Source organism: Paramormyrops kingsleyae, chromosome 22, assembly GCF_048594095.1.
Source record: "Paramormyrops kingsleyae isolate MSU_618 chromosome 22, PKINGS_0.4, whole genome shotgun sequence".
Taxonomy (NCBI): Eukaryota; Metazoa; Chordata; class Actinopteri; order Osteoglossiformes; family Mormyridae; genus Paramormyrops; species Paramormyrops kingsleyae.
Window position 1 is genome coordinate 4,586,923 of NC_132818.1, and position 144,179 is coordinate 4,731,101.

Below are 144,179 nucleotides of genomic sequence, written 5' to 3' on the forward strand. Positions count from 1 at the left end.
TATGTTTCCCCAGTTCTGTCATTAACGTCATACCATGTTTGACCAGAATTAAATCCTGTGTTTTCCTCTATTCCCTAAGTCCTGCCTCTGTCTCCGCAAACTATGCCTTCGTGCAACCATGACACGGTCAGCAGAGTGATCTCACCAATGGCCGTGTGAACAAGAACCTTAACCCCGATTGATCAGTGGACTGACAGGCCCTGTTGCATGTTGCTCTTGATAAAAGTGTCTGTTAAGCAAATAAAGTCTCATGAAAAGTGGAGAATAAACACTGGTGCTGGCAGAGACTTTTAAGAATACCATAGACCAAGGAAAGCAGGACTATCAAATCAAGCACAATTGCCCAGACTAAAGCTATTTTGGTAATTAAATGGGATGACCCAGTGCATTAAAGATATGTACAGTATAATGCTCAGAAAAGGTGAAGACAAAGTAGGATGAAGATGGCCAGCGAGCCGGATAGACTCAGTTATCAAGCATTAAACATTTCTGTTATTACAAGAAATGTATGCGTCAAATGCATTCTGCATTCATGGTATAAGCGCAAGTTTAAGTGCATGGTGATTTCTGGTTATGACAGCACAAATGCACATATAAATACAATAAGTAAAAATAAGTATGTTTCAATTTGTGCTGTTACCACAAGAAATTGCAGCACATATCACTCTATATATGATGCATATTTGCAATAATAATAATAATAATTATTATTATTATAATAATCTGAACGGACAATATTCTTTTTATCTAGTTGCCAGTAATGTTCAAAAACAGCTGCTGTAAATTTTTCAGCAAGGTAAATTTTTAATTAACACTCGATTTGACTGGAGGAGATGTCCCAGATCGGTGGCTGATTACTTCTCACTTCTAATATATTTTGACAGGTATGGAAAAGATGTTTATCGCTTGAGTGGGAACCAAAATGCCAAACCATGTTTGTATAATGTGAAGGCAAAATTACAACAGATATATTGTAACGAAGTATGATTGCAAAAGCTCCAAAAAGTTTTGTTAGAAGTCTATATGAGATTTACTGCTCCTGAATTTTTCAATGTAGACTGCACTTTTCCCCCCCATTTTGACAGATTAGCGTGTGCTAAACACCATGTTAGCGGGGCACGATCTGACTCATAGCATGTACAGCTTAAAAAAAAGGCATATTCAGTTACTACAGTAAAGAACAGGCTATCTGGACAGTCTGTCCTGCTCTGCTTTAATGAGAAAATAATGAGAGGACAGCTCTGTGACCGCAGGTCAGTTGCTGCGCTCGCTGTCCTACATCGCATGCACCGCTGGGCCATGTTGACATACGTACAGCATTAGTGGATCTTCAGTGGATTTTCGAGGGATTACAAAATGTTTTTTTCCTCTGAAAATGACTTTTTGTGTGGAGCTGGGGAAAACCTTTAGGAACCTTAGCAAGTAACATTAAACAAAAGAGCATCATTATATGAAGGAATAATGCATATGTATTTATATTAAAATAAACAAAAGAGCATCATTATATGAAGGAATAATGCATATGTATTTATATTAAAATAAACAAAAGCATCATTAACAAAACCTCTTGAAGGACACTAGATATGCACTGAATCCATTTTAAATGCATGCATTTATCTACATCAAATCTCAAATCTAAAGGCAAAATACATTGATTCATAGCTTATACTGGTAGATATTATGAATATCTGCAAATTAAATTATTTTAGGCTATGCTTTTTCACATTTAATTCATTTTCTCAACCTAAGGTTATTGTGCTTATTTAAGATTATTTATTCTGTAAGACATTTAACACCCTGATTAGTTTCCCTTCACTGGTTGCAAATAGTGTCAATTTGGTGGGTTTCCAGGTGTCGTTACGTAGCTAGCAATTGCAGTGCAATAACAACTGAATTTTCAAAGACAATTGAAAACCATCTAATGAATGAATAAAAGTACTACAAGTCAGAAAACCTGCAGGTCCAATTCCTTCATATGCCGAGCAGAAGGACAGATACTGGCTGGAGGAAAATGTTTTCGTGGCAAAAAAGCAAAAGGCCCTGTTTGGGGTAAGCAGCATTATAGATAAGCATTATCCACATATGCATCCGTATCTGTGACCTGTGTCCATATCTGTGTCCATTTCTGCTTAACCAACAGAATTATCTGTCTCTGTATCTGCATTTGGATAGATGACCAGAAGTCGGTGTGGTTTATACTGCAAGTCCCATGAAAATTGTTTGCCAATGCAATGTTGTGCCTCTCTGAACCTACCCCCCAACCTGCACATTAACTGTACGACATGAAACGATCAGAAAACTGAGGGGGGGAATATAAATATTTATATAATCAAAATATTCTTTTCGTTTTGTATTGGAAATGGTAACTCTTTGCAGTAAAGAAAAATTCCCTTTAGTTGAAGAGAGTAGTGGGTTTGAGAATTAATTGGGTTTGTATTCGGATTCGAAAGAAATTTGCACATGACAGACATCTCCTCCCTCTCCATGTGAATTTCCCAGCTTGACAGGCAGGGAAGGTCAGCTCTCAGTCCGCTGCCGGTCGTGCACTGGCTTGGTGGGTCCACTACAGAATATAGCGATCTCTCTTAAATAATTTGTAGCAAATTAAATGACTAGTCAGTGAAAACAAACAGAAAGTGCATTTATACCTTGTGGCCGCCCACAACGATATGAATCGATTTGAAGAAACGCAGACATGTCAGTCATGGAGCTGACTTTTGCTGAATAATGCAAAACCTCAGGTAGAAAACAAAATAACTGTTTATAACGCAATATCTGTGCATTTCCAAAGAATGTGTTTGTGTGCAGGTGCAACCCTAGTAAGCAGAGCTAGTATATGAGCTAGTATACTCCCCTGCCTGGTGGTCTTACATTGCGCGATACACATGAGCTAGTATACTCCCCTGCCTGGTGGTCTTACAATGTGCGATACACATGAGCTAGTATACTCCCCTGCCTGGTGGTCTTACAATGCGAGATACACATGAGCTAGTATACTCGCCTGCCTGGTGGTCTTACAATGCGAGATACACATGAGCTAGTATACTCACCTCCCTGGTGGTCTTACAATGCGAGATACACATGAGCTAGCATACTCGCCTGCCTGGTGGTCTTACAATGCGAGATACACATGAGCTAGTATACTCCCCTGCCTGGTGGTCTTACAATGTGGCTGAACAATGTTAAGGTTTTTGACACAGAAGAAGAAGACTGTGGTAAGCATTGCCGACTCAGTTGTTGAAATGTCTTGGTACAATGGTGTGGGCAGCAATAAAACTAGTGGGAACCTGTGAAGCTGTGGGAGTGAAGCAACTTGGACAGTAATGGGCTGGAGGGAATGTGACGCCCCATCTCAATCTGACCCGGGCTGTTTGTGGTAAGTCATAAACGGTGATGCTCAAATTTTCATTTCAAAGTACACTACTGCTGAAGGTGATTAAGACTTTCAGAAAATGAACAGAACAGCATGAAAGTGATACTTTTTCATACCATACATTGATGCTATTAAAACTGGAGTAATGTCATTGCTGACATTCCATAGCTGTGCGAGTTTCTCATATTTTTGTTTCGATTTTGTCTTCTATCAGATCACTGGAAGAGCCCACACAGTGTGCCTGTACTGATGATACAGTGTACACAGGTCTGCAGTGGCCCACCTTCAGTATCCTGCTTCCAAAAGGTAGACCACTGCATCTTGAGAACTACTGTAACTCAGATCTGCTATTTCTCACCATAATGACATTTTTATGTACTATGCACACTGTGCAGTTTTTATTTTTCATAGACAAAATTTTCAACAATCCAGGAGGATGATTTAATCAACTTCTTTTGAAAGACTCGTGGAATGTTCTGGTTTCCAGATATTGACTGATCTGTCTGTCTGTCTATATATCTGTCTGTCTATATATCTATATCTAACTATCTGTCTATATATCTATATCTATCTATTGGTGGAATCCCTCCAGACAAAAATATTCACTCTAAAACACTTTGTGACAACAAAAGGGAATCATGTTTTTCATATATGTCTTTGATATATACAAAAGCTTATATTCCACAAATCAAAATGCCTTCTGACATTTCTAACGTAGTCATTACAATGACAAAGGAAATGTTGTATTTTGTGTATTTTTGTCACACTTCAATGTCTGAAATATTCTGACAATGTTGGTAAAACGTTGAGCTAAATTTGTTTGTATGATTGATTGATGCCTGCAGTTGCCTTGCAGCACAGTGAATATTGCATTACATCATAAATCGCCAGCTCTTAACAGTCCATGATCAGTTTCAGTCAAGTAGAAATGTGCACCAGCTGGATTTGGACAAGCAAACTTGCAGTTTGATTTATCACGAGTGACATTTGATTTATTGCAGGTGACCTGTAGCAGATTGCGTGACACTGACTCCATCAATCAGACATTTTCAAAAACAGGCATTTTCACCAAACAGCTGCATTTTCGACAACGGCACACATTGGGTTACTTTGCCTGCCTTTGGCAGGGAACATAAGCTTTCTGACCCAAACACAGAAAATAATCTGTAGCATTGTTGTTCATTCTACCGATTAATGTAAAAAAAAAAATAAAATACAGTAGTATTTTATACTACATATGAAGTAGAATAGTAAGTAAATATTATGAATTTCTACAATCAAGTGCAATATCTGCATTGCTTATAATACAAGAGTAACTGCTTTCCCAGTATGGGTTCACCTTGGAGCCAGTCCCAGAAATCTCAGGGCACCAAGCAGGGAAGCTCTGTAAGCTATGCCAGTCACATAGTCACACTCTGGCCAATTCAGAAACATCAGTTCAAATAACTGCATATTTCTTGACTTTGTGAGTAAACAGCACCCATAGGAAACCAGAGCAAACACAGATAGAATATAAAAATCTGACGGTGGGGTGGGGGCAGGATTCTAACTGACCCTGCACTTGTGAGGTTAGAGGATATGAGGAGATGTTGCCGGTGAATTGATAAACAATGATGTACTGGTGCTGTCAATCATGGCCCCTCAATGAGTGGTACAGCTCCTGACAACAGTCAGAAAAAAGACTGAAGCTGGCGGAGTTTCCGTCAAAGGCTGAAAACGAACCCAGCAGCAAACTGAGTGCCTTTTGCCTCAAATTTCTGCTGTATTTTATTCATATGCAGGTACATACAGAGAAAGGCAGCAATAAAGAACATATTTTCTGAAATATTTTTCATTAGGGCAAGCTTAATCTTAATAAGACGACATAAAATTGACTCTGCTTAAAATCAAATAATTCTGGAAGTCACATGATCCATCTTCGTTTGAAGTCAAAGCTTGGAAAACTGAGCAGGAAGCTATATACAGTACCAAGTGAGGCTTCATATTTAAGTTGCATTGCATTGAATGTGTCACCATCATGGCAAACAGGCTTCCAGTCAGTAATGCAGAACCTCAGTCATCTCTGCCTCCAGTGCATACAGTCATGTTTTACTCAATGTATAACAGCAGCTCACATCTTTTGTCGATAAAGGCAGATCTATAAACCGGGTCTGAATTGAAAAGTCAATAAAAAAATCAGCAGGCATGGTAATACACATCATTTGTACAATACTATTCCACTGGCCTTTGCAGTAATTGGCATTTTACAGCAATTTAAAATGGAAAGGACTTTTACAACTGCCTTGAATGAAGGTAGGGCAGAAAATAGAAGACTTTTGGGCCCAACCTTGTCAGGCATAGATCAGATTAATGCTCCCAAGTCCTTCACAAAGCATCCCGATGTTTGACAAGAGCCAGTGGTTTCCTTGAACTGTACATTTGTGGAGATCTGTTTTTTTACAGTCAATTCTTCTGTAATATTTAGTTAGCAAAAACTGTGTTCATCAATATGAATGATAACAAGGTTACATAAATCTCCAATGGATGTGAATGTACTGGGAAAAGAACTTTAAATTGCGTAAGCCCAAGTGGTACAGTAGCTCAGCAGGTAGCAGCACTGTATTTTCAGGGTTATGTGTTTGAATCCCGCCACTGTCTTTGTGGAATTTGCTTACTGTACAGTATGTCCTGCATGGGCTTCCATAGAGTACTGCATTTTCTCCCACCAATCCAAAGAGAAATTGCGTGTGGTCTCTCTGTGAGTATATTTGAGCCCCGTGGTGTCCTGCCATTCCATACATGGGGGGCCACAGCCTCGTGCCAGACCCTTCTTAACACTGGCTCCAGGCTTATTGTAATAAATGGCTGTGATAAACAGGTGGCCTTTCTAAGCTGTGTGTTTGATTACGCATGCATGAATGTGACCTGTGTGGGGGTGGCACCCCGTCCAGGATGTACCCCAGCCTGGTGCCCTGTGCTGCCTGGGGTGGGCTCCAGGCCCCCCTGTGACCCTGACCTGGATAAACGATGAATGGATGGATTGTTAAACTAAACTTAAACTACAGGTCTTTAGGCTAGAGGAGGAAACAAGGTTATTGAAGACAAACAAGGAGAGAAAATACAAATTGATAAATTGATAAGGCTATGAATTATGCATGCATTACTATGACTCAGACAAATGGATTCAGTATCTGGTAAAACAGTATACTCTGCACTCATGCAAAAAATTATGAGATATCAATCTCTAAGCGAAATTTCATTAAACACGCAGAGTCCGTATGCCGATCCCTGTTTGAAACTCTTTCCGTAAGTAAGCCACCTTCATCTGCCCGCTCTCTGGCAGGTGTCCCCCCCCCCCCACCCGCGGACATCAACATGGCTCTATTTTGTTCTCTCCGTTGCTTTCGTTAAACTCGTCTGTTCCTGTCTACAAATAAAGTTCCTGTCCCCCCCCCCTCGCATTGGCTGTCTCAAGGGGCACAAGCCTCCTAACTTAGGATACTATTTCGTATAGAAATGTAATTCAAATTATAGCTTTCACTGAATGTCTGTCCCCAAAAAAAAAAACATACAATTTTAGGGCCTTTAGTGCACGTGGTTCTTAATGGGAATGGGGGATGACATTCTGATTGGTTTATAGCATGTTACGCCCCAAACATACCCATCACTAATTACAATTTTACAACCACTGGGGAGAAGGACTCGGAGGGCAAGGTAGAACAGAAGGAGTTTTATTGAACTTGATAAACCAAGACTGGAAATAAATGGGATCACGGGGGATCAAAATGGGAGCACTGGGTGCAAGCAACAAAGTAGTGCAACATCAATGACCAGACTAATGATGAACTAACAACCAGACAAAGGGATACTTTAAAACATAGACTAATAAGGGGCAACAAGCATCAGGCATGACCATGTGAGGGAGGAAACAGGAGGGTCAGGTGGACGTGGTGGGCAGGACGTAACATAGAACCCTGGACGGGATGCCGGTGCGGCACAGGGCACAGAGACTGGGGCGCATCCTGGACGGGATGCCGGTGCGGCACAGGGCACAGAGACTGGGGCGCGTCCTGGACGGGATGCCGGTGCAGCACAGGGCACAGAGACTGTGGCACACCCTCTGCCCAAAAGCAAGATTCAAAGCCCCATCATTGGAGGTACGATTTAGCAATGCTGCATATTGAGCTTTGGTGCTGTCCTGTGACACAACATTATCTAATAATTTTCCCAGCAGATCTAAGTCCATGAAACACATTTCAAGTCTCGCATGGCCAAGAGAATCAATGAATGTCTAAGTGAGCCCCTTCTGAAGCAGTTGAGAAATTTGTGGATTGATTGTGAGATTAAATTTTATGAGGATATGAATGAAGACGATGCAGTAAGTCCAGCACATACTGAGTTCAATAGTTGCAGTTAGTATGATGTTCACTGATGAAATACCTCTCTGCAAATCACTTATAAAATGCCCGTTACTGTAGAGACTGCAGAGACAGGCAGTCGTCTTGTGTGTCTTTCATCTATTTCCAAAATAGGATGTCATGTCCTTTTATTGAGGTTTACATCACTGTTCTAGGTTCAAAGCTGATATCTCAATTATACTGTCATATTTTATGATTGTTAGAAATATGTTTTTGTTTGTTACGTAGTTATTTCAGACATTTAATATACGGAAATGTTCCAAATCTGAAAATAACCCAGAAAAAATGAAAATAAAAAATATATATATTTAAATCAGTTCTGGCACTTTTTCCAGTTTAGTACCTTTTTCGCAAATCACACACACACACACACACACACACACAAACTTTATCAATGAAGTACAAAGCAAGGAACAGAGACACTGGTAAACCTTTCCGTGAACTACACAAACACAGCTGCAGGTCTTCTGCCTGGAGGACTTTATGTCTTTCACAGAGTGTGTCTGAATACTCGGCGCTGCCTGTGGTAGGGTGCTGACTGCAAGGCAAGTGCATCAGCCACTAGGGCTGGATTCAAGTGCTGAGCTGACATGGAAAGAGCCAAGGACAAGCCCATAAATCAAAGCAAGACAGGGCAAGCAGCAAGCAGAATCGCGGATACTCAAGAAAACCAGAACAAATCAAGGAAGAAAGGCAGACACAGAACCCAGACGAAAATGCCAATGTGGAGCAAGCAAGGAAACAATCACTAGAGATTGATTGACTGATCAATTGATCGTTTGACTGTTGAGTGAGCGTGCCCATGTAGCATGTAGCATGTAGCTTGTGTGCTGGAATGGAGTGCATGTGGCAGTTTGTCTTTTATGCTCTTCAGCATGTGAAATCAGGATGACTCTGCATCATCTTCTGACACTGCACATTTGTCAGCTTACTGAGGGCCTGTGCTTCTCATTCTGGATTATTGATGGGTCAATTTAAGACTATGAATACCATATTGATTTTGGCAAATTACTACTATTATTTATGCCAAGTAAGTTCTTTATATGAAAATTTCTTCGCATATACATATTTTTTATCAGGATTTAAACGTATAACGTCAAGTGATTAGCTGAATACATAAAATACAATCAAGTAAATGGTTGATATTAAAGAAGATTATCACAGGATGTCTTCCTGTATAGTACTTTTAATGTAAAGTGGAATACATGACATATTAATCACATGTTCTTATTCATTAATTAATTCGGACTAGCATATTTCTTTTCAAATAATGATAAATATTACAAACATTTAGCCACATCTGTCCATTATGTAAAGATAGCTGTAGATCTTATGCCCTGAATGCAAAATAACTAATCAAATATCATACAATGTAATGGATTGCAACTGCAGTTGCACAATGCACATTTGTGCAAGTACCTATAGTTTTCTGGACTGGGGAACATTTATAATCCACGTGAGTGCACCTGTAAAAGCTCGTTTAAGTATGGCTACAAAAAAAATGATTTCCATTTGCATAACTCAAGTGAAAATGTTTTAATGAAATATTTTACATATTAGCAGGTCAATAATCCATTGGAGGGACCTGGAACCATCAACATGAATGGTGTACTGACTCAAAGTAGTGCAGTGAAATTACAAGCTATAAGGTTACTCTTAGCTGGGCTGGTGACTGTCCAGGTCTGAATGGCCATGATTGTGAATGATTAAAATGGATTGAAATCAAAAGATTTCTCTCTTCCCTTCTACACATCAACTTTGCATATATATATAGTGGGTGTGTGTGTATATATATATATATATATATATATATATATATATATATATATATATATATATATATATACAGTATATATATATACCAAAACATATGCTGTATGATAAAAGTTAGATGTCTCTGCAGTCTTATTTTATAGAATTAAATGCCATAATTTCTTAAGGGACATTAAAAATTTCTTCAGGATATTGGTTTTGTGCCTTCTTAAGAAAAGACCGAAACACAAGACAAGCACAGTGTCACGTTCGGGCTTAAAGCGAGCAGGGAAGCAGGCGAAAGCAGCCAGGAAGTCAGGGTAACGGGGTTTATTGCACGCAGACTGACAGGTACGGACACTACAATGACAGATCTGGGGTACACTGACTTAGACACGGACTAAATACAAGACACAGGCTAAGGGTAACGAATCACAGGTAAGAGACAATCAGGGAATCACACGAGGTAACGAGGTGGGCGTGGCACACATCGGGAGCGGACGGAGCGGGGCGTGACATAACCCCCCCCCAAAGGCGCGCACACCGGGCGCGCCCGAGAGGAGGCGACGGACGGGACGAAACCGGGGAACAGGACCTGGAAGACAAAGCAAAAACATCAACCAAAAACAGGGAACAAGACCGAGACACAAAACAGGAACAGGGACGAGACGAAGGACAGAACCTGACAAAGAACAGGGAAAGCGGACAGACAGACCTGGAAGGGAGACACAGAAGGGGAGACAGGCGGAACAAAAGGGCCAGGAGTGAACGGAGGAGGAACAAAGGGACGAGGAACAGAGACAGGCGGGACAAACAGAAAGGGAGGAGGAACAAGGGGAGCACGAGGGAGCCCAGGCGGGCGACGGGCAGCGGCCGGAGGGGCCGCAGGGGAGAGGGAGAAGGGAGCAGGAAGGGACCACCCAGGGGCCAAGGGAACGGGACGAGGGAGTGACGGAGGGGACACGGAGGGAGCAGGAGGGAACACCGGTGCAGGCAGGCAGAAGGGGGAAGCCGCGGCAGGCGGAGGCGCAGCCGGAGCCGGCGAAGGCGCCGTCCGACGCCCAGCCGGAGCAGGGGGGCCCGGAGGCGACCGACATGGAGCCGGAGGAGGGACCGAGGACCGGCACCGAGGATCCAGGGGGGGACCCGGCGGCGACCGCCGACCCCGAGCCGGAGGACCCGCAGGCAGCCACCGAGCCACAGCCAGGGGCCGAACGGGCGAGCCAGGGGGCAGGGCGGGCGGGACCCGGGCCCTACGCCTATGTCCCCGTCCCTTGCTGGAGATGGAGAGGCGGGGTCCTGGGGGGCGTCGGCCTTGCCGGGGTAACGGCGAGGGAGTCAGGGCCTCAGGCAGGGCCGCGGGCAGGACGGGAGAGGCGGCTTCAGGCAGGGCCGCGGGCAAGACGGGAGAGGCGGCCTCAGGCAGGGCCGCGGGCATGACGGGAGAGGCGGCCTCAGGCAGGGCCGCGGGCATGAGTCCAGCAGGGGGCGCCTCGGTGGGCTTGGGTGCAGGCGGAGGCGCCGGTAGGACGGGCGAGACAGGCCGTTCAGGCGCCGGTAGGACGGGCGAGACAGGCCGTTCAGGCGCCGGTAGGACGGGCGAGACAGGCCGTTCAGGCGCCGGTAGGACGGGCGAGACAGGCCGTTCAGGCGCCGGTAGGACGGGCGAGACAGGCCGTTCAGGCGCCGGTAGGACGGGCGAGACAGGCCGTTCAGGCGCCGGCAGGACGGGCGAGACAGGCAGTTCAAGAGCCGGCAGGACAGGCGAGACAGGCAGTTCAAGAGCCGGCAGGACGGGCAGTTCAGGTGCCGGCAGGACGGGCGCCGCCGTCACGCGGCCAGCAGGGGGCGCCGCCATCACGCAGCCAGCAGGGGGCGCCGCCATCACGCAGCCAGCAGGGGGCGCCGCCATCACGCAGCCAGCAGGGGGCGCCGCCATCACGCAGCCAGCAGGGGGCACCTCGGCGGGTGCCGCAACCATTTGGCCAGCAGGGGGCGCCGCAGCAGGCGCCGCCAGCACGCGGCCAGCAGGGGGCACCGCGGCGGGTGCCGCAGCCAGAGTGGTGGCAGCTGCAGGGACTGCAGGCAGAACAGGCGGGTCAGGTGGTGCCGCTGGCATTGTGGCGGAAGCTGCAGCAGGCGGTGCCGCAGGCAGAGCGGCGGCAGCTGCAGCAGGGAGGACAGGCAGGGCAAGCGGGTCAGGCAGGACAGGCGGGTCCGCTGGTAAAGCGGCGGAAGCTGCAGCAGGCTGTGCCGCGGGCAGAGCGGCGGCAGCTGCAGCAGGCAGGACAAGCGGGTCAGGCAGGACAGGCGGAGCTGCTGGCATCGCGGCATCAGCAGCAGGCGGTGCCGCGGGCAGAGAGGCGGCATCAGCAGCAGGCGTTGCAGCCGCGGGCAGATCGGCGGTGGCGGCAGCAGCAGCGGGCGGTGCCGCGGGCAGAGCGGCGACAGCGGCAGCAGCCAGCGCAGCCGCGGGCAGATCGGCGGCGGCAGCAGGCAGCGCAGCCGCGGGCAGATCGGCGGCGGCAGCAGGCAGCGCAGCCGCGGGCAGATCGGCGGCGGCAGCAGGCAGCGCAGCCGCGGGCAGATCCGGAACATGCAGGTCCGGAGCAGGCAGGAGGGGCGCCGAGCGCGTTGGCGCTGTCCCTTTCTGGGCTTTAGAGACCCGTGGAATAGAGTCTCTCACGGCACGTATCCCACCGAGACCCAGGCGCTCCGGCCGATAGAAATAAGCCTCCAAAGGAGGCGGCTTCTCCGGGCGGAGGCTCACCAGGCGGGCAGCAGTGGTGTCGTCCCAGGCAGGGAGAAGGGAGCAGGCGCCTAGGAAGAGAGTAGGGGTCTCCTCCTGCTGCACCTCAACCCTCTTCTTTCCCCGCTTCTTCTTTCCGCGAGCGGCGGAAGGCGGAGCCGTCGCGAACACGTCGCCCAGGCTACGGGCAACGCGTTCGTCTCTCTGCATTGAGAGACGCTCACGCAGGTGGCGTAGGCACTTGCGTGCACGCTCGAGCGGGTACTGCTGTCCCTGCGGGCGCTCCTTTGTGAGGAGGTCCGCGCCCCGGGTGGCCAGCTCCAGGGCGATGGGGTCTTCGAGTACCTCAGGTTGGGAGCGCCAGTACACAGCCTCTTGCAGCAGACCGAGTCTCTGGTGCTCGGTCTGCCGCGCTGTGTTGTCGTAGAGATCTGTCATTCTGTCACGTTCGGGCTTAAAGCGAGCAGGGAAGCAGGCGAAAGCAGCCAGGAAGTCAGGGTAACGGGGTTTATTGCACGCAGACTGACAGGTACGGACACTACAATGACAGATCTGGGGTACACTGACTTAGACACGGACTAAATACAAGACACAGGCTAAGGGTAACGAATCACAGGTAAGAGACAATCAGGGAATCACACGAGGTAACGAGGTGGGCGTGGCACACATCGGGAGCGGACGGAGCGGGGCGTGACACACAGGGGTGAAAGCTAAGACAATACATGACACAAGATGGGAAATGCAGACAGGTAGACCAGGAAGGGAGACACAGGGAGAACACCAAAGGAAGGGACAAAAGGACCAGGAGTGAATGGAGAAACCACAGGGGGACGAGGAGCCGAGACAGGAGGGATAGAGGGATGAGGAGCAAACACGGGATGCCAGACAGGAAAGGCCGGGGGGGCAAGGGGGAGGTCGAGGGAGCCACAGCGGGTGACGGGTGGCAGTCAGAGGGGCCGCAGGTGACCGAGAGGCCGAAGCTGAAGGGACCCCAGGCGGCCGTGAGGCAGGAGCCGGAGGGGAGCACGAAGGGGCCAAGGAGGAAGCCAGAGGGACCAACAGAGGGGGCAAGGAGGAAGACGTAGGGGGCACCAGTGGCGGCAAGGAGGGAGCAGAAGGGCGCCATGGTGAGGCAAGGAGGAAGGGGAAGCCGTAGCAGGGGACGGCGCAGCCACAGCAGGCGGAGGCGCTGCCCACTGACGAGCCATAGTGGAGGGACCCGCAGGCGGCCAACGAGGCGTCGGTGGCGGGACCACAGGCGGCTGACGAGGCAACGGCAGGGGACCCGCAGGCAACAGCCGAGCAGAAGCCCGGGGAAAACGCAGGGTGGGTGGGACCTGACCCCTGCGCCTATGTCCTCTCCTTTTACGGGACACCGACATGCGGGGTTCTGGCCGGGATCGACCCTTCTGGGGCGATGGCGGAAGTGTGTGGAGCCAGGATGTCTAGGCGCAGCCGGGGTCGGAGCATCAGGCGCGGAGAGATCCGGGCCGCAGGCGGAGGCAGGGCCTCGGCCGGAGCAGAGACGGGCGGAGCAACAATGGGCAGCGCTCGGACCTCGGGTGGAGCAGCAGGCACCTCGGGCGGTGCAGGAGGTGGGGCCGCAGCAGGAGCCTCAGGCGAGGCAGGGGGCAGAGCCGGAGCCTCGCTAGGTGGCGCGGCAGCTGCCGGAACAAGCAGGTCAGGAACAGGTGGGTCAGGGACATCAGAGGGCACTACAGGGACTGCCTGCACAGGTAACGCTAGAGCCGGGGCGTCTACTGTCGAGACTGGCTCCACTGTTGCTTGGTGCCGCTCCGTCCTTAACCAGAGGAGCCTCCTCAGATTATCTGCGATGTTCTCCAGCTCGAGGGGTGATGACTTCGGGGTGAATGCTGCGAAATGCTCTTACAGCTGGCTCCTGCACCGTCAAGTCATCCATTGCCCTCCAGAAAAGCCCCTGGAGGGCGAAGAAAGTCTCAAACGGGGACGTAGCAGGGGCCTCGGAAGGCAGCGACGCAGCGGTCGGGACATTATAAACATTTCGGAGGTCTGTCATACTGTCATGACCGTGTGCAGGGCGAGCGAACAGAAAGCGTGGAAGCAGGGTCAGGCACACGGAGATCCAAAAACAACGGGGTTTATTGCGGGCAAAACAACACGGTGAATACGTCTATGACAGACCTGGGGAAACAGACTTGAACACGGACTAAATACAGGACATTATATCAGAATAAATGCAAGACAGCTGGTACGATGGGAATTGACACAGGGTTAACGAGGTGGGCGTGGTCCACGACAGGGCTGGACGGAGAGACATGACAACGCCTCCAAATCGCCCATAGTATCTTACTGTGTGTACGTTCTCCAGGTGCTCAGGTGGCGTCTCTAAATCGCCCATAGTATGTCACTGTGTGCATTTGGAGCATGTTCCCTACAATACACTGCAGGTATCACACCAGTTCTTTTTAGCAAAATTGTGTCAAAACAACAAACAAACAAAAAACCAATTAAGGTCAGGAGGCAATAAATACAATGATACAACAGTAGGGTGAAATGATTGGTTGGATCACTGCCGCTCAGCAACTTAGCCGGGCAATTTCAAGACTGAAGTCACATGAAGCTCAGAAGTGCTAGTGTTCCTTAAAATAATTACACTCAGAACCACCTCTGAGATACATTTTAAAGATGCAATTGAAAAACCCTTATTTAATTTTAATTTGATTTGTGTCGAAAGAGAATGAGAGACTGTTAATTACTTTTTTGAAAAGCTCTCATTTGATTTCTCCTGCCCAGTTCCCATTTCCCAAGTTTGTCGCCTTATCTCCTAAGGACAGATAGCGTGGTGTTACCCACAGAATAAAAAGAATGTCCGACTCGAATCACCGACTCGACTTTCAACACAAAATTAAAAGTGTGTATCTGCGGTACCAAGACGTGCTAACTGTAAGTTAGCCACAAGGAGCGTGTGTTGCTGAAACGGCATTTGCTTCTTTCAGTTTCTTAGCAGTAGTTTCCCAGTTTTACCTTCCTATCCACACAAAATGTTGCTAAATTGAGAAGAAAGTTCAGGTTATTGTGATATATGTGTATATACACACACATGCAGAAGAAAGGGAAAGAAGAGACTCCATTCTGTATACTGTATTAGCTCTTTATTAAAGCAGCGGATGGTTGCTGGGACTGTACCCAGCATTTGTGGAGGGTATCCTTGGTGTGAATATTCTTCAAACTTGTGAAATGAACAGTTCATCCTCTGCCGTTCCGTTTACAAGACAAAAGAAAGTGTCGCTGATCAATTGGGAAACTTCACATTAAAGTCCTTCACTTAATCTGATGTCTAGTTCGGGTGGAAAAAATGCTGGAAACCCCTTCAAAGATGTGATACTTCTGTCTATATGGATAATAGTGCAATCCATTACCCCTCTGTAAAAAAATATTTTATGATACCTTTTGTAACTTCACCATTGTTATTATTTTTATTATTGTTATTGTTATTATTATTGTTATTAGAGCATCAAACTTGTGCTAATATATTAAGCAGCAGGCCGGTGCCGTCCTGTGTGAAAGACTGACAAGCCCTGAGTCCGAAAGGCACGTCAGTCGTCTATGGCTGAAACCGCGCACACCAGCCGCAGCACTGCCGCGCTGAGCTGAGCCCGTTCATATGCTGAACACTAAGCTGATTGTCACAATTAGTGAGGGACTCTGACATAATGTGATGCATTATTTTCTTATACATGTTTTCTTTTCATTGCAGCAGTGAAATGCTCACAAAAATAAGTGCTGAGCAATGAACCATCATAATATGGGATATTAAACTGGCTTTGCTGATAAACATATGGCAAATGTGTATCAAAATAATAACAATCATAAAGTGAAATGTGTGGGAGTATTAATCAAGGAGCGATTACCTTGATTACTCCATCCGGTATTTGTTCTCTGGTGTCTTTCTTCATTAATTCAGGAACAGTGAACTTACACAACAACTGAATTTTATGAACAGTATTCCAGTAGCAAATCACATACATTATTAAGGACACTTAATTATTTGCATGCACTGTTGCAGGTTGTATGCCTTCATTTATATATCAACTCTTTATTTAAAAAAAGAAAGAGAGAGAAGCAAAATCATGTCCAGTTTACAAATGAAAAATATATTTTGTGTATAGTATGTACATCATGATTGCACAAACACCTACAGCATTGGGTCAGATGAGATCAGTAATGTCATTGGTTGAGTCGCAATGAAAGCTATGAGGCCTGACATAAGACACTCTCACATCATTTAACGAGATACAGCTGGTGCATCTACCTGCAGAGGAGCCTCTTAGCTGGACAGAAGTGTCCTCTTACTGGGTCTCTACCTGCTCCCACTGAAAGTTTTGTCCCGTCATTTGGTAAAACATCATATTATAGGGCTTGTAAAATTTGTGCAACCGTCGTATTACATCAGGGTCTATTTTGGGATGAGTCCTGCCCTTGGATTTACCCAGACACCTGGGGGTGCTGCTGTCTTCGGGCTTTTTCAGACACGGAAAACCCTTGGTTTTGTTGAAGTAGAAGTGCTTATCTGTGACGATGCGTTTGAGCCCCAGGAAATCCTGAACTTTGGCCATCTCTCCCGCTGGGTCAACGATGAGCTGCTCACCGCTGACAAAGTGCATCTGCGAGAGTGGAAAATACTGCAGCCAGCTCTCCAGGTGTAGGGCATAGATGCCTATCCGCAGGGCACTCCACGAGGCATCGATCAGCCCCAGGGTCCGGTTCTTAAAGGCAAGAACCTCGAAGTTCGGGATCTCTGGCTTTTTGGATAGAGTCTGGGTGTAGTCCGAGATGGCCCTGGTCACTGGGTTGCGAACAACGATGATCAGCTTGATGTCTCTAGCCATGGTATGGATGCGCTTCGGGGCGTTGTTGGTAACAAAATAGCTGGGCGTTTTCTCCATGGTGATCTGACCCTCCAGTGTGGAGGGCATCAGGTCCCTGGAAGAGACAGAGAGCAGCACACACCTGTAAGAACCACATGAATGAAGTCCTATGACCAGCATGAAAATACATGCAATGCAAAAAGAGGATGACATGGAGATGGTTGCATAGAACTCAATGAAAAGCATGTAACTGGTAGAGTAAACCATGGAACAACACATGAGAGATAAAAAGAGAAAACAGCCAAAGGAGCAGTTTTCTTGTTGCTTAAGTTGAGTCCATTTTTTAGATTCCAGAGGCAGTACTAGGGAATCTCAATAAAGATTTCACTGCATATAGTTATGGCTTCATTGCCTTTAAGGGAACATACTGGTACCGCCAGTGCTATGAAATGCATGCTGCACCATTGCTCTCAACATCAGAAACTCTCCCTTTTCCCTCCTTTGCTGAATGGGGCAGCTATCAAACGGCATGAAGCATTTCATTGTAAGATATCCTCTGACCATGTGCACTTGAAGAAACTATTCTGACCCTCACAAATTATCTGCGTTGGCAACAAGAAATAATTACTTTGACCATCAAACTGACTGTTGTCATCTTTGAAGCAAACCAGTGACAGTGTATTATACATATCTGCGTGAAGCGAAACCAACCTCCCCTCATTTTCTGTCAAATATATTACCAAATAAAAGCTATTACTCTGAGCTGCTGGGTTTGGGTGGTATTAATTGTTTTGGCAGTACAGATTGCAGCTGATATTGATGTTATTTCTATTTTTGTTTCTGTTTCAAACATGGAATTGATGTTGAGTAATAAGCTATATCCCTTGCTTCTCAATTATTCCAGGAGAAAAAAAATCAATGAACAATGCAATGATGAATTGCTGCTGTCTGCAAAGATTGCTCTTATTTGCTTAATTATTTTTCCTTCATTAAACTGACCACACAGCACACAGGTCCTATAAGCTGCTAAAAAATTATATATATATATATATATATATATGGATACGTGTGTGTGTGAGATTCAGCAGTTTACAAATTGATAACTCATTTTAACAATGGACACGATGATGCTGAAGGTGACGCCTACAATGAAGGACCATCCACCTCAGTTTGTCAGGAAATAATTTATGGTGTTTGTGCCCTAATTGGTAAGGACTGACAATTAACAGCAGAAACAGCCAACACCCAAGACATCTCAGTTGGTTCATCTTACAGTTCTGACTGAAAAGCTGCAGTTGAGCAAACTTTCCACTCAATGGGGCCCAAAATCGTTGTTCCCAGTTCAGCTGCAGATCTTTCAATGGAAATTTTAAACAAGCGGGATCAAGACCCCAAAGACTCCGGGTCACAGGGGATGAAACGTGGCTTTACCAGCATGACCCTGAGGACAAAGCACAATCAGAACAATGGCTACAAGTGCTGGAAGTGGTTCAGTCAAAGCAAAAGACCAGTCAGGTACAAGGTCTTAGTTACAGTTTTTCAAGACGCTCAAGACATTTTGCTTGTTGAATTTCGGGAGGACCAAAGAGCTAAAACATCTGCTTATTATAAGACATTTTGAGAAAGTTAGCCAAAGCTTTAGCAGGAAGACGCCCAGGGAAGCTTCACCAGAGAGTCCTTCTCCACCATGACAATGCAAGGGCAGTTTTGCGAGAGTTTCCATGGGAAATCATCAGGCATCCACCATACAGCCCTGACTCCTGCTGACTTCTTTTTGTTTGCTAATCTTAAAAAAATTTAAAGGGCACTCAGTTCTCTTCAGTTGATAATAAAAAATAGCCTACACTGGCATGGATAAAGTCCCCACACTCTCAATTCTTTAGGGATGGACTTAATGGCTGGTATCATCGCTTACAAATGTGTCTCGGCCTTGATGGAGCGTATGTTGAAAAATTAAGTATATATCTTTCAGTGTTCTTTTTAAATGCCATTTTTTCCATGAGCTTCTTTTTTGAAGCCCCCTCATAGATCGATTGACACAGACAATTAAAGTGCCTTTAATCTGCATTTATCACTCAGATTAAATGATTCAAATTGTTGTTATACCTTCAAGGTCTTTAGGAGCGAGACGTTCAAAGGCAGTTTGTGACATAATATTCTGTTATACGTGAAGAATAGCAAGTCACACCAAGCACAGACTGGTTCACAATAAATCACCTTGCTACTGCATACATAACAGGTATTTCGGGGCTATTCATAAACTCTAAAATGTCTCCACTGTAGTATAGAATTATACAATATAGATGGAGTCACTGAGTAATTCAATGTGGGCGCAGAAATAAATCCATGTGACACTACAGGTTTAGAAGGGCTTTAAATTAAATACACATTTTATCTTTCTAATCCATGGCTTATATTATATAGATTTTTCATTATTTGTTTATTGTATTACTTTTTGCTTGTTGGCTTCATGCCTTTTGGCTGGATTCCTCAGTTCCTAGCCTGACTGCTGCATGTGCAGACATTGCATGTTCCCCTGTGCTCACTTCTGATTCTGCATCTTCTCCTCTATCTGGAAACAGTGTGTGTTCCCTGGTTTCTGTGCTGTTCTTCTAGGGATAGACTCCAGACCCTCTACAGGTATACTGGAATTCTTCTCTTTGCCTCCCCCCCCCATCTTGCTCTCCGTAGCATGGCGGTCGCAGCACAGGGTCAGCCAATGGCCGGTGTCCCTGGAGCTGAGGGTTAAGGGCTTTGTGCTGTTCTGCCAAGGCTGGGGTTTGAATCAGTCACCTTCTGTTCACCGGCACAGAGGCTTAGCTGACTGAGCCATTCACTGCCTCTGGCTGACCACAGTGAGTTTATTTTTATCTGTGAAACCTTGTTTTTATTTTCCATAATCAGAGAAATTTCTTTTTGGCCTAGAATCAGATGTGTCACCAAGCTTGACGTGAAGGGGGATGCCCCGTTGAGCTACATCTTCTTGATCCCCTAAAATCTGAAGGGAAACCTTCATTCCTATGTATCTTCTGTGCCAGAATGCCATTCACTGCCTGTACATTATGGGTCAAACGACTGCTGAAATAATCTTAATTGATCAGTTGTTTAAATTGCCCCAGAACTGAGCTGTTTTAACATCATGAATAAAATTCAATCACAAGCCATCATGAAAAACTAAATCACAAGATCTTATTTTGCTTATTATGTTATAAAGCTACATTTAAAGTCGACTATGGCTAAACTGCCCATGACTTTAGAAGGTACAAGGGATCTTTGCTTTATGGCAAAGACCTCATTGATTCTTACAGATTCAATGTAACTCATTAGGAGTGTAAATAGGGAAAAAAGCTAAATAGAAAAATAAGTTGAACTACAGTAATATATTTATCTTTGATTGTAGTCAACCTCATTTTAGGTGTGAAAACCATTAGCCAGGCGCTCTTCAAATGTCAGATAAAACAGGCTTCTGCTGTGTATTAACATTATGAGACTCCACTAACCTCTAAGCCATCTTCTGCAGGTGCTGAAGAACTTTCAAGATGTGGCTGAACAGACTGTTACTAAATCACAGTAATTAGGTTCTGATGTATGTGTAGTGGGATACTGGACAGTTCTTCAACCAAAAATCTCTCTAATACTGTGAGGGATCAAGTAGGAAATCTGTTTTGCATGTTGTATTTCCATCAAGCTTCAATGATGCTTCAAGCTAGTGACTGGGAAGGTATTTAACTTGATCTTGGTGTTCATGAAAGCATTCTTGAATTTGTTTATCGGGACATGTGGGGACATTAACATCCTAGAATATGGGAACATCAATAGGGAACAGTGTTTACACACAGGGTGCAACTGATCCTCTAAAATGACCTTATATTTCTTGAGTGTTAGAGTGGTCATCTGACCTAATGAATCCCAGGAGACAGCTATCCATACCAACAGACAGTCGTGGGCTGAAAGCATCCTGTGGCTTCATCTAAATTTAAACCTTTCGGAATCACGCATCACCGTCTCCTTTGCACAGGGGTCCAGGTTTGTACACCATACAGCAGGTCCGGCACCTTTGTGCATTAGCTCAAAAGGCAGCTTCTCTGTGGTAGAACCTTCCTGAACAGCCGCTCTGCGAAGCTCACAATGTGCAGGATTTTCTGAGGATGCTGAAGCTCTGCCTTTTTCTGAGGTGCCGCTTCAAAGCTATGCTCATTTTCCAGGCCGAGCTTTGCTGGGCTTCAGCTTGTGTCTGCTGCTCCTCTTTCCCGAATCAAGCTTCCCCTTGATTTTGTACTTTTTGCAACTGATGCCCCAGTTACATTGTTTAGAAAACAAAGGGATTTCCTCATTCCTAATATTTCGATCTTGATTGGCTTCCAATTGTAACCCATCTGTCGCTTTTCTGGACATGAAAAATCCATGAATCTCTGCCTGATAGACAGAATTATTTTAAAAGAGGAGCACACTTAAAACCAATAATAAAACAGAAATCAAAGATTTTCACTAGCCTAGATATAAAGCCATCCATCAATCCATCTTCCACACCACCATTCCCGTACAAGATCACAGTGACTAGAATGGATATCATTTTAAAATGCAGAATAATAAAAAAGTCCACTTTGATCCTGTTATTATAGATATGGACTTTGTATTTAAAGAGCTTTTAAAGAGACAGCTATCTGCTTCTTTCATCATGTAAGACATGAAGAAAAAGAAACTGCACTTGTATTAATGATCTCACTGTTTTTCAGTCCAAATGTTATATAAGTGAAAGATCCACAAATTGTTATCCAAGAGCCTGTCACTGAAAAGCCAGACCCCTTCATACAGTATATTCATATATCCAGAGACAGTGGCACCCCTGCTCCAAGCTGGCTGCATTGCCCATGCAATTAATTAACTGAGATTGGGAATGCTGCCCGAAGAAAAGCCCAAACAGCTTTAAAATGAAGGCACTCTATGAATATTGATAATACAGAGTCCGACCCATAAAACATAAACAATCATTTTAAACACACTAAAAGATATGCTGATTGTAGCATTTAGTGAGTTGTTTGATTGAACCCGGAAGTTTTATCAGCTCTGGATCTACATATCTTGACAAAGAGCCGATCAGTAGTCAAAGTCCTTCTAATTAAATTTAATAGATTTTAATTTGTGCAGAGTTCCTCATCTTATCAACTGCAATACTGACAAACCAGAATTTTTTTTATGGAAAACACAGTAAACATTACAAAGCATTATCATATATATCAGATTATAATATTTACATATCCTAAATAGGTTTAGTTGATCCTCTTCCAGTGTTTACATTTACAGGAAAAATGGACAGTTCTTAATTCATTACAAAACAAATCAATCTTGAAAATGTTCATCTATCTTTAAAACTGACTGCTATCTGTATTCAGGGTATCATGTGTTCTCTGCAGTGGTTCTAGTCTGGCCGTAAGTTGTATTGCTGTATAGCAAGCTGGCACTGTGGATGCATGAATTTAATCTAAAGGTGATAAATAATTTAAATTAATAAAAGTCTGCTGCTCAAAATCAAGCCACAATTGTTGCACAAAAGTGTGTGCATCAATACCCTATTTTTGGGGAGGTGACAGTTGGCTGTGAGGATCCAAACGGAGGGATTCTGCATTCTGTCTGGAGTCCTCATCAGATTCTGTCACTCAGGATGGTGACAAGCACTGAACCCATTCGACCACAAGTACTGAAGCCACGTGACCCCATGCAGACCCCTGGAAGTTTGTCTATTTACCTCTTGATGCAGATTTTTTTTTCAAAGGCCATGAGTGATTATCACATGCAGCCATGATGAATAATGAAAGATAAACCAAATGAATGTGAAACTTACTATCATAACAAAATGCTGCAGTTGTGCTAAGTTGTCCCTTAATGCTATCAAAAGTACAAAAACTGTAGGCTGCCACAGAATTTGTCCCTAAATGTATCAAAAGTACAAAAACTGTAGGCCGCCACAGAATTTGTCCCTTAATGCTATCAAAAGTAAAAAAAACTGTAGGCTGCCACAGAATTTTTTTAAATTATCTTCATCTCTTTCAAAGTTTGTTAGCATAGCCTTCAAAACCTAAACTCGCCCAAGCATTTGCATTAAACCACTAAAATACCCATGTGTTTGACCCAACCACTAACATATTACATTTAGCTAATCAATACCTCATCAAGTTATTAAGCCAATTAAGGTAATTAGGTGAGCTGGTGGTGACATTTAAAAAGCACATGGAATTGCAGGGATGCCCCTGAGGAGAGATTTGGGAATCAAAGCAGTGTTTTTCTAGCAAATACACACTCGCTATAGAGAGACACTCATGATCCTACATCCCATCTCACCCTCTTCGGTCAGCAAACCGCCGCCGCTTGGCACCCCCTCCACCGTGTGAGAAGACTCACTCCAGATGGTTCTCCTGTGTGGTTCCCTGGTGGTGGAACGAGCTGCTGAACCACATCCAGTTATCTGACTCCCTCTCTACCTTCATGAAATGCCTCGACACCCATCTGTTCCATGAATACTAACCCTAACCCTCTCTACCTCTCCTGATGTTCTTATGTTGCACTTATGGTCCTTGAATAGTCTCCTTAGGTTCCTTCTTTGTTAGAAGTTGTTGTTGCTAAGTTGTGTCGCTGTTCTGTAGCTCCTGCTCCAGTACAGCTTACATGTGGACCTCAAAATGCATTGGAAGCTCAGTCTCCTAATTTATTCTTAATACGTCTTAAACTTTTATCACAAACCTTGTAGGTCATCTACAGACATACAATGGTTTGTATATTATATAAAAGGTCTAGATAGGAAATGACAAAGCAATTTGATATGCAAAGTGTACAGTACAGTACAGTACTGTTTATTTAATAAATGGTAATTGATACACTTTATGTTATTGTCCGGGCTAACAGACGGTTATGAGTTGAGGTTGAAGGTGCCTGTTATTCACAAATTGTCACATTTGTGGGGATCTACCGTCACTGAACTTTACATTGAAGGAAGAAAAAAAGCAAAACTGCAGAGTTCAATGTATGTAAAGCCAGTGCTGATTTCTCTTACGTCTGAACACTCAAAACTCTACAAACTAGTCTTCAGACTTGCATTCTTTCTGAAGTCTGGTTAATTACTGCTTAAAAGTTTTATCTGTACTCCATTGCATGGTTTGTACTGGACACTCGTGTACTTCTAGACTAAAAATGATTAGTTGGGGTGCACAGTGATATTTTATGATTGGTTTGCTTATTTTATTTAAGTTGGCAACAGAGCACAATTTGCACTTTAGGAAATACTAATGTTCTTTTTTGTAAACGTTGCTACGTAATAAAACTAAGAAGCAGACTTGTGGAAATCAGGTTAACCGTGGATTCTTTATTGTAGTGTAGTGGCATAGCTTTTCTTTGAACCACATGACCATTGTTTTTAATGACTGTTTCATCTGTTTTCAAGACTGTGGGAAAAGTTGATCAAATGCTGTGGTCACTGAACTGATCAAGACAAGATTTCTATTGATTGTCCCCAAGGGTCTGAGCTTTTAAACTTGACCATGTTTGTGCATGTGGTGCAAGTTTCGGTGTTTTAAGCATTTTATTTTGAGAAAGACCAATTTTTGCGGCATTTTTTAAATATGGGGTGCAGGATATAGTCATTCTTTCACTTTGTAATCTTTTTATTTTTAACGTTTTTCATGTTTGTGTTCTGTTATGTACAGTATAGCTATGTGCGTAGCGAGCAGTGTACGTGTGCTGTGCATTTACCTTTGTAGGTACATGTTATCGTCTTGATAATGTGCCCTTTAAATAACAGTGAAAAACTGCACCATTGACTTTAGACCAGGATTTAGTCAATCACACAACTGCTTTCCGCTGCCTCAAAATAGCAATACACCAACAATTCACCAGACTCCACGCCATCACCCGTGCAATAATACATGTGATCACCTCCCCGTCAACCAGGGGTCATCACCATGGGGACAGACTGCACAATGATAAACGTGATCAAACACCCCCACCCCGGGGTCATCACCATAGTGCCAGACTGTGCAGTGATACACGAGATCAAGCCCCGAGCCCCCCACCCCAACCAGGGTTCATCACCATGGGGAATCCTGACCAACATTTTAATTCTCCTCAATCAAAACACTTTGTCATGGAGACATTTGTAAAAAAAAAAAAAAACATTTTCGATTGTTCTTTGTGGCTTTTATATAATGAAATGTGTGAAATAAATTCCTTTTTTTTGGCAGATACCAGAAACTTTTGTCCAAATTTTTTAGAGGCAGATATAACGTTGAATAAATAAATCTCTGTGTCATATACAGATCAGTCCTGGTGGAAGAAGCTATTGCAGTGTTTCACGTAATAAAAGCTCACACAGCTGCTGAAGTGGCACCCTAGTGGTGAGGTAAGGAATTACAAGAGGAGGATTTCATATTTGCCCATTACACTCAGACTTACCAGTCCTTATGTTAATCCTTTGATCCCTTTGATATCCCTCCCCTTGCTTAGTTTTTCTATTCAATGTCTGCGTTTTCTCTATTTAGGAACCCATTCATCTGCAACGCCCCTATATGTAGCAGCCAACAAGTCATGCAAAAAGAAGCTGGGACCAGTAAATGCCTGACAGGAAATGGTTAAGTTTTAACACACTTTTCAATCAACACACAGTGCAATGCAAGCGTAGCTCGATAGTCTCACATAAGTTTGACTGTCAAAACGCTACAATCTGTAAAGGACAATTGAGACATGGGGATTGAGGCATGACAGACACACACATTCAGATTGCTGTCTTTGTAAAACATCTATCTATAACATCTGGCCGTGGCAAATGGGCAGCTAAGAAGCACGTAATCATGTACAGAAGGCATAAGCTGGTCCATTAAAAGCTAAGCTGTGATAGCTAAGCAATCTATGTAAATCCACATAGAAGAGCTCATCTAGAGGGATGCAAAAACACATTTAGGAAATGAGTCATTGTTTTGTTTAATTTATATATATATATATATATATATATATATATAATATTTCAGCTGTTTGAAGACTGATATTCTAATGTAGAGTTTATATAACATCTTTATACAGTGTACATTCTGTTTGGTTATATCATGCCCTATGTGGCATTTCAGATGATACAACATCATTCTATTTTACATGTGAGCTGTACAGCCTGCTAGCTAACATCAGCGTTTAGATGCGTGTTTGTGCAGAACTGAGGTAAACGACATATTGATAACTGGAAGTATTTAGGCTATGGTCTCTCTCTCACCACTAAACTGGAGGCATCCTATACAGTTACAAAAGTATTTTGCTTTGTAGTGGAAAGTTTTTCCTGGAGGAGAGGCGAGCCAGTCAGTCGCTTTCCAATGAGATTCATTAAGAGACTCAGATGACATTAACGCAGAATTCCCGGAACTTAAGCTGGGAACATGCACCTCTCACGGTGCTTATTCACAGCTATGTTTCTATCAGAACAAGGTGCATCTATTAACGTTCCTTGTAATAAAAAAAAAACACCTTAAATGCTTCCACTGCTGAATTGGATTCCTATCCCTTGATCATTAACACCAATAAAATGTTAAGACAGGTCAGGCCAGCAATGCCATTCTGCAGCAGTGTCTCCTTCTGTTAGCATGTTACCATGAGAGAAATTCTGGAAAACCGCTGTACTGTTAAACACAGTTTGAGTCCTGCAAGTTATATTTTGTTACATACTAAACACCGAATAAAGATACAAATCAGATAAAGCTTTGGGGACAGGAAAGGCCCAGAAGAGTAGCAGTTCTGTCAAAATAACAAACTCCAGAAAAAAAATAATGGATTCCATCTATGGCTAAACTGTATCTCACTCCAGTAGATGCCCTACTTGAAGCTGGACAGAGTTCGCTGAATACTAACACCGTTTCATTAATTTTTTTTTGTCTCTCTCTTTCTATTTTCATTTATATTTGTTGATCTTTTGGATCGAGGCACTTGATGTGACAGGTCCAATTTCACTCGACTGTAGAATGTGACCCGCAAGTCTGTTATGACTGAAGAAATATCACACACTACTCCATATTCTCCACTCAGAGGTCCATCGAACAGCCCAGGAACTCAATATACTCTGCTGTCAACCCTTAGCCACAGTCACACAGGGTGCTGCGTCAACTTAACGCAGTCACTCCACATTTTCCACAGCTGCTGGTCGCATCAGCAGGGAACAAGCTGCGCACATGCCAGCCGTTTCATCGATCAGAGTGTTGCATTAAGGGAGAGAGCGCTTCAAGCATAAATGCATGCAAGGTGATGCATTTCAGATCCACTGTGCAGATTAAATCATAAATCCTAAAAGCCAAATGGAACGCTTTAGGAGAAATGTGTCAAGCACAACAGACAAAATAGACATGAGAAATACAATCCGCGAAGGGTCAGAATCCATTCCCTATGAGCCACTATAATTCCACAGACAATATTTTCCCCTCACTGGTGCCCAACCTGAATAAGGTGCCTTTGTGTACCATAGAGGTGCACTGAGGAACTTCAGCTACACAGATGGATCTCATTGACTGTGATGAAAAATGGCTGTGAATCAGAGGTTAACTCAATGATGAAGGAGAGAGAGTATTTTTTTAGTCTCAGATGAAATGACCTATTTAACGCCACATTTCACAATGTTTGGGCATGTAAAAATAGCTACTGAAGAAAAATTTGGTCTGGATCTGCGCTGATTTATGATCAGCTGACTCACACGTCCAGAACTGTATCACTGAACCGCCTATTTACATTTAACTGAAATGAAACACCTGTCAGCACAGACAGAAAGCCAAATGAAAGCAAGACCTGGCAGCATGCAATCTGGCTTTTCAGGCCCGATCCACAGCAGGTTCCCTCCGTGAACATGTGCTTACATGGCCCATGCAATTTCACTGGCTTGTAGTTCAGTGGGATGTAGAACAAATAGCCATTAAAATCCAATGGGTGTAGAAGAACTCAGTGGAAGTCACAGTTCTGATCCACGATCCTACATGACAGTGATCTAACTTCACAAGCCATTTCCTGACCATAAATGATGTGCATCTTCAGCCACGGACGGATAGCTCTGTGATGCACATCCAAACCTTGAAAAAGGCTTAATTCAGACAAGCGACGAGAATGAAAAATCACGTTCTTAAGCAGTATTGCCGTTATCACCCCATTCGTGTCAACAGATTATGTACAGCTTGTAGCTTAGAGGCCTAGCAGGTCTGAATTAAGGGTTGGGGTTACATGCACTCTTACTGTACATCTGTTTGAGCCTCTGGCTTTTTGGTAAAGTGCCCTTCATTGTGTTAGCTAGTGTCTGCATTAAGCGTCTGCAATGGGCTCCCCTACCTCAAAAGTTTGCTGAAGATGAATGAGTATATAAACACAAACTCAGGAGAGCTACCCAGACATCTATGGCCACAACTCGCAGACGTAATGTATAGTCCAGGAAAACATCCTTTAATGCCGATGCAAGCTAATTCTGTCACAAAAAGACAGTATGAGTCTGTCTGTGAAACAAGACAAAACAGTGGGAATGAGTCTCTGATGACTTTGTTCTATGACACAATAAAATGTCAGACCTATGTGACTGAGCGACTGCTCTTAGGTAAAATCACTTTTGTCCCTGGAATTTCTCCTCCTTCTCTGGCATCGGCCTTTTTCCATGGACAGACTCTGCTTGGCAGTTTGCTGCACCTGTCTTGCTTATTCTTTCTACATGCTTTGTATTCACTGTATATTCTTTGCTTTGCTCATCACATCAAATAGGAAATGTGTTACCTGTTCTACGACCTGCCCTTCACCATCATCAGGGCACGTAGAGCGGCAGGAGTCAGGGAACCAAAGCCCAACCAGGCAATATCAGCATCAACACAAAACACAATGCACTAATCAGCATCCAGGGCAATCTGTTCTGCTATTCTAACAACTATAAATATCCTTGAAAATGTTGACTTGCACTAAAGTATTGATTTTTTCCCCCCACTATTTATTACTAATTAGAGTTTTAGAAGTCACTTTCTTCTAATTACACTGAGCTAACTTTCAAATAACCTTGAGCTATACAATTTTTCCCCCTTTAATCTTGGAGCAACCGCCAGACAGATCTGCGCTCTCCAAGGTCTCCACTGAGTAGCTGGCATACAGTGTGCAGTAGACCTCTCACTGCATTCTCTGCCAAGGGATTACATGGCAATTACATGGCATTTCAGGAGATCTATTACTGAAATGTAGGAAACTGTGGGAATATCCTCCTTTTCCATAATCGTTCTTTTATGCATAATGGTGTATGCGGCACTTAATTTGATTACAAGGTTATAATAAGCCAGACAATTCAGCATCTACTTTATGGTCCAGACCAGGAATGTGATACGTTCAGTATAACCAGAAAATGTAGGAATATATATGCACATCTGAAAGACACATGAATCTAACACATAAATCTATTTTAATGAGTCAATACTTAGTGTAGTTATTATAATGTAAACTAATGTCAAACTGTGATCCCTTAATGGAAATATTTAACCTTTGCTTTACTGTCTATTATCCTCATGCTCTGTACTACTGAATGCTGTCTATTACTGAGTATTGAGATGTTTATGTGTACCTGAGAGCCATTTTGCTTTACAAAAATGGTATAGTGATACTTTCTTCATCTCCATGGGGAACTTCGGTCATCACATGATGCACACAGACACATACGCAGGGAAGGAGCAGGTTTCTCTGTGTGTGTCAGAACACAGCATCAGTCAGTGCCCAGCTGCCCTGAGACACATACGCAGGGAAGGAGCAGGTTTCTCTGTGTGTCAGAGCACAGCATCAGTCAGTGTCCAGCTGCCCTGGAGAATCTGGCCTTTAGGGCCCAACGTTCACCCATCCACAGGATTTGAACCTGCAGCTTTTAGGCCCCGAGTCCAAACCCACAGAGCCTTTCACACGCCCCATTCCCGTTATTAAGCTGCTCCTAAAACACTGACCTTGAAGACCAGCAGTAATTTATTTAGTGAAAGCACAAGTTTGGAGCATAAGCATGTCTGCGTCTGGAGCGTAAATATGTCTGCATAGAAAAGACTCCCTCCTTCTATCACACTGAAACGGTGGATTTATGGCTGATCAGAAACACATGATTGTGGCAGTGCAGCATTTACTGGCTTATCTTAGCAAGGGCTTGGGGGTGATTGAACTGGCTCAAACTGATTTGTTCTACCTCTACTACTTAATTTTCAACATTCTGTGTATACAGCATATATTCAGTTAAGACAACACATATAAGGCACATATTTTATGTTACACACACGGATTGAACAGGAACTAGCATTCACCACCCACAAATAGATGGCTTTAATAAAACTGAGGCCAATGATTTATAAATCCATAAATTTGAAAGATTGCAGGTCTGAAGGCCACAGGGCATTGTGGACCTTATTAAGCTTGACTGGGAGGAGTCTTTAAACCCTTCTACGAATGAAGTACAATACTACTGAGAAGATCTTATTGCTAACCTTGTGCTATGTACAAGGGGGGGAGGCACTATCTGGGCTTCCTCTAGGGTAGGAGACACTTTCAAAGTCAGATAGAGCATAATAGCTCCCTGTTTGTGACCCAAGCTCTAAAACGTAGGCTGTATTTCAGAGGGTTTTTCATTACCATGCTCACATTTTGGGGTGATGCTATTTCGGACTGAGAACACCCTCCCCCAAACTTTTAGCCTCGGAGAATAAGTACAGCCTCATAAAAATGTTGTTTGTATCCATCAAATGGGCAACTTTCACCCTCTGGGATTGTGCTTCACCCTCTGGGATGGTGCTTCACCCTCTGGGATTGTGATTCACCCTCTGGGATGGTGCTTCACCCTCTGGGATGGTGCTTCACCCTCTGGGATTGTGAGTCACCCTCTGGGATGGTGCTTCACCCACAGATCAAACCCCCAGTAGTTCCACTGGATAAAACACACCAAAGCCTTGATACAGAAATTCCAGACTAATGTAAACTAAATCAGAACGCAAAACAAGTTCTGACATACATAGTTTGTGGAAGTGCTAACTCAAAACGGCAACATACATTGTAAATATACAGTACATAATATTAATCCTTTCATTTTTATAAAATGTGTTCTTCAATATGTATTACTAGTATTTTTTTGGCTCGTCTGCTTATTGCTTTGAGGTGTCTTGAATGGTACGGTGGGGCATTCAACATGCATAAAACTGGACTTCTGTAAGAGTTGGTAGAACAAACCACTTCCTTTAGCTGAGAACTGCTTGCACTTATCTTTGGCTCTGTAGGCCTGCCAGTGGCCTCTCAGTGACGGGCCTGTTCGGCTCCTGCCCCTTCAGAAGATGGGAGCACAGTGGTGGATGGCTCTGACCATGGTGCGTGTCTGGCATTTGAGGATTAATGGGGCGGTGAGCGTGGTGACTGGCTTTCTTGGGAAGGAGAGACATGACCAAGCTGGTCTGTGTTTAGAAACATGTACATAGTGACCTGTTCCAATCCAAGCCCTATAACCAGGATTACTTATCGCTGTCGTATTCTGGTTTGTATCCCCTAGGTTCTACCCCACTCCATCTCTCTCGCCCTGAAAAGGAACAATGTGTCCATGAAACCTCTTCCTCGCTTTGCGAAGGCCCTGTGTCACATGATACGACGAGAGACACTTTGCCTATGTCATTAACATATACAGTGACAGGAGTGTGAAACGCATGCCTTCTGTTGTCGAAACCGCTGAGAGAACCAAATATGCATTGTGTTTATTTTGGTAGTTTTAATCAGTCTCATTGCCACCTCTTCTTGGTATCAGCTAATACTCAGGCCAAGCTGAACGAGCAGGCAGAGGCCAAGCTGCCGTCTGCCTCTAATTGGATGGGTGGAAGTCCATGTTATTTTTCGCTTAACAACAATGTACAGGAGAGCTGCTCTTCCCCATTGCCATAATGACTCGGCACACACACATACACTCAATCAGTCAATTAACCCAGGTCGACCTCTGCTGTCTCTTTCAAGTCACACTGTGATTTTGAAATTAATGCCCCATTAAAAATGAAAAATGCTGGAGACTGAAAGGCAGATACATATTAAACAATAAAGGCAAAGCATTTTAGTCACAATAAACATTTTTGCTGCATAGAGAAATGCATCATGGGCTAAAAGTTATTCTCTTTAATGTATGCAGCCATGACTGAAGGTTAAATGTTCGATGTTTGTAATGCTATGTGATGCCTTTCTGCTTGTATATTGAATTCTCTATACCTGGTTAGTAGAAATTTTGCAGTGATTAAATTTAACTTTTAATCTGGATGATCCCCTGACTGTAACCATGATGCAATTTGCATGATAATGTTTGTGTTGCCCTTTGCCATCGCTGAGGTAATTGCTTCAGGACGACAAATTGGTGAATCAGCAATTCAAAATATCCTCCTTGTGTCAATTAACTGAGGCTTTGAATAAGTGCTCCAGCCACATTTTACGACCACAGCAGGGAATGTTGACATAGGTTTCAGGAACTATACAACAGTGAATTGATTTAGGATTTACGAAGCTTCTCCATTTTAATTGCTTGTGATGATGTGGGTTTTGTCCACTAACAATCTCTTCTCGTTCGGCAAGTTTCATTTGCATTCAATTATTCTGGGATCTTGACACCATGCTACGGGATTTTCCTCCACGTGCTGATTTCTAAACAGATGCCATTTCCAAGGGAAGACTATTGGAAAAGAAAAAGACTGAATTTAGATATGCGCGCAGGCAAGAACCTGCAGGAAATAAAAAAATAAAGGGAAAGATAAGCCCATTCAACATTTTCCACCCCCTGAGTATCAGGAAGTGGAACACAGCATGTGTCAGCATTATGATGTGACACATTAGCTCTGTGTAGGTACCTTTGTGCATTTCCATGCCTGGCGACGAAGTGTGGACTCCGCCTCGGCCTGAACTTGCCGGTAAACTCCGACAAGCCTGGCTCCGTTCCTCCTGACTTCTGAGCGATTTTCTTTCTGCTTGCAAGTCCTCTCATCCCCGACCTGATTCTTCCAGAACTGGCTAGACCCAAAGGTTCCTGGTCTAGTGTATCATCATGTCATGTGTTTCTCACATTTCTTGAACTGGGTCTGAGGCATTAATGGCATTATGCTTTTTCTTGATAAATGTATTGTTATAATTAGGTAATCCCATAATAACGGTGACATGTTTCCATTTATGACCCATACACCATGTTATTTACTTGTGATTGAATAGGACTTTTAGGATTTTTAGGCTACAGTCCTTCAGAGGGCTTCACACAGTGTCACGGCCCACTACCCACAGCGAGAGGGACACTCAGCTAGCCCCTGAAAAGCCCCGCTGTCCTGGCCAGGGTTGGTGCGGCGTCATGGCTCCTTGGATTGCAGAACGATAAGTCATGCTAGCTATAGTATGTCGTTATAAGCGGATACGAGGAGCACGGATAAATAAAAGCATGTCTCATTGGTCATTAGTAACAAAAGACCCTAGAGGTCGATTCCACATGCATTATGATACGTACTCTTATCCTAGATGCCGCTGCAGGATGGCAATTCGGGTGTAATAAGTCAACCTTTTAATAACGAGCTTCCTCGAATTATAATGCCATAAAACTGCTTTATTAAGCCACAATTTACAATAGGACCCTGAAGCCCCCGCGACTGCTCTGCAGACCCCGCGGCCCCCAGCCGTAAAATATGAGCTGGCATCCAGCATTATGATTTTTCTTTCTTGGGAAATGAAGAGTTTATAGACATTTTCCCCTTGGGATTGGAGTGTTTTGGAGAGGCCACTGCCGCGATGTTTCCAGTGCCACAGCACTGCAGCTTGCTCTGCAGCTGCACTTTGCCGTCCGACGGCTGCCGACCGGCCAGCGGGGGCTCGCCAACAGTCCCGTCTCACTCCGCCTCTAGCCGCGACGCACCCCGGCGCTCTTTGACAGCGTCATTGTCGCCGCGGCGCCTCCTGGCTCCGCAGTGCCGTGATTTACATGTCGTTTTGTGCTTATTGTTCACTGGCCAGATGAAGTGAGATAGGAATCGGTTCTCCCACAGACACTGGAGTCTGGATTCAGATACACTGGAGAAGAAATTCTGCCAGGTGGTCAAGATAAAACATTAATAATGTCTGAAGCAGACTGGTTGATGAATAAACAGGGTGTCATTTCTAAACCTCATTGTAACAGTGGGTAACGCTGTTGCGTCACACCAGCAGGACTGTAGGTCTGCATCCTTCTCCTGCTGTGTATGTGTGCAGTGTTTGCATATCCAGTGACATGCAGTCAGTTTAATTATTGTCTCTAAATTGCTGTTCGTATGTGTGCATGTGTGTCCCGCCCTGGACCGGTATCCCACCCAGTGTGTTCCTGCCCCGTGCCCTTGGCTTCCTGGGATCGACTCCAGGCCCCCATGATTCTGAACTGGGGAGTCAGATGGGAAATCGGTGACTAGAAAGAAAGAGATCTGACCTTACGTGACATTCCTAAAGCTGCAGGTTGTGTAAGATTCGTTTACATTTATTTAAAGCACTGTGAAAAAACACTGAAAACTGGTGGTTATAACAGACAAAAACAGTCAGAGTGTTAAAGGGTAACAAAGTCAAAAAATATAAAATGTGTGATTGTTAATCAGCAGGGTTAATATTAATTAATGCGGTGGGAACATTTTAAAAAATGCTATCGAAAAAAAAAAACAAACAACGTCCTCCAGCTTTGTGATTATGCAACAGCACACAAGTCTGCCGGAACATCATAGCACTGTACAGTGAGACTGTTCACTTAGATGTCAGTGGCAACTAACGACTAACTCTGCATAGCAGAAAGCCAGCCCTAACTAAGCCCATGTAAACAGGAATGCTTCTGCTAAATTAGTGTTTTGAAGTAATTAGGAAGGTATATTTCTAGAAAGGTTGTCTTTAATTACATGATCTGAAGTAACATGTAGCACCATTAGTGCAGTGAGAATGAATGACATATTAAATATTAAGCTACAAACAACAGCTGTGTATCAAAACATGGCATATTCATGAATGGATGGATATCAAAACTGAAATAACACTTTAGCAAAAAGCTGAATTCTCAACATGATGATAAATGAGCATCCTGGCATAGGCCCCGGACCTACCCCCCCACCCCCCCCCCGTGACCCTGTACTGCACAAGTACTAATAATAGTAATTATGGAAGATGGATGGTTTTCCAACAAAAGTGGTTAGAGAGGATGGATTAAGTCATGAATGAAAAATATTATCATTGAATTTTTAAGTAAATATGTAGGTCCAAAAGGTTCCTCTTAATGTAGATTATAGCTCTAGGTGGCAGCATGCTAACTGTGAGGGATTCAACAAACTAACACCACAACAGTTAGAGAATCTCCTTCTGAGTACAGTATATCATTTGAGTACAGTATATCATTTGAGTACAGTATACTGTATCATTTCAAATCAAGTACTGGATAATTTCATCCTGATGGAATCTCCTAAGCCTGTTCTGATAATCCTTATTAATATCTGAAGGAGTAGAGTATAGTATATTCTAAACTTTATATTTATGTAATATTCTCACACCCAGAAATTTTCTATAATTTTATTTACACTAATCGAACTCAACCAGGAAGCAGAACAATAGCATCTCACTTCCCAGTCAAAGTGCGAAAAGCATAGGAGCGGGATATAGGAGGTGTTACTGCTGACCTCTTGTTACTAACGTAGTGATGACATCCCTGCTTTGACAGCAGTGTCCCAGAGTAGCGATTCACGCCATTGTACGTGCACCCACAGTCGCCCAGACGGCAGAAATGCTGCCGACGCATCATTCGGGCCAATTATTCATAGGAGCTACGTGGGGGAGGACTGACCCGGGATTATCAGCCGAGCTCAGCTAACCGCAGTGGAAGTCAGTGAGACGGTCATAAAGATGGTAACCTGATTACCTGACTGTACCAATGCCGGAACAGACAAGGTAAAAACAGGAGAGGAAGGAAAAACTCCTGCTGTTATTTGACACACATACAGTACACTCACATCTCTCTGAGAAACCTGCTTTAAGACTAGCAAGTCTGGTCAAAGTTGTCTGTGGTCAAAGGCTGTGGTATAATATATGAAGTTACTCTCAGTCAGAGGCCGCTTCTGACGCCAGAGGAGAGGACGAGACGATAAGAATTCGTTCGATAAACACACAGTGGTAGTAAACAGTTGCAGGCACCATTCCGCATTTCTTCAGTCTCTGAGTTTATCATCCGTTTAGGACAATTCGCATCAGAGGCTCACGGTTAACAGACTCTTATTAATTACCGTGAAGTATGTGTGCTCGCTTCTCGTTTGTATGTGCAGCACATGCTTGTTTGAACAAAGGAGGGAGAAGACAGGGCACGTTTCACCATGAAATAGGTCTATTCCAGCAAGGACCACAGGAGCCGCGATCTGCATGCTTTCATTTATGCGGGTACTGATCCAGCCTGGTCAACAAACTGTCTTGACGGAAACTCTCTTTTGGAGCTCTTAATGGTGCAATGAGAGGTGGAAACTTTCTGGAGTCGACCATCCAGGAATGTAGTTCAACAACCCTACACCAGATTATCTGAAACCCTCAGGTCAATAATGAAAAGGAAAAAAAAAAGGGGGGGCCACTTTTTGGATGTTTGTGCCCCCTGTCTTACATGGTGATAAAAAAGAATGTTGAAAAACAATGACACACTAAAAGGACAGTGCAGTCCACACAGGAGAGGCGGGAAGATAATCAGGTGCATTTGAAATCATGTCAACTCATGGTGAAAGCTGGACTAGGCTGTCAATTTTTAAGCCACAATAATATGCATTTATACAGTAGGAGCAGAAGTGTAAATACCCAGGTATTATATTTAGTTGTGAATTGTATGATTGAATTCAGGTATTAAAATACTGCTGAATTTGTTAGGTAAGATGTAAGACCACCCTGTGCAAAATTGAAAGCTATTGATTAAGTCATGATTGCTTTGTAAACCCATTAATCTTGCTGTGTGTTTTATCCGCTAACCACTGGTCCGAAAAGCCTACGTACAGGGAGATCGTTTCCTTTCATTTCATCATGCGAATTAGCTCAATTTCAGTCTGAAATTGCATATTTCATCAAGATGACAGAGTGTGGGCAACATCCGTATAATGATGAGTTTTAGTGACTTGTTTCTCTGGGAAAGTCAATGCATATTTAGTCATGGGAGCTGGTTGTGTATGTGGGATTGGGGATGGATAATTTCGCATTCAACTTGTGTTTATGTTCTACAAACATTTTATTTGTTTGTGTTTTGTTGCATTCTACAGCTACTAATGTTACTGTTGTGAGTGCTGCCTTTAATATTATTGTAGTATAGTTGCTGTTATTAATACACGATAGCATGTATTTCCATCTTTTATGATATATTTCGGGAGGGTGGGGGTGTGGATGGGCTGCAGTCTCACTGGCTGTTCACCTCCAGGCTTATGGCTTTGATTAGGTTACATTTTCTTGCTGAATCTGCATGGAAAAACTCACCATGTAGCTACGTGTCTGTACATTGACTATACTTTGCTGATGTATGGCGTGTGTGCCCTGTCCCGTGTGCGCCCTGTCCCGTGTGCGCCCTGTCCCGTGTGCGCTCTGTCCGTGGTGCGCCCTGTCCCGTGTGCGCCCTGTCCCGTGTGCGCTCTGTCCGTGGTGCGCCCTGTCCCGTGTGCGCCCTGTCCCGTGTGCACTCTGTCCCGTGTGCATCCTGTTCATGTTGTGCCCTGTGCTTTCTGGAATAGACAGTTAGGGAACATGGATGGATCATTATTAGTATTTATTAAAGGAGTAATATGAGTTATTGCTGTACTGATGATGATATTTATGTTCTAACTTTACCTGGATCTCTGCTTCCTCTCTGACTGTTGTTTCTGCTACAGACTTCTCCCTGAAACTCTGCTTGTGAAATCGCACCATGACCCAAATATACGTGTCTCAACAGCATGTCTGATTAAAGAGTAATGGAAATGAATTGTTGTACTAAAAGCTGCTCAACGTTTTACCCAATTTTGTGTGATTTTTTTAAATCACACTTCTAACTGGTGATTTAAAAAAAAAAAATCGATTCAGTATGTTAAACATAGATTTATATATATATATATATATATATATATATATATATATATATATATATATATATATATATTGGTGTCATTTTACAGTAGCTGCTTGGATAGAAAGCAGTGGCTTATTTCTGTGCTGTGTTTAAATCCCCTTCAATTTAATTATTTAGATTACAAAACTAGGTTAATAGCATAAATGTGATAATATTCAGTTGTCTTACTACACATTCTAATTAAGCAAAACTATTTTGCTTTATCATATGACCAATGTAAGATTTGAACAGGTCTATACAATACTTTGAGACATGATGAAACAATAGCAGTGGATGCAGGGCCTGTCTACTGTCACTGTACAAGCATATTAATCCGTGTCTCCCATGTGAGTGTGAGCAGCTGATAAGTCACTCATACTTAAAAAAATGCATAACATTGTTTATGACACGTGCAGAAGTCCATTTCAACCCGGCAGTGATGTGCAGCTGTATGGGTTAGGGCCAGTGATGTGCAGCTCTATGGATTAGGGCCAGTGATGTGCGGCTCTATGGGTTACGGCCAGTGATGTACAGCTCTATGGGTTAAGGCCAGTGATGTGCAGATCAATTGGTTAGGGCCAGCGATGTGCAGCTGTATAGGTTTGGCCCAGCCATCTGCAGCTCTATGGGTTAGGGCCAGAGATGTGCAGCTCTTTGGGTTAAGGCCAGCAATGTGCAGCCCTATGGATTAGGGCCAGTGATGTGCAGGTCTTTGGGTTAGGGCCAGCGATGTGCAGCTCTGTGGGTTAGGGCCGGCAATGTACAGCTCTATGGGTTAAGGCTAGTGATGTGCAGCTGTATGGGTTAGGGTCAGTGATGTGCAGCTCTTTGGGTTAAGGCCAGCAATGTGCAGCCCTATGGATTAGGGCCAGTGATGTGCAGATCTATGGGTTAGGGCCAGTGATGTGCAGCTGTATGGGTTTGGGCCAGCGATGTGCAGCTCTATGGGTTAGGGCCAGCAATGTACAGCTCTATGGGTTAGGGCCAGCGATGTGCAAGTCTTTGGGTTTTGGCCAGTGATGTGCAGGTCTTGGGGTTTCGGCTAGTGATGTGCAGCTCTTGGGATTGGGAGTTTGCAGGTTTTAGCCGCGTGGCAGACAGAATGACCATTGGGCCCGAAGCATGGCCCCTCACACCAGCTCTCCCAAGAATGCGGGCTGACCCTCACCTCCCGCTGGATAAAAGGCAGGCAGACACCCAGTCACACTTAAAGTAAGAATCCATGTTTCCTCAGACTCCTGGCCATACAGCCTGCCTGACAGAATAACACCAGGACCAGAACATCACTTCCTGTCCTAACATGCTGCTCCCCCTGTCGTCTTTAGACAAACAGCAATGAACGCACAGAGGATTGTTGTTCTTTCCTGCGCTTTAGCTTCCTTTGCTGTTTTATTAGCTTATCATTAAATTTCACATAACCATTTTTTTCTCTTTAAATTTATGTTCCGACTAAATCAGTTTAATACATTAGTCCTGCTTAACCTTGAATTCCAATCACATCGTTTGGCTAATTTATTATCAATCTTATACCCATTGTCACCACAATTAATAACTTCAAATTGAAACAGGTCTCCTGGGTGAAGACTGATTCTCACTCTAATTTAAAGCCTTGCTTTGCAATACAAAAGACACACAGTAAAACATCTAAAAATGCATTTCAGGGAGAGATATCTTCAATATCACTCAAACGAAAAGAGGCGCATCTTCTAGCCTGCAACTCTGTGTTCAAAGACAACTGAGGCATTCTGTGAGAAGCTCCCATGCATTATTACTTCACAGTCACTGCAATTGGTTCTTTCCTCTCAGGCAAGCTCATTAAATAGCTTTTATCATGATAGCCTCGATGCTACTCTTTTTTTGGTGACTGAGTTATGTGGTAAATGACTGCAGCTTATTTAAAAACAGAAATACTGAGAAAATGCATAAAGAACTACTAACCCCAGGGGTGAAAATGTTTGCAAGACATTTTGAGTCATGTGAGAGTCATATTTTGATAAACGTTTAAATAAAATGTTCCCCAAGGCAAATGAAGAGAAAAGGATCTGAAACGAATCCTGTCTAGAGTGCAGTTCAGCAGGCCAGAAATATATATGACATTTCCGGTCCTGAGGTTCTGCTTTTGTATAATTGTAATACTAATTACAAGGAGATACTTTAGCTGCTGAGAAATTCAGCACATTATGTGACCTGTCATTACACATTTCTCAGATACACGCTCACAATGACGTTCTGCTCATTGGACTTTCGCTTGACTAATTTATATTGCTTTGTCCAGGTATAAAAGTGCTTTCCTCTCTGCTAGCATTTCTCCTGCCCACTACCCTGCAAAACTATACAATCATGTCTTTCATAACCTTTTAAATTAAAGACGTACCACCAATGACCTTTTGCAAGCCCCCTCCCGTCTCCTCAATTGAGCTGCCGACGCCAGTTTTTTCCACCTTAGCAGACAAACAGGTCTTTTTTAATGATCTTGCGCCCGTCCACATATATTGAGCTTTTTGAAAGCTGACCCAACTAAACAGATAGTGACAGCAGAGTAGGAATTATTCAGATGGAAAATGTAGACAGATTACCCAATGCAAAATTTACGGACTTAAAAATGATGCACATTCCAGGCAAGATGAGATAGATGGAAAGGGCCAAACAAAATAAAAACATATAGATGACTGTTTTTATCCTAGCTGTGTAATCAGCCAATATTTCATGTGTGTCCCATGAAGAAACAATGCAAACAATGAACTTAGACTGCACGTAGAATCCCAGGAGAATTTAAATGATATTCATTGCTGTATGTGAATTGAAAGTCTTGCCTTGGCTATTTAAATCTGCCAGAGTGAAATACAGAAGGAGGTTATTTCATTTTGTTTGGGTTTCTGGAGAGTTCCTGCGGATGGGGGTGGGCAGAAACACATCACCCCCAGCCGTAAGCGTCTCCCTGGACCTTCTGCGCCAGGAGGCTCCCCTTCCCTACTTGCCAGATGTCAGACTGAGTTGTTGCCGAGACCCTTACCGCTTCCCCACTGCTCGCCGTCTGTGTCATGTGACCACCCCAAGGTTATGTATGTATCACAAAAGAAACTGTTCCTGCCCTTGAGGCAGCCTCACATGCAGAAAGCCCTGGATATAGAATGACTGTGTTGGGTAATGTGTACCATGAGTGTAACATTTTAGCAACAAAACCCATTTAAAGAAAACATTTTTAAAAATCCCTGTTGGAAGGCAGATTAATAATAATAATAATAGGGTCAGAATAGTTTTCTTGTCTTATCAAAACCAACACGTGCCCTGTGATTCATGGGGTAGGCTCCCTGTGTGTGTTTACTTAATCAGAGAGTTCAGAGATGCACGTTAATGAACACAATGCGTCAGGAACACAAGGACAGGGAGTTTCTACGCGTGTCGTATTGCAGCCTCTCTGTCGGCAAGTGCCACTGATGATGAGCGACGTACCGGGAACCTTGAAGACCCTATAAAGTGGATTTTAGCTCCATGCACTTTCGGGCATGACGGGGGTGATCCGGGACTCCCTGTTCCGCAATCTGCCGGGACCCGTGCTTCACAATCACTCGGTTTGTGAGACGGTACGTAACCGAAGACCTGGATCCCATTGCGGGGCCTTGAGTGAGCGAGAATGCAGACTGCACTCCTCAGGCTTGTCGCTTTCCATTGCAAAGAGCAGAACGCCCGTCCCAGCTGGGGCGCGGATGCTCAGCTTAAAGGAGCCCTAAACCTTGAGCACCATTTCCAGTCTGCTCTTGTATCAAAATAGTGCGGGCTGTCGGTTAGCAGTGCAGCCTTGAATTGCGCCTTGCTCTGTGTCTGTGGAGCTTATATGTCCTCCACTTCATGTGGGCTTCCGCCCACACATGCGGTTGACGTCTTTAAATTACCTATAGTTTATATCACGTGTATCCATGTGCCCTGCGATGGACTGGGGTGCCCTGTACTGACCTCTGACCCAGGATAAACCATTAGGTGATGGGTGAATGGAAATATGAATTATAGAAGCCTTTTCATACCGGAAAAGTCACTATGCATTGTAATAGTTCTGATAGGAATATTAGGTAACAAGTAAAATGCAGTGAAGGAATGTCACTCTCAAATAGTTCCATTGTAACTACACAGACCTGCAGTATTAAAATTAGCTGGACATACTGTATAAGTGTTTGTATGATGATTGACCTTCAGACACCTTTTTGCTTTCATCAACATCAAACCAAAGACGCACCATATTCACCGCTGCTTCTGCTTACAGTATATGGGATCCAGACTTCAAAGTCTAACAAACACCAGCTCAATTGCTTCATTTTCAGTCTGTCAGTAAGAGCTGTGCTTCAGTTTTGGTGACACGAAAAGAGCTTTAAAGTGATTGTGCTGCCTGCTTTTGAATCAGACTACAGTAGGAAACACTCAGGTGCTCTGTAGGGCATGTCCAATCAAAAATGAATTTTACACACAAATACAAAAAGGTTAACAGAAATAGGTTTAAATAATAATAATAAAAAAAGATTATTCTATTTGATATTTTCTCTATACAGATAAACTTGACACACAAATTACATCTAGTTTAACAGAATGAACAAATGCAAAAATAAAGCCAACAACTAAAAACCAGTTAGGAATCCATTATCTGTAAAATAATACAAACAATCAAAGAAATGAAACCATCAGAAGTCAACATATTACTATAAATGTATATAGTAATGGATGGGAATTTATAGTCAGGGGTAATCAATAAATGTGAGTAGAAAAAGTCAGCTGTTAGCCCCAAAGCATGCTGGGCCACTGACACATAGCTGAAGAGCCAAGACATCCAGCCCAATCAGAGCCAAGACATGCAGCCCAATCAGAGCCAAGACATCCAGCCCAATCAGAGACAAGACATCCAGCCCAATCAGAGCTCATAACTCAAATTTCACTCGATGCTGCTCTTCTTGGATTGACACAATTCTCCTGTAAATGAAAGACGACTCCCTTGCTTTTTGTAATTAAACGGTGAAAGAATGAAAAAAGGATGGGCAGAACTTGAATGAGATGCATGAGTTTGCTACTCTTGTAAGCATACCTATCCGCTTGATAATTCAGCTTCGGATAATTCCATAACAAGCCAGAGTTTGTTGTGCCCCTGGGGCTGTGGGAAGGAAACTCTGCATCACAAAATGGATTTAATTAGTATATTCAGCAAGATTCATAAGCATCAAGGTAGGATTAATCAGTTGCTGATTTTTTTAAGTTAGCATTTTGATGGAAAAGAGCAAGTGCTTAACCACTCTTCACTTGCATTCTCATTTATAATTTGTGCTGCAGTATCATCTATATCCCAGATGGAAGACAAACAGAAGGATACAATTACGCATTACAATATTTTTCTATTTAAATCAAACATAAAACCACTGAAGAAAGAATTAAACAAGCAACAGCCTTGATGTGGGAACACAGATCTCCTGTAAAAAATGCTGCAGAATGAGTTTATAACTTAAATATTGTTATAATATTGTCATATAAATATTGTTAATGTTGACTTGCCCAAGCATTGTTCCTGCTGGCTACGACGAAGCGAAGCTGCAGTGGTGTTTGTTGAAAACTTTCATGAGCGCTGAGTGGTAACCAAGGTAACCTTGAGAAAGACCACTATCAGACCACCCTCAGTATTACAATGTGAGAAGAGAGGCTGCCAGGATATTGCATTAACTTGATAAAGAGACCCAGAATATAACCTCAAAACAATTGCAAAGGTGATATTTCCAAATTGAAAAGAGTAAAGACTGAAAACACCATGCCAAACTGCACGGGCATTTTCTGTATTCTTGTTACTCATCATGTGGGCCTGTAACCCAATATATTATAAAACAATGAAAAAATAATGCAGTCCTCATGATGCCGTGCTTTAGGAATGCTAATTGGTCTGTATTTAATAATAGCCATGTAATCTTAATTAGTATCTTTAAAAAAAGTTATTTTGCAAAGTCTCCCAGAAAGAACATCTGGCAAATTTTGTTCAGACCTTGTTTATTGGACCTCAGCAGGGGTAGGTTCTGGATCAGCTCCTGACTCCATTCCCTGACTCCACAGAAAACCAAGGACCTTTGGTCTGGCACATAAAATGGAAAAAAAGCAGTGTTGCACCTCGAGGACTTCAGGAAACACTAAACCCCAGCAAGGTCACGCCTGTCCTTAACATCAGAAGCCTTTACTGTTCCCTGTCTGAACGACTGTAAATCAAACCCTGCTTCAGACCAAATCTGATATCCGCCTTGGAACTCTGAGGGGCCAGTTTTAATGAATTAAAGCAGAAGGTGTGAAGTGCAGGGCGTGAAATCTTTTAGGGTGAGGCCAACCCAGGGTGTCTCTGACTGACAAACAGGTAAAGATCATACTTGTGGTCTCAGCAAAAGGGGTCTTGCTATAAGGGGCGTCATGGACACCCTGACAGATTCAGGGGGCTCAACACTTTACAGGGGGCCCCAAGGTGACATTTTGTCAGGGGGGGCAGAATGTCTAGCTACTCCCCTGCTTTATAACTTGACTCCCAAAAACAAACTTGGGGAGCAATGAATCATGGGATTGTCTCATTTGTTGAGGATGCAGCCAATGTATCCTTGATATTTGGGGTGGAGCAAGAACAACATCCGGGGATTTTTACCATCCTCTGTACTTCTGTTCTTAGCATTGGAACCGGTCATTGGAACCGGCAATGGGAGACGACATACAACGGGTACATGGGAACACAAGAGTACGCATACTGAGAAACACCCCCAATTTTTTTCGTTTAATGGCACAGATATAATTGCTGGTCCAAAATGGTTGTACTTAGTCTCGTAATTAGTCATGGGTGTACTAATCGGTGCCATCTCCCATTGCCTTTAAGAGCCAGGTGCACATTCACCCGGCAGATTGCCATTATAACAGCAGATTTCCCAGGTAGTAGAAAAGAACGCTTCTCTGCAGAGGAAACTGATCTGCTCACGTGTGAGAGAGAGCAAACCACCAAGGGCAGCAGCAGGATCCCACCAAACGAGAGGTCTGTGTCCCGGCAAAGGTCTGTGTTCATGCAGAGGTCTGTGTACCATCAGCGGTCTGTGTTCCGGCAATAATGGAGTGCGATACGGGAGAAATATTCATTTTAGAATGAAATCAAATATTTCATTCTAAAGTGACTGATATGTTTGCAGCAGCAGGAAAAAGAATTAAAGTAAATAAGCATCAAATATGCTTTTGTTACTTTATCAAACTATTATTTATGTTCATGAGTGAATAGAAAGTCACAGAATGAAAGAATACTACACTCTTATGCCTGATTTTGTTTTTACGCTGGCAGCTCATCCTGGCACTTTGAGAAGGATGTCAGCATTTTGAATGTCCCTTGTCACACACGAACGGCCAAGCACAAACATCTTTATCACCGGAGGATGTAAATTCCAGCTTAAGGAAAGGTACTGTAAATATACAATTATAACTACTTAATGTATAACTAAGGAAGGGAAATCAGATATTTGGCAGTCTTGGTCATTGTAAGCGACCACAATGGGAAGCACTTGCCTTTTGCCCATGATGACAAATGCAACAAAGTGCTATCAGACACTGGGCAGAAGTCTGGCACTTCAGGGCCACATGTGCTGAGTTCCGAAGGGCCAGACAGCACTGACATTCACTGCAAGTCAAAAGTAGCAGCTGCACTAAAGACTGAAACAACACACAAATGAGTGGATTTTGTCTGTGCACATCCACGACCTGTTATAGCAAATGTTGTTACAGGTGATACATGACCAACCTACTATTATGTGAAATAAGGCCTGTTTTAACTGTCAAAGGTTGAACGTACAGTAGCGTATTTGTTGAGGTTACAGGTTTGCTTTTATTCCTCAGCAGAAAATCAGCATAGGGAAATTTTTCCTTTGTGGCTGGGAACAGGGCGAGATTTACAAAATGCAGGTGGAAACAGGATGAAATATTTAGCAAAATATTTGATTATTTTACATTAAAGACCTGCAACAGCCATACAGTAAATGAGCCATAAACATCATGCAGCTGAGACTAACCGCTTTGACAGATATCTTGCAATATTTTGATCTATACATTACTGGTCTTTCACATGATCTTTTTTATTTTTAATCTTTTGCATGTTTGTGCACTGCTGCACATCCCTCTGAGTGTAACAAGCAGTGTACTTGCGCAGTGCACGCGCCTGTGTAGGCGGATGTTGCTATCTTGATAAGACACCCTTAAAATAACTGTGAAATACTGTGCCATTAACTTTAGACCAAGATTTTGTTGGTCAATAGCACAATAGCTTTCTGCTTCCTCGAAATAGCAGTGTGCCAACACTGTACCCGACTCTACCTCATTTTAAAACTGACGCGCTCGCAAGCACTCACATGGGCGCTAGTACACTTGCTATTTAAACAACGTGGGCACTGGACGGGAACATGACGACAGCAGTGGGCACAGGCTAGCAGAGACACTCACATCACGCCTGATGCTGCTTTGTGCCGGATGCTAAATACGGCCCTCAGGGGTGGAATGAGCTTCTACTCAGTCGATACAAAGGAATCCCTCTTGCTTTTATACATTTTGATTAATCAATGTATTTATTTTTTAGTACTCCACTTCATACAGCAACACCCCACACATAGAATTGATTACTTTGCATACAATTTGCATACCTGTATTGGCTCTGTACAAGAGGGCAAACTGCATAGCATGAACGTTACACTGCAAAAATGGTATTAATGAAAGTCAAGGCAGAGCAATGTACAGTAAATACAATCACAAACACCGTGATTTTCACACATATTTTCTATGCATATATTTATCATTTACTTTAAGAAAATGGTGTAGGTAGGTCCTTTCATCCAAGGTGTCTTTCATTCATTGACTATTAATTTTGATCAGGTTTAAAGTTTCACTGGTCAGGTTCCTTTTGAGTCTGTGGGATGGGCATGTTTCAATATGGGACTATAGATATTGATCAATTTCAAAACACCACTTTGGCTAAGAAAGGAGTATCGCTAAAATAGTGCATATTTACAGGGGAGTTAAGGGGGCTTGGCTCCTGTGGGGGGGGGGGGGGGGGAGCTCCATAGGGAAAAGCCTCCCCCCTGAAATAAAAAAAATTATAGTATAAATATGAGCTGCGAGCCGCAGACGGCTGTTTTATTTCGCTGTGGTTAAAAACAAGTTGCCTAAATAACGCTCAGCTTTTTTCTCCAAGTGATGTCCTGTTAAAGGGGTACGTGTATATGACAAGCAGAAATTTGTCACCTATGCCCCTCTTTGTGATTTTGTTTTGCTCTGATTAGGGTATTTCACTTCTTGCGTGATTCTTATGTTGTTATTGTGCCGTTATGAAATGTTACTGACGGCATTAACTGTCTGCAGTAGTAATTGTATTTTTCGCAGTAACCCCTTACTGACCGTGGTGCTGCGCACTTGTATGTACGCGCGTGCATGTGATTTCGGATGTCGTAGTGCCACCGGAAAATAAGGCTCTCGTGAAAGCCATTGTGTAATTCAGACCCTGCTGGTCAATGACCTTCAAGCTCTAATGGTGAGGTTATTTAACATGGGAAAATATCCTGGAGAGCTCTGAACAAAATGGGATCCAGTATTTTTTTGGTATTCATTCATATTGTTAACATGTCATATGAAGCTGTATCAATGCTTATTACTGCAAATGTGAACGGTGTCCACTTTAATACAAGAATTTCTGGTAGTGCTTCATTTTGAGAAGCAATAACTGTTTATTTGTCATAGAAAACAACCTAAACCTGTAACGTCCTTGAGAAAAGCAATTGTAAATAATGGGCTATTTTATCACATTGGTTTATTTGATTATGTGATGAAATGCAAACATGCAAAGTAGCCTACAAACGTAAAACGCAACTATACAATTAATAAATGTCCCTCAACAGAGGCAGCTGCAAAGCCCTTGTGACTTTTGTGGAGAAGAATTTTAACTCAAAATGATCCATTTAAGGATGAAAGTGATCATTCTTAGTGAAATATTCAGTCCTCCTTAAAAGAAAGGAGGACTGATCATCTTGAAGGACTGGAGTGGCACAGTGCCGAAGGTACAAAGTAGCTAAAAAAGAAAATAAAAAAATATGGATAGTGTCACAATTGGTGTGAAACTGAATTCAAAGATTACCTGACTCAGGCATAGCTGTCCTTCATAGATATTCCCATCTCCAGGTACTTCCACTCAATAATCACTTAGTCCTGTACTTAGTCTAGCGATCTATTTGAGCTCTCTGTGGTCATTTTTTCTATGTTCAATTTTAGGTTCTTTCTCAGCTAGTCTGGGTTTTTAGCAGATTCCTGGTTGTATTTGTCTGTTCTGATTTAACTTAGCATATTCATTTTGCGTCTTGCTCAAACCCGCTTTGATCAATGATCTGGTCCTTGGTTATTCCCATTCCGCTCAGCACTGGAGTCCAATCCAGACATTCCATCTATATACTTGCAGTTCAGTCAAGACTAAGTACTTGGAGACCAGCCTGTCAAAGAGGAAGTCAGAAGCCCAGGCAGCAGGAGCATAAGCTCTTTCAGGTCTGTCTCTGAGTCAGAGTTTTTCCTTTTGGTCTTTAATATCCCTGAGCTAAGTATCGAGCTCCCATTAAAATCAAGCATTGCCTGTCATTTTAGAAGTTGGGTAATGTTCTGTAAAGGGAGACCTGCACCCTGAAAGGCAGGAGTCCCGTACAACCATTCCTGTGTTTTATCAACACAACGGTAAAGTAGGATAAAAAATCTTTAGTAAAAAAAACAGAGGAGTAAAACAAATGACTACAGAAACATCATTATGTGTGATAGGAGGACTCTGACCCAGCTGGAAATATATACAAGATCTGCAAAAGCTCTTTGAACATGCAAATGATAGAACACTGACCAGAATAGAACTGTGAACCGATTGGTCTGCAGAGTCTAAAGGCAGATTAGTCCCCCCATGTGTCCAGCTCATCACCCCGCCCCCCCCCCCCCCCCCCCCCCCAGGGACACTGTGCTCCCCAGAGACTGGGAGCTGATCTGCGGAGCTCTGCCATCGTTATGTACAGTACCACACAGGCAACCCCTCCGCCTAGCGCTCCAGCCTCATTAATGCAGCCAGTTCTGATAGAGATCGCTTTGTTAACAGCCTGTGAAATGTAAACATGAGGTAAAATTCAGACTAGGGCATGATTAAAGAACAGTTATTTTAATTCGGTGAAGTACCCCATGAAGTGTCATTCTGTCATTCGACAATGATTAACATAAAAGCACATGCAAGTTAACTATTTAATATTCAGTGATTAATGTTGGGAGACACCTGCTTATTTCTTCATTATTGGTACTAAATTATCTATCTATCTATCTATCTATCTATCTATCTATCTAAAGTATATATATCTAATGTAGTGTAGCTGTTTTAAATGGGCTATACAAATAAGTTTTGACTTGATTTAATTTGATTAAAGATTTCATTGTTAATAGTTCAGTTCAACCTGGGATTATAATGAGGTCCAGAAACTGAAAAAGTGGTAATACTGTTGCTGTAATACCATTACAGAGACCAGTGATTAGAGTGAAAGGTACAGCAGCCACACCAGTGATTACAGTGAAAGGTACAGCAGCCTCACCAGTGATTACAGTGAAAGGTACAGCAGCCTCACCAGTGATTACAGTGAAAGGTACAGCAGCCGCGCTCTCCTCTCAGCCTTAATGGCCGGAGATAGAGGCCCAGCGGGAAAAAATGACAGAGAAGACAACTTCTGCATTTTGTGAATCCCATTAAAAACTTGTCAAAAATAAAGAAATCATTCCACTTAGTCAACACTCACAGGCCTGTTTCCTAAAGTTGGACTTTTACCACATTTAAGGTGGCCTGGGCTAAATGTAAGTGAATGAACATAAAGTCCATTTCAACTGGGGTACCTTAAATTTGAGAAGTTATCCAGCTCACCAAAATCTCCCTCATGATACAGACCCCAGATTCAGTACAAACGATGTGGACGTCCCAGTAATTAGAGATATTGGTTAATTAAGCCACACCCACTGCTGACAGATATATAATTAAGCACACAGGCATGCAAACTACAGCAACACCCATCGGCTGTAGAATGGTTGGTCATACAAAAGAGGTGTGTGTGTATATACTGTGTGTATATATATATATATATATATATATATATATATATATATATATATATATATATATATGTACAAAATGGATATGTATACATATTATATATGTATAAAATGCACACACACACACACCCACACACACTCACTCACTATCTATATATATTTACTGGATGTAATTAGCTTTACCTACACAGCTTATTTGTATTTACAAATATGCATTGAAGTTTGTGAAATATATGACTTGTAGCTAGTTCAAAGCAACCACTATTATTGTAATTTTCAGTTCTTAAGGTTTATGTGTCATTTGTCTGGCAGGTACTTAAAACCATCTAAAAGTTAAAGAAATAAGTTGTGAGATTAGTCTTTTAGTCTCAGCAACACCTTATGGAGCCCCATGTCGTTGCATAGTGTGCCTATTTCCTGCCCTGGAGCTATACGAATCAGAGAGGGGAGGTCTGAAAACAAATGTCTTTTTTGGTTTGTGGAATCGTTTTACTCTTCACGCAGCTGAAAATTCACAGTTTATGCTCCGAATTCAATACAGCTAATTTGCAGAGAAGTAGTTTGTGTTTCCTCTGCATGGAGGTTTTCTGCATGGAGGTTATTTTTAGGCTTATCTCAAGTATTTAATATCACTTAAATACATCCCCAGCAAATCAATATGCTATATAATTTGTATACCAGTAGCTACAGAACAAATATGAAGTAACATCTCTGTTTACCAGATAGGGTGACCAGATTATCCCTGCCAGGGAGGACACTTTGAGCTTCTTCAGGTTTTGTAAACTACTTTAAACTTGAAAAGCCCCCTGCTTGGCTAAATATTTCAGTTCTTCTTGTGCTTTGAATAGAGGAGACTGACCAATCAGTACACAGCAAGAACTCTGTGCTCACATGAATTCCAGATCCTTTTAATTGAAACGCCAGTTTACAAATCCTGTCCTAGCTCAAAGTGTCCTTTCTGACATGGATTATCTGGTCACCCTACTCAGCCTATTGCTCTCCACTTTAATTGCAGTTAACATGAGCATAAAACATATTCTACACTAAATGTGCTGCGATCTACTCTTACAGGATTTTGTTAGAGACTCAGAAGCCAAATCATCTGGGGTGACATTAAAACCCATTTCAGCCTCTACCATGTTTTAGCTGCTAGGGTCCTCGTTAGCACCTCATTAGTGGCTGCACATCTTAAAAGGTTGTGTGACTGAGGTGGCGATTCACGGCACAAACATACCCAACATAACCGGCATTCTCACCCAAGTCCCCCCGCTGTCTGGAGGCTGGAGAAAGTTGGAAGGCATCAATTTGCATTTTAGACAAACTGTGTGATGATGTGACACGTTTCAAGATGCGTTAAGTGTAGCCACAGTTTAATTACTCCTTGCCTAGCATACAGCTGAATGAGACCCATGCTCTCCGGACTCCAGACAGTTGACTGAGGGTAGGGGAGTGGCCTAGCAGGTTCATTTATCAAGTCTGGAGGAAGAGAAAACATCTCATATTTGTCCCGTTACCGGCAGTGGAATCTAACCTTCAGACTGCAACAGTCAGTCAAGTAAAACTGGAGTAGAACTGCTGCAATTCTGCCACAAAGCGAACTCCTCCCAAACGTATCTCTGCCATCCAGGTGCCAGTTCTGAGGCTGTTTGTATTCATACACCAGTCAGGTTAATTCGCTCCCTGCTCCCTTGTGCTGCATCCTGTGAGCCATCGCTGTGCTGCAAATGAGAAACAAGTCCTGTGGCGAGCTGCTTTGGCAGCCGCTCCCGCCGTGCTGCTGCTGCTGACCTTGCAGGCTAAGTCAGCTGGTAAAAGCCACAGAGCAGCAACGTGGGCAGGATGGATGGATGGATGGAAAAAAAATATCTAGATAGATATGGAAATAATGGGTGTATGGATCCATTAATATATGAATGAGAAATACATGATCACACTAAAAAACTAGCAAACATGGTACATGATAGATAGATAGATAGATAGATAGATAGATAGATAGATGATGGATGGATGGATGGATGAATTATCTGTGATCCTGCTGCAATCCTGCTACCCCCATGATTTTCAAAGAGCAGTTGTTGTGTTAGGGAGAATGTGCCTTTAAATCCTCTTCAAACTGATCCACGACAAATGGATTTCACTTGTAATTTCAAAAGAAGAGAACTGGGACTCCAGAGTAAACAGAGATGCATTCTGCACAAACAAGTGAAAGCTGGGCTTTAGGTGTGTCTCAAAGCAGCTCCACCTCTCCTCCCGGCACCCGTCATGCCCCGCAGTCTAGGCTGAGGCTTCGCCCCCCATCTGGCCTGGCTTATTTGATCTGGCTTATTTGATCTCCTGCAACCTGCCACTTTCGGCCTGACTTGGCTCGTCCCGATGGCAGCGAGGAGTGCTGTAATCAAGCCACCGAACTGAAGGCATTGCTCAAAAGAGCTAGAAAGCATAACTAAAGTTTACATCCAGTAAGGGGTGACTGCTGTTCAACCCTTCAAAGTGGAGTAAAGGAACCTACTGTTCACAGGGTGACCAGATAATCCATGTCAGGGGGGACACTATGAGCTAGGACAGGGTTTGTAAACTACCATTTCATTTACAAGGACCTGGATTTCACTTAAGCACTGAGTTCTTGCTGTGTGCTGATTGGTCAGTCTCCTCTATCTCCTCTATGTCACTAATGTTAATGTGCAACAGCTGGATGAGTCTTTCAATCAAGGAAACAAACCAGTTAGAGAACAAGAATAACTGAACTATTTAGCAAAGCACAGGAGCTTTTCAATTTTAAAGTAATTGGTAAAACCTGAAGTAGTGCAAAGTGTCCCTTCTAGACCTGGATTGTCTGGTCACCGTATAATGTTCGTTCATTCATTCATTCATTCATTCATTCATTCAACTATTCATTTTATGTTGCATTTTATGAATTGGTGGGATCATCTGCTATGCAAATATATTGTGTCAAATTTTTCTACGATATCTTGCATGGTTTGTTGCTCAAAATATGTGTTATAAGTTGGAGAGCACGGAAGCAGGAGAGAGAGACGAAGGATCGAGAAATAAGGGTTTTAATAGGCACACGGAGAGGCATACGAGGGAGGACCATTACAGCAATACAATGACAGGACTAGGGAAACATACTCTGACGTGGACTTAAATACACCGAACTAATGAAAACAACTCAAAACAGCTGGTAAACACGGGAAATCCACACGAGGTTAACGAGGGGGGCGTGGCACACAGGAGGATCAGACGAGCAGGGTATGACAATATGTCTATATTTGAAATAAATTAATTAAATGGGAGGCTCTCCCCGGCCTCCCATGATGCATCCGTGCATTTCCGATTAGCGTGCTGGCTGGCCTTATCGTCAACATGGTGACCATGGTGACGAGTACAGCAGGACATCATCTTCTCCTTGAAAATCACTCACTGCACTATCCCCTTGATTCTTAAGTGCTCCATCTAGTCAAAAAAAACTACCAAAAAATACAGTGCTCCTTCTTTGAATATTTGCTTTGCTGCACAAAAACCTCTTATTTCCTGGCAAAACACTAAATGGCCCACCAAACCTCCCTTCTTAACTGTTTCTTTGTTTTTGAGCCCCATTCAGTCAAGAATAATGACAATGGTGATGATGCTGGTGGTGATTATGATGGTGATGATGCTGGTGGTGGTGGTGATAGTGATGGCAGTGATGCTGATGGCGGTGTTGCTGGTGATGGTAATGATGATGATAGTGATGATGCTAATGGTGATGATGATGGCGGTGATGGTGATGATGATGGTGATGATGCTGATGGTGATGATGCTAATGATGATGATAGTGATGATGGTGGTGATGATGATAATGATGGCGATGATGCTGGTGATGATGGTGGTGGTGATGATGGCGGTTGGTGATGATGATGGTGATGCTGGCGGTGATGATGGTGATGCTGGTGCTGATGATGGTAAAGATGCTGCTTGTGATGATTAAAGGTATCCTGCAGGCTTGAAACATTTATGTCCATCGAAGTGATTAGTAGCATCTTCCCTGCCCCTCAAACAATCAGGAGAACATCATAGGAAAAGGACAATTAACAAACCCACATCATCTACGTGAAGAGCGCCCTTTGCTTTATGGTGATTACCCATTACCCATATGGTAACAGCACCTTTATAAACTACCTTTATTTGGTGACTGGACAATATGAGTGACAAACTGTTGCATCACCCCATCATATAATCGACACACCTGTCAGCAGTTATAATGAGATGCTTTGGATGAACGGACTGGCAAAAGGGAATCTTACCAGATGCAATAGCTGTTTAGGTTTTTTGTTCTTCTGGCGACTTTGTAAAAGCTAGTCTTTCTGTCGCTTTAAGGGTGCTTCTTAAGCAGTGAACCAGGTATAGTGTCCGTATCATGTTATAAATAAAATGCTGGGAATGTATGCTATCATGATATTCCCTCGTAGCATCTCTATCAAAGTCCTGAACGGTGTCTGCCACTGATCTCTCAGACAGGAAATAATAATGTGCAATTCATTAGACAGGAAAACCATGCTGTGTCTCACTTTGGATGATGTCAGATCCATTCCACTGTAACTGTGGATTTCTCAACATGTGGAATGCAGTGCCTTTCCTGATCCATTCCTGTCACTTTATGGCTGTGTTCTACTCTCAGACATGTGTCCCGAATCTGAGGACTTCCTTCTTTAGGTTCCCCCAGTCCAAATGCCGCATGTTTCTATACACGCCACGGCCAGGCAGCAAGCGTGTCGTGCCCTTTCCAGACTGTCATGTACATGCGCAGCTTGCTTTTGTTTGATTTATTTTATTTTATTCCAGCAAAGCTGGGAGGATGAATCAGTGAATACTGACAAGGGATTCACTCTTATTGGCTGCGCTCTGGATGGCCCCAGGACACTGTTGAATATTTCAAGCATCTCGACAGCGGTGAAGTAAATACAAAGGCCCCTGGTCGTCTCTGCTCTCGCTGGAGCACCTTTAATCCGTGTAAAAATCCGGGCTTGTTTACGTTGCCTCTGTGCAAACTTTGAACGAGAGACTTGCATGCACTGAACCTCTACCTGAAGCAGGAGAGACAACAGAAATCAGGGCCGCCTCTGGTCTCTCTTACTCTTTATATGCTGCTGCTGAAGATGTATTCAGCTTTCTTCTTAGGATTTTTTGCAGGTGCAAAGAGCAATTTATCTGGACAGGTTGGCAGGTCAGGAAGATATACTGTAGTGGAAATGGAACCGGAGGAAAGAGGATCATTTTCAGAATTGAATTAAAAGTATAACAGGATTAGCTTTTAATTTCTCGTCTGAGAAGAGGTTGTGGGTTAAATAAGTCTTGTTGTGATTCCGTTCAGATGTAAGGAGGAATGGTTAGAAATGCAGCCATCTAACCAAGCAGCCTGATCTCATTTTATTGGCAAGCACTAGACAAAAAATGCAATTAATTGGTGTGTATCTCTTAAATAATCATCTTTCATTTAGAATAAAAAAAAGTTCACCATTATAACTACACGATGTACTGAATGAAGTTTGGAAGACTTTCAGAGAATTGCCACACAACCCCAGAGTCTGACACCAACTCTTCTTCTCTAACTGTCCAGAATTCCAAGGCAATTTGGGCAATGCTGACTAGCAAAGCGTTAAGCTTCTCCTTTTCTTTCCTTTGGTGTTGGAAACTAAAAAACCAAAATCAGCATTTTAAAGTTTTCTGTTTGAATCCAGATGGCATCTCTTATGTTTTGATCCACATGGTATCTCTTATAATCCCCAAATGATTTTTGGGGAAAAAATAGGGGCATTACTGTCTTCTGCAAATACCAGACACAAATTACCCCTGTACCAAGCCAATTATTCAATGCAATCTGAAATTTAATAATAGAAGGCAGAGCTTGATCTTGGACAAACACGGTGCTTTTCAAACATACTCTGGTACAAAACACCATGCAAATGGAAAGTGGTTCCTCTGTAAGCAAAAGATTTAAAATGTGGTGTAAGCAATTGGCAAGGCTGAGAATGTTATAAGTTGCTTGAAAAACTCTCTGTAGAGGAGCGGGGAAGATGGGATCAGTGCTGCCATGCCAGAAGATACATTCAAAGACGGAGAATTACAATGGGAAATAAAACATGGAGACGCAATGGCTACTAATCTTTGTAAAATAATGCAGAGCATATATGAGATTACCTATCGCTGAGACTTAATTAATTGCCTCAGACCTCTAACTTTATCAGCTGTCCACAGGCCAAAAATGAAAGATAAAGGGACAAGGAGGTTGGATGTCTCCAATATTGAATATTACAAAATACGCTTCAGGAATCTGCAATGAACTTGATCCAATTTCATTTTAATGGCCACTGGGTGATTTCATTCTCCCCCCTTGCATTGTGTGTAATTATCGATTGTTCTAAGGATGGCATGGGACACAAAGCAGGAGGAATAGCGTGTAATTAGTATTGGAAAAGTTGCAGGATTATACAGGATCTCCTTTATTGGATGACTTTAATATGACTGAATGGGAAGAAGAGAGATAAAGACAGGAGTGTGACCTGGATCAGGCTCCAGCGTTGTCTTCTGAAGACTGCTGACATGTTTCATACACTCAGAAAATTCTGGAAAGAGGGCGCTGAATGTCAAATGCAGAGCCAGAGAGAATATGGCCTACAAGAGTGCGAACTAGACGGTGCTCCAGTTTTTAATGCTAACATGAAAGGAGAAAACTGAGTAGTCTGGGTACATTTAAATTTCCATATTCTCAAAAAGCAATCTCACGTACACAGTGTAAGATCAAACTGTCACGGTGAAGCTATTCTCACTATAATCTAAACTAAGGATAGCTGTAACCATATATGCCGTGCCCTGTTATCAAAGCCAGAAAAGATGCAAAGACACTTTGATTTTGCACAATATTGCCCCAAATATCAACTCTGATTTATGTCAATACAGTTGGTAGGACTGGCGTGAGTATCCAGTACTTTAGACTCAGATTGGAATGGTTCACATTCTGATGTTCATAAGTAAGGTTGTTACCTTTGGTCCAGAAACGGCAATGTCCCAGTTTAGCCAATAATAAAGAATATTTCGCTTCACTTTTGAATTGTTGCCTTATTGTTATTATTTCTTTAAATCAAATATTCAAGTGTGGCCTAAATGTTCAATGCATTCCAATAAGAATTTTGGCTGATTTCATATCAGTCACCCCAAACAGTCACTGCTGCCAAAAAAGACATATTGATCCTTTGGCACTTATCAGGAATGGTAACCCACTGGGCCTTATCACACAGAACCTAAGAACTTCTGTTAAAAGTTTCACTCACTCTGGATTTGCCATTTGCCAGGTCCTGTTTGTCTTGTCATGTCTGCTCGCCTAAAATACTGAGTGAGCTGGTTCATTGATGGTTAACATGGACTGATTACAATCAGTAAAAATAGACTTTTTTAAAATGAATATTTAATAATGCCTTTATAATGAATTCGTAGTACATTCAGTGCACCTTCATAATGCATTCATAACACATTTATGGAACATCCTTAAGTAGCAAGTATACCTTATCATCCTAACATAACAATTTTAATATACATTACTAACAAACATTGTACGATTATAATATTGATTGATGTATATGTATTACAGCTGTCATATTTTATTCATTGAAATTGTTATAAATGCAATGCTTTAAGACGTCTTAAGGTATACTTACATGCTGCTGATGAATGTTATAAATGCATTCATGGAGGTGCACAGAATGATCAATGAATGCATTATGATGATGCAGTTGATGTGAAGCATTGCCATATATTTATCAGATTGCATGATTGTGATGATGTGTGTCAGTCTTACATAACAGCTGTCTAAGGAAAATAACATATGGCCACTTTTCGGCGATTGTGACTCTTTAACTATAGTTGTAACACCCCCATTCTCATCTGTCTAATGATATCATTTTACATCTAGTTGGCCAATGAAAAGATGTTTTATGAAGTCACCTATGTTATTTAACTAGTATTTATGTTTCAACTAGTTAATTTGTGTTCATGATGGTGTTTGTATGGATAGTTTTATTTTGGTATTTTTTTTTTTTGTTGCTATTTTTAACTTAATGTTGATAGCTAGCTAACAAGCTTCATTTTAAATTGTGAATATAAAGGGACATTAGTTTGTATCTTGGATATTATCTAATACATTTCCCTTGCTGACAACAATACACAGAAGTCCCTAAACATTAAACCGTAAACTGACCGCTGTACTGTATAAAGACGGGTTTCTATCTGTGGTGCTAAGGATGTCTCATCATGTCATTTTAGGTTTATTTTGTGAAGCTCAAGAATTCTCAGAAAATGCATTTTTTTTCAAGCTCCTGAAATAATGGACTTTCCGAGATATGTGTTTGTCATTGGACAGCGATAAAATTTAATTTGAGAATTTTGTTTACTGGTCTTATCATACTTACTGTTTTGAGATTCAGTCAAGATATTTGAAAGGAAAAAAGGATAGTGACCTTGCACAAATATTTATCTTTCTCAGTAATATCTTGGGGGAAAAAACCTTTTGCTTTCTTGAGTTGAGGAATATATATATATATATATATATAGAGAGAGAGAGTATGTGGGGGTATGTGTATATATAATATACATATGTGTGTATAATTCGCTGAGAAAAACAAACTGTCGGATGGTTGATTGTGACCTCCGACCTGTGACTCCCGATCCCGCCCGCTCAGGTACCCAGCGACACGCGCCGGCCCCCAGCGTCTCTGTTAGCACTGTTTACACACACTAATAACAGGCTCCTTAATATCCCCCGACGCTAATTGCTGCACCTGCTCTTCGCATCACGGCTCGCGGCAGCGGGTGGCCACGTTAAGCATTTTTACTCTGTACGCTCTCTGCGTTTTTACGCCCTTTCTCACATTCTCCGTCAACGCAGAAAATAGCTCGGCCGTGGGATGCTTTTTGATCAGCTTGGGGCTGCTTTTCCTAACAGGTACCATTATCTGGAAACAGAAACCAGATCATTTAACATGAGTATAAGCTGAACACGATGGCATCTCACATACCAGCCCGCAGGCCACTTCCTGGATGCCTGATTTCCATAGGCTAGCCCCCCATCTGCAGGTGAGAGAGTCAGCCGTAATGGGGGTGTACCCACGCCTCGCGATAGAGGTCACCCCAGCCAGCTGCTGCACCCTGCCCCGCTCATACACACCCCACCCCGCCAGCCTGCTGGAAGAACACGGCATGGGCCTGCTAGCTTTGCAAACGTGGCCCTTCCTGCCTGCCTCCCGCAGTCCCGCGTCTGGAGTTGGGCCCAGATAGCCTGGCAGCCACAGCGTAGGAAGAAAAACACTCAACAAGCGAACCTCCCCAAAATCCCAAGCAGACAGGGGGGTTAAATGCTAAATATAAAGGATGGGGGCTCATTTTAACAGGTGCCGCTAACGTGGAGCAAAGTTGAAGCCCAAGTGAGGCTCGGTCCGATCTGTCACGGGCCAACGTGCACGGAACATGCTGCCTTCCTCTCACTGCTTGGCTATGTGCCGCATGCTGGATCCTGCGTCCCTCACACTGCCTGGCTATGCGCCACACACTGCATCCCTCACACTGCCTGGCTATGCGCCACACACTGCATCCCTCGCACTGCCTGGCTACGCGCCGCACACTGCTTCCCTTGCACTGCCTGGCTACGCGCCACACACTGCATCCCTCGCACTGCCTGACTATGCGCCGCACACTGCATCCCTTGCACTGCCTGACTATGCGCCGCACGCTGCATCCCTCATGCTGTCTGGCTACGCGCCGCACACTGCATCCCTCGCACTGCCTGGCTACGCACCGCACACTGCGTCCCTCACACTGCCTGACTATGCGCCGCACACTGCATCCCTTGCACTGCCTGGCTATGCGCCGCACGCTGCATCCCTTGCACTGCCTGGCTATGCGCCGCACGCTGCATCCCTCATGCTGTCTGGCTATGCGCCACACACTGCATCCCTTGCACTGCCTGGCTATGCGCCGCACGCTGCATCCCTCATGCTGTCTGGCTATGCGCCGCACGCTGCATCCCTCATGCTGTCTGGCTATGCGCCGCACGCTGCATCCCTCATGCTGTCTGGCTATGCGCCGCATGCTGCATCCTGCATCCCCCTCATGCTGCGTGGTTATGCGCCGAATGCTGCGTCCTGTATCCCTCTCACTGCTTGGCTACAGGCCGCATGACACATCCTGCATCCCTCTCTCTGCCTGGCTGTGCACCACATACTGCATCCCGCTCACAGCCTGGCTACCCGCTGCATGCTGCATCCTGCTTGGCTAAACCCCATATCCATGAATTTTATGTTGGTGTCGGTGTCCTTGCTGTCCAGGTGACCGCGGGTGACCCCAAGGTCATGCCCCATCCTTCATCGGCATGGCTGCTCCTGGCTCTGAGCGGCCTGCCCCTGCGTGACGGTCAGGAAGCTGATTCTGGATCAGCTCTGCGGCCCTCCCCATGCTGGCCCCATCATCACCATTTGCATCTTCAGCTCACTGCAGCCGCTGCACTAGTATGTGGCCACTTTGACTGAGAAATGTTTTAAAATATCAAACGGAGTTTGGCGCTCTGGTTGCATATAACTGTGTGAGAAGATTTGTTGTGTGTGTGTGTGCATGTGGGTTATGTATATATTACATTGTGGGGATTAAATGTCCCTATAATGTGATAAAAACCTGTTATTTTTACGTTATGGGGACCACCTTTTCGGCAGTGATTTAATTCAAATCTGTGACTGCAATCAAAAAACTAAAAATGACAAAAGTCTTGTACTTTGCTTGGTTACTTATGGTTAAGTTTAGAGAAAGGTTAAAGTTGTCATTGGGCTTAGGGTTAGCCTATAGAAATGAATGGAGAGTCCCCACAAAGATATGAATACAAGTGTGTGTGTGTGTGTATGAGAGGGTGACTTTTCCCGTGTGCTCTTGGGAAATACTCTGTCTAACTTCTAAAACTGGTACAGGAGATGGATGGAAGATGGAGGGAAGGGGGCATTTTTTCCTGCCGTCCTCAGAAGCTGCTCACGATTCTCAGGCACCCACATGATGTTTTGGTCCTGGGTTAAACACCCGTCTGAGTTTCACCCCCCCCCCACTTACCCCTCAATAAGCCTGTGATGATAACCCCAGGCCCCACTCCGCCATCTTTGATGGATGTCCCCCCCCCCCCACACACACACACACACTGCTCCGTTGTGATCACGGCTACCAAGGAAGGCCGGGCAAATCGTTCCCGTCAGCAATCTCCCAAGCAGCTACCGATATCAAGATGAAGAGCCAGATGAGGGGACGGTCTGCCGGCCGACGGCACAGAGTGAGCTAGAAGCGGGGGGGGGGGGAACCCTGGCTGGCTCACGTCTGCACTCCCATGTTAAATATTTGATTCATTTTGGTAGATTAAAATCGTACACAGGCAGATAGCGTTCTGTGCGAGTTAAAAGAAAGTGAAAGATAAGATTGTAAGATGAACTGATAAAATGTGTGCGGGACACAAAGAGAGAGAGCCTGACTGAGATATAGGATACTTAAGGCATCTGGCCACACACACACACACACGCACGCAAATACACACACACACACACGTACGCATGCAAATACAGACACACGCACGCATGCATGCAAATAGACAGTGTAGGCTCCCTTCACAGATTAAAAGTGTATACATAGCTTTTGATGACATCTAAGATTACTGGGAGCAAATTGTGCTTTAATTAAATGCCAAAAGTTAGACAATTACAACCATCCACTCTACTTATGCGGAAAGAGCCGCATAATGAAATGTAAATGAACCTGGAAGCGGTAATCGTTTACCTATTTGAATGGCATTGTAAACTCACAGAGGAGGTATCACAGTGGCATATTGCTTTGCTCGCCATTAAGAGCTACAGAGAGATCAGGGATAAATGAAAATGAAATGTAAATTTATTAATGATTCTCAGAATGTTTGTAAGACAAACAGCTTATCTGCTGTTGTAATACAAAGGGGGAAAGGCTGCTTCTGGCAATAGGATGGAGGTGGTTTTGCTGTGATATCTTCTGTTTGTGCTGCCGGAGCCAGACCACAAAGAAGAGCGGCCAGCTTCTGCCGCTGCCTAGGGAGGCTGAAAGTGGGATGAGCTCCGATAATAACAGGTCTTAAAATGGGGGGGAGGGGGGTGCATTTCACTCTTGTGTGGCTGCACCTCTTCTCTCGACATTACGGCAATCATTTGTGTTGCTGACTTGCCCGCTCTGGTGTTTATTACTACAAGATGGCCGAGTGATAGCGGGACCAGGGTTGTGCAGAACTCTCTCCCCGACTATGACATCACAAAGGACAGCGCTGGCAGCCAATGTGGCGTGGACAAGTCGTTGGCAGACTGGGGGGCTCTCTAAGTAAAGTGCCACTGCTCACTAGGGCTGGCTCAGAGGGGGCCATTGTTCCGTCTTCTTGGTAAACTCCCAATGCATCTGATGAGATAGCGAAGGAGGTGAGGACTCCTGAGATTAGTGAAGGCGATAGTTTAACCTACTGGGATGACTTCATTGAAGTCATGTGGCCTGTATGTGCACTTGTAGACTCTCCTGTGAGTATGGGAGCCTTAAAGCAAAGGATTCTGGGAGGATGGTTTCACATGCAGCAGCAATTACAAGGAAGCTGTAGCCGTTTTCTGTTTTCGGTTCAGAAGAGCACTAATTGTATACTTATCCACAATTCTCATGAATATTTTATGATTCAAGCCAGCAGCAACTTTTGTTAAAGATTTGGCTCTCTATTTAAGATGAAGTTACATGTCCAGTAGCAATATGGCTTGCATTTCATTTCTGGGAAAACATCCAAGTAATTAAAATGTAGCTCAGCGCTAATTTATAATAATAAATAAATATGCAAGTAAAATAAATATGTTTTATAGTAAAGGAAAGTGAGTGCTACTTATTCATAATATCAAGGTATACAGAGAGCTGAAAAATACATTCATAAATGTTTCCATTTCCCTATTTATGCCTCTTTGAAAGATTATACATTCATACCTCAGTATGCATCCATTGGATACATATGTTAATATAAGCAAATGTGGTGCGATAAAGAAGAGAATCTTTAAATTTTTAATAACTCTGAAAATTAGGAAGCTATAAAATATGAAACAGTTTTACGAGCATCCATGGTATTAACACTGCAGCAGACAACTGAAAATGTGCAGTGCCTTTGTCCCTGCCTACAATCTGGTACTGACTAATGCAAACTCTTCAGCAGGTAATGCATAATCACTGCAATTAAAAACAATGAGAAATTATACGATTGCAGATGTGTGAACAATTAAGTGTTTTTTTTCTCCAACGATTACTTTAGTCATGACTAAGATATTTATTTTTGGTTGTGTAATTTTTTTTTCTCAGTACAGAAACAGCTGCTAATTTTCTGTTCTGCACCTCTACAAACAATTCAGAGTGCACTTTAACAGAAAAGGCCTGCTGAAATCAATTAATTTCAAATCGTTAAGAGGTTTGCAGATTGGGGACTGCATGCAGACCGCGTGTGAAGTGGTGCATGGCGAAAACAGGCTTACTGAGAGTGTTTGCATAATCAGTATCATATCGTATATAATCTGCCTTTAACTTTTATTTTCGTTCACTGAGGAGAGCAAATGGCTGCAGATTGCCTGAGGGATGCTGATGACTTTGTGGGGACATCCCGCCGCCCATATATGGTAGCTGCTGTATTTTGTTAATGCAGGAAGTGTAATGGAGCCCCAGCAGTGGAAAGGCGCATCATTCTGTGGTTTAATCCCCTTCCATTCTGGGGGCTCTTCGGGTTCCTATTGGGTTATGCTAGGCAATGAGCGAGAGCGAGCGCACTATATCCCCGTCTGGCATGAGCTTAAAGCCTTCCTTCCCTACCAGCAGTGTAAGTCGGCAGGCCTGATCCAAGCCCCAGCTACACAGTTTGATGAATAGACCAACCTTTCCGGCCTATAATCAGCGTTCCGGGCCATTAGCTCCATAGATGGCCAGCTCCACGGCGACGACTCCAAGCACTTTTCTTCTTGGCCTGTCCGATCGATTGAAAAATATTCCTCTCATTTGCATGGCCTGACAGAGACATGAAATATGCACACAGGACAGGGCTAATTTCACTATCTGTAGCTCAGTTGGGTATTCAGGTATTTTACAGTAGGATGACTTCAATTGCACTCATTATTTATATCTGACCTTCGTGAAGATGACAAGTCTGAAACCTATTAACAGACCCCAGTCTTGTGATAACATCATATGGATCAAACTGAAGTACTGTATGAGATTCAAGTGATTTTTTTTTTATAGTAATGCTATTATGATACTTCAACATGGTAGAAACAAAACATAGCACCTTCTCTTCCAAACACCTTTCTGGATAACAAATAAGGAAACGTAAAACACCTACGGAAGGAATGTTCACTGTCAGATAGTCACATAGCGGTGAAACTGATAGTGAAACGTTCTTTTCACTGTGAGAGTTTTGGTTCACAGTAATCTAGGGATTAAAAGAACAATCCGGAACCTGCAAGGGATTAAATGCGCAAGCCTGGAGGTGTGAGGCTATGATGCTTATTACGGACCTGCCGAGACACTCTGACCTGTAACACTGTAATAATCTAAATATTATTATCAATGCAATTCAGTGTGCTACATGCATAAACGTAATCCTAACCCTAAACAGGATGGGTTATATGTGTCATGCATGCTATCTAACTGTAATTTAAAAATGTCATTTTTACAAAAGGAATCACTTAAAAGTGTTAATAATAGTGTGTGTACATTTACACACATTTTGTTGGCAACATTACATCTATTCACTCACAGACATTAAGTATCACACAAAATCATTCACACCAAATTTGATGTCACTTGACATGCTGTTACTGCCACACTCTTACTCTCACGCAGAATAGTTATATGCCATTTGACAGAGTTACATATGTAATGTACATTTTCTACAATATCAGAATGACACAGGTCCCTGTCACGGTCTTCACTAATTGTGAAATTCAGACAAGAAAAGAAGTAGATGATATAGAAATGTAACACTGTTAGTAAAGAGAGGGTTTCTAAGCCATTAATATTAATTAGGCAATCAAGTATCTTCACAAGAATGTATTTCCACAATTCAAAATAACACATCCCCAAATAACTGGATATCTCTAAGGAACACCATAGTTATTGAGGCAACACGTAAAATAATTTCTACTATGCCGCTCCATTCATATTAATTATATGGCTTGGAAAATGTTATTACTTCCTGTCAAAGTTGCATTTTGTGATGTGTATTATGTGAGACTGATATAAAATGTGACATTTATTGTTCATGTGTATTAGTGAAGTTTTATGCCTACTCATGTCTAGCATTTCAAGCATTATGGACAACATGAGCAGTGCTTCATTTCTTCAATTCATAACAACTAGTTTCCTTCACTGACAAAGAAACAGAGCATCACATGTAAGGTCAAATTATCATTCTGCTGCTGTGGGGAATATTAATGTACTTCCAATAGTGCATCTTACTCTCTCTGACGTGCAATTTGTCAAAGTCCCTGGGCAGGTTCGTCAGGTCAAAGAAGTTTTAATTATGCTTAAGTTGTGATTTTGTGATGATCAGTTCTTCTGCTCAAACCTTTAGAGAATGCCAGGGCTGTCCTGGTATATAGTCTGCTCATCTTTTATGTCATGAAATGCCAATAAAATTTTATCAAGGACAAAATACAAATTCAGAAATAAGTCAGTGGAATACTTTACGTTACCCTACTGACAATACTAATTTGCTTACAATGTCACTTGCAAAGTTTACAATGTCACCCTCATAACTACTTACAGAGCTGAATATTTACTGGGGCATATTTACTGACATGTGCCATTCAGGCAATTATTGGTTACAAGGCCAGTTCATAAGCCTCAGAAACAGCAAATATTTATAATTTCATTAATAAACATTCCCCCGTGATTGATAATGATCAGCAATACGGCCATTCATCTGGCCGCCCCGTTTCAGCATGCTCATCCTGAAGAGGACCTTGTTGAAAGCAGCTTCAGCAGGATACCCCCAGACCTCCCTTTCTCCAGTAACAGGGTCTGGCTCTTACTGAGGAAAACACAAGCATTCTCAAGCCAGCCCAGAGACTAAATCCCTCCAAAATTTCCTGGGTCTGGTCCAGATATCTATATGTCGAGGCATTTCTTGAGCTCTGATAAAGGATGACCAAGCTCCATCCTTATATGATGCCAAAACCCCCTCCTCCCATTCTACGTGATCCAGAGCTATATTATTATTTTTTTTGGTGGATCACTGAACTCCTTTTCAACCCAGTAATCCAGAAGGTGACTTCATTTTGCTTACTAATAGCCATCAAGGGAAAGAAAACATACCTTAACCAACATGTTTCTGTACTATGGAATGGTGAATGACGCAGTTGTTTCATACACAGGGTGGGAACAGAGTACACACAACAGAGTAATGTGAGAAATGTACCATTTTAAAAGGGAGGAGGCCACCAATTTGCTAATGGAACTCCGGAGATCTAACTATAAGCAGGCAAAGGTAGTAAATGAATTACAACACAAGTGGTTTTATTTTTCCATTCTTTGCTTTTCTAAACATTTTTAGTCTTATTCTTGAATACAAACCCAAAGGAGCTGGAGACAGAAAAGGGGGAGTTTTATATTCTGAAGTGTGTAGGTCGCTGGCCTCTCTGCAACAATCACCAAGCTCTACTCTCAGAGAATCAGAAGTCCAGAAAAGCCCATTGGTCGGGTCAAGGAGTCCGAAGGCTGGACTGCCTGAGAATGACTGTAAGACGCAGAGGAAGCCACACTGAGACGCTAACACACTTTGAATTGATAGACTAACAAAAGCAGAATGTTTTTAATAAGTCGTATTCTTTAAGTACTATTTCTGTAAAATTTTGAAAATTTGTTCCGCTCAGGAGGCTTTTAAAAACTGTCCTCCAGAAAAATCAGAACTACTCGTTTTATAATTTCACCCATTAAATAAATCCATCCGTCCTCCAACTGTTTATATGTTGGCTTTGTTAAAAACTAGATTCTGATTAGCCATTAAAAATTTCCAAGGTTTTGATTATTCTGCTGTAAGTGCACAGCATTTCACGGTACTTATTCGGACGTTGACAGCCCTATTTAAGTTTTACATAGATGTGTCTCCTTTCTTCCATCTAATCAACATTCTACCAGCAGAACAATTTATGAAGACATAATCGTAACATACCAAACTGCACCAGGCATTGCATAAAAGGCTATCAGAGATATTTTTCTATACCCAGCTTTTAATGTGTTATATAAAACTGGAATTCACAAGTTTTTTGGACTAAGCGCCACTTTGAATAATACCAAAGCAGCTAAGCATCACAAAGGTGAAAAAAAAATCACAGTAACCTGAATCAGAGTAATAATTGACCGTGGTCTCTTCGAGTACCACCTGGGGCGCTCAATTTCAGAAGCATTCATAGAACCAGGGTTTTCAAGAACATGAACATGAGGGCACAGTTCCTACAGCCTAAATATGCATATAGTGCATGGAACCACTTTACTGAAGGAGAACATGAATATGAATATGTAGTCCATGGAACCTTCATCAGCTGAGTATCTCACGACCATCAGCAGCAAATATCTTCTGTTCTTTTCTCCTCTCTTCAAAGATAAACTCTTTTAAACTTAAATCTTTTAAACTGAGATTCTGTGCCAGTGAGATTCACAGCCACTTCACCACAGAGATTATCCCACTGACATTTTGGGTATGATGTCTGGTTGTTGTCGTTTAGTTGCCTCTAAAATTATATAGTTGGGTTTTCAGTGAAATAATCTATTTTTTTTTTCATCTGTGTTCTTTGTGGTTTGTTGATTATTCTATGCATATTTAAGTACCCTGAAGCACTAATTAGCAAAAAAACATGTGGGTGCATTTAGTATTGTCCTCATTGTGCATTTTTTTTCATTTTTTCAATAGTTATGACACTGGTTTTATTCAAATTTTCTGTCAGTAAAGCCTTATGCAAAGACAAATGAGTTCATCCACATAGAAGCTAACTGCATTGTTTTTTCAGGATCATTTGGAATTGCAGGAGTCTTTCTAAAAGCCTTCTGCCACTGATACTGACACGGCATACATGTTGCTGAACATAGCATGCATATGGCTGAACATAGTATACAGCTCTGCTCTACTTCATTGTCCTAAATGGGAAATTTTGTTTTCCAGACAATTTAAAATTGAATTCTCATGTACATCAGACCACAAATTATACTCTGTATCCATATGGTATGTAGGTTGTTCTGGATAGCAGAGAGCATACGGCAGGGTACAGACCGGAGCTCACCAGTTACTTTCTAATGAATAGTCATTCTCCATGGCCACACCCACCTGCAGATGATCCTGATGTGTGATCACCCATATCTGCACTCAGCCTGATTCATGTCTCCTTTTTCAGGCTTGATGGTTGGATCTTCCTAAGCAATCAGTTCTCTTGGTCTGGTGATTTTTTTTTTGTGATGATCCTACTCTCAGTTCTCTCATTTGGTTTCTGACTATTGATTCATTCTCTGGTTTCACTATGTGCTGTGGATCATCTTTACTGGGCACCTGACCTTGTTTACTCCCTTAAGTTATCCTTAGTGACACTCATTGTAACTCTGTGCTTATGTACCAAGCTCAGGGCCTTATTAATAAACTCCCAAATCCCACTAGGTCATCCCGTAACCCCCATCGTTGAAAAGATCATTAAAGTTTTAAAATCTTCGGTCGAGTGTTTTTGAAAATGTCCTTTCAATTGTCCAAGCGGTCCTGGTTTGAAAGAATAAGCAATGTAATGAACTATCTAGTTGGTTTTGACTGATGCACAGATAGAACATCATTATTTTGATCCATCCATGCATAGATCTGTCTTCTAGCTGCCTGTCCTGGTCAGGACACAGGGGCCCTGGAGCCCATCCCAGGCAGCACAGGGCACCCGGCTGGGCTCCAGCTGCGGGCCGCCAAACCATTAGCTGTGGCAAAAACAACAGCATTCCAGCACCCTGCCTTGTATCCAAACAGGCACTTATCTGTAACTCACATAAGCTGTAAAAATGTAACCCGGCGAACATGCAAATGAAGACCATTTGGGACACGTCAGAGACGCGTGAGAATAGCCGATCCTCTGAAATGAATCAGTCTAGCTCTCAAAGTACAGATATGACTAGGGGCTACTGTATAACCATTCACACACCCCTCTGCCTTCCATAAGCGCTTATCCAGGAAGGGGTTTTAGTTAGGCACACGCCTACTCTAGGACGCACAATGTGGGAGACGCACTCCCTGGATGGGAGGCCAGTTCATCGCAAGGCACACACACAGTCTCACTATGTCAGTCATTTGGTCTGATGTTTTTCGGGCTGTGGGAGGAAAGCAGAACATTTGAAGGAAACCTGCCTGACACAGGAAGACCTTGCAAACTCCATACGTGTGAAGCCAGGGGCAGAGACTGAACCCTGGAGATATGAGCGCACCAGACCCCCCCACTGAACTACCAAGTTGCTGTTCCACATAACCTTCAAATTTAATCATTTTTTGGTAATTTGTCACTATTCATTCGCAATCAGTTCAAGTACAACATGGGAGCCATTGTTTTAGCGGGAGGTAAATTCAAGTGTCGTTTTCTCATTTTCTCACTTGTTAATTGTAGTCATCAAAAACAGTGAGTCACAGTGGAAGTGTATTGGTGCATTTCCTTCATGCATTAGGGAGAAAACCATTCACCTAATTCGTCAGATGTAGAACAAGCCTAGAGATTGGCCATCGAACTGAAAACCTGTGATGCGAATACATCATAAGAACGCGTTTACAAATGACTAAGGTAAGGTATATCTCAGCATTGTTGCTGGTTTTGCTGCCAATTTAGCTTTTCCATCACTAAGCGGGTCATAAATAATAATTATGAAAAAGGTGTAAGCTGGTGTCCTAGCAGCATCCCGCCTGTGGCCCAGTCTCTCGTTTAATCCTGGACATTCTGATCCGAGAGGCGCCTCAGACTCAAGGCTGGCCGACCAGCACCCACCTATCACACATTTCATTTGGACAGAAGCTATAAAAAAATATACTCACTGTATGAAGCTTTGCTATTCAGTCCAAAGAGAAGCCCAATAAAAACCATTCTGATCTGTCTTTCACAAAGAGATACATTCCATTTCCATGCTAAGAAAATGGGACATTGAGGCTTCTCTCCTTTAGCTATTGCTGTCTGTAATCCTGGGTCATTCGTTTGTTTGACACTGGAGCTTCACTGGAACTGAATACAAAACAGGTTTTTCATTAACATTCACTCCAGTGGAACGCAACTGGTAGGAGAGGAAAATGGTCAGAGGTCATGTAAATAATCTACAAATAGTGATGTGTATATGAACCATGACGAAAAAAGCAAATAATGCAAAAGCTGAAATAAGTAATATGAATACTAGTTTTATCATTTTTCATTATTTTTTACAGTTAATAAGTCAACTATCAGCCCGCCATGTTTTGTTATATTTAGAAGGAATTCACACTTAGCAATGATACTATTAAAACAGCTGATTCCTGCATAATTCACACATCCTGCATCTTAACACAATCCTCTGCCTGTAACACAGCTAGTTCACCGGCCTCTGCAAATTACGGCCAATCAGGTTCCTTCTGGTGACTTGCAGTTGTACTTGACAAATTCATTCTTAATGAAGAGAGGAGAGAATAGGGAGAGGAGAGAACGGAGAGAATGGAAAGAGGAGAGAATGGAGAGCCGCAGTCATGTTCATAACTCTGACGTAATTCATAAATCACCCCCTAATCTCACAGAAAAACAGCACTTATTTTCTGCAGATCCCATTTGAGTATTCTGCTAGCTTTGATGTTGTTCGTTATTAGGAGCAATTTTTTCATCCACATAATTAATTCATAATCTCTGTCTATTTTTCATTTCAGGAATAACTAAACTGATATATTTCTTCCTTACAAGGACCACTTGTCGCCAGAATAGTACTATACGATTAACGTTTAGAAAAAAGCAACCATCATCACGCTCACCCCCATAATTAACAAAAGTTATTTTGCTATTATTATTATTGTTGATGACAAAACTCCCCACCAATGCATGTTGAAACTATGCCCAGCTAGCCTACTTTATGTAGCTCATCTCCATTGTGAAAACGTCACGCATTGTTGTATGATAGTGGCCTGGAGTATTTTAAGCTTTTTTTATGGAATGTGAAGCAAAGGATGAAGTGGGAGCTTAATGGAGAATAAACAGTATGGAGAGGAGAGATGGGGACGGCGTTGTAGTGTGAGTCCGTCTCTCTGCTCCTCTCTGCCGCGACACAAAACCTGCTGAAGGCCTTTGATCTCAAGATAAGTCGTAACTTCAGAATATTACCTGCGTATCTGAATGTTTGCTTTAATGTCCTTAAGATTTACTCAACAATTATATTTATAATACTGCAGAACTACAGCTTCAACAAATCTGAACAAATTGCTCATGTGGTCGGCTGTCATTGATTAAACAAGGCATGAGGCAATAGCCAAAGCTGAGTAAGACGTATTGTTTAGTGTGCAGGTATAATTCTGTCTAGGGAAAAAAAAACATATATGCTATAACAATGATCTCCATGAATTTATCATGAGTCGACTGCATAAATATTCAGAAGCCTAGCAAGATGGAGGCATATTTTAACAATAATGACATTTGGGAGCAAGGCTGTTTTTTTTTTGTTTTTTTTTTCGAAGAGGAAGGCTTATCTAGGCAGCGTCTGTCTTGTACGATAAAATCAGGTGGTTAAATGGACGGGGCAATGCAATGACCCCAGGCCTGCAGCGCCTTGCATTAGTCACGTAGGGAAGTACATGCACTGGAGTGGTCCAGGCCAGAAGACTCATACTGAGTGAAAATGCAGTTGTCTTTAGGTCATCCCGATATTTAAAGATGCTCGTAACTTAGGATTTGAAAAAAAATGGTACTGAGCCAAGCCGAATTGATAAAAATAGTCCACGTGTGTCCTCTTTAGTACTGGTATTAAGCATCTGAATACTTATTGTTTTTTGCTTAGGGATCAAACACTATCACACTTGTCCATGGCCGCTACTACCTCTTTCTATGTGGGCGTGGTTTGTCCTTTTTTTTTTCTTCCTGTTTGCAGCTTGTTGCCTAGGTAACCCTGGCTGTGGCGCTGATTGCCTCTCAGAGCTTCACCCATGACATGCATCATAGCTTTATAATAGCACTTTTTGGCAGCCAGGGAGAGAAAGAGATTCCTGGAGAGATTCTTTTTAACTCTTCTGTGGTTTGGGGTCTTTCATTCACAGTCTTCTATATGAGTTAGTACAGAGTGCGACTCCTACAGACGCAGTGAATGTACAGCGGTTTCTCTAATGGCCAGTATAGGCTGGCACTTCCCGGGACAGACCACAGAATCGCCTCATACAAACCAACGAAGCTGCTGTACTCTCTGTGACATGGGAGGACAGGAACTGCCTTTGTGATGCAGTTACTGTATGGGAGAGTGTTTTGCAGTTCATGCATAACTGAAGTTATTGCTTATTCCAGCCTCTGTTTCTCACCCTCAGTGCCTTTAAAAGTTATGGGGTCACTGGCGATGTCAAGAGATCACAATGATGATCAGGGGTGCTTTGGCTGGGGTTGAAAGTTCTCTAGCGAGTTTACAGATAAAATAGGCTTGTACAGGGAGAGCTGTATTTAGAAATGTTAGCATAAATGTTAGCCATCTACCTGCAGTTTTCAAACACAGAACCTGGATCATTTTCATAACAGCCTTTTTTTTTCACAGTTACATACTTGCTTAGCCAATATGCCTCTGTTGTACATCAACTGCAGAAAATTTATTTTTGTTTTTTGGGTTTGATTTTTTTTGTCTTGGTTAGTGATTTAAGAGCTCCAAGACATTGATTAATAAAATGCATCCAAGGCTGCCAAATACTGATTCCATCCTTTTATCATTCATGTTGAGAATAATATGAAAAATGTAGATCCACCAAACTGTTACTCGACAAAATGGGATAACTTATCTGGTCTCTGAATGGTATACATTTGTGTTATATATATATTTTTTTACCATCTACATCTTAATAGATTCGATGTAATAAAATTGCTTAATTATTTTAACAAACAATGTAAAATTAAGAGTACAAGATTAATAATAAGATCTATTCGTTTAATTTTATGGTCGTAATATAGACAGATGCCCAACAAGGTACAGTGTGTTTAATTAGAGGCAATTTTAATTAGACAGGCAACACCTGCTTAGGATATTGTGGCATTTCCCCTCATTGAAATGAAAGAAACATTTTGCCAGATCACTCAAAAGTGCTGTAGCATACGTGCACATATATATTGAATATCTGTGGCTACTCATTAGAGAGGAAGTAGACTGGGGACTTCCATTTGGCACAAGACACTAAATCAAAAACTGCTGGCCAGTATGAAGATGATGGAATCCAATGAGCCCAGTTTCACAGCTAGCTAGCAGAGCAAGACATAAAGGCAGGAAGATACATTTACATCACTGGCATTTATCTACGACGAGTAGCTCTACTCCGCTGTAGTGAGTTGAAGCCAACAGCCATCCCATCACACCTAATCAATATTACCCATCTTAGACAGTCAATTTATAAACTTCTCCTCAGATTATGGAAACATTAAGATGTGAGGTCATAGCTTTTATGGGGACTACTGGAGCCACCATGTGGGATTAACTGGAATTGACACGTATTTTAATACTGAAAAGGTTAAAGAGTGAGTAATGAGTGGATAGCATTTGTGCATTACTTTCTACATTGCCCAGTATAAATGCATTACTTTCTACATTGCCCAGTATAAATGCATTACTTTCTACATTGCCCAGTATAAATGCATTACTTTCTACATTGCCCAGTATAAATGCATTACTTTCTACATTGCCCAGTATAAATGCACATCAGCTACGTTTGTGTAGCACTACAGTGATCATTATTACAACATATCTCTCAGTCACAAATGCACTAATTTAGATATGATGATCCTTATTTTGATGCACATCTTTAAAACAAGGTGCAGCAATCACTGATTTTGCCCAAAGCAAAACATAAGTCAGCATTCCTGGAGCAATTGGGGTGAAGAGCTTAACGCCATACCATCACTCTGCCAGCCATGGGATTTGACCTGGTAACCTTCTGATAATAGGTACAGAGTGTTAGCCCACAGACTCACACACCACCATCCCCTAAAATAACCTGATACATAACATTAAGCCGTAAAGTATGAAAGGAAACCATTGACCAGATGCCTGAAATAAACTGTGTGAAATGAACAAAAGACTAATTTGGTGAAGTTGCAGTGGAGGGTCAATGAGATACCAGCACCAACCACAGTTCAGTGGAACCTGTCGACAGCAGCATAACAGCGTTTTTTCCCCATATGGATCCTGATTGCTGCCGTTTCAGGGAAGGCTCCCCTTAGGCCAATATACAATGTAATGCGGTATAATAGGAAAAAGCAGCTATCGTGTCAATGTTGACTGGCACTGTTAGCTAAAAAGCCTGCATCCTTAATGACCATCTTATGCACCACACTTATTTCGTTAAGATGTGCTGATTCCATTGAGGGTATGATGTCGGACTAGGTTTTCATTCAGTTTAATTGGGTTTACCCGAATTAAAGAAAACTGGTCTTACGATTTTCTTAATTGCTGGAATATTTGAAGACAAATGCTACTGGCTTTATAGTAGCTATGGAGGGGCTTTAGCGAGATTTTGATCCCGCATCTCAGAAATGTGACTTTTAATATTGTCTCGATTCCTTCTCTTTGCATGTCTACTCTGGGTTGTTAAATACGATTTTTAAATATACCTGCTATCCCATACAGGGTGTATCCCCTATGGATCTAAAAGTACACAATAGGATTGATTCACATAAAAATATACACATTCCATTCAATAAAAAATATTTGCCGTTTCCCCTGTTACTGTTCTTCCAAAATTAACCAGTGCTTTTTGTTTTATATCAATCTTATTACATGAGACCCTTCGATTTATAATATACATAAACTGTGGCAACTTTTTGACAGTTATTAGTTATTAGTCAATACCAAGAATCACACTGAAAATACCAGCTACTCCTCTGTGTTCCTTGAGTGAATAAAAAGATTCCCGGTTTTAATTTGGCAGGTACTATTTAATTTGGCAGTAATCTGTGTTTCTTCTGCAGCTTCCAGTGATTTATAATGCTTCCCACTACAGTGTCTTGACGTCAGAAAACAAAGTTTGCGAGGTGAAATAAAAACATCAAGCTAGCCCTTGTTGTACTTGTTGTGTGGGATAAAAGTGGTTGGTGACAGTCACACCATAATCCCACAACAAGAAAAGGAACATGGACTGAAATTGAAAGTGAGGAAAAAATGACGACTCGGATATAAAATAACAGTAGTAGCCAATTAAAATTGTGTTAATATTAAAATACGTTTAGATTCTTGCCTGTGGCTTAACTCAGCTGTTACCCAATTAACATGCCACGTTCCATTTAAAGCCCCAAATTAAACAGGGGTAACGGGGCAGATTTATTTAGTCCTGTAAAAAAATAAGTTTATTGCAAAATAGATCTAAAACAAAAGCCTTTGGTGGGAGCTATGGCAACAGACCCCAAGGCTGCTGGGAATATGCCTTATTTACATTCCAGAGATTGCATCAAAAATTCAAAGCCCTTGTTTTGTCTGCTAATTGAACACACCATGGCAAATTCACATTTAATGACATGGGAACAAGTGGAAAAAGCGTTAAATGCACATCTCACGTAAACAGGCCGGAAGTACGTTTAATATCAGCTAAGATTCCACATGATGCTCTTCACCACATGATAATTATACACACCCAAATTTTTTAAAACAGCCAGGATCTCAGATGTCTGGACGGCAGAATAAACAAACATATTATTTTAGATTGCAGATCCCCCCTGGGAGACCCCATGCTTTCCAATCAAAATCCAAGGGCATGTGGCAAAACGTCCCTTCTGTCTCTTTAAAGGCACTATTTACTCCGCTTTCATTTCTGCCCGACTGGCAGCCCGGTGAGCGGCGGGCGCCACATGACACCGAGTATGAAGCCACTCAGAAATAAGCTTAAGAGCCCGAATTTAAGCACAACCTCGTATTTACTTAGTTCTGCATATATATACAGCAGGGAATCTCGGGGAGAAAAATCCACCATGATGGCTGGAATTCCATTCATTAAAATTTGTCCATCTGTCCATCCATCCATCTATCTATCCTCCAACCACTTATACTGTTTAAGGCTGTGGCATTTACTTGGCCTTAAAATGGTGTGTGTGTGTGTGTGTGTGTGTGGGTTTGCATTGATCACATTTGTTGAGCAAATTGTCCCTAAAGTGTAGTAAAAACTGAAATTTCCCTACTTTTGGGGACATCTTTTGAGGTCCCCATTTGGATAACCTCAGTTTTATAAAAAATCTGTGAATGCAATCAAAAAAGTAAAAATGCCAAAAGTCTTGTATTTGGGTTGGTTATTTATGGTTATAAGGTTAGGGATGGGTAGAGGTTCAGGGTGTCGTGATTGGGATGAGGGTTTTTCCCATAGAAATGAATGGACGGTCCGCATTTAGATAGGAAGACCAACTTGTGTGTGTGTGTGTGTGTGTGTGTGTGTGTGTGTTTTATGCATATATTACACTGTGGGGACCAAATGGCCCGACAATGCGTTAAAAACCCATTTTTTGGCCCCACAAGGGGAAAATCAATTTTTTAAAAATCTGAGACTGCAATCAAAAAACTAAAAATGCCAAAGGACCTGAATTTTGCTTGGTTACTTATGATCAGAGGTGGGTAGGGGTTAGGTTTGTCATTGTTGGGATTAGGGTTTTGCCCAAAGAAATAAATGTATGGTCCATACAAAGCTATGAGTACAGGTATGTGTGTGTGTGTGTGGATGTGTTGGGGGGGGGGCTGGGGGGGGTGGGAGGTTAATATGACTTTCTTGCACATAGAAACCTTGATGTTATTTTGGTCAACAAACATGCCTCCTGTGGACTGAGAGCCGCAGTGAACCAAATGAAATAAATACATTAGACACAGTGCTGATAGCATCTCGCCTTTCCCCGTGATGCGCTTTCATGCTTTATTGGCTCTTTAAATAGCAGAAGGGCTGTGAGTGTGAGCCGGGGAGGCGGCAAAAGTGACCTTGAATCAACTGGATGAAGGTCTGTCTTCATTGTTCATCAGCAAGATCAATTAAAATACTTTGTTTGCAACACAACGTAACTGAATATGTACCTCGAGTGCGAAGAGCTAAATTTATGCTTAGTTAAAAATCAATTGATGCTTAAAATTCTGCACGCTGGTCTTGCAGATGTAAAACAATATGGGGGTTAATCACACTCGATGAGGACACCATTACCAAGAGCTGCTTAAAACCCATGGAATAAGGACAAAAGGCTTCTGCAGCAGTCACTGCATGAATATTTAGAGTGCAGTGTGATCTATGTGGTTTTCCCAAATATATAGGGGTATGGCAATATTAGGTGTAATGAAATACAGTAAAAACAGTTTGCTTTATAACTGAAATAAATAAGCTCTTCCGTGCAGAATGGCAGTGCTGCCAAAGAGCTCTCTGCACGTTTAAAGGCACAGGAAAACACAGATGCAGTGCACAGATGCAGTGCACAGATGCAGTGAAAATCAGGGCCGGCCTCTCAGACAAGAGTAGAAATGGATAATAACTGTCCATGTTTTACCCAAGTCGCTGACTGGGTTCTTTAGACGCACTTTACACATGCTGGCTTTGCAATGTTAAGAACAAACCAAACCAAGACAGAAAAGCAGCTTAATGTGAATGATGGTGCTTTTACTGTTCATGCCACGTTTTCTCCATGAATCGGTATATTTTTTTAAGATGTGAATGACTGTAATAAACAGTGTTCATTTCACCAGGTTTTTCGATAATATTGCCAAACATGTTTTGTTCTCTCTTAACTCTGAGTCCTTAATTGTTCATTTCTGTGCAGAAACTGTTGTCAGTAAAATATACTTTTAAGCACAGGTTTCTGTTTTGACTGCTGTTAGAAATCATTTGTCTGCTTTAAAACAGGTTAATAAGATGAATAAGGCGCTGTGCTAGAGCTTCTCCGATGTGATTTTCGTAAACACGTGTTCATATGTATTTGACTAAATTGTTATATATTGTGTAAATACAAATATAGACTTCTGCTATTCAGCAATGCATGAAACACTAATTACACTTACAGTTGTATTCAAGGCTTGAATAATTCCATTAAACGATAATAAAATCTCAGTTGACTTCAAATCCTTCAGTAATGGGGGCGGTCGAAAATGTCCATTTTAAAACAATTGCCTGCAGCTATGGCTCTCAGCAGTTATAATAATTATTAAAAGCCTAGAGAGTTCAGCAAATTGATCAGTGTCTGCACTGCAGAAATAGCTCCCAAATATAGGCATATTTTCCTGTGTATGGGATTACACGCTGGTAATGAGAGGCGAATCTGAAAGGCTCGTGCTTCAATTGCGACCACATCAAATGCGGTGATCACAAGCACTTCACTGCGTGTGATTTCTGCATGATCTACAATGCATGCACACACACCCAAGCATTTCTGATGTTCTGGATCTAGACGGGAAATACTGAGTGATGGCTTGGAAGGTAAAAAAGGAAAATACAGAGACATAAACTAATGAATAGCTTTAAAAGGTATGGGCTAATCACAGAAAACAAACTCCCAGAAAACTAATGAACACATTCATCTTGCTTTGTAGCTGTGACTCAGCAGTGGCTAAACTCTGGCATCAGCACTTACAGTAGCTTCCGAGCTCCGCTTCCTTCCATATGAAGTTCTAAACGAGCTAAGCCCACAGAATTCTGTCAGGTTACGTGCCAGGCAGATACCTTGAAGCGAGCTGCGTTTGACAACACTGCTGAATGTCTCTATAGAAGCACTTCCCTACGTAGAGTAGTCAACACACAGGTAGCTGAATAAGTGCTTCAGATTCCAGTGCCTACCCTTCGTACAAGCTTCAGCTAAACTGCTTATGCACAGTGGGTGCTGATAGCACTTAGTGGGTATTCTGGTATGACAATGATACGCGTTAAAACAATAATGAAGAATTTATTTTTATGAAAAGCCAGTGTCCTTGTGTCTTCAGCTAAGTGCAATGCACATTCATAGGTATCCATTTCTCAGGGATAAAACGGCACAGTCGTCACACCATCTGACTTGCAATTTTAACGGTAAAAAAGTCAGGGATCACACAAAGGTCATTTCAGGACAAATTTTTGAGCATAGTCCAAAAAAACTGAGGGCACCTATGTCCTCCTGAGACCCAAGGAAGAAAGTGTCCTTCAATTTTAGGTTATTTGTCTTTGGAGGAAATAAGACATCTTACAATTTAGATTTTTTCAAATTTATTTTTATTTTTAATTTCACAGCATGTCCTCTTTAGTGCACAACAGGAATAAATACGTTTCCCAACATCAGTGAAAAGATAAAAAAAAATAAAATGTCCACTACAATGGACATAAATGAATGGGTGGGGTCTCAGGAGGTTACGGAACTTCTCATGAGGTCAGAACAGCAACAGTATATTCCCTGGATGGCTCCATCACCGCCCTCTAATCCCCACTCCTCCCACACCTGCAAAATTCTACAATATCTACCCCCACACATACTACATTCAATGTAATCAGGTTCACCCGATCGGTGACTGTCCTTCCATGTGCCACCACTAGGTGACAATGAAATAGGCTCCAGATCATCATCTGTAAGGAAATCAGGGGTAGATCTTCATCCATATAATGTTTTTGTGAAGTTCCTGATCTGGGGAATGCAATGAATGTTACAGAAGCACTCAAGCTCTGAGAACGAAGGGTGGAGAGATGCATAGCCAGGAACTAAACCACCCGTCCGGGCCTGTGAGTTACCCTCCCACCCGTCCAGGCCCTCCCACTGTTCCCAGGTGATTACACCACTCAGGAGCTGCTGTTGCTTTTCCTCCAATACAATTGGGTCGCAACAAAAATGGACAACAAAAATTGCCTTGAAGGCTGTCCTCAGAGTAAAAAAACAAGCAAAAAGTCTTATTCATCTGAGTAGACTGGTCCCAATGGCTGTGATTTAATCGCATGGCACGTGTTATAATGATTACACTGCCACAAACACTCCCACGCATAGTGCCCCCTTTTCATATAAGACGGAGAGCATGCTTTCCTCATTCTTCTATGCCATGAATAGATCATTTGTCTCAACAGAAATGCTTAACTGCTGGGTTAAATAATGATAATTTTGAAGGTCTAATGTAATACAGTTTCAAATCTGTCTCCATTCAATTAATGTTAAATTTGAACTTCAACAGAATATCATTCAACCAAACCATTGACCTTGTGATATCAGGCCTACTGAACAGCAGACTCTACAGAGTACTAAATCAAACCATGCATCGGCATTCACCTATAGTTACATTTGCTTCAGCTCTGGCTACATTCACGATTCTCCACAGCCTCTCAAGGCTAGCTGCTTAATATCCTCAATAATGTGTATATTTGTGCAAAAATATTGTTTGTATTAAACATCATGTAAACAACACATACATAGGCAGACAGACAATTCATCCATCCTTTGTTGCTCAGCCAGATGTATTCTACACAGTTACGCAATCCCTTCCCCTCTGTGAGCCAAGGTGACAATATTCCCAAGGCTATACGAATGTGATCCTGTGTTTGTTTTTACACACATACCCAGTGTCGTGTGACACTCCATGCCTGGCCAGGCTAGCTTTGGTAAATGGGTCCCTGAGGCAATATCAGCATATAATCAATGACGCTTTTGGCTAAAGCCTGCTGATAGTTTATTAATTTTTTATCTTTCAAATCACTGCAGTTCTTGGAAACAGATGTGAAGGAGCTTTTATATGTTTCAAGCACTTTTCTGGAGTATTACACCACGAGCGCTGTCAAAGACCAGCGCATAACACAGATGCAGACACGGAGGCACTCACTGGGGTTTCGGGGATTTTCGATACTGTGTGAAAATACTCCACTCCTCTGTTCCGGTGAGCTCAGCGAAGCAGGAATGTGATAGAGAGAATATTCTGTCTGCATCTTCTCACAGCCTTAACTGGTAGCTGCTTAGGGGTAGCTGCATAACTCAGTTGGATCACTGTGGGTAAAAGCAATAGCTTGATACACTAGGCACATTGAAATGCTGTTGCAAAAACAAAGATGTAGTGCTGCAAGATGGAGGATAGGGACAAGTGAGCGTGGCCGGATGTCAGGTGATCAGCATTTTACTTCAGCTTTATTGTGATATCAATAATATAAGCAATTCACTTCACCTCTGTTGTGATATCAATAAAATCAGCGATTCACTTCAGCTGTGTTGTAATATCAATAAAATAAGCGATTCACTTCAGCTGTGTTGTAATATCAATAAAATAAGCGATTCACTTCAGCTGTGTTGTGATATCAATAAAGTCAACGATTCACTTCACCTGTGTTGTGATATCAGTAATATAAGTGATTCACTTCAGCTGTGTTGTGTTATCAATAAAGTCAACGATTCACTTCACCTGTGTTGTGATATCAGTAATATAAGTGATTCACTTCAGCTGTGTTGTGTTATCAATAAAGTCAACGATTCACTTCACCTGTGTTGTGATATCAATAAAATCAGCGATTCACTTCACCTGTGTTGTGATATCAGTAAAATAAGCAATTCACTCAGCCTGTGTTGTGATATCAATAAAATAAGGCTTTATTCTGTTTTTTGTTTTCTTTCATCTGGGCTCCCACAACACGCCCTGATGCTCACATGCCATCGTAGACCTTCCCAAAATCCGACACCCAAAGCAAAACCAGCTCCATCCCACCATTTCCATCAGTCTCAGCTCTAATCCCATGCTCAAAGTCCTCATTTCTTCCTCCCATTCTGGGGTCACATGACCGTTTTTGTCGCCCTGCCCATAGCAGCTTTTAGAGGCAGCATTGCATCCTTGTCAAATCTCAGCAGAGGGTGGAAACCTACTCATCTGCCATGCTGCCCGGCTTCGCTCCACACTGGCAATCAGAGGAGCCTAGCCAAACGTCCTGGGTAAAAACCAGGGAATGAAAACATCCATTTTCCCACAAGCCTCGGAAATGTAGAGATGAAGCGTGGCCCTGACCGCTGTCATCTAGTCCTTCAGAGCGGCGTGACCATTCTACCTGAGCGGAGGAATAAGGCAGCATGTACACAGGATGAACATCATGCCTTTCTGTGGTACACATCCCAGCAAGCACCGTACACAGTACAGTCTAAAAGCACATGGCGCCAGAACAGACCTTTTCTGAGCCGATTCAAAATCTGCCAAATATATCATGTAAGACACCTTGGAATTAATGGCGATGGAGGTATCTCTAAAAGGTATTCAATTGTCAGAAATGTAAAGGACTATATATGGACAAATAATAATAAAAATAGTAATAACCATTCCATTGTTATAATTGCCGATGTGCTCTTTGAAATATTGAAGTAATTGTAACCTTATGTTAAACATAACAAGAGAAAGAGCTTCTGTTAATTGTTGGTCAGTGGTACATACATGGTTTGTAATACAGAGGCACAGATGCTTTTTAGATCTGTGCATTCCTACACACATCTGCACATTCATACTATGATGGCCATCTTACACAGATCTGTGCATTCCTACACACATCTGCACATTCATACAATGATGGCCATCTTACACAGATCTGTGCATTCCTACACACGTCTGCACATTCATACTATGATGGCCATCTTACACAGATCTGTGCATTCCTACACACATCTGCACATTCATACTATGATGGCCATCTTACACAGATCTGTGCATTCCTACACACATCTGCACATTCATACTATGATGGCCATCTTACACAGATCTGTGCATTCCTACACACATCTGCACATTCATACTATGATGGCCATCTTACACAGATCTGTGCATTCCTACACACATCTGCACATTCATACTATGATGGCCATCTTACACAGATCTGTGCATTCCTACACACATCTGCACATTCATACTATGATGGCCATCTTACACAGATCTGTGCATTCCTACACACATCTGCACATTCATACTATGATGGCCATCTTACACAGATCTGTGCATTCCTACTCACATCGGCACATTCATACTATAATGGCCATCTTACACAGATCTGTGCATTCCTACTCACATCGGCACATTCATACTATAATGGCCATCTTACACAGATCTGTGCATTCCTACACACATCTGCACATTCATACTATAATGGCCATCTTACACAGATCTGTGCATTCCTACACACATCTGCACATTCATACTATGATGGCCATCTTACACAGATCTGTGCATTCCTACACACATCTGCACATTCATACTATGATGGCCATCTTACACAGATCTGTGCATTCCTACTCACATCGGCACATTCATACTATAATGGCCATCTTACACAGATCTGTGCATTCCTACTCACATCGGCACATTCATACTATAATGGCCATCTTACACAGATCTGTGCATTCCTACACACATCTGCACATTCATACTATAATGGCCATCTTACACAGATCTGTGCATTCCTACACACATCTGCACATTCATACTATGATGGCCATCTTACACAGATCTGTGCATTCCTACACACATCTGCACATTCATACTATGATGGCCATCTTACACAGATCTGTGCATTCCTACACACATCTGCACATTCATACTATGATGGCCATCTTACACAGATCTGTGCATTCCTACACACATCTGCACATTCATACTATGATGGCCATCTTACACAGATCTGTGCATTCCTACACACATCTGCACATTCATACTATAATGGCCATCTTACACAGATCTGTGCATTCCTACTCACATCGGCACATTCATACTATAATGGCCATCTTACACACAGATCTATGCAATGCTAGTGTAACAGGCTTCCTGCACAGAAAAAAATAAGGAATCACATATAGTTTTGCACTGCGGGTTTTGGAAGAATTGCAGTGAAACTGAATGTTCACTTTTTGTCTAAACTCATAGCTGCACGTGATATGGCAAAGCGTCTGTCACTAATGGATGGGTGACAGTGAAGCAGTGCCTTTAATAATAATTCCAGAGTCATACTTATCTCACAGTTCAAGAGAAAAATGACAGTTTATCAGGAAAAAGAAGGACCTGTTTCACGGAGGCAAGGTTCGAGTCTGTGTGTGGAGCTGGCATGTTCTCCCTGTGTCATCATGGGGTTTCATTCATATACTTTGTTTCCCCTAAAGTCTGTAAATATGCTGAGGTTAATTAGAATTACCATGGCGTGTGTGTGTCTCTGTGTGTGTCTGTGTGTGTCCTGTGATTGGTTGACACCCCATCCTCTGTTGCTCTCAGCCTTGTGCCCGAAGCCTCTACAATAGGCTCTGGACCCCCTGTGACCCTCAACAGGATTAGTGAGTATTAAAAATAAATAAATAAATAATAATGGATGGCTCTTCTGTTTAAAAGGAGGTAAGGATGTGTCAATCATACAGTGTCATTAGAGATACTGGCTGTTTTATAATGATCTGGCTTGTTAAAAGTAACTTTTTATACTAGTAAAATAGTTATTTTTGATAAAAAACTGTGGTCTGCCGAATTTAGGTGCACATAATTATCCCTTAAATTGCTGCAACAACTTTACTGGAACGTTGTCATCTATTTGCTGTCAGCAGATTTAAAAAGTAAAAAAGGAAAAACATTCAGAAGATCTGTGACCCATCCTGACAGTCTGTGGACTCACAGAGCACCATCCAAAGGTTCATGTCACTCAGGTTCATGTCACTCAGCGTGCGATCATCAAACTCAAAATAGCAAAAGAAAAGACCCAGTGCTTCAGGGACATTAAGACAAAGATGCTTTTCTCCCATTTGTGTAAGTCTGCTGTCTCCCGTCTAATATGCCACAGATCAAATGCATTATAGAGCAACTCACATTAACAGTCTGCAAATGAACAGGGGGAGAGCAGATCCCTCCGCGTTGAGGTGAGGCAGAGACTCTCCCAGCAGCTCCACCTAAACAGTGCCAGTCCGTTAACGTCTCCGGAAAGCTCCTGGAACAGTGTTAGGCTTCAGCTGCGACTAATTCGGTTGCTGAGGTTTGCACTCCCTGGTTTGGGGGAGCATTTACCTCAAAAACCACACGGCTCCAGGAAAATCAACCCCCGCTCACCAAAAAGTGCTGCTTATTCTCAAATAATTGCCTGATTAGTACTGGAATCCTATCGCCAATGATGAGAATTTGCCCAAAAAAACTCAAAGAAAAAAAAAAATAAGTTCCTTAAATGACAAATGACCTGCTGTAGGAAACTGATCTGAGCAGTTTTTCTAAAGTAAAAAGAATCTTACACCTAGCTAGTCTACAACAGGGCGATGCACTATCAAGAAGCAATTTCATAACTTAGCGTAATGTATAGATTCAGTTAAAGTGGACCTTCATGCATAAGAACATGCAGAGATCGGTAATGCAGGAGAACCAGTTCTAGACCTGATACTCCAGAGCTAATGGAAGCCTCTTTAAAACGACTTATAGGCTGATTTATGAAAGAGAGCCGCTGCGTGAGCAAAGGTTAAACTTTTTCAGCTCTATTTTGCATACAGGTATGAGAATCGGTGATGCTTGTCTCCTGCATTGGGGTTTAAGTTAGCTGTTCTGACACAGCCCGGCTCTCTAGTGTAATGACATTTCCATACAATAACGAAATGCTCCACGTGTGTTAAAAAGACATTTCCTCAGACATTTCCATACCATATGCTTGAAGGATGACCTTTCGTTAAGGTTCCTGGCCATCTTGCAAAGCTCGTGAATATATAAGGGGGGGGGGGGGTCTCAGCCATTACGTAACGGCTATGTGTGATCTACTTGCAGACGACACCAAGGTGGTTGGTGAAGCAGATACTCAATTAGCAGCACAGAGGCTAAAACAGGATCTTGATTTAATTAGCGACTGGGCTGATACCTGGCAGATGAAATTTAACGTAGATAAATGTAAGGCAATCCATGCAGGGAGCAGAAATATAAAGTAGAGATATTTTTTGGGTTCCACTGAAATAAAGGTAGCTGATTAATTATGAGAAAGACCTCGATGTGTATGTTGATGCTTCCATGTCCCTTATGTTCTTATGAGGTGCGTGGAGGGTTAGGGCCCAGTGAAGATCCATCTGTCGGATGCATAACCAGCAGTTCTGCAAAGAATCCTGCTGCTCTAGAACCTCTATGACACTCCATCTTTTAGTCTGCCTGTGTCTCAATGCTTATTCTCACCCAAAGCTTTACATTAATATCATCCTCATGCACTCATATAATTTTTCTGCCAAATCTCTTTGTTTTATACATACAGCATATCAATAAATGTTTGTATATGCTTTCCCAGTTTGGTACAGCCAATTATCTTGTTTCTAATAGGTATCCCTCTCATTGCATGGAAGTCTTGCCAAATCCTGAGTGATGGAAACATGGCATGGTTCCTTTGACGTGGGTTCTTTCCTTTCACTCTATGTCAAGCCATTCTTCACTGAACATTACAGCCCACCCGCAGCCCCGCTGGCACCCGGCTGACAGTAGGTGTCGCTGTAGAGCAATGAGAAGTACTAAGCCACCTAGCTTGTTTTCCTCATCAAAGATGTCTAATACAGCACAGTGGGATTTTGAAAATCGATTCCATTGGCATTAAATACTCGCTGTTATCCTCCAGAATTGCTCTTTTTATAGAGTCACGGTCAGCAGTAAAAATGAAAAGACAAATTGACCATTAAATGTTGTTTGAGGTTTTATAAATTGACTATTAGATTATTTCATACAAAACCATATCAGTACAATCATTGATACATGGCTGGTTACAAATAAATGCTGCTCTGAAACTGGAGGGTAGAAAATCTGCTACCAGAAGTACCACTCATAAGAACCAAGGGTGTAATTGGTGACAGCATCTCATTCAGAGACATTTCTCCATGCACTAGTCCACCAGCAGCACACCCATCGCTCAGAAAGTGTCTGCAGTGAGACCTCTTAGCTCCACTTTGATATCTGTTCGTGCGATGGAGAGGGACATGTTCTCTACACCTCAAGGAATAGTACATGTCCAGTAGCGAGCCAAGGCTCCTCAACGTGCCAAACAATGCAGTTGTTACGTCATGGAAAATGAATGCGACCACCGTTTCACACATCAAACTGCCCTCCCGGTAATACGGATTTGTATGGGAACACACATTTTTTAGAAAGTCTTTTAATGTTTTGCGAACACTATGTACCTCAGAATCGCCAGCCTTTGTTAATTATCTCCATAAGCACAGAAAATAAAAAGTAATAGGTAATAAAAGTATGGTGGACCCACAATGAAACCGACAACAACAACAATAATAATAATAAGAAGAAGTAAGATTATTTATTAATATTACAACCACCTATTTAATACACAAAAGCAACAAGTCTACAGCAACGGAAACTCGGAAAGAATCGCTTAAATACGGGTTGCTTCTATTACAATTACTGATGATTCAGAAAAATGATTTACTCCTCTGTGCCCAGTCTAATTGCCGTGTGACGCTGCAGTAATTTCGGTCTAAATGCTTCCTGCGCAGACGCAGCATTTTCGTAAGGTATTTTTACTGAAAAAATAGTGGGATTTTTTGTGAGGGGCCACGAACGATGTTTTCTTTTAATAATGCCTCCAGGCACTTCTCAGTGCTGCCACTGCAAGGGTACACTACCGAGCGGAGTAAACACTGGAAATCACCGGAGAGCGTCCACAGGTGAATCCACAACAGAACGCCGGGGCAATTATTCCTTGCTGTGCTTGAGGACCTTCACAGGTATCGACACTTTTTTTGTGCACATATAAATTATTACTGTCACTACTACCGCTACAGTATCCCACAAGGTCTCATTTGCAGTTAAAAAGACACCTACACTTGCAATCAAAATCTTTATCACATTGAAATGAACCTATTAATAATGCAAATTACATCAAAGTATCACTGCTTTCTTTTTACTGAAAAAACACACTAGAACAAATAATTGGCCTGATATACAACTACAAAAAAACTACGTAATCATCCGAGGCCAACTTATTCAACGCATGACTAAAGTTGGCTCATTGGGTCTAATATCATTTTAAGTGTCGCTGCAGGACCCGATAGCGACATGTTGTTTGTCAACTGTCTTATTTGTAAATTCTGTTACAAATGCAAATGAGGCACATTTCAATGTGCATATAATCCTTTTCACAGCCGCAGAAGATAAACAGTGTATGGGATTCGACATCGAGCATCGGCGACATCCGCGCGCCATCACATTGGCCGCTACTCTCCAAATCCATGTCAAAAAGCACATCTAACGCCAAATGCCCAGCTTGCAAGTTTGTGAACTAGTGCCGCCAATTTGACGAAAGCAGCAGATATTAATATAAAAGCGCGCACCTGTACCAATCGAGTCCCTTCTCGTAGTTCCTGTCAAAAAAATGGGGCTCGTTTCCCACTGCCCTGACGTCGGGATGGACCCTTAAAGCCTCCAGCAATGCCCTGGTACCTCCTTTCTTAACCCCTATTATGATCGCTTGGGGCAGCTTTTTCTGGCCGTAATCCGAGGTGCAGTTGACCCGTCGGCTCAGATCGTCGTCGGTGGTGCTTGATTCCTGGTGCTCTGGCTCCGAGGCTGCACCCTGACCCCCTGCCGCAGTCTTGGTCGGAACAGCCTGACTGCTGTCCCACTCCGTCGTCCTTTCTCCGATTTCCATGTTAACCGCATGGTTGACGGTGGAGACCTTGTCATCTCCGGCCGCGGGATCAGTGACGGTCTTCTGCACTGGATCCTCTGCGAAGTATCCCTGGGAGGTGGTGGAGTAAAGTTTCTCTCTTAATGTGATGAAAGTTGTCTCTTCGGTCACCTGCCCGGTTTGATACACGTAGCTTTCTTGAAAGGGAAACTGCAGCGTGTTATAACAGCTCATCAAACAATAAAACAGGTAAGTAACAGTAAGAGAGAGGGTGAACATGAACAATATCTTCCGAGGCACTTTAGAGGTAAAAAATGAAGTAGGGGACCAAAATGCCATCTCTGACAGCAGTGATCCTCACAGAGAAATGGCCTGACATGTTTTGACTGAAAGTCTCGCATGGACACTCAACAATAATAATCTGTCCGCATTCTAAGCACCGCTCCTGCCGAAAACTGATCCACTCACCTTAAAAACAAGCCGCAAATTGCACAGGAAAACAGAATGAGAAGTGAAAAGGGGTCGTAGATTAAAAAAAAGAAGAAGAAAAGTCAGTCGTCACAGTTTCTTAAATAGTGGTTTCTTATTCCTGTACAGCCTCTCACAATTTATGAAGACGGGACCCTAAGATTCAAAAGGCATCTTGCATACATTCTTCCACACGGGCAGCCCTGCTTGCAGAGAGCCAGAGCATCCAAGACGTGCGCTTCACATTTTATAGGGAAAAAAATAAATATATTACCAATTTCCAAAGTCTTTCAAGTGGCGTACAAGTCACGTCTTCATATGCCGTAAGTCCCGGGCAATTCTTTAAAGTCCCATCCCCACAACCACTGTCATGCACAACATTGGTTTCCAAATGACCAAATTCCGAATTGAATGAGTCTTAATCCAAACACGGCGTTGAAATTCTAATAGAGTGCCATCACCCCTCTGGTGATCCGCTAACTTTGTGTGGATGAAAGTGAACGGCTTGAGCATTAATATTCATTGACTTCTTTCAGGATTGCCTGCTACCCTAACAGCTTTTGTCGATTGGTGGACACGATATGCGCATCAGTCGGAACACAAGCGGACGCGCTCAGCCGGAGCGGTGCTGACACGTTACGGCGGCGGTGAAAGCGCCCCCCCTTTTACTCACATTTAATAAAACTTGGACGGGGTTAATCACAAGTGCCTGTACAAAACGGCTTTGGGTTGCTTTCCGATCGCTTTTACCTTAAACAACGGAGCATTAAGAAAACGTTAAACACACCTAAAGACGTAAAGGTACACGCGATGCTGCTTGTTTGAGGTTAAAATGCATGTTATCGCGTGTGCACATTATTCCTTTGATATAACCTTTTATAAATAATCATGTTGATTGAATATGATCAATTAATACAGTTCAATACATGATACGTAGTTCGTGACGATAATAATGGTGAGAATAATGATAGGTGGAGTACTGTTATAAACAAACAAACAAAAAACGGAATAAGGAATCGTTTTCTTCAACTGCTGCTTTTAAGTATCGTTCTGCCCTCTGCTGGCATCGTGTGGAACTATTTTATTTTACTGTATTTTATTTTATCTTATCTATGCAATCACTTAAATGTATTTAAATCGAGTGTCTGTAAAACATGTTCATTCCAGTCTTTACTTTAGTAATAAAGTGGCTTATGTATGTGGATATAACGTAGCAGTCAATTTTCAGTAATTATATTCATTTCCATTGCAAGAATCAAAACCTTGAAACACACACTAAAGAAACTTAATACACTTGAATTACATAACAAGTAACATTTTCCAACATTTTAATGCAGCTTATTATTTTAAAAAATCATGTGCAATATAGGCGTCATCGACTGAGAGAAGTGAGTCTTCAAAAAGAAATTAATTACTGGAGCAGACACTGCAGTGGATGTTTGATGAAGTTTGGCGGGATATATTTAGAGCACCTCCTGGTGGATTAATTGGGGGCTCATGTAATGGCAAACGAAGACAAACAGCGTGGGCTGCAACTCAGCTGTCGCGGATCAGACGAAACGGCTAAAATCGGCACACTCTGCTCGAGAGAGTATCTCTGTACCACGGAATATATACAGGCCCAATAAGCAATACGATTTTCAAACAGCAAAATTCAGAGTTAATTCCAAGGGATTAGTCTAGCAGGCGAGGTTGCAGACAAGCCTTTCGCTATGCTTTGCTTCCAGGATGCAGATCACAGAAGTATATTTTAATGCAACCATTGGTGCTTCGAATCCTAATGTGCAGATGCGTGTTTTTTTCTGAACTATGTGTTTGAGTTCGTTAAATGCTGTTGTTTATAATAATTATATAACTATAGTGCGCACGAGGAATACCTGATTATGGTAAAATAAAAGGTGAAAATTATTGCTGCTATGAATTACCGCTTGACATGAGTTACAGGGTACCTCCCTAATTAAGTAGACAACAAATGCGTCGTTCTTTCTGGCAACGCTGTCGCACTGTGGTTGTGATAACAAGGTATTTCCTTTTCAGGTTATATTTAACACCAACTTGCCGTTTTTTTTTTTTTTTCCTGAAGTGTTGGAAATAAAACAAAAGACCATTTAACTGCATGCTGCAGCATTATCAAATAGTTCTCTCCCTTGATCTTCTTTTCTATCTCTACTTTGGACGTTAGGAAATAACACAAAACAGATATAATAAATATTTTTCATTTAAGTATATTTTTTATTATAACTGACAATCCACAATTACCATGACACACACCCTTTACCAGAGATACCGCTGACCTTGGCATAATGTTCCTCTTGGTGTTCTAATCCTGACTGGAATAAGCTTCTGTTCAGTTCTTGGGATGGTATGGAATGAGATGGCTTTGTACTGCCATGTTCCCTGGTCAGTGTCAGCTGGGGCTAGCCCCAGGACACAGGGCAGGGGACACCCTGGACGGGATGCCAGTCCATCACAGGACACAGGGCAGGGGACACCCTGGATGGGATGCCGGTCCATCACAGGACACGGGGCAGGGGACACCCTGGATGGGATGCCAGTCCATCACAGGGCACGGGGCAGGGGACACCCTGGATGGGATGCCGGTCCATCACAGGACACGGGGCAGGGGACTGTGGGCTCCACTGACTGATGCCCCAAAGTGGACCTGGTGCCCTGTGCTGCCAGATTAGCTCCCTCTGATCTGGATGGATGGATGATATAAGCTAATGTAAACCTTTGCAATTATGTGCAATGGCACAAAAAATAAACATCAGTAGGTGACAACAAAAGTCACATGTGTTGTACAGTAGCTAGGTTACCTTATACAACAAAGAAAGCACAAAAACATCTTCATGAATTTCTAAAAATCTTTCACCAGTTTATAGTGCAGGACACTTTAGTGGAGAAATGCAGGTTTGGGTCCCTGTTCTTACCACACTGTAACTTTCTGATGGAAAGAAAAGGTTTCGGCTTGTAAACACAAATCATAAATGTGTAACTTGGTTGTATCTATGTTTGATAAATGTACATTTGGCAGTGCATTATCCGTCCATCCATCTTCTGTAACTGCTTGTTCAATTCATGGTTGCAGGGGGTCTGGAACCTACGTGCACAAGGCAGGGATCAACCCAGGATGGGGCACCAACCCATTGCAGGGCACACTCACACACCAGTCTGTCACACAGCACAGCTACGCGCAGTGCGGTAACTGCAGTTAGCCGTAGCATGTTTTTGGACTGTGGGGATTAACCCAGAAGAAACCCCACCAAATTAAAAATATAACAATATTTCAGTGAATTGTTTCTTTTTGATCTAAACTTCATGAGAATATCATTTTATGTGTATGTAAGACATTGTTTCCTCCTACATGGACTGTTGATAACCTGTTTAATTAAAAGTGATGCTTAAAGTTTTATGGTGGGTTCTGGGAACGTCGACTATAGGTACAGAATGGAAAGGCTTCAAGTATAAGAGCTCAGAAATGCAAATCTTCTGATATACAGTGTGAGAAAAAGCACAGACACTGGAATCAGGTACATGAACTGAAGGCACAGTATACGGTAAGCTTCTAAGTTAACAAATACATATATTACACACAGCACAAATTGCCAAATCCTCCTCTGAATTCAGCCCACTGACCCCACTTATCCCAGACAATCAGTCCAGTCAGGATGAGCTGGCTATCATTAACAGCCTATCATTAATAGGATATCATTAACTGACTATCATTAATAGGATATCGTTAACTGGCTATCCTTAACTGGCTATCCTTAACAGGCTATCCTTAACTGGCTATCCTTAACTGGCTATAATTAACATCTCTGAGCTTGGGTTAATAATCAGTTGCTAAAGCAGCACCTTCCGAGCTCAGGTCCCATGGTACTGCTCTAATTTGATCTAGATAAGTGATAAAATGCTAAGCTGAATGCTACATTATATGTAAAAGGTGACTGCTAATTATGAAATGCCATTCAGGAATATAGTGCATTGGATTGTTGAGGCTAAGAGAAGGTCGGGAGTTTTAGTACCGCTGCTGTAGGGTGCAAAATGCAAGACAGAGAAGAATGATTTTATTTTGTGAACTGAAAGTATTCTCAGAGCACAAGGGCGTCCTACAGTAGTAGTCATCAAATTGTAGCCACCCACAGGTCCACCAAGAGCAGGGTACAATCAAAACCTTAAGAGGCATACAAAGTGAGTACTATGCGTACCATACTAATACCGTGTTGACAGTTCCTTCAAAGAGGCAGGAGGCAAGGTTTTTACATTGTCCAAATGGGGAAGCCTAGCCTCAGCCATCCACCGCACTGGGAGGGGTGTAGCGAGATATTCTGGACCTCCTGATAAAATGTCACCTCGATTCCCCCCGCTATATTTTGCTGGCAGGGGGGGAGGGGTGCATTTTGAGGTGTCCATTGGTGCACCCCTTAGGTATGCTAAATGAAATGCGTCATTATTAATGCAAGGATTATATACTGTAACTAAGACTGCCAAACTGGAGGACAGTGGGAGAGACATGCAAGCACCCCTACAGAAGAAGCAGGGCAGGGTTATTGAGGCGGTAAGACAGCTATAGAGGCAGTTTTATATAAATTTAAAATACTGTATGATAAACTTTACATGGGTTTATATAAACAAACATACTGTATCAACCCTGATATCAAGCCTTGTCCTACATTATATCAGTCATACTGCCACACCCTGCCCGCCACGTCCACCTAACCCTCCTAACCAGCCATGCTTCTTACTCGTTTGTCTTACCTCTCGTTCCTGCCCTTCACTCCAGCTGCCTCTAGTTTGCTTCCTCATCAGCCTTTTATGAAAGTGCTTCCCAGGCTTGTCCTTCCTAGTCCTGTCATTAATATCTGCCTGCCTGTGTCCATCTCTATTTGGATCCCTCACAATCTGACTTCTTTCCAAGTATCTGTTGGTTTGGCTTTTGCCCAAAAGGCCTTCCCTCGAGGCTTTCACCCTGCGCAGCGTAGCACGTATCTTACATCATATACCATCCTGTGATAGCAGTGTTACCTCATACCTGGAAGCCCCATGATGCATTAATATAATATTTAGGTTTACATTTTATAATATGTTGCAAAATGTTACTTACTCACATAAATAAACAATGCCTATTTTGTTGTGACATATAAATATGAATACTGGATCAGAGATTTTATGGTTTTATTGAGACAAAATTGCTAATTTTCCCAGGATGAAGTGATTTTATTAATTAATTCTTTATAATTCATTCGGGATAGCACAGAGTAAGGCCAGGGAACACCCTACCTACCATTCGGGATAGCACAGAGTAAGGCCAGGGAACACCCTGCCTACCATTCGGGATAGCACAGAGTAAGGCCAGGGAACACCGTACCTACCATTCGGGATAGCACAGAGTAAGGCCAGGGAACACCCTGCCTACCATTCGGGATAGCACAGAGTAAGGCCAGGGAACACCGTACCTACCATTCGGGATAGCACAGAGTAAGGCCAGGGAACACCGTACCTACCATTCGGGATAGCACAGAGTAAGGCCAGGGAACACCCTACCTACCATTCGGGATAGCACAGAGTAAGGCCAGGGAACACCCTACCTACCATTCGGGATAGCACAGAGTAAGGCCAGGGAACACCGTACCTACCATTCGGGATAGCACAGAGTAAGGCCAGGGAACACCCTGCCTACCATTCGGGATAGCACAGAGTAAGGCCAGGGAACACCGTACCTACCATTCGGGATAGCACAGAGTAAGGCCAGGGAACACCCTGCCTACCATTCGGGATAGCACAGAGTAAGGCCAGGGAACACCCTACCTACCATTCGGGATAGCACAGAGTAAGGCCAGGGAACACCCTACCTACAGTACCATTCAGGATAGCACAGAGTAAGGCCAGGGAACACCCTACCTACCATTCGGGATAGCACAGAGTAAGGCCAGGGAACACCGTACCTACCATTCGGGATAGCACAGAGTAAGGCCAGGGAACACCCTACCTACCATTCGGGATAGCACAGAGTAAGGCCAGGGAACACCCTGCCTACCATTCGGGATAGCACAGAGTAAGGCCAGGGAACACCGTACCTACCATTCGGGATAGCACAGAGTAAGGCCAGGGAACACCCTACCTACCATTCGGGATAGCACAGAGTAAGGCCAGGGAACACCCTACCTACCATTCGGGATAGCACAGAGTAAGGCCAGGGAACACCCTACCTACCATTCGGGATAGCACAGAGTAAGGCCAGGGAACACCCTACCTACCATTCAGGATAGCACAGAGTAAGGCCAGGGAACACCCTACCTACAGTACCATTCAGGATAGCACAGAGTAAGGCCAGGGAACACCCTACCTACCATTCGGGATAGCACAGAGTAAGGCCAGGGAACACCGTACCTACCATTCGGGATAGCACAGAGTAAGGCCAGGGAACACCCTACCTACCATTCGGGATAGCACAGAGTAAGGCCAGGGAACACCCTGCCTACCATTCGGGATAGCACAGAGTAAGGCCAGGGAACACCGTACCTACCATTCGGGATAGCACAGAGTAAGGCCAGGGAACACCGTACCTACCATTCGGGATAGCACAGAGTAAGGCCAGGGAACACCCTACCTACCATTCGGGATAGCACAGAGTAAGGCCAGGGAACACCCTACCTACCATTCGGGATAGCACAGAGTAAGGCCAGGGAACACCCTACCTACCATTCGGGATAGCACAGAGTAAGGCCAGGGAACACCCTACCTACCATTCGGGATAGCACAGAGTAAGGTCAGGGAACACCCTGCCTACCATTCGGGATAGCACAGAGTAAGGCCAGGGAACACCCTACCTACCATTCGGGATAGCACAGAGTAAGGCCAGGGAACACCCTACCTACCATTCGGGATAGCACAGAGTAAGGCCAGGGAACACCCTACCTACCATTCGGGATAGCACAGAGTAAGGCCAGGGAACACCCTACCTACCATTCGGGATACACAGAGTAAGGCCAGGGAACACCCTACCTACCATTCGGGATAGCACAGAGTAAGGCCAGGGAACACCCTACCTACCATTCGGGATAGCACAGAGTAAGGCCAGGGAACACCCTACCTACCATTCGGGATAGCACAGAGTAAGGCCAGGGAACACCGTACCTACCATTCGGGATAGCACAGAGTAAGGCCAGGGAACACCCTACCTACCATTCGGGATAGCACAGAGTAAGGCCAGGGAACACCCTACCTACCATTCGGGATAGCACAGAGTAAGGCCAGGGAACACCCTACCTACCATTCGGGATAGCACAGAGTAAGGCCAGGGAACACCCTACCTACCATTCGGGATAGCACAGAGTAAGGCCAGGGAACACCCTGCCTACCATTCGGGATAGCACAGAGTAAGGCCAGGGAACACCCTACCTACCATTCGGGATAGCACAGAGTAAGGCCAGGGAACACCCTACCTACCATTCGGGATAGCACAGAGTAAGGCCAGGGAACACCCTGCCTACCATTCGGGATAGCACAGAGTAAGGCCAGGGAACACCCTACCTACCATTCGGGATAGCACAGAGTAAGGCCAGGGAACACCCTACCTACCATTCGGGATAGCACAGAGTAAGGCCAGGGAACACCCTACCTACCATTCGGGATAGCACAGAGTAAGGCCAGGGAACACCCTACCTGCCATTCGGGATAGCACAGAGTAAGGCCAGGGAACACCCTACCTACCATTCGGGATAGCACAAAGCTAGGCTGGGGAACACCCTGTGTGTCATAAGCATAATTTACCTTTTGGAATTACATACCTGTACAACAAAACAGTTTGACAGAATCGTCCCATTATTGTCAGCCCTATCAGGGGGTGACAACATAGCATTTTGCTGATTCAATAAAACGCATTGTCAAAAATGTCAAGAACAGCTGTCAGTGGTAAATTAAAATGATAGATCTCAGGTTAATGGCTAATCAATAGCAGCCAATATCCAAATGTGGATCAGCCTGCCAGTATGCAGTCTAATTAAATGATAAAATGTGATGAATGTGTATAAAACTGAGCTGACCCTCACAAACACCTTGGGGCAGCAGCCAATTTACAGACAGACCTTAAAGGTCACCCCTTTATCGAATATGAAGGCAACTAAATCTATTGCATCACAATCCAGTAGTGGACATAGAATTAAATTGCCTGTTTTTTTCACAAAACGAGAAACATTCAAGACAAACAAGATGCTGCAGTTTCAAACTTGAAAAAAGAGAGAACATTAATAAGCACTGGCAAATGGAACAGAGCCGCAGCATGCCGGCTTGTGGGCAACGCTGTTGGGCTTGGGGCTCATTTTCTGCCTTCTTCCTGTAGATTGAAGACTTTATTTGGCACATCTAAACTTCCCAAAGTATGTGCCCTGAGACCGACTGGCACCCCGTCCAGCGTGTCCATCCGCCTCGCGCCCTGAGACCGACTGGCACCCCGTCCAGCGTGTCCATCCGCCTCGCGCCCTGAGACCGACTGGCACCCCGTCCAGGGTGTCCATCCGCCTCGTGCCCTGAGACCGACTGGCACCCCGTCCAGGGTGTCCATCCGCCTCGCGCCCTGAGACCGACTGGCACCCCGTCCAGCGTGTCCATCCGCCTCGCGCCCTGAGACCGACTGGCACCCCGTCCAGCGTGTCCATCCGCCTCGCGCCCTGAGACCGACTGGCACCCCGTCCAGCGTGTCCATCCGCCTCGCGCCCTGAGACCGACTGGCACCCCGTCCAGCGTGTCCATCCGCCTCGCGCCCTGAGACCGACTGGCACCCCGTCCAGCGTGTCCATCCGCCTCGCGCCCTGAGACCGACTGGCACCCCGTCCAGCGTGTCCATCCGCCTCGCGCCCTGAGACCGACTGGCACCCAGTCCAGGGTGTCCATCCGCCTCGCGCTCTGAGACCGACCGGCACCCCGTCCAGGGTGTCCATCCGCCTCGCGCTCTGAGACCGACCGGCACCCCGTCCAGGGTGTCCATCCGCCTTGTGACCCTGGCCAGGATAAGTGGTTGGAAGAATAAAATTGTTTAGAAAATGAGGGAAAAATCCACATTATACGATTTGCAGCTGCATTCTCTTTATTTAATTGCATTGCATTTAAATTCTGCAAAAAGAAGAAACCAGCTAATTTCATATAATCTTCAGTACTGGCATCCCATCCAAAGCGTCCCCTGACTGCTGCCCGATGCTGCCTGGGACAGGGTCCGGCCCCCCATGCTCCTCAACTGAATAAGCACCTGAAAAGCAGATGGATGGATTTGTAGCCTGTATAATGTTTATTAGATACAGGCCCAATACAATATAGAAATAATCATATAGAAATGAAAGGATTTACTGAAGGTTAGATTAATAAAAGTTAGTATAATTATTAATGTAGAAGGAAAAAAAGCAATATAATGTGTGTCACAAAAGCAGCGAAGATGCGAGGAAGAGCATCTGAGAGGCAAACGTCACTGGCTGGTGCTCCAGATGCTGTGCTTGTGGCTGAGTTGAGACCACATGGGGGTGTGACCCCCCCCCCCCCCCCCTCCCCCAGGGGCGTGAAGGTGGGGGGCGGAACTTCCTGGCTTCTCTGATTAAAGCGACACGCACAGTGTTTCACAGATGTGAAGTCACATGTGTTCTCCAGCATGAATAATACACTTTAATCAGGGATGTACTTGCGTCCCTGGGCAAGAGGAAAGAAGAATTTTTATTATAATAATTAGAGTAATTTAGTAATACATTATGCATGTATAGAATTTAAACTATTTTGTTTCCCTCCATTTTTAAATCCTGTCTTCTTCTCTTAGTTAATTTTGTTTAAATACGTACAAAAAAAAATCTTCTGATGAGGATTTTAGGTCGGATCTGATAAATAACTAATTTTTTGCAAAATTATAAGCTTTGTTACCAGAACTGAAACACCCAAAGCAATATTCTTAGTCATACTCTTTGTAAAGGAAAAGTCACTTTGCTAAGTTAATCAAATATGGAATATTTTAATTATTCAAGGTGATTTTCGAAAATATCTAACATAGTTCTGTGTGCCTTGCATATGTATTCTGTTTTTTTCCCCACAAATGGCTTGCAGAGTTTCAAAAGAGCTTGGAATAGCTGATCTCAGTTACACATATACAGCGGTATGAAAACATTTGGGCACCCGGGTCAAAATTTCTGTATGTGAATATTTAAGCAAGTAGAAGATGAACTGATGAAGGCATAGTGCACCGTGCAAAAGTTTGCCCACCCCAAGAAATCTGAGCTCTCAGACAACGTTTACCAAGGTCTTAGATCTTAAATCAGTTCATTATGGCTATGGCTTGTTCAGTCATGGAGGCACATTTCAAAGCTTTATAAATTCTCTGACTCCTCAAACCCTGTCCCAACAATCAGCAGTCATGGGCTCCTGTAAACAGCTGCCTGACTCTCTGACAATTAAAATAACTGATGGTCACAAAGCAGGAGAAGCTAAATGAACGGAGCAAAATGATTTCAGCTCATAATGTAATTAAAAAGGGCAGTTATCAGGAATGGTGGAGGTCAAGTTGAGGTCTGGAAGATCAAGAAAACTTTTAGAGAGAACTGCTTGTACGATTGCTAGAAAGGCAAATCAAAACCTCTGTTTGGCTGCAAAAGATCTTCAGGAAGATTTAGAGGACGTGGTAGTGGTTGTACTCTGTTCTATTGTGCAGGTCACCTGCACAAATATGGCCTTCATGTACTGTAAGAGTCACCAGGAGAAAACCTTTTCTGCATCCTCACCATAAAATTCAGCATCAGAAGTTCACAAATGGACATCTAAACAAGCCTGACACATTCTGGAATGAAGTCCCATGGATGGATGAAGTTAAAATAGAACTTTATGGTAACAAGGAGAAAAAAGGGAGCAGAATTTCATAAAAAAAGAAGGTCTCTCCATCTGAGAAGCAAAGGGGAGGATCAGTCATGCTTTGGGTTTGTGCTCCAAACAGTTTCACTGGTAGAGGGAAGATCGGATTCAATTCAGCAAACATCACACCACCTGTAAACAGAAGATGAAAAAAGATGGCTTCTACAACAGGATAAGGATCCTAAACACACCTCAAAATCCACAACGGATTACCTCGAGAGGTGCCCGGTGAAGGTTTCGGCATGGCCCTCGCAGTCCCCCGCCCTAAACATCATGGAGAACCTGTGGGGAGACCTCAAAGGAGCAGCGCATGTAAGACGAAAGAATTACACAGAACTAGACGCCTTTTGCAAGAAAGAATGGGTGAAAGTTCCATAATCTAGCTGGTTATAAAAAGCATTTACAAATTGTGATACTTGTGATGCCGGGGGGGGGCAAACTTTTGTTATTGGCCTTTTTACTGTTTTGTTATTCTGAAACTGTAAGAGATGAGAAAATAATCTTAAAAATATTACAAAAATGTGTCATCTTTTCCTTATTTCCAAAAGGTGTAAAGTTAATCTTTTATTTTCTTAGTTATTGACAGTAGCATAAATTTTGACATGGGGTGCCCAAACTTTTGGGTGTCACTCCATGCTTCCAGCTCTGGGTCGCAGTGACCTGGCTTCTATCCTGGGAGTCCTGGCGCCCAAGGCAAGGGACACTGTGGGGGCTGCCCATCCCTCACAGCGCACTGGCTCACTGCGCGTGAATTAGAAACAGCATTTCAGCTGAACTGCATGTCTTTGCAGTGTGGGAGGAGTACAGAGGCTGCAGGAGAACATGACAACACTGTACAACATCTGTCTTGCCATTTTGGTGAAAAATGTCAGTAGATTTCTTGCCATAATAAATGGCTTTTCATGTTACTTATTTCAATGTAACATACTATATTCATAATTTTCTGTATTCACTAAATGTAAAACACAAAAAAATGTGAGTGACATGCATCATGTGATATGGAAACAATGCCCTTCATTTCATATGAGCTTAGAATAAAACCTTTATATTTCATTGAGTATATTTTAAAAATCAAATCAAAATGTTATTTGTCACATGCTCAGTTACACTCAGTACAGTGTGAAACGATTAGTTGCCGAACTCCTGGAAGCTTATGTATGAAAAAGAGAAAAGAGGGTGAGACAATAATCATAAATAGCAAAAATGTATGTGCAATCAGCAGTAAAGTGTCAGTTGGTAAAAGGGAAGTAATATTTAATTAATATTTAAGTCAGTTTTCACATATGCAAACTGAACAATGGAAGCTGGTCATATATACAAGTAGGCAACATTAAGAACATAATGATGTCAATAAGGACATGCATGACATATGACGAGTATATAGGGGGACCCAACATTGCTGGGAATCGTGGAATTTCTTATTCAGAATTCAATCAATACACTTATTAAGTGTATGTGTTTGTTTGGTTTCACCTGCTCGTTTGTGGTTGACCTCTGGCTATAAGTCCCCATGTGAAGTTACGAGACCTTCTTGCATACTCCGTGATGGGTGAGCCTCTTCAACCGCTGTTGCAACAGCAATAAAAAGAGAACGATCGCTCCTCTGGGAGGCAATTCAGTAAAGCGAAGAAGAGAAAGGAGTCTGTAAGAGTCTCAGAAGCATTGACGGTGGCTTGTAGGCCTCTCCGCTGAATAGATCACTTGCCTTTAATGACTTCTCCATGGGATGTCTGGGAGATGCATGGCTTTTCCTTTTGCCTTCCAGAGGTTCCATCTGGAATGCAAAGACTGGGGAGGAGGAGGTGCGGGGGCAGCAAAACGCACATTATCAGCACCGGCCGGCACCGCAGAGCCAAGGGCAGCTGCGTGGTCCTGCGAAGCTGCGGAGGCCAGGCCACGGACTCTCCGGCCCCTCGACGGGCTGCCCCGGTCCTCAGCGCCGCGCCGCGCCTGACACACTGGGGACGCCGCGTGCTCCTTACTTATGTAGCCGTGCAGCGGCAGAGATGGATGTGCCTTCGCGATGGCGCAGTAATGCATCGCTGCCTCTCGCCGGCATCGTTAGTACTGCCAACGCTCAGCCGGGAGAGAGAGAGAAAGAGAGCGAGAGAGATTTACACCGTTGCATCTTAAAATAAACAGTCCATCATTGCCTAATTAAAGGGCCATTTTAGACCTTGATACAGTAAAGTGCAACTGAGAGCGAAGGCTGTAATCTGGGTTCCTTTACCCTGCAAAATAACTAGCATAGGCGCAGGTTCAAAAGATTTACTAACCACTCCTGTGAATAGGGGCTGGAGAGCACTGGCTCCAGTGCATATGTCCGAGCTCATGCGTTACTGTAAGTGAAGCCTGCTGTGACTGAGCTAAACGTCCCCTTTTCCGTGTCGTTATGTATCACTTCCACGCTGAAATTTAACCAGAATTGAATGTATTTGTATTTATTTCACCTTTAATGCTTTAAGATTTGAAATACATATATAGCATTAAGTACATGTTACATAAGTTAATATCATTCATAAATCTCACACATATATACTGTATATCATACAACCACTTATCCAACACTGAGTTGCAAGGTTGTTTAAGCATAATCAAAAATAGGTTTATAAGCACAACCCCAATTCTAATGGGTGATTTAGAACCCTACTGTCTCCCGTTACTGCACTCCGACTTGCTGCATAACACATGATAAGATCATTTAAAATTCATCTTCAGGGTCATCCTGTTCTCCCACTGGAGAGCTAAATGATATTTTCTAGCCGTCCTTTGAAGCAGCTGAGGGCCTCCTCAGCTGCTTGCCTCCTCAGCTGCTTGCCTCCTCAGCTGCTTGCTTCTCGTTCAGCGCTTGTAGCGTGATTATGATCCCTTTGTTAGTGACGCAAATCAGAAAGTCGCATTTCTAAGATAGTTATTAGACATGCAGTGTGACTGAGAACTAAAGAACAGATCTACAAAGAAAAAATACAAACAAATGCCAAATCTAGAGTTGCTTAAAATGGACATTTTTAGTATTTTATCTGGCCAAACAATGAGCATAAGGCTTACAAAGAAGGCAATGTTTTCCCCCAAGTGCATGACATGTAGAAGTAACAGAAATTAATTTATAAATAGAAACCAAAATGAGCAACTGCTTGCACATTTTTAGTAGATGTAAAATAAACTGGCTATTTCTCTTCCATCTCTATTCACATGCACATACTGTATATGAGAATGGTAGAGGTCACAGGCAGCTGTGACCTGCCAGGTCATTAAAATTCACCCCCCCCCCCCCCCCCCCCCGCCCCAGCATGTTAAAACCACATGATATGCATTTTCTCAGCCCCTATTGTAAATACATGCTTAATGCCCTCCAATCCATCCCTGACACTGACTTGAAAATGGCAGTGAATTGTTGAACAAAACAATATTTAGTTGTCGGTTAAATTTGTATTACTCTAAAAAGATGTAATTTGTCCTGTAGAGAGAAAAGCAGAATTTACTTCAAGTACTTGAAATGGTGCGTGGTTTGTTTAAAAAGAAGCAGGCTGAGATGGGAATATTCCTGCACTCACTGACCAGGACAGGACTGAGGAAGACATGAGTGACTTACAAAGGTCGTTTCCATGAAGGCTGTTCATGTACACGGAGGAAATGCACGTGTGGTCAGTCTCTGCCTTGTGGTTATGGCCTTAGGATATGCGCTTCATCACTGCGAAGATGGTCTGATATGTTGTTATCGGATGTTATAATTAATATTTTATTTGGCTTTGACTAACAGTGTGGACTGACCCAGTGTCTGTATGAGTTTGAAAGGAAAAAATGGCTGATTCAGAATATAATATATTTTGGTCATTATACATGTGCAATGAAACGCTTATCTGTCCATCCTGCCATCCATCCATCAATAAAATCACGAAGGGTCATACAAGAAGAAGATTAAACCTGTGATCATCAACAAGGGGAGTCATCATCAACAAGGAGAGTCATCATCAACAAGAGGTGTCATCATCAACAAGGAGAGTCATCATCAACAAGAGGTGTCATCATCAACAAGGGGAGTCATCATCAACAAGGGGAGTCATCATCAACAAGAGGTGTCATCATCATCAAGGGGAGTCATCATCAACAAGGGGTGTCATCATCATCAAGGGGCGTCATCATCAACAAGGGGTGTCATCATCAACAAGGGGAGTCATCATCAACAAGAGGTGTCATCATCATCAAGGGGAGTCATCATCAACAAGAGGTGTCATCATCAACAAGGGGAGTCATCATCAACAAGAGGTGTCATCATCAACAAGGGGAGTCATCATCAACAAGGGTAGTCATCATCAACAAGAGGTGTCATCATCATCAAGGGGAGTCATCATCAACAAGAGGTGTCATCATCAACAAGGGGAGTCATCATCAACAAGAGGTGTCATCATCATCAAGGGGTGTCATCATCATCAAGGGGAGTCATCATCAACAAGAGGTGTCATCATCAACAAGGGGAGTCATCATCAACAAGAGGTGTCATCATCAACAAGGGGTGTCATCATCAACAAGGGGAGTCATCATCAACAAGGTGTGATTTGGGTGACCCTGGATTTTAATGCCTGTTTCATTATTAACTGAAATATTTCTGAGTGTGGAAAAAAATAGAGAGGATTGCAAGCTGCTCCTGTTCAATTGAATGTTTAGCTTTTCAATTGTTTGCATTATTACGATCCCCAAGAGTAGTTTACTCTTACTGCATATTTGGTGGATGTTTCTTTGGGGCTTGTCGTTCTGTTCCTGGCTCTGCCCGCTATTACATTTTATACCTCTCCATTTTGATTGGCTGTTTTCCTTTTTCTTCCTTTCATCACTTCCTTTATAAGGCCTGTCCAGAACAGAACAGCAGGCCATTGCTTTGGGATTTGCTTTGTACTTCTTGTGTTGCTGATATTCATTGTGCTTGACCCCTGTTGTTGACAGTAATATTGTTCAGCCTGCTTTGGATTTGGTTACTTTGTATTTTGTATTTTGGAAATAGCCTGTAAATATCTGTGAATATTGTGTATACCGTGTGTAGCTGTGGAGATGGGGAACGTGATGCCATTTTGCTCTGAATAAGTTTTCTCACTGTTTGGAAGGTAGTTACGGAGATGGCTAAGTTTTGTGTGCTTTTATTTTCTTTTTGTTTGGGTTGGATATAAGAGTGTTTTTTTTCTAGTTAGAGGCGTTTTGTTTGTTATTTTGGCCTTGTGGCTCCTGAAGTGATTTCCTGGGGTAATAAAATCCCAAGCGGTAATGAAGCAGTGGTTTCTCTTCACTGACCCTGGACCGGAACGTAACAGCAACCTTTTATATTAAAATTAATATGTTCCATGTGTTGCCGGGTTTAACTATTTAACTACTACCAGAGTGACAGGTGGAGTGAGGGTCAAGTTAAGGGGTGTTTTGATTCAAGAAAGTAGCTAAAACACAGCTAGCTGTGCTTCTCCACAGCTTTGTATTTCCTAGGTAATACGAGGAAAGAAATCCACATGACAGCTAGGAGATGCACTACTGGATGGTGGAGGAGACCCACAGCAGATCTGAGAGCTTCTGCGATTAAAGCCGATGTACAGGGTTAGTTGAAATGCAGGTACAGAAGGAAGGCGAGAGCAGCTGTTGGGCCAAGAGCTGCAGCGGGAGGGGGGGTGGGGGGGGTTGTGGAGCTCTTGTCAGTGCTCTGTACAGGGGGTTGCATCACTTAAGTAACCCTCAGAGAGGCTGAAGCAGCCCCCGCCCCCCTGTTACACAATAGAGGTTTCACAGGAATTTGGGGGGGGGGGGGGAAGTACTTCATATACGTCACCCTGCTACCTGCAGTTTGCTACTCTCACGGAGTACTTTCCCAAAGCTGTGTTTGCTTACAAAACATCATCACCTTCACCAAGGATGAGTTGAGGAAAGACTATCTGGTGCAGCCGAGCTGAAATGGAAATTAATAATTGCAAGGAAGGAAGGCGGCACAGACAGTGAAGCTCTCTCTCTGTTTCTAGCTGCTAATACAAGCTTTTTAATTGTCAGACTGATTAGTAATACTAAAAGTGTCCTTGCTGCTAAATTTCCGCATTGGATCTGATAAAATAATGCAGGAAGAGTGTGTACCTATAGTGTGATCTGCAGAATCACTTTAAATCAAAAGATGAAATATCTATTACACAAAGCGTTACTAGGTAACAACAATTATTTGGAGTAGCAGTTTATTTCACATTAGAAGTTACCATTTGCAGTCTTTGGATGGGATTCCAAATCCTTTCACCAGACACACACCATTCACCCCCAGACAATTTTAATCAGAGTGTGGATTGGAGGATTTTTGCATATTAATTAATTTTCTTTGTTTCCGAGAGCTGTACGATTACCAGGAGGTGAAGGGATGTGCTATCGCTGCATATGGATTTCAGAGGATGCGAATTTGTCGGCATCTGCTTTCTCACTGTGTTTCTGCTGAAGCTACGGGTAAAATTATAATCTTCAAGTCCTTGCTGGAAACAAGGTCACTTGATGCCTCTGTTTGTACATATTGAGTCACTGGCCCATAAATGAAATATTACTTGCCTTTCCAGCCTGTTTCAGGTTTAAAATGCGATATCTTTTAAAGCTCATTCCACATACTGGTTTATCTGTAATTAGTTCTGCCTTGCAATGATGGCACTGCCCTTAGAATGTATTGTCTTTTACTGCAAATTTTGAAAAGGTTAAAAGTGAGTATGAAAGCAAAGCTAAACTGCCTCAAATAATCCCTCCATCTATACACACATCCATCCATCTATCAGTCCATTCACCCTGTAAGCACTTATTCGCTTGCCCTGTGCTGGTTTAGTGCTTGGCAGATAAAGGGATAACTTGAAATTGAAAAATTTAAAGCAAACCAAAATAAAAACACCTTGTATTTTGAGCTGGTAGAAACAAAATAATGATGGGGTGAGTTTCTATAATTTGTTATTTCCCATGGCACTGGTGCAGAAGTGGCCCACCAGCAGAAGCCAGTGAACAGACTGCTCTGCACTGGAGCAGAAGTGGCCCACCAGCAGAAGCCCGTGAACGGACTGCTCTGCACTGGAGCAGAAGTGGCCCACCAGCAGAAGCCAGTGAACGGACTGCTCTGCACTGGAGCAGAAGTGGCCCACCAGCAGAAGCCAGTGAACGGACTGCTCTGCACTGGAGCAGAAGTGGCCCACCAGCAGAAGCCCGTGAACGGACTGCTCTGCACTGGAGCAGAAGTGGCCCACAAGCAGAAGCCCGTGAATGGACTGCTCTGCTTATTGGGTCAGCTGGGTGCATTCTGGAGGTGAAGCATTTTGAGGCCTGCTCCGTAGAGGGGGATTCGGAGAGGCTCATTAGGCACGTTCAGCTTACAGTTCTCTTTTTCATAGATATTGTTCTTCATATGCAGTAGACCTGCAGTATGTCAACGTCCAGGGTGGGAATGTCTGAGTTAATATGCGTGTTATAGTCGGATTTCAGCCCACTTTATGCTCCCCTCAGCACACTTGCCAAAGACAGACATAAAGTGGCCTTTCATGCACATATTAGAATGCTGCATGCACGTCCCAGTCGTGTTTCGTGAGGATAAACAAGCGAGGGGGAAATGACAAGAAGCCAGCAGCTAATGCACACAAGGTTACACACAACCTGAAGGCCTGCAAGGAAATAATTAGTATTTCAAGTCACATAAAAAAAAATCAAAAGCAACCAAAAGGAAAACAAACCACATGACGCAGTCACAAGACTCAGTTGTGCAGATTCTTAAGATGAGAAATATATAATTCTAGAGAAAATATACTGCAAAAAAGGCCATAGTAATGTTTTGGATGTATCTTTATTGCATTTGGGCTTATATCATTTTCCATGCATTGTTGGTATATACTACTTTAAGTACCAAAAATAGAGAACCCTTTTTGGTTATTTTCCAATAATAAAAAGGGTGTTTGGTGATGACACTGTTTCTCCATCCCTGGTGTTTAAAACCTATTCGGAGGTGTGGAGAAGAATCATGCTATAGAAGCACATTTCCATTTTTAATCATATTCACATGGTACACATGATCATGAACATGATTATCAAGAAAATCTGAGATAATGTAGCAGATTGCTTCTCATTAGATTCCCTCACAATTTAAATAATTACATGTATAATCAAGTAAGTACTTAAATATAATGTGAAATACATATCATTGTAATGATGATGATAATCATTTATTATTATTATTATTATTATTATTATTAGCCATAGTAGTGGTAAGAGTATTACTGTAATAGAAGTAATATTAGCTTGGTGTGCACCTCACAACTTCCAGATTAATGAATTGTAGTACATTGTAGTACATGAGGACTCAATGAAGACACTGCAGTCTCCATTTCAGTACAGTACTGAGAGTTCAGCAAAGGCCCTGCAGTCCCCATTTCAGTACAGTACTGAGAGCTCAGCAAAGGCCCTGCAGTCTCCATTTCAGTACAGTACTGAGAGCTCAGCAAAGGCCCTGCAGTCTCCATTTCAGTACAGTACTGAGAGCTCAGCAAAGGCCCTGCAGTCCCCATTTCAGTACATTACTGAGAGCTCGGCAAAGGCTGTGCAATCCCCATTTCAGCACAGTACTGAGAGCTCAGCAAAGGCCCTGCAGTCTCCATTTCAGTACAGTACTGAGAGCTCGGCAAAGGCTGTGCAATCCCCATTTCAGTACATTACTGAGAGCTCAGCAAAGGCCCTGCAGTCCCCATTTCAGTACATTACTGAGAGCTCAGCAAAGGCTCTGCAATCCCCAGTTCAGTACAGTACTGAGAGCTCAGCAAAGGCCCTGCAGTCCCCATTTCAGTACATTACTGAGAGCTCAGCAAAGGCCCTGCAGTCCCCATTTCAGTACATTACTGAGAGCTCAGCAAAGGCCCTGCAGTCCCCATTTCAGTACATTACTGAGAGCTCAGCAAAGGCTCTGCAATCCCCATTTCAGTACATTACTGAGAGCTCAGCAAAGGCCCTGCAGTCCCCATTTCAGTACATTACTGAGAGCTCAGCAAAGGCTGTGCAATCCCCATTTCAGTACATTACTGAGAGCTCAGCAAAGGCCCTGCAGTCCCCATTTCAGTACATTACTGAGAGCTCAGCAAAGGCCCTGCAGTCCCCATTTCAGTACATTACTGAGAGCTCAGCAAAGGCTCTGCAATCCCCATTTCAGTACATTACTGAGAGCTCAGCAAAGGCCCTGCAGTCCCCATTTCAGTACATTACTGAGAGCTCAGCAAAGGCTGTGCAATCCCCATTTCAGTACATTACTGAGAGCTCAGCAAAGGCCCTGCAGTCCCCATTTCAGTACATTACTGAGAGCTCAGCAAAGGCTCTGCAATCCCCAGTTCAGTACAGTACTGAGAGCTCAGTGAAGGTTCTGCAACCCCCATTTCAGTACAGTACTAAGAGACCAGTGAAAGCTTTGCACTCTCCATTTCTGTACTCTGAAGTGTTGCGCTATGCAAGTAGCCCTATTTGTACCTTAGGTGCAGTATAGTTCACAGCCCTTCTCCAATACATTTCGCTGAAGTGCTACTTTTATCCAAAGCAACAATATTCACAATTTATTCAGCTGGAAATCTGGTTAAATGTTTTAATGAAGGGTTCCACATTGCAGGGCTCTTTAACAGGAGTTGAAATGACAACATTCAGTTCTCATTTTTGTGTTTTTCCACAAAATGTAATGAAAGATAGAATGTATATGATAATTAACCACATGTGCATTCAATTATATTTCAATCACAATTTGTTACAGGCAGAGCAACAAATTATGAGTGAATGCACATGTGATTAATGTTGTGCAATTGAGACACATGCAAAAACAGCAGCTGCTTATACTTATATTTGCATTACATTTACATTTATTTAGCAAATGCTTTTGTCCAAAGCGATATACAAGTGAGGCAAATAGCACATTATAAGCATATAGCTGTCAAGGAGTCAACTAGTGTATTGGAACTGTTTTGTTAATTTGTTCGAGCTTTGGCCTCTAGGGGGTGCAGTTTTCATGTATCCTTTGCCATCCAATGTTGTGACGTAATGTTGCAGTCCCAGCGAATAGAGTGTTTGGAGAGGTCATGTGACAGGAATTTTCTTTGCAAGAGCATGTTTCTGGTGTAGCATCTTGAGCCATCTGTTTTGTAGTAGTCCTTTGAGTGGCAAAATAAGTAAGTAAATACATTTATATATCATTAACAGAATGTATATTGCTGATTATTGTGACATATTTACAGCTGTTTAGTTACTTTGTTGATATGTATGGTAATTCAAGTTTTTGGACTACAGGTGGTGTAATATGCCATGTTATTTATCCAGATCTAAAGTTAATGCACTACTTGTATTGTTACGTAGAAGACTTGCGTGTAGATTTACCCCTTAAGTCGGGAACAGCTATTTTGCATTATTCATTAATTAATGCCTTTGTATTTTGTGTATTTATTTCAGTTTCACACTTTCTTGTATTAAATCCTGTCCAACTACAACACCAGCCTGTTCCTTGGAGGATGTGGTGCAAGAGAGAGTTTAGGTGGCTATGAATCTCAATATAGGACAGGAGTCACATTGGGTGCAACAGTACAACTAGGCATAAGTGCAGCTAGGCTGAGCTTCAAGTGAATGCCCAGTTACAAGCAGAAACGTAATGGTACGATTTAATCAAAAGATAAAATGCAACCCAAGCATTCAGGGAACATAAGAGACCAGCCAGGGCGGTGAGTACTTGTGCCGCAAGGGTGTCATCATGACATCACTGTTGTACAGAGTTCCCATCAAAGCAGTATTCGTTCACAATAATGTTCGCAGATTATTACAGACAATTGGGATAAATGTGTATAGAGCATCAAGGGTATTCCTCAGATGACAGGCCATGGACAAAATGTTTGAATGACGTTTGTCATGATGTAAATCACTCATTGGAAAATGACAATTACTGATTGGTGACCTCTATTTCCTATCTCTTTATGACAGTCCTATCGCTTTCTATTTAAATTAAGGATACTTTATTGCTTCTGGATTGATTGTTGCCTGTGTCTAAAATGCCACAGATGTTTTCACTCCAGACACTGCAGACCAGCTTGCAAGTTTCCAGTGCAGAGGTTGTATAAAGAGTGCAGCTAGCTTAATCCGGCTAACTTTATCCAGCAGGCTATATCCAGCTGGCTTTATCCAGCAGGCTTTATCCAACTGGCTTTATCTGGTGGGCTTTATCCGACAAGTTTTACTCAGCTGGCTTTATGCAACTGGCTTTATCGAGCAGGTTTAATCCATCTGACTTTATCCAGCAGGCTTTATCCAACTGGGTTTATCTGGTGGGCTTAATCCAGCTGGGTTTATCAGACTGGCTTTATCTGGTGGGCTTAATCCAGCTGGTTTTATCCGACTGGTTTTATCCGATGGGCTTTATCCGACGGGCTTTATCCAGTGGACTTTATCCAACTGGCTTTATCTGGTGGGCTTTATCCGGCAAGCTTTACTCAGCCGGCCTTATCCAGCAGGCGTAATCCAGCTGGCTTTATCTGGTGGGCTTTATACCGCAGGCTTTATCTGGTGGGCTTTATCTCGCCTTTGCTCCCAGTCCCTCTATTTCACACTATTGGGTAGGCAGACCTTTGCTCCCAGTCCCTCTATTTCACACTACTGGGCAGGCTGGCCTTTGCTCTATTTCACCATACTGGGGAGACAGGCCTTTACACCAGTGTCTCTATTTACATGACTGGGCCTTTGTTACTAGTCTCTCCGTTTTGCACTACTGTCAGTTAACAGGTGACCACTATGTCCTCCTGCGTGAAAATATATCATTAATATTATCAGGATTATGAAAAGATCCTACCCTTGCATGGCAGCCTGTCATTTATGTCACCGTCACCATTTCTAAAAGGTAATCAAACATCTGTACACAGACAAACTGTCTTTTTACCCCCCCCCGCCCCCCCCCAGTGCCGTGCACAATGCTGAGCCATGCACGGGAGTCTGCACTGATCTTACATCATTAACAGGTAAAACCACAGGGATACATTATTGATTTCTGCGCAGTGGTGCTGAGTGGCAGGTCACATCTCTAATGACCAGAATAGATCTTTTGATTGACTGTGGCTATTGCTGTCATCCTGTGGTGTCCATACCATATGCTGACGAATACAATACCATAGCCAGGGGGTCCTGCTTTTGCTGGACTAATTCACAGAAATGCAAAAACAGGATACAAACTATTATTCTGCAATTTGCTAGTAATCATTTCACATTTGTCATATTGAAATTCAATTAGATTCATTCTCATTTAACATCTTTCACAACACAGTTGCCCAAAGGCACTTAGCAACACAAGACACTTAACAATTGTGTGGTAATGCATTATTAGCACACAGATACTAAATTGTTCATGATACAGGGAAACAAGGAAGAATGAAATATGCCAGAAGGCAATCCCAGGTAGCTTGGCCATATGGGGCCCATGTGGGATGTTAGATAGGAACCAAGTGGAGAACCAAGAGGAGAACCAAGAGGAGAAAGGTGAAAGGAAACCCAGCCCCCTCTCAGACACGCCATAATTAAATGATGTAAAGAAAACAGTCTTCTGCACATCGGTATGATTGGTGTGTGGCTTTGGTAGAAGAAAACACTGCCTTCATTAAACTGCCATGACAAAGGCCATGGATTTCTGGTAAGACACATTGCTGTTGAATCTTTCTAAGGTATTTTTTGGCACTTCAATCACCACAGAAAGAATGCCATTCAGTCCTATTATATATATATAAGTCTGACAATCCTACAGCCAATATCTCCGAAACTAGAAGATACTAGCACTAAAGCCCCTCTAAAACATGTTTTTTTCAGGTTTTGGGGTGAACTGTCCCTTTAACCCTCTGTGTCCCATCCATCCATCCATCCATCCAGGGGCACAGGAACTAGGGGGCGGGGCAGGGTGGGACATGTACCCCCAATATTTAAGTTTGCTTCATTTGTTAAATTGTTATTAGGTTGTGCCCCCCCCCCCCCCCCCCCCAACATGAAACTCTCTCTTATGTCATGGCATCCATCCATAGACGAATTACTTATCGTGTATATGATATTAAAATTGAAACATAAGAATACACTTATATACACTAATATTGAGCAGCCGGAGAGCATAAGGACAAGCCAAAGTAATACTGCTTCTTCCCTTGGGTCGCTGCCTCATTCTCCTGAAGCTGCCAGCCGCACCGCAGATTATTCTCACATTAAGCTGGGAAACATTTCTTTTCCTGACATACATAATTGTCTGCTGTAATACTCAGAGGACACCTCTGCTACTGGCCAATCTGTCAGCCAGAGTGATGGCGGGTATCTGCTGAGCCATGCCCTGCCCGTATCCTTGGCGACTTACCGCCGTTTCTCGGGGTGCGGCAGGCAGGAGCTGATCGCTGCCTTTATCAGTCAGCTTAGGGAGACTCGGGGCCAAGCAGAGACAAGGCCGAGATGGATGAGCCACGTGTCGAGCATTCCTGCCATTCTTAGATCAAGATGCTCTAATCTGTTACAGTAGAGACACAGAACGCTCCCTCATGCATTCTAAATGCAGCACAGCTGCATCTACAACTTGTCTTCCTTTATCCTATTAAAATGCGAAGGAGATGTAGGCTGTTACAAGCAAACATCAGTATCCAAAACTATATTTTTAATTATTGCTCAGCATAACAGAACCTTAGCATTCCTGACCATTTTTTTTTTTTGCCTTTCTGCTACCAAAAAATGCAGTCTGCATTTTCAAACTCAGTAATGGATTCGTATCACTAGCAGAATTAAATTTCTAAATGGTCTACACCTGGGTTCCTATGTTGTGGCAGCCAAATGTGTGTGATAGAAGATAACTTGTGTGAATGCTGGGAGAAGCCCACTGAATGTTTTATAATAGATAGATTAAACTAGCCTCTTTCTGAATGGGTCATTCATCAACATGGCATATGCCTCCATATCCATGCAGTTAAAGTTTTGTATAAATCCTTAATCATTCCGACACAAAGAATGGTATCGATTCATAAAACACGCCTGCATTAATAACTTGGGGAAAATTTAAATCTTTGTATAACTTTTGTCAAAACTGCTTTTCTCATATCGTGAATAAAATTAGGTGAAATGAAATGAGCATTTGTTGTAATCTATCCAGAAGGACAGCCATAAGCCCCTGTGACTGTGCATATTGCTCTTTGAATAACCACAGGATTTTAAGCCAAGCTAAGAATTACCCTGGTGCCAAAGGGTATTCAGGCAGTAACGCTGGTGTAGCTTTAATAACCCTTTTGATGAAAATGTGTTTATCATGATATGTCCTTTCGAGTTCTGCTCAGCCAATTCTCATTATACGAATATTATAGAATGAATAGTTGTTTTATTTAGCTATATAAAACCTGATTTGTTGCTTTAAAATATATAGTTGTAAATTTGTCATTAAGCAATATTTTGCTTGGCATTACATTAGAAACATAAAACAATTTTGTCATAGATCTGCACAGTACCAGACTGATGTGCTGTTTTGTGTGTCACAGGCAATGTTGCCAACTTACTTTGTTAAAATAAAGCTTCACAACATTTACATATTTAGTAGATACTTTTATCTAAAGTGATGTACAATTAAAAATGCAGGATCAGTCTATCCCTGGGGATGTTGGGGCTACAGGTCTTGCTCAAGGGTGAAATCACTCTGCCGATCCTGGGATTTGACCAAAGGTCTTCTGGTCACAGAACCACACCCCACAACCATGACTAAGCACCAGAAGTATCTTTATAAGTCTGATATTCATTTATGTTTGTGAACCCAGACCGGGACCCGGAAAAGCAGCAGAAAAGGGATGAATTGGTGAATGGTTGGCTGAATGGATGGATGGATTTTTTTGAGAATTTACATGATACTAGTTATTTAATAAAAAAAATAGTTGTGGTGTAATTTTGGCACCTCTGTTTAAACTGTCACTGATGCACATTTCCTACTAGCCACAGGTAACAGCTGGCCCACGTGAGGAGGGTCCAGGGTTAATTTTAATTGTCCCAATAGTTTGTTTCTATCGTCTCCTTTCTTAGTTTCTGTCATGGCTCTGTGACAGGACTGCATTAAAAACACAGCCCAAAACAATGAACACAGACACTGGTAAAGAGGCGCACCCAAACACGGCATACTCTCTCCATGTCAGGCCTTCTGCCCGTCAGACACTGGCACGGAGGCGCACCCAAAAACGGCATACTCCCTCCGTTTCAGGCCTTCTGCCCATCAGACACTGGCACAGAGGCGCACCCAAACACGGCATACTCCCTCCGTTTCAGGCCTTCTGCCCGTCAGACACTGGCACGGAGGCGCACCCAAAAACGGCATACTCCCTCCGTTTCAGGCCTTCTGCCCGTCAGACACTGGCACGGAGGCGCACCCAAAAACGGCATACTCCCTCCGTTTCAGGCCTTCTGCCCGTCAGACACTGGCACGGAGGCGCACCCAAACACGGCATACTCTCTCCGTGTCAGGCCTTCTGCCCGTCAGACACTGGCACGGAGGCGCACCCAAAAACGGCATACTCCCTCCGTTTCAGGCCTTCTGCCCGTCAGACACTGGCACGGAGGCGCACCCAAACACGGCATACTCTCTCCGTGTCAGGCCTTCTGCCCGTCAGACACTGGCACGGAGGCGCACCCAAAAACGGCATACTCCCTCCGTGTCAGGCCTTCTGCCCGTCAGACACTGGCACGGAGGCGCACCCAAAAACGGCATACTCCCTCCGTGTCAGGCCTTCTGCCCGTCAGACACTGGCACGGAGGCGCACCAAAAAACGGCATACTCTCTCCGTTTCAGGCATTCTGCCCGTCAGACACTGGCACGGAGGCGCACCCAAACACGGCATACTCCCTCCGTGTCAGGCCTTCTGCCCGTCAGACACTGGCACGGAGGCGCACCCAAAAACGGCATAATCCCTCCGTGTCAGGCCTTCTGCCTGTCAGCCTTTCCCTATGTATCAGGATGTACTTCAAGGATTCAGAAATGACAGAACTGGGTTCGCTGACTGCAAGGCCTTTAAATGAGGCAACTGGGTTAGACTCAAGTACTGAATAGCGATGGGAACTGCTGAGAATGAGCATGTGACCCAAGGCAGGGTCAGACCAGTGAGATCCGGGGTGCTATGCTGACTCAGAAAGCCAAAGCACTGCCCAACATTCCAAACCCAAGCACAAAACCTAAGGCTAAACTCCAAATGCCAACTACGAAAACTGGCGACAGGAAAATTAACTCCCTGACTGAGTAGGTGAAAAATGACCTTACCTAAGACAGAGTGAAGACGGCTTGAACAGAGTAGCTTAAATAGATTGACTGATTAAGTACCAGCATAAGTAATGACTGAACTGGAGCAACTGGAGGTATGACTAAGGAGAAAAACCATCCCTGCAGCAGTTAACATGTGTAAGAGAACCTGAAACAGGTGATTCCTCACATTACAGACAGCAGCCCCAAATCCAGCAAATGACCGGAGGGACCAAGCAGCACTGGGATCTCTCAGTTCTGCGACTGAAAGCCATGGGATGGTGGAGAAGTGGGACAGAATGGCTGGACTGAGCTGCAGAAGCACCATGGGAATTGCAGGGTTATGTCACACAGGGGAGAAAGTTGACTGGGAATAGAACTGGAAATTAGACTCAGACTGGTCCAGATTAGCATCTGGGATTATGGTACACTTCTGAAGGACCTCATAGATGAGCACCGGATACAGGCGTGTCGCATGGAAAAACCCAGGAATTCTCATCCTATCTGCAATCCCCTCAAAAGCTTCCAAATACTAGCTCTCCTAATCCAGGATTGTGGCAAGACTGGAGAAGGGTGTAATAAGTAGAAGGTCTGACAAGGAGACCTGAAAGGATGCCTTTCATATGGAGAGAGATGGCAGGAATGGAGTCATGGATCTGGGCCTGCCCTTGTGTCACTGGTATCGGTCATCAGTCAGAAATTCTGGCATGTTGCTACCAGTGTCTGGTACCTGATGACTATAGCTTTGAATTGCATTGTAACAATTGAATTTCATTATTTCACTGCTTATGCATCAGACACCAGACCTGCTCAAGGTTCTAGACACAGGTGCCAGCAGCCATAAACCTAGTAGAGTGATCGCCTGTGATGACAGGAACAGGAGCTTATAGCTGTGGGCTGGTGACCAAAGCAGAAAACAACAGTGGCTGAACTGAGTATAAAATTTAGCAAATATGCTTACCAAGGTAAATACTCACAGCAATCATTCTGATAGGCTGAGGCGTAAGAGAGCCTGGCCCAGGGCCTGACTGACAGGCTCCACCTCTCAGCTGTGTTATGAAGACTCATTCTGATAGGCTGAGGCGTAAGAGAGCCTGGCCCAGGGCCTGACTGACAGGCTCCACCTCTCAGCTGTGTTAAGGAGAATCATTCTGATAGGCTGAGGCGTAAGAGAGCCTGGCCCAGGGCCTGACTGACAGGCTCCACCTCTCAGCTGTGTTAAGGAGACTCATTCTGATAGGCTGAGGCGTAAGAGAGCCTGGCCCAGGGCCTGACTGACAGGCTCCACCTCTCAGCTGTGTTAAGGAGACATCCTGACTTTAGTTTCTATCTCACCCTTAGATGTATACAAAATTATTGCCAGGCATGGAGTGTGAACTTGGGGTTCTCTTCAGGAATGCTAAGGAACCAAAAAATACATTGGAATTTTGCTTCCTTCTTTGGCTAAAGCTGCTTTTAAAAATAATGCCAATAATGCTTTTTTGGCCTGGAAGGTCCACGGAGTAATTGCACGAAGGACTGGGATGAGGGAGTGGTTGAAGCAGTCGCTCTGCTGTGTCGCTGATTCCTGCCAAAATGACAACCATGTTCTTGTGTTATCCTGGCCATCATGCCAGAGGGACATTAGGGCTACATTCACACTGCTTTGTTTTCATTTAAAAACGCAGCCAGTTGACCTGGAGCCCCAGAGGTTTTCTTTTCTCCCTACTTGGGAGTTTTTGGTTCCTCTCCTCCGTTGTCATCTGGTTTTCTCTCTTGTAAAGCACCTTGGGGTGACTCTGTTGTGAAAGGCACTATATAAAAATAAAACGCATTGAATTGAAGTGAAACAAGCTAATATGCCCATAAACAGAAAAAAAAACTAAATATGATATCCGTGATGTCATCAGTTTTCAGAGGTGGAATTTAACACAGAGTGTGTTTGCACGTGATTCACAGCTGCTGTTTCAAAATTCAGGGGCTGCACCGTAATTTAAAACCAAAGGCATCACAGCGGTTCAACAAGACCGTCCCATTTTGACGGCTCCTTCAAATGTGGTCTAGAAATGCATCCTGCTTTTTCCGAGGTGTGAAGGATCCGCTCATTGGATTGTTCACAGCTTAATATTTCCCCAGATTCATTGTACAGAGGAAAAGTGGGTGTGTCCCGGCTAGCCAATAGGAGTGAGGCTTTAGAAGTAAAGACTGGCAGAACTGGGGATGGCCAGACCATCCCATTTGACAACACTTTCCGTTTGACCTCCAAAGAACCAGCCTAAGAATGCAGCCCCTAAATTTGGACACGGCTAACAATTAATATGTAGCTTTTGGCCTACTGGACAACATTAGTTTGCATATAGACTTCCAAAAAAACATCTTCTGCAGGCTGCCATGGATGCACACGTCTGCTTTATTTAGCAATATTCCATCTTTCACACGTACACAAACACACAGAATGATAATTTTGAGTTTAAACATAGTTGACTTATCTGTTTGAGTTGTGGCATTTGCATTTTGCTGTTTGTATGTTATCTTCAGTTCCACTGTGAGTGACTGACGGATGAAGGACCCAAGCACTGCACGTGCCTGGATCAGAGGTGCACTGTGAGTGATTCAGGGGTGAAGGACCCTAGCACTGCACGTGCCTGGCTCAGAGGTATACTGTGAGTGACTTTGGGGTGAAGGATCCATGCACTGCATGTGCCTGGCTCAGAAGTGTACTGTGAGTGATTCAGGGGTAAAGGACCCAAGCATTCCACATGCTTGGCTCAGAGGTGCACTGTGAGTGATTCAGGGGTAAAGGACCCAAGCATTCCACATGCTTGGCTCAGAGGTGCACTGTGAGTGATTCAGGGGTGAAGGACCCAAGCACTATACGTGCCTGGCCTAGAGGTGCACTGTCAGTGACGTTGAGAGGTACTATATGAATTTTAAGGGATTATATATATTACATTTATAGCGACTAAGCAGGCATGTGGGAGACAGGGAAAATATATTTGGGAGTTAATTGTTAGAATAACGTTCTGTTTGAATACTTAAGAACCCTAACTTCTTGAAGGTACAGTAGGTTGACACGGATGTTGTGCTGCAGCGTGTGGCAACCCTAAGACAAATTTATATATTATGCGAGTATCTTTTTTCTTTTTTTGTTGAGGACACACAAATAAACCACAACTGTGATAAAGCGCTCATGCGATTTTGCTATTGTTTTTTTTTTTTATATATATATTTACTTTTTTTTTACCACAAGAAGGCAGTCCTATGTGTGCTCATGTGACAGTACTGTTTGGGCAAAGTCTATGAGAAGGCAGGTCAGAATTGAAGATTTTGGAATAAAGCACAACAGTAAACCGGGGAAGCTGAGAAAAGAGCTTACCTGTATCGTTCATCCTGAGTTATGTTTAGGCAGAAATTGATGCTGCTCTATGTAGTGCTTGTTTTACCTGTCCTCTGAGAGGAACGCCAGACAGCACACTTCCATTTCCTTAATTGCACATTTGGACCTGCCACATTTAACGCCTGTGGGACCTCCCTCAAGGGCCGCAAGGTGCTATGCCAAATCGCTACCGGACATGATGAAGTCATCGATCATGAGTGTAGCTGAGCTGACATGAGGGCAGTCATCATCCAGCTCACTAATTGGATACACACAAAATTATTGGAAAGCAGAGTCGAAGAGCTAAGGCAGTCTGCCGGTACCTAATAATCAAATCCATTGAAAGGCAAATACCAGCCAAGACTAACCCATTCAGCACCTCATCAAATAAATTGTGTTACTATTCTGGTATTCCAAACTGTTGTGACTTGCGGGACGAAGGACTCGTGGGCAGGCGATTTGGAGAACAAAATGGGCTTTTATTGAACAGAACAGGGAAAAGCCCTGACCTGCAGCTCCCTCACAATGCCATGTCACACCGCTAGCATACCAACACACAGCACAGAGTTCCCCAAAGGGAAGGTCCTAGACCTGGCCTGTTCTGTCCACTGGAGTTATCGAGTGGGAAGCAGTGTACGGCCAGGGTTACATTAATACATAATTATTAGTCAAAGCCCTACGTCTTTATTATTTAGACGTGGCCAGTAAACTCTCAAGCGCACTCTCATCTCAACCGCTGTCAGTGGCCAATGCTCTGCAAGTCTCTATTAGGCTTCTGTGTGTGGAGTTTGCATGTTCTCCCCGTGTCATTGTAAGGTTTCCTCCAGGTACTCCGGTTCCCCCCACAGTCCAGTAACTAACTACTGTACAATCACCAAACTGCCTGTAGGCGTGAGTGAATGGAGTGAATGGAGTGTCACGCAATGGGTTAGTGGTCAGCTGGCTAAGGTGAGATTTTCCCTGCACATGCATTTACATGTATTTAATTTTAATTACCTTTAATTATCATGGTAAATAGTCTGTAGGGTTTGCAAACTACCCCAACACTTTTGATGTATTAATTTTAGGTGTATAATGAATTAATAGATTAGCTATTAAATTTCTTGGACGGGCGTGAGACCCTGAAAGTGTGAGTGTCTCGCCAGTTGTGTGAGAGTTGGCAACCCTGTCTGTGGCAATTACTATCTAGCTAATCATTGTTTCAACAGCTCCTAATTAAGGTTACCTAAGTGACTATGATGGTTATCTGAGTTTCTAATTTAAAAATAAAAGATCAGTTAAATCGTCAAGTGGAAATTAAGTTTAAAAAAAAAACCCGAACTGAATAAAGCTTGTAACACACGTTTCCTTTTTATCAGAGCTAATATTAGTATTAGTGTAAGCAGAGTTGTTACAAACGTCAGCACACACAGGAGCGCCGAGAAGCAGAATTACATGGTTATGTAAAAACATCACCTTGAATATGCTGTGGATGTGTCAGATATATATTTAGTGCCAGAATTAATACAATGGCTATTCTAAAGAACTGTCTTTCCTTTTTAAATTATCATTTATTTATTTATTTTAGAAGTGTCTGTGATGAACGTGTCAATTTTTTAAAACTATAAATGTCTCCTGCTGTATCGCACTTTTTAAAGGCACAAAAGAATCCGAGCCACTGGATAGACAAGCATTATTATTATGATCTTGCTAAACTGTTATTCCGCCCCTCGTTACTCCTCAGCCCAGCTCCATATCTGGCCATGCGGTTCAGGCTAGTGGCGTCAATTTCTACCAGGAGCCACTGGCCCAGACCCACAGGTCTGGGTTTGATAACATGGGGATTGACCACTTTTTATAAGTTGCAAAAAAGCCAGTTTTTCAGATGCAAAGTTCCTTCAAAGGTTACAGTAACCAGACCATATAATTCATCACTGACTACCTTCTGTTGATATTTTCCTTTTCTGTGTGAAAGGAAGAGGGTCTGATGCAGGTCCCAAAGAGAGGATATGTTAGTGGGGAATCCAATTAGTGCAAAAGCTGTAGCATATTACCGTATCAAACACAGGCCTTGCACTGGATGAATGGGTCCCAGCTGCAAACGTGGAGCGCACCAGTCTATGCCAGGATATACCTGCATTATTGCACCAAAGAATCACTGGCTTTGCTGGGTTAAATATGCTGCCATTCTCCATGTGCCTGGTAACAAAGCATTTGTGACTCTCATCCATGCATACTTAGCAGCTAGAATCAGCAGTGCTCTCATCTGCGGCCACCGTTGATTAAAGTCGTAATTCATCCAGTGTAGTGGTACTCTTGTGGCTAGTTGCACAGTCACAAGTTTCACAATATCACACTGCATCCTGTCACAATAGATCAAATGAAAATATTAGCTTAAGGTCCTGTTTTCCCAGTTTAAGTAAGGGTGAAAATATTTGTACTTGTTTCAGTTAGTAATAGATTTCCCTTTTTGGTATCACATGGTATGATATAAATCTTAGTGTAATGTCTCTGAGGCACCAGACTGAATTTTCAGTTGTCCTCAGCTCTCACACATCAGAACTACCTTTGTGAAAATTAACGCCTTTATTACATCTTACTGGATGTTATCGCAATGCATATTTCTTTTCAAAAATCATGCATATAGTTTTACTACATTAAACAAAAATGTTCTAAGCATAATAAGCATGGAATAAAAAGTCAATAATTCAAACTTTCCTTTGCTGCTACAAATTGTGATTTTCTCTTTTAACAAAGAATATTTTCCCATCAGTTCTTTTAAAGCCCAGAAATGTGTGGCAGTGCTTGCAATGTGTCTTATACGTCTCTCTCCTTGTGCACACGGCTGTCATCATGAACATGGAGGATGGATCTTCAGAGCATATCACATCGCTTCCTCTGCTTGACAGTCCATTTCCTGTCCTCCATGCATCGCTGGACCTGCAAACAAGCATTCACTACATAGCAACCCGGCTACAGAAGCCAAACACACAGGGTCTGAACTGACTGAATATTTTGAGAATGCAAGCATTCTAACTTCATTCTAACTTCAGTGACAATAATTTTTCATACTGTTTCATCTCTACATGTGAGTTTGTCCGGTTATGCAGTACTCAACTTACAGTATGGCTGGACAGTAGGTCTCACTATCTATGGTCCAGCCTGAAGAAAAGCAAAACAGGAAGAGTTCAACCAATCGAAGTGCCAGATTAATTCTTCTTGCTTTCACCCACATAAGAAAGTCTGCCAGGGTGGGGGGGGAGTTGAGATTGTGAATTGAGTTATTGTATAATAATAATAATAACAATAATAGAACATTAATAAAACAGGCAAATAGATAGATAGATAGATTTTACTGTAGATAGATAAACATAATGTGAATCTCAAACACTGTCATTCCTTCTTTCCAAAATATTTCCTGAATAGGGGAGACTGGGTATGGTTGTAACACTTTTTGTTTTACCACCTATAACCTATTTTTCAGCTAGAGTTTTAAAATCTTTATATAAAGTACCCGCATTCGTTTGCTACAAACTGCACCAAGTCAAACCTCTGCAAGAATATCACAGACCTCGTGAGTTCATGACAAATACATGGTGCTCCTCTGTTACAACCTCCCCCACTACCGGGGCAGGTTGTAACACCTACTGGGTACGTTGTAACAGTTAGACAAAAGAAGCAAAAGCACTGGCCACGCTGTGCTGTATGCTTCAAAAAGTGGTTTATCGAAATAAGGAGAAATCCAGAAGAATGTCTCTGTGACTGACCATAACTCAAATCCTCTACTCTGCTAGAACAAACTTCCTTAATGGTATGTATGCTTAATGAACACTCTACTACAGTGCATCTGTGCAAAAAAACATGTAAGTCTAATAAAAATAATGTGTGCGTGTATTCTTAATCAGAGTCACAATGCTGACATGAATCTTGGTAACCCTGGAGTACAGGCTTGGTGGACCCAGATACTGTCAGTCCATAATACAGGTCTGCCGCCTGAGTCAAATATTCTGCCAGCACTGTCTCCTGCACCTCAGAGAAAACTTTGTTGCTGCTGTGGTAACCTACACTGGGAAGGTCACTGGACCCCTGGTCTCTCAGCTTCTGCAGTGATTTGCAGTATCTGCTCAGTGTTACATGGCAGATCCCATGTGCCTTCCTTGCCCTTCCTTGTGACATCAAATGCTTTTTTTAAAACACTGGCAGCCACACCTCTTTCAGTCTCTCTTTCCCACTGTCTAGACATTCTGTAAAATTATTCAAATCAAGAAAGTGCCCTTAGTTAATCTTATTTAAGTCATATGATTTTATCTGCAATAGTATAAATACTAAACAAAATATAGTCTTCGTCAAGAAAATTACTTTAACTTTAGATCTGTTTTTTATTAATAGAATCGGCATGTACCGGTTTCCAGCCTTGATATCCATCATGTGGGTTTAGGGAGGAAGTGGGTAAACACTGAAATGATCACATGACTCTCATCCTATCCCTTATTGGTGGAATTGGTGGTGTTGCAACTCTCCCCATGTTACAACCATACCCGGTCTCCCCTACGTAAAAGGAAGTGAAATGGGTTGTTTTGAAATTCCCAGAGTGCTACGTAACAGTCTTACCCACGTCCCAAACATGACGATACAGTCTTACCCACGCCCCGAAACGTGACATAATTGTTGTAGCCACGCCCCCCCCCCCTGCACATGACAGCCTCCTTTCAAGCTCACTTTTTTAAAGTCATCCTGCTGCAGTATTTTTCCTCTTCTGTATTCTTCTCAGACGTATTATGCGGCGATTAGCTTCATGCTCGGCACCGTCACACCTGGAAATGATCTGACATTGAGACAAACACCAATCAGAAGTCAGCAAATTTTCACTATTCAGTGTAGCGATGATGTCATGGAAGGTGATCCGTGGTGGCATATTAATAATATTATTGTTGTTATTATTAATAATAATATTATTGGTATTGTTATTATTAGTAGTAGTAATATTATTTGTTATTGTTGTTATTATTAAAATTCAGTAACAGTTCTAGAGAAAACATAGTAATAATAAAATAGTACCATTCAAATGGATAAGATGCTGAGGTTGCATTCAACCTGTCGCACTGCGAAGAGCATTACTGTCAGTAGCAATGCAGAGATTTACTTTATGATTTAAAAGTGTTACGGTTTGGCAGGTGAAAGCGAGAGATAAATTGCGGTGTTATGTGGGAGTGCTTTCTGCCGGCATTGTCCTTCGGCATTTGGCTTCACTGGTGTCAGCTCCTGGTGCCACGTGTCCGCACAATCGGGGTCCGAGTCGCAGAGACACACCTCTGCATCATTAGGTGATCCTACAATTTATCAGAGAAATAATGACCCGTCATGCCCAGGATAATTAAGGCCTATGGAATCTGTAGTGCAGTTTATCATTTCCCACGGAGTCTGGTTGTTTTATGAAAAGAACGTAATACAAACAAGGTCAATAAACTAAATGTGGTTAGCGGTTAAATGTATGCGATGATTAAAATTATTAACAACTGAGTTGTGCTGACAGGCTTCATGTAACAAGTTTGTGACTTTAGCTAATAAACTATTAGCTCCGTCAATCAAATGTAATAATAATGATGAAGACACTTTATTGATCTCCACTCTTTTTGTCTACTCCTGTCTGTCCATGACATTCAGACACATATGTAGGTGAGAGCAAGCTTGGCAGCGATGGGCAACCACCTGCAGCAGCACCCATGGAGCTGGGGGTTAAGGGCCTTGATCAAGGGCCCACAGACATGTGACTACTCTGCTGTGGCGGTTTTTTTATGCACGATCATACAAATATAGGTTCTGTCCTTGGAGGGGAGTTGGAGAATGGATTCCTTACTTAACTCAGTCATCTAGCATATGTACATTTATTAATTTAACAGGCACTTTTGTCCAAAGCAAAATACAAGCAAACATATAATATATTTTAGGCAAAAAGCTGTCAAGGATCCAACTTACACCGACCAGCCATAACATTAAAATCACAGGTGAAGTGAGTAACATTGATTAAAGTGAGTATCTGCTTGACTTAATGACTAGAAGACTGGGTCGGAATTTCTCCAAAAGGGCAAGTCTTGTACGGTTTTCCCTGTTTGCAGTGATCAGTACCCAGCAAAAAGTGGTTCAAGGAAGGTCAACTGGTGAACCAGCAATGGAGTCATGGGTGCCCAAAGCTCATTGATGCGTGTGGGGAGCGAAGGCTGGCCCCTCTGCTGTGATCCTACAGGAGAGCTACTGTAGCACAAATTGCTGAAAACCTTAAAGCTGGCTATCATAGGTAGGTGTGAGAACACAGTGCATCACAGCTTGATGCGTACAGGGCTGCGTGGCCTCAGACCGGTCAGAAATCCCATGCTGATCCCTGTCCTCCACAAAAACACCTACAATGGGCACGTGAGAGTCAACACTGGACCGTGTAGCAATGAAAGAAGGCGGCCTGTTTGGAGACGATGAAAAGAGAGAAGGTGGTGTGTGATATGACAGTATTTAGGGTGTTTGAATGAATCATCTGCAGAGGTTAAAGAGCACAGGCTAGCAGCCCTGGCAGTGAAGATGACTAGGAGCTCCTACCAAGACTAGGAGCTAACCTGCATATTCTTCAAATTCTGATCTTCCTGGTGTTTTTTTAGATGAATATATTGGACCAGGAGACAGCAACAATGTGAAGAAAAGGAAAAACTATCCTTTAGAAAAGGATTCCTATCATTAAAGGTCATCTATTGCTACCTCGAGGTTCCTGGCAGACCTCAAAGGAGACAACATTGATGATCCAAGCCATACAATGTTGTCTTAGTGAAGACATGAAGCTAGGTCTTTGAGATATTCAAGCGATCTGTCACCCAGGCTGAAATGTCATCAAGGCTCGTAGATGTCTGTGCTGAGACTATGGCTTGCTTTGGAGGAAAGATCAGGTAGAGCTGGATTTTATCTTAGGAATAGGAAAAGTCATGTGACTAGATGATCGGCCCTAGAGAGGTAGTGTGCATGTGCTGGGATTTGCATTCAAAGCAGAGCTCCCTCACTGATTCTTCCTATGACAACAGCAGGCACGTCACATTTTTTGGTTCAACATATTTCCATAGTCCTCAGATGCCTCAAGTACTTGATACGTGTGTGCGTGGGGAGCAACAAGGGAAGGGGCAGGAAGAACTGGGATTAAAATCCAGTATGCATGTATGTATGTATGTATGTATGTATGTATGTATGCATGTATGTATGTATGTATGTATGTATGTACAGAGGCTGACTAGGCTGCCATTTATTGTGATTAAAATGATCATAAAATAAATACACGTCCGTTCCAAAAAATGTATTCTCTGGATTAAAAGCAATGAAAATACAAACTTTATTAGTCACTAACCATATGTAAATTAGAAGAAAGGTTAGCATGACCTTCCGAGGCTACATGCTTTTTCGGTTCCCACAATGGGAAACGTTCAGACACATCCACCCATTGGCAGCTGCGCCAAACATCAACCGTAGCTGTAAAAGAGCCTTGGATGACATTCCTGTGTGTTAGATCATTATGCCTTTATCATCAGTGATATTTTAATGAATTACTGTCAAATTTCATAGTAGTTAAACTGAGAAATGGCTGACCCAAGAAGCTGGGTTATCAATTAATTTTTACATAATGGACATTTCTCTGACACTCCTACTTGTTAAACATGGGAAAACCTTTTGAACGTTTGTCATAAACATTCAATATTTCCATATTCTCATTGGTTGTTGCTGAACCAATACACAAATCTCATTGGTTACTACTAGCAGTTGTATTATTTATACTGTATTACTATGTAAGTCCTATTAAAAGGTTCTCTGGCAAAAGGGCTAAGCGGACGTGTAATATTCCTTTGTTTGTTAAATAAGCCAGTTTTATGTGAATCTGTGCCATAGGAAGAAAACTAATAGGAGAAAATTACTTTTGTTTCTGCACTTTATTCTCCTTAAATGTTTCTATTTTTCCTATAAAGTACATATTTCACCACTTTATTTGTGTGTTTTAAAATGATTTTTTAGCATTCTGATTCATTCTAGTCTGATGTGTGTATTCACCTCCCATTCCCCCAGTGCTGAAAGCAGCAGTGACATTTTATCACTTTCCAGGAGATTTCTTATTTTATTTAATGTCCGTACACAGGCACTGCATTCTGTCAAACACCAGGAGCAGAAAGCAGTTTTCCTTTTATTGACGTCATAAATTCCTTGCCTCTGAAGGAACCATCTCGCATGTATCTGAAATGCAGTTCAATGTGAATGTGCGGGGACGTTCATAATCATTTGCATTACTAAGAATAGATTACAAAACCAAATTAAAAAGTACATATTATTTTTACTGAGATGAATCTAATATGAATCATCTTTTTCTTACGTACTGCATATATTATGAGAGATTATCCATAAATAGCCTCACGAAAATAATGATGCTCCTCATAAAGAGCTTTAATGGCGCGTGGTGTGCGCCACAGCCCGTATTCCGCACATCGTGTACGCCACAGCCTGTATTCCGCGCGTCGTGTGCGCCACAGTCCGTATTCAGCGCATGGTGTACGCCACAGCCTATATTCCACGCGTGGTATATGCCACAGCCTGTATTCCGCGCGTCGTGTGCGGCACAGCCTATATTCCGTGCGTGGTGTGTGCCACAGCCTATATTCCGCGCGTAGTATATGCCACAGCCTGTATTCCGCGCGTCGTGTGCGCCACAGCCTGTATTCCGCGCGTGGTATAAACCACAGCCTGTATTCCGCGCGTCGTGTGTGCCACAGCCTGTATTCCGCGCGTCGTGTGTGCCACAGCCTGTATTCCGCGCGTCGTGTGTGCCACAGCCTGTATTCCGCGCGTGGTATATGCCACAGCCTGTATTCCGCGCGTGGTATAAACCACAGCCTGTATTCCGCGCGTCGTGTGCGCCACAGCCTGTATTCCGCGCGTGGTATATACCACAGCCTGTATTCCGCGCGTGGTATATGCCACAGCCTGTATTCCGCGCGTCGTGTGCACCACAGCCTGTATTCCGCACGTGGTATATACCACAGCCTATATTCCGCGCGTGGTATATGCCACAGCCTGTATTCCGCACGTCGTGTGTACCACAGCCTGTATTCCGTGCGTCGTGTGCGCCACAGCCTATATTCCACGCGTGGTGTGCACCACAGCCTGTATTCCGCGCGTGGTGTGCACCACAGCCTGTATTCCGCGCGTGGTGTGCACCACAGCCTGTATTCCGCGCGTGGTGTGCACCACAGCCTGTATTCCGCGCGTGGTGTGCACCACAGCCTGTATTCCGCGCGTGGTATATGCCACAGCCTGTATTCCGCGCGTGGTATATGCCACAGCCTGTATTCCGCGCGTGGTATATACCACAGCCTGTATTCCGCGCGTGGTATATGCCACAGCCTGTATTCCGCGCGTGGTGTACGTCACAGCCTGTATTCCGCGCGTCCTGTGCGCCACAGCCCGTATTCCGCGTGTCGTGTACGCCACAGTCTGTATTCAGCGCGTGGTGTATGCCACAGCCTGTATTCCAGGCGTGGTGTACGCCACAGTCCGTATTCAGTGCGTGATGTACACCACAGCCTGTACTCCGCGCGTGATGTGTGCCACAGCCTGTATTCCGCGCGTGATGTGCGCCACAGCCTGTATTCCGCGTGTGGTGTACGTCACAGTCCGTATTCCGCGCGTGGTGTGCGCCACAGTCCGTATTCAGCGCGTGGTGTACGCCACAGCCTGTACTCCGCGCGTCGTGTGCGCCAAAGCCTGTATTCTGCGTGCCATGATATGCCACGTGCCATGTACACCACAGCCTGTACGCCATGTGTCATGTACACCACAGCCTGCCTGTGCACTGCACATCACGTACACCACAGCCTGCCTGTGCACTGCACATCACGTACACCACAGCCTGTACGCCGTGCATCACATACACCACAGCCTGTACGCCGTGCATCACATACACCACAGCCTGTACGCCATGCATCATGTACACCACAGACTTGCTGTACACCACACACTGTGTACACCATAGCCTGTCTTCTACCTGCCTCCCAATGTGAGTGTGCTGCAGACCTTCAGGCGTTGGGAGGAAGCATGCACTAAATGTGCACTAGTGTTGTGCTACTGCCATCTGCTGTACAGGAGTGGTGAAGCCTCATCCTGTGCCAGGCCCACTGTGTGCTCATTGCTTGCACACATGGAGGATACGATTAGCTACCACTGTGTGAACACCCTGAAAGACAGCGGAACTCCTCATTCTTTTTGGTGCTGCCATTCTCACCAAGGGAATTGTTACACCTGAGCCTGTTGTGTTGATATAGATTTAATGCTTCAATGTTTCAATGCAAATTCTGTTTGTCTACTTTTTTTTCTTCACTGGAAATAGTACCTTATAAACTGTAGTATTAAATGCACGCTGAAAGATGTATTAAGGAAGCTTAAGCTTTGTATTAGTCATGATTGGCGTAAGGGCAAATTAATAAAACCTACTTCCATATATTTACAAATCTGCAATATTTACAACTACTTTATATTTTAAGTGCTTTACGTTGGAATGAAATGTCAATCATACTCATGCCAATGGGATTAAAACCTAAAAAGATGATTTCAGAAATGCTTAAGCCTGTTTACAGAATTCTTGGGCTAGTATGATTGCTATGCAAAGATATTTTATTAGCTCTCAGAGTGATGGGCACAGAAATGCTACATGGGGTGATTTTACCTGGAGAAAAAAAAAATCTATGAAGCATTTATAAACATGATGAAAGAAAGATCTATTTTTATATAGAATGCTCCTTACAAGCACAACCAAAGAACCTGCATGAAACATCAAACACACTGGCGATTATCACCTCTCACAACTATAGCACTACCAATGAGACTCAAGTGCAATGCGAAGAAAAAGACAAATAAGTGAAGTAAATAGATCCTCGGGCTCAGAGAAGCGTGTTGGTCCCACACAGGGCATATTTTCTGATCAGAGCTGCAGAAATTTGGAAGACTATTGTGAACATACTGTAGGGCTTGCTGTAGCTATTTTCATACCTCATGACATAATCATAAGTCTTATGGGTGGAAAATAATGTTTCCTTTAGATTATATACTGTATACTTCATTGACCCCTGGGGGGTCAGTTTTTCATGCAGCAGCAAAGAAGCATGAAGCAAAAGGAATGCAACGGGATGCAAAAACTCCAGATAAAGTGCAAAGGCAGCGGACGATATTGTGCAGGAGAAATGAATAAACAGTGATATAAGTAAGTATATGTGTGATTTGTGAATGTTGGCATGCCTGGGGGGGACCTTGGACCCCCAGAGATTTTTTTTCTCCCTACTTGGGAGTTTTTGCTTCTCTCCTCCTTTGTCATCTGTCTTTGTTCTCTGTCTTTCTTTTTCCCTGTCCTGTATTACTGTCTCTTAATGATGTTGTAATGCATCACAGCACACCCATGTAAAGTGCCTTGGAGCGACTTTGATGTGAAAGGCGCTATATAAAAATGAATTGAATTGAATTTACATAGTAAGAGTCCAGTGCTCTGGGTTCTGACGTCCTGACGTGTTTTGGCTGGCAGTGGGCATCGGCTTGTCGGGGGAGGGCGCGGTAGTGCCTGGCGGCAGCAGGCAGAGATGCTGCCCAGAAGCGTGTCGTGGTGGATCAAGCCAGCAGAGCAGCCTTGGCGGGAGCAGAATGGGCAGGATTGTTCTAGTCGCCCGCTGGTTTGCCACCATCCACTGTTGCACTGCCTCTACTGGGTCCCAGCTCAGTGCTGCACTGCATTATACGTCGTCCTTGATATTGCACATTCTTTCTTGAGGGTTTCCTATGCAGTTACATGGCTTATACACAAACTTAAAGCCATTTTCTGTTGTACAGTTACAACAGATGTACAGTTGAGCCACCCCTTTGTTTTGCTATGGAAGTGCTAATGTGCTTTTATATTCCTCACTCCTTTGTTCATTCAGTGGAATGAAAACAGGCAACACAATAACACTGACCTGCTCTCGCAGACCTCAGGCACAAGCACGCAGAATAGTGACTGCCCTCACCCGCATACTGAAAGGATTGTTCCGACCCCTGCGTCTGTACGCCTGTGATGCATCAGAGTTTAGCATGTTCTCCTTCTTGGGAAGTCATCCTGGACTTGGGTCTAAGCATTAGTTTCCTTTACTGATTCTATTGCGCTCAGTTTCTCGTTCTTTGATTCTAGATATTTCTCAACACCCCATTCACATTTAATCGTCCTACACCTACAATCTGCTATTGAGATTAGCGGTTTGGCTCTTGAAAATAAATTCTGGGACACACACCAACACTGATATCTGTAAATTAATAGGAGAATTATTAGTACGAAAACTACTTTAGTTAGTTAATTTATGTATGACTTGAATAACAGGGCTGGAAATGTTCTTATACTGTAAGCTGTACTTTGATATGGAAGCCATGATTTACTTTTGCCTAGAATGGCACAAAACCTATCTGGGTCCAGCAGTGAATTTTTTACAAAGTAGCCCTTCCTGAACTTTCTGAACATGGTGAGTCAGAGAGCCAATTGAATTTTAATCGTTTTCATTTTCCACATCAGGTCTTGGCTCACAGGAGGTGCGCTTTGTCAGAATTAAATGAGAATGAGAAATAGTCATGTTCTCTAATGGCGTGTGACGGTGGAGTCATTAAAATGTAACAGGACAGGGCACTGGGCCACCTTAGGCGAGCCACACACTCACTCAGCCCGTTCACCCAGGGCCAGCACTCGGACACTCTGTCAGGCATGTGGCTTTTGGTGACGTCTATAAGAAGTAAAATATGAGCGGTGCCGGGGGTGGGGGGTGTGGGGGGGTGGTTATGTATTGCCGAGGAACCCAGCACATCCAGCATGTGTTAGCAGATAGGTCAACACTTCCTATTACTCTTCCACTAGCTAAAAATGGATACGGTCATTGTAAAACACATGCTCTTGATCAGTAGGTAAGAAGAAGACATCTTCCTTAGTATGAGGCAATGTCCTTAGGACAGCTGCCACTGAAAATACCTATAGTTGTAATAGAATGAGATTTAGAAAGTATTTAATAGTATTAATAATTCTAATATTTGAATGAATTTAATAAAATTATTTAAAGAAAATATTTCAAAGAGTAATATGTCTGTATATATTCACCTGTAATACAGATAAAAACAGATAACATCCGACCCTGTTTAAAAGGGTCTCACAACTGTAACTTGTAATGAACCTCTATGTAATGTAGGTCTACAGTATCGTTCGGCATGTCGGCCCCTCCCAGTCCCCGTGTGATTTGGGTTTACAGTATCGTTCGGCATGTCCGCCCCTCCCAGTCCCCGTGTCATTTGGGTTTACAGTATCGTTCGGCATGTCGGCCCCTCCCAGTCCCCGTGTCATTTGGGTTTACAGTATCGTTCGGCATGTCGGCCCCTCCCAGTCCCCGTGTCATTTGGGTTTACAGTATCGTTCGGCATGTCGGCCCCTCCCAGTCCCCGTGTCATTTGGGTTTACAGTATCATTCACCCTGTCGGCCCCTCCCAGTCCCCGTGTCATTTGGGTTTAGAGTATTGTTCACCCTGTCGGCCCCTCCCAGTCCCCGTGTCATTTGGGTTTACAGTATCGTTCACCCTGTCGGCCCCTCCCAGTCCCCGTATCATTTGGGTTTACAGTATCATTCACCCTGTCGGCCCCTCCCACTCCCCGTGTCATTTAGGTTTAGAGTATTGTTCACCCTGTCGGCCCCTCCCAGTCCCCGTATCATTTGGGTTTAGAGTATCATTCACCCTGTCGGCCCCTCCCAGTCCCCGTGTCTTTTAGATTTAGAGTATTGTTCACCCTGTCGGCCCCTCCAAGTCCCCGTGTCATTTGGGTTTAGAGTATTGTTCACCCTGTCGGCCCCTCCCAGTCCCCGTGTGATTTGGGTTTATCATTCACCCTGTCGGCCCCTCCCAGTCCCCGTGTCATTTGGGTTTATCATTCACCCTGTCGGCCCCTCCCAGTCCCCGTGTCATTTGGGTTTACAGTATCATTCACCCTGTCGGCCCCTCCCACTCCCCGTGTCATTTAGGTTTAGAGTATTGTTCACCCTGTCGGCCCCTCCCAGTCCCCGTATCATTTGGGTTTAGAGTATCATTCACCCTGTCGGCCCCTCCCAGTCCCCGTGTCTTTTAGATTTAGAGTATTGTTCACCCTGTCGGCCCCTCCAAGTCCCCGTGTCATTTGGGTTTAGAGTATTGTTCACCCTGTCGGCCCCTCCCAGTCCCCGTGTGATTTGGGTTTATCATTCACCCTGTCGGCCCCTCCCAGTCCCCGTGTCATTTGGGTTTATCATTCACCCTGTCGGCCCCTCCCAGTCCCCGTGTCATTTGGGTTTAGAGTATCGTTCACCCTGTCGGCCCCTCCCAGTCCCCGTGTCATTTGGGTTTATCATTCACCCTGTCGGCCCCTCCCAGTCCCCGTGTCATTTGGGTTTAGAGTATCGTTCACCCTGTCGGCCCCTCCCAGTCCCCGTGTCATTTGGGTTTAGAGTATCATTCACCCTGTCGGCCCCTCCCAGTCCCCGTGTCTTTTAGATTTAGAGTATTGTTCACCCTGTCGGCCCCTCCCAGTCCCCGTGTGATTTGGGTTTATCATTCACCCTGTCGGCCCCTCCCAGTCCCCGTGTCATTTGGGTTTAGAGTATCGTTCACCCTGTCGGCCCCTCCCAGTCCCCGTGTCATTTGGGTTTATCATTCACCCTGTCGGCCCCTCCCAGTCCCCGTGTCATTTGGGTTTACAGTATCATTCACCCTGTCGGCCCCTCCCACTCCCCGTGTCATTTAGGTTTAGAGTATTGTTCACCCTGTCGGCCCCTCCCAGTCCCCGTATCATTTGGGTTTAGAGTATCATTCACCCTGTCGGCCCCTCCCAGTCCCCGTGTCTTTTAGATTTAGAGTATTGTTCACCCTGTCGGCCCCTCCAAGTCCCCGTGTCATTTGGGTTTAGAGTATTGTTCACCCTGTCGGCCCCTCCCAGTCCCCGTGTCATTTGGGTTTATCATTCACCCTGTCGGCCCCTCCCAGTCCCCGTGTCATTTGGGTTTAGAGTATCGTTCACCCTGTCGGCCCCTCCCAGTCCCCGTGTGATTTGGGTTTATCATTCACCCTGTCGGCCCCTCCCAGTCCCCGTGTCATTTGGGTTTAGAGTATCATTCACCCTGTCGGCCCCTCCCAGTCCCCGTGTCTTTTAGATTTAGAGTATTGTTCACCCTGTCGGCCCCTCCCAGTCCCCGTGTGATTTGGGTTTATCATTCACCCTGTCGGCCCCTCCCAGTCCCCGTGTCATTTGGGTTTAGAGTATCGTTCACCCTGTCGGCCCCTCCCAGTCCCCGTGTCATTTGGGTTTATCATTCACCCTGTCGGCCCCTCCCAGTCCCCGTGTCATTTGGGTTTACAGTATCATTCACCCTGTCGGCCCCTCCCACTCCCCGTGTCATTTAGGTTTAGAGTATTGTTCACCCTGTCGGCCCCTCCCAGTCCCCGTATCATTTGGGTTTAGAGTATCATTCACCCTGTCGGCCCCTCCCAGTCCCCGTGTCTTTTAGATTTAGAGTATTGTTCACCCTGTCGGCCCCTCCAAGTCCCCGTGTCATTTGGGTTTAGAGTATTGTTCACCCTGTCGGCCCCTCCCAGTCCCCGTGTCATTTGGGTTTATCATTCACCCTGTCGGCCCCTCCCAGTCCCCGTGTCATTTGGGTTTAGAGTATCGTTCACCCTGTCGGCCCCTCCCAGTCCCCGTGTGATTTGGGTTTATCATTCACCCTGTCGGCCCCTCCCAGTCCCCGTGTCATTTGGGTTTAGAGTATCGTTCACCCTGTCGGCCCCTCCCAGTCCCCGTGTCATTTGGGTTTAGAGTATCGTTCACCCTGTCGGCCCCTCCCAGTCCCCGTGTCATTTGGGTTTAGAGTATCATTCACCCTGTCGGCCCCTCCCAGTCCCCGTGTCATTTGGGTTTAGAGTATCGTTCACCCTGTCGGCCCCTCCCACTCCCCGTGTCATTTAGGTTTAGAGTATTGTTCACCCTGTCGGCCCCTCCCAGTCCCCGTGTGATTTGGGTTTATCATTCACCCTGTCGGCCCCTCCCAGTCCCCGTGTCATTTGGGTTTATCATTCACATTGTCGGCCCCTCCCAGTCCCCGTGTCATTTGGGTTTAGAGTATCGTTCACCCTGTCGGCCCCTCCCAGTCCCCGTGTCATTTGGGTTTAGAGTATCATTCACCCTGTCGGCCCCTCCCAGTCCCCGTGTCTTTTAGATTTAGAGTATTGTTCACCCTGTCGGCCCCTCCCAGTCCCCGTGTGATTTGGGTTTATCATTCACCCTGTTGGCCCCTCCCAGTCCCCGTGTCATTTGGGTTTATCATTCACCCTGTCGGCCCCTCCAAGTCCCCGTGTCATTTGGGTTTATCATTCACCCTGTCGGCCCCTCCCAGTCCCCGTGTCATTTGGGTTTAGAGTATCGTTCACCCTGTCGGCCCCTCCCAGTCCCCGTGTCATTTGGGTTTAGAGTATCGTTCACCCTGTCGGCCCCTCCCAGTCCCCGTGTCATTTGGGTTTATCATTCACCCTGTCGGCCCCTCCCAGTCCCCGTGTCATATTGTTTAGTACGCTGAAAACTTAGCACAAGGTGTGACATTATATATGTATAATATCTGTTTTCCAGTATGCATATTTTTGCTTGACTATTAAATATTAAAATATTAAATATTTTAAAAATTCAAACCAGCCCCAAAAAAGAAAAAAATCACCTCTAGTTAAAGAACCAGAAAAATAAAGATAGTCACATGGTCCTGTGCTCCCCGAGCTGCACGGGGTTTCCCACAATAGAAACTGAGTTATTGAAGATAAAATGTCCATGAAGGATACAAGGAATCTCTTAGAAAACCATTTGAAATAGACTTCGATAGTTATGGATAAATGCCACACACAGTTTGGAGAACTTACCAAAGAGATACGTAGGCGGGTTTGTACTTTGCAGTTCCAGTCAGATTTAATTACTTGTGGTGAGCTCTTTGAATTAATTTGGATTGTCTTTAATTGTCATTATTTATTGTGCTAAATGGATTGGCATTACATCCACTGCATCCTTTGGTTTCTGTCTTGTGCTTCTGGGCTGCTGACTCATGGTGACTCTGCACCACATACTGTAAGCAGTTATAAAATGTCTACAGATGGATTTAATAATAGTTCATTGTCTTCAACAAGTATAAGAATAAATGGAGATGTGTAAATGTATAATTTGTATATGGAATTGTAACAGTCTAAAGCTGAGAAGACATTAGCCTTTCCTGAGGTACCTACAAAACATTTGTGCTGAAGCTTTGGCAAGAAAGTTACTCCTGCAGTAAAACTGTCTGTGATGTTCCTTTGTAATGGCCCCTCACAGCACTTACATAAAAGGTAGAAAAGAGAGAGCTGGAGTACCTAATGCCTGTGTTTAAAATATATCCGTAAGTGTGTCACTGTAACAGTATCAGGTGTTAGCTCTTCATTATAATCTTCCCCCCGCTTACCCTGAAATGCACTGAAATGTACCGTGCACTGCAGGAAGTTGTGTTCCGGGAATACCCTGCAGTAAAGTCACTATACTTGTAAATTGTTGCTTGCTCCCAGATTTAGAAATGTCGCTTCAGCGTGAGGCCAGCCATTTCCCAGAGGAAATATGCCCATACATTTTGACTCTTATATTGTTCCAAAAATAATTGCACGGTTTCTCCCTGTCTTACAGTCTGAGATAACACTTAGCCCACCACGGAAACAGATTTATTTTGCCCTGACCTGGAAGTCTCACAGCCATAGATTATTAGCCAGAAGCTAGATCTACCTCTTTCTAGTAACATACATACAGTAGTGGTGAGGGACTATGAGAAGGGATACAGGCTGGGCCATGCAAAGATACAATGAAACAGCCCAGCAGTGGTACAGCTGGTCTAGTGCCAGAGATTTTTTTTCCAAATATGTTTCATTTTTAATGAAGAACCTCTCCCTGGTTATGCTAGAATGGTTATGTGATTTTAATTTTACCATCTGTATGCAAGAATTCTATTAATCTGAATCCAAATATTAAAGGTAGCCAAGATACACACAATTTGTTACTGTGACAAATCGATTCATTAGTGTATGTGAATGGAGCCCATCATTGCTAACCTACTCAATTAGCATCTGAGGCAAACCCGGCAATATAATCAATGTAGGACAGTCTGTCAGACCCATGTTTTCTGATCTTATCCCACAATGCATTTTGCTAACTCAAGATATCCCAGGTGGACCTTAGGCTGACATCACCATAGACACCCAGGTGTTACCGATTTCTCTAACCTTTCTATCCTTCTGCAGGCAGGGCAGGGTTCTGATGTTTGCTAGGACCCTGAGCTACAGTATAGCCTATGCAATCATCCACCCCTGCATAAGATATATTAACTCAGACTGATAAATATCAATATTTTACTTTGATTTTTTTCACCTACATTATATTACATGTAATAAAAATACAAGAATAATTATAGAGAAATTCAGTTTTTATGTTCCAAAAATCCAGTTTTTTGTTACGGTGACGCCAGTGTGAGCGGAGGGTTCCTGTACTGACTTGAGTGGTCTGAGGGCCTGTAACTATGCATCTCAGCTCTATCACAGCCTGAGTCTCCCTCCTGACATGGCCTCCATTACACCCAGAAAGATTCCACACTCCGCTACCCTCCACAATCACCAGCAGTGACAGATTATACCCAGAGAGCCATTCATCAACATTCTCTCCAACAGCAAAACCATCCATACTGTTTTCACCTCTGGATCAATACTCAAAAAATGCCAAAAATGTCTTCTTATATAATAAACAAGGTTAAAGATTAGCAACATAAATTACACAAAAAATTTGGAAAGTCTTCGAGTGTTGGCATTTTTAAAGTCTTGTTTGGGGGACAATCTAGGACAACAGCTCCCCCTACTGTGAGGACAGCACACGAAGCCATCCCTGATTTAAGAGCCTTTTAGAACTGGTACATCTGATCAGTCATGGAGTCTGGGGGCCAGTGGTCACTATACATGCATGCTTATATGGTGTCTGATTAGTTGTAGTGAAAAACACATGTACTGTATAGCATTTATGATTTGATCACAGAAAGGTATGACTCATGGTACATAATTTAATTTATTTAGCTTTAGTTTAGTATAATATGCTTTCAATTATTCAGTTACTCTCATTCTGCTAAAATCAGTGGATGATACATATTTAATCAGTGCTATTTAAAATTAATTATTCAGCACTGGCCTGCAAGGCCATGTGGTCTTTGTTACTTGGGACAAGCTCCAGTCCCCCCTGGTGATCCTGTGGTGGATAGACGGTAACCCTCACCATAATTGGGATGGATGGATGGATGGATGGAGAAAGATAAAGAATGAAATCCTATTGATCCTAAAGGAAACTGCACATTATAAACATATACAAAATTTTTACAATTTATAGTTTCTTACTAATTAAAAACAATCGCCGATGATCTCATCTCATCGATTTCATCAAATGGCAGTAAGTGGCTTTAATTGCTTCAAACTAACCTGCAGTAACAGCCTTTGTTGTTCAGCTCAAGCATTTTTAGCAACCTGCTCACCGGTCAGAGATTAAGCTATCAAAGGTTGTGTGAAGTATAGTGCATATAAGGTATAGTGTATATAGGGTATAGTGCATATAAGGTATAGTGTACAGTATATAGGGTATAGTGCATATAAGGTATAGTGTATATAGGGTATAGTGCATATAAGGTATAGTGTATATAGGGTATAGTGCATATAAGGTATAGTGTATATAGGGTATAGTGCATATAAGGTATAGTGTATATAGGGTATAGTGTATGCTATGTAAAAGTATATATGATAAATGGCATTGAAAGGGTTGGGTTGGGTGAAATCAGATCTCCAGCGAGTACCAAGAGGTGGACTCGCAGAAGTTTTAAATGGATCAATTTCGATTAAGCCACCAGTTCAAGAGCATAACTTCATGATTCTTAAGGCTTAAATGTTCAACCTGCCAAAATGTCCAAAGAAGATTATGTCCATATAGATGTAGTCAGTTATATTTTATGTGCTGCAACAAGTGGACATTATTATTTTTTCTGGCAATTTCTCTGATCTGAAATGTGAAATTTCTCTGCAGGCAAAATGTCAAGGAATAATAGATAACTGGAATGGATGGGAATAGATACCAGGTGTCTAAAATATGTTTCAGCAAAATCCAAAGAAACAGACCTGTAAAGGATTTAATGGTATAGATAGTCAATGATTCTCTGAGGTTATATAACTAAAGGCGCTATAGCTGTGTCACGACCGCAGGAGTACAACCCAGACACAGCTTTCGTGGAAAAACACTGACAGGGTTTATAAGGATAACAAAACAGAACAGAAACAAAGGGACCACAAGGGGTCAAAACAGAAGGCAGGTATGGAGAAGAAGAATGGGCTACAGAAGATAGGTAACAGAGGAACACACGCACTCACCAAAATCTGGGCTAACACAGACAATGACCAGACTGAGGAGGTAAGCACAAGCAGGAACATATATATACACAGAGGGTGAGATTATATGAATCGTGACAATCAACTTATGACACGTGATAGACAACAGTTTGGGTAATGGAACCAAAAGGTGGATGCTGGATGGTCAGCAGTGACACCTGCTGGCCAAGCAGGAACAGGACAGGGACTTGGGGATTATGACAAGCTGAAGGGATTTTTAATAGACGTGATGATATTGTGTGGAACCATATTCATATTCATATTGTCACAATATGAATGAATGATCAAATAATCTAAAGATTATAGTATTAACATTGATATAGTAATGACACTGTCAAGTACGTAAATACTAAATACTTAAGAATAATTTTTAAATTAAAGCAATTTTTCTGACTTCATCTAGCCTTTAGATCTTTTCATTTGTCAAAGGCTTGCTCCATAATTAATTGAACTCATGTTTTATTATTCTGTTTCACATTTAGAGAACAGTTATTACTTACGATTCTCAAATAATAAGCTCCTGAAACAAGGTAAATTGCACTTTCTCCACTGGGTGGTAGCCTTTCTCAGAATTTACACTGGCACTCAGAAATATCAAGGGCTTACAACAGATTGTGTTTTTCTGACGGAAGAGCATGGTACACATTTTCCTTTGATGTGATAAACATTTTATCACTTTATTGCCTATTCTGGATTAATTGTGCGCTTTTTGCGGGTTTTTATTTTTATGAAACGTACAAACCGACAAGCTAAACTTTATATCTGAAACAATACAAGCTAAATATTCATAGAAATACAGCACATACACATACAGCATGTACAGCATGTACAGCACATACACATATAGCACGTACAGCATGTACAGCACATATAGTGCATACAGCACATACAGCATGTACAGCACATACAGTACATACACATACAGCACATACAGTATGTACAGCACATACACATATAGCACGTACAGCATGTACAGCACATATAGTGCATACAGCACATACAGCATGTACAGCACATACAGTACATACACATACAGCACGTACAGCATGTACAGCACATACACATATAGCACGTACAGCACGTACAGCACATATAGTGCATACAGCACATACAGCATGTACAGCACATACAGTACATACACATACAGCACATACAGCATGTACAGCACATACACATACAGCACATACAGCATGTACAGCACATACAGCACATACACATACAGCATGTACAGCACATACACATACAGCATGTACAGCACATACAGTACATACACATACAGCACGTACAGCATGTACAGCACATACACATACAGCACATACAGCATGTACAGCACATACAGTACATACACATACAGCACGTATAGCATGTACAGCACATACACATACAGCACATATAGCATGTACAACACGTACAGCACATTTTATGCTGCTTCTCTCCCAAGATGAATGATGCGAAATGATGTGTCCTATTTGCGTGTTTTTGTTTTCGAACATGATTAACATTAATTATTTCACAGCTTTGTTGATCATTTAAAGTATGTGCTTTGACATTTTCCTGTGCTCACACAATTGCCTTGAACAAAAAAAAAAAAAAAACAGTAAAACACAGCAAGGCGTATTAGCAGAAGACATGGGGAAAATAGTAATTTATGAACAGAGTGCCGTAATTATAAAAGACTGCATTCTCTGGCTGTGTAAGTTTGCAGGACGTGGTCATTACCTTCATGTCCATTTGTAGGACAGACTGTCTGCATTATTCCTTAAGCTACATTCTCCTACCAAATGCTGAAGACTGGAAAATGGGTGGAGTACAAAAGGTGTGAACATGCAGAGAAAAGCACTGAAATGGCACTGAAAACACACAGCTCAACATCAAATGCAGAGAAAAGCACTGAAATGGCACTGAAAACTCATAGCTCAACATCAAATGCAGAGAAAAGCACTAAAATGGCACTAAAAACTCACAGCTCAACATCAAATGCAGAGAAAAGCACTGAAACGGTACTGAAAATGCACAGCTCAACATCAAATGCAGAAAAAGCACCAAAATGGCACTGAAAACACAGCTCAATGTCAAACGCAGAGAAAAGCACTGAAACGACACTGAAAACACACAGCTCAACATCAAATGCTGAGAAAAGCACTGACATGGCACTGAAAACACACAGCTCAACATCAAATGCAGAGAAAAGCACTGAAACGGTACTGAAAATGCACAGATCAACGTCAAATGCAGAAAAAAGCACCAAAATGATACTGAAAACTCACAGCTCAACGTCAACTGCAGAGAAAACCACTAAAACTACACTGAAATCACACAGCTCAACCACAGACAAAAGCACTGAAATGGCTAAAATCAGCCACTTCAGTAGCTGAGCAAATCCATTTTTTATAGGTGGTGCACCACAGTACACTGTAAAAAATGCCCGTAAAAAATACGGTAAAAAAAAAAACCTTAAATGGCGACGGAAAAATACCGTAAAAAACAATCAGGTAAAATTACCCTGTCAAATATAGAAAAAGACTTGTAAATGTAAATACAAAATATTTCTGTATTTAGTACATTGTTTGACTGTACAATTTTTCAAAAAGCAGTAAAAAAATACTGTAAAACACCTTAAATGATAACGGGAATATACTGTAAATATCATGTAAAATACTTTTTAAAATATATGAACTATTTATAAGTATAAAATTATCTTTATTTAATACGATTTTTAGTTGTAACATGAATTATTTTTTGCTTCAGTAACTGGTGTAATCTGTAACATGATAATGACATGAGAATACGTGTTAAAATACAGTTTTAAATATGTAGTTCTACAGTTTATGGACACAAGGTATACCGTTGTACATTAAACAGTGCTCCTGTAATTTTACAGTAGAATTTATACTGTTCTGTCGGTGAGCCAAGCGCCGTCTGGCCTATTTGCATGTGTCCCAGCATGCCGCACTGTCCTGCTGACAACGGCCGCTGTCTATGTCATGTATGTAGTTAATGTTCCAGGTTCCATGCATTGTGTGTTCTGTACTGGTGCCCTGCTTAAGTTCAAACTTCATCCCCGTGTGTTTGACTGTGTATAAGTTACCCACCATGTTTAGTTCCCATTGTTCGTACAGTGACCCTCCCCCTCTTCCACCAGTTGGAAGTAATGCTTGTTCTTTTATGTTGTTGTACAAACAGGTGTTGTGATGATTAGTGTGATTCACAGTCCTGTTAAGGATTATGAATAAAAGAGCTTTAACCGGACTGCATTTGTGATATTCCATTATGGCCGAAATCAACAGATACTACAATACAATGGGAAATCTACACCTGCACGTTTTACTGCTATAATTTGCAGTTCTTATGGTTTTTAACTGTTATTTTCACATTACAAAAACATAATATTTAAATATGAAAATGTTTGGAAAAATATGGATTTAAACCGTTTATTATACAGAATAATAATATGTACCGTATTACATTAAACAATACTACTGTAATTTTAACGGTGAAATTCGGGCAACCACAGTTGCCAGTACTTTACGGTAAATTTAACAGATTTTTTTTT

The 144,179-nt window shown here is 43.0% G+C and overlaps 1 protein-coding gene across 1 annotated transcript; it reads right to left on the reverse strand.

Moving 5' to 3' along the window:
* Nucleotides 1-16,386: 16,386 nt before the first annotated feature.
* Nucleotides 16,387-90,489, reverse strand: hs3st4 (heparan sulfate (glucosamine) 3-O-sulfotransferase 4). The gene is made up of 2 exons (XM_023816516.2): nt 88,843-90,489; nt 16,387-17,236 (listed from the first exon to the last, which is right to left on the reverse strand). Exons 1-2 carry the CDS (start codon nt 89,475-89,477, stop codon nt 16,603-16,605), a joined length of 1,269 nt encoding a protein of 422 aa, XP_023672284.2. The 5' UTR covers nt 89,478-90,489; the 3' UTR covers nt 16,387-16,602.
* Between the last annotated feature and the right edge of the window lie 53,690 nt (nt 90,490-144,179).

What these genes read in the sequence shown, in the direction of transcription:
- hs3st4 (XM_023816516.2), bottom strand. Translation starts at nt 89,477, where the DNA reads ATGGCATTTTGGTCCCCTACTTCATTTTTTACCTCTAAAGTGCCTCGG. An exon ending in AAGGGACTCGATTGGTACAG is followed by an intron (nt 17,237 to 88,842) that starts GTGCGCGCTTTT and finishes TGTCTCTTCCAG; the next exon opens with GGACCTGATGCCCTCCACAC.